This window comes from Pantherophis guttatus, chromosome 13, assembly GCF_059756535.1.
Source record: "Pantherophis guttatus breed Tessera chromosome 13, ASM5975653v1, whole genome shotgun sequence".
Classification (NCBI taxonomy): Eukaryota; Metazoa; Chordata; class Lepidosauria; order Squamata; family Colubridae; genus Pantherophis; species Pantherophis guttatus.
The window spans coordinates 10,688,751-10,810,646 of record NC_142075.1 but is presented as its reverse complement, the minus strand read 5'-3'; the positions used below and the strand labels follow the sequence as shown (position 1 = coordinate 10,810,646).

The 121,896-nt window shown below is 39.6% G+C and overlaps 2 protein-coding genes across 16 annotated transcripts; one reads left to right on the top strand and one right to left on the bottom strand.

The window, feature by feature from the left end:
* The first annotated feature begins 204 nt into the window (after window positions 1-204).
* Window positions 205-13,872, top strand: LYSMD4 (LysM domain containing 4). 3 transcript variants are annotated; one of them, XM_034424711.3, is made up of 4 exons: window positions 320-500; window positions 2,320-2,403; window positions 4,656-4,949; window positions 11,510-13,872. In XM_034424711.3, the coding sequence occupies exons 3-4, from the start codon at window positions 4,671-4,673 to the stop codon at window positions 12,092-12,094; spliced, it is 864 nt and encodes a 287-aa protein (XP_034280602.2). In that variant the 5' UTR covers window positions 320-500; window positions 2,320-2,403; window positions 4,656-4,670; the 3' UTR covers window positions 12,095-13,872. The 3 variants fall into 3 exon arrangements, with proteins under 3 accessions (XP_034280600.2, XP_034280602.2, XP_034280604.2); XM_034424709.3 differs by lacking the exon at window positions 2,320-2,403 and having other exon boundaries at window positions 205-500; XM_034424713.3 differs by lacking the exons at window positions 320-500; window positions 2,320-2,403 and adding an exon at window positions 623-965.
* Window positions 13,873-20,658: 6,786 nt separating this feature from the next.
* MEF2A (myocyte enhancer factor 2A) lies at window positions 20,659-99,898 on the bottom strand. Of its 13 annotated transcripts, none has more exons than XM_087878318.1 (12): window positions 99,758-99,862; window positions 90,558-90,673; window positions 79,871-80,063; window positions 67,977-68,180; window positions 49,271-49,402; window positions 47,277-47,496; window positions 47,102-47,161; window positions 35,041-35,231; window positions 31,838-31,882; window positions 27,907-28,033; window positions 24,500-24,626; window positions 20,659-21,131 (listed from the first exon to the last, which is right to left on the bottom strand). In XM_087878318.1, the coding sequence occupies exons 3-12, from the start codon at window positions 79,922-79,924 to the stop codon at window positions 20,765-20,767; spliced, it is 1,527 nt and encodes a 508-aa protein (XP_087734444.1). In that variant the 5' UTR covers window positions 79,925-80,063; window positions 90,558-90,673; window positions 99,758-99,862; the 3' UTR covers window positions 20,659-20,764. The 13 variants fall into 13 exon arrangements, with proteins under 13 accessions (XP_087734444.1, XP_060550770.1, XP_060550777.1 ...); XM_060694787.2 differs by lacking the exon at window positions 49,271-49,402 and adding an exon at window positions 49,069-49,206; XM_060694794.2 differs by lacking the exons at window positions 31,838-31,882; window positions 90,558-90,673 and adding an exon at window positions 49,069-49,206 and having other exon boundaries at window positions 99,758-99,898.
* Between the last annotated feature and the right edge of the window lie 21,998 nt (window positions 99,899-121,896).

Below are 121,896 nucleotides of genomic sequence, written 5' to 3'. Positions count from 1 at the left end.
TTTGGTTTGGTTTGGTTTGGTTTGGTTTGGTTTGGTTTGGTTTGTTTTGTTTTGTTTTGTTTTGTTTTGTTTTGTTTTGTTTTGTTTTGTTTTGTTTTGTTTTGTTTTGTTCTGTTTTGTTCTGTTCTGTTCTGTTCTGTTCTGTTGTTGTTTTGTTTTGTTTTGTTTTGTTTTGTTTTGTCTTGTCTTGTCTTGTCTTGTCTTGTTTTTTCTTTTGTTTTGACCTATGGAAATGAAAGTTATCAGAGGCGCTCGCCCTTTAAACGCGAGGCGTCTGCTGCTCCCGCCCCGGCAAACTCATTGCTAACGCCCTGCCCACACCCGTGCCCGTTCCGCCGCCCACTCCCTGCGTGGGACTGGCTGGTATGCGGTCCGGGCCTCGCCTTCCTGGGCTATGGCAGCCAATGGTGAAGAAAGCAAGCCAGGAGTTTTGACCGGTTGAAGCCAGCTCGAGAGGGGCAAGCAGGAAAGGAAGGGAAGGGTGCTTGCCCGGAATCCAGGTCAGCAAAGAAATGGAAGGAAGGAACTAGGACTGTTGGGGAGGAGTGGAAGAGGAGAAGGAGGAAGAGGAGGAGGAGGAAGGGGAAAAAAGTTATATGGGGGCCCTCATCCGCGAGGAGGTGGAGATTGGTCTTGGGGGTCTCTGTCCTGGGAGTGGGGGGCTTTGTGTCTGTCCAGGAGGGAAGAACCACAACGTTTAGGGAGGTAGAAGGGAGAATTTGGGGATCATCTCGAGGATCTTAATATTGTTCTCGAGCTTAGCAATTCTGAGAGAGGTGGGGACTCCAACTTCCAGAGTTCCCAGCCAGCATGCTTTGGCACAGGGGTTTTTTTTTTTTCTTCTTCTTCAAACCTTCAGACGTGCGGACTTTCCAACTGCTAAGAATTTCCCCCAGCCGGGATGCTGGAAACTCTTTTCACTTAACTAGGTTTAGAATTTTACAAACTCCTCATCTTTTGGAAAGGTAAAAAGAGGGAATGGCGGGGGGGGGCGAGGCAGAGAGCAGTTCTCGGACCTACTTTGGAGAGCAGGGAAGGAGGGATCGCTGGAAGGGTTTAAGGGAAAGAATTTAGGAAGGAACGTCCTGGAAAGTTGTGTTGTTTTGAACAAAACAGACTTTGCTATGCTAGGAAAATGCCTCCCGTGTGTGTGTGTGTGTGTGTGTTGCCTGCCCTTGCAAGACAATATTCCTAAAGTCAAATTTTATATTATTCTTTTCTGACACACGCAAATGGTATGTGAAGAATCTGCAATAAAGGCAGCCACCAATTCTACCATGCCCAATATTTTCATCCTACTAATGCCCACATTAATATTTCCATTCATGTTGGATTAGGCAACTCTAGCACCTTTTATGATCTGTGGACTTTCAGCTCCAAGCATGGCTGGCTCAGGAATTCTGGGAGTTGAAGTCCACAGGTCATAAAGAGGCCAGAGATGTCCACCCTTGGAGTTTCACTAGGAAGGCTTAAGTAGTAAGTGCAACCCCACCAAGGCAGAAAAATCTTTTACTCGAAGTGTTTCTACTTGCTGGTAGTCGAATGTTTAGTCATCGACTCATGACTAAACATTTTGACATCAGTCTTTCTGGAAGGAAAGTGGGTAGAACCACAAGTCTTTGGATTGCTCATTTCCAAATCAGATTACCAGAATGAAGCTCAGGAATGAGGACAATGAGATCACATGTTGATAAGGAAGAGGCACCTTTTGGATTTCTGATGCCTTAAAGAAGGGATATACCAGGGGTCTGCAACCTTAAAACACTCAAAGAGCCATTTGGACCCGTTTCCCACAGAAAAGAAAACACCGGGAGCCACAAAACCCTTCCGGTGCCTGACAATTTCTTGAGCAGCCACAAAACTAGCATATGTAGTTGAATTAAACGTCTTCTGTTTTCTTCTGAAACCTTTCTTTTCTTGCATTTATCCATGGTTGGCCTACCGGGGGTTGAAAAGCTCAATAAATCGCGTGCCAGCGGGTGTCGCACATTGGTGGTTGTGATGTATATTTTGAGTGACAGGGAGCAGAAGCAGCAGGGGTGAAAGAGCCACATGCGGCTCCAGAGCCGCAGGTTGCTGACCCCTGGGATATACAAATCACAAATCCAGAAAGTGACCTGGATAACTTTTCTATATGGGATTTATCAAAGAGGTTTGTTAAAGCTTTGGAGGATTTAGTGAAAAGGTACCCCCCCCAAAAAAATGGAAAGAAAGATACTATTGGAAGGAATTAAAGATCAATATTCTTGAAATTAAAAGAAAGGAAGATAAAGTTGGTTGGTTGAATGAATCTGTTTGTTTGATTTGCCCTTAAAATAGATACGTTGAGATGCCTGGTAACCTTTAATGGACTTTTATCGAACAATGAAGACTTTAATGATTTATTTATAGATAAGAGAGGAGGTAAGGGGAAAAGAAATAATTTGTAGTATTTTAAGAGAAGATGATAAGCTATTAACATTGTTTATACTTGATAAACGATATCTGATTTCAGTATATTCAAATACATAGTTTAGTATTAACAAAAATTGCAGAGTACAGAGAGAGCTGACTGAATTTGGGGGTTTCATAATACATATCTACATATACATACAGAGCCTTGGTAGTACAGTGGTTTAATGCACCCTGTAATTAACACAGCTGCCTGCAATTTCTGCAGGTTCGAATCTTACCAGGCTCAAGGTTGACTCAGCCTTCCATCCTTTCTAAGGTAGGTTAAATGAGGACCCAGTTTGTGGGGGCAATAAGCTGACTTTGTATAAATATACAAAAGGATGAAGGCTATTGCTTAACGCATTGTAAGCCGCCCTGAGTCTCCGGAGAAGGGAGGCATATAAATCAAATAAAAATAAAAAAAAAATATCTCAATAATACCTGGAAGGCCATTATAAAGTGTTCATGAAGTATGACACAGAATCCCAACAGAGGAGATATTGTATGATTAAATGGATATTGAATGCATTAATGGAGATACATCAGTGGGAATTTCAGTGGAAGTATACTGAATTCACAATGAACATTTGAAGGGAAAAAAATGTCATTGGTGTATTACTTAATTATTAATGCTAGCTAAGGCATTCATGGAGTTGAGTTTTAAGATTATCTTAAAGTCACGAAGGATTGAGAAAACTGAATAGGACACTGCCTTTGAAGGCTCGGCAAAAGCTTCCTAATATGCACAGCTACAATGTACTGTATGTGTGTATACACACACACACACACACACACACACACACACACAAATACACACACACATACACACATATAAGTGTTTTTCTATCGAAGCACCTGGTCTACCCCAATATGGGAGGGAGCATACTGCTTCCCTTTCGCCTATCAGCTCCAATCCATGACCCCTCAAGCAGTTGCATTCACGACAAACCATTTTATACCAAATTTATATAGGGAAGCAGGATGCTCCCTCCCATATTGGGGTAGACCAGGTGCTTCGATAGAAAAACACTTAATCTCTCCCCTGGCTTAAGCTGATAAAGGGAGGAGAACTTGTGGCTAGGGAGGAGCCTCAAGCTGATAAAGGGAGGAGAACTTGTGGCTAGTACAGTGGTCTAAGGCACCCTGTTATTAAGCTGGTTATTAAGACCAGCTGCCTGCAATTACTGCAGGTTCGAATCTCGCCAAGGCTCAAGGTTGACTCAGCCTTCCATCCTTTCTAAGGTAGGTGAAATGAGGACCCAGTTTGTGGGGGCAATAAGCTGACTTTGTATAAATATACAAAAGTATGAAGGCTATTACTTAATGCATTGTAAGCTGCCCTGAGTCTCCGGAGAAGGGCAGCATATAAATCAAAATTAAAAAAAAAAAAGAGGTTAATACAACTGCCTAATATGCAGACAGCCCAAGTTCGAATCCAAGTAAGGGTATGACTAGCTGATGAGAGCTAAATAGCTTGAAATAGATCTATTCTAGTCTCCCTTTATTTCTTTATCAGCAAATATAAATCTGATACAAAATAGTTTGTCGTGAAAGCGACTGCCTGATGGCTCCTGGATTGGAGCTGAAAGGCAAACTAAAAGCCTATTTTTGCAACCAAGTGCAAATTTTTCTCCATTCTTGAAAATCCAAGATTGTCTTGAGGTTCATCTCTCCACCTCTGGACGTCACCAGTTTAGCACATTCCCGGCCTTGATACCTAAGGGATGAGGCTAATAAGACCAAAGGCATTGATAAGGAAAATATGCCATGGGACGTGAACATTAAAAATGGAAAAGGAACTTGTTTCTTTAGGATGAGGGAACCTTATGGTGTAACATGTCCACATGAATGATCTACCTTCTTTCTGAGTTGTTGCCTCAAGGCTTGCCTTGCACTGGCTCAACTTCTGTCCTCAAATAATCTTGGCTCACTTTTTTTTTAAAAAAAATTTGATTTATATGCCGCCCTTCTCCGGAGACTCAGGGCGGCTTACAATGCACTAAGCAATAGCCTTCATTCTTTTGTATATTTATACAAAGTCACCCCCACAACTGGGTCCTCAATTTACCTACCTTAGAAAGGATGGAAGGCTGAGTCAACCTTGAGCCTGGTGAGATTCGAATCTGCTGTAATTGCAGGCAGCTGGTCTTAATAACAGGGTGCTTTAGACCACTGTGCTACCAAGGCCCTTGATGAATAATACTTTCTTTTTGCCCTTGCAGAGGTTGCTGTACAACATGAGGCTGAATGAAAGGCTGGTCAGGCCCTTCCAAGCTCCTGCCAAGATCCAAAACTTCTCAGGTAGTCAAGTGTTTTTGTTCAGAAGCAGCAGACAATCCGATTCGGAGGACTCGTCAGAGGAGGAGTTCAACGCCACGGAATTACGCGCAAGGGGGAAAGACCCCCAACAACCCTCCAGTTCTTCCCAGAATAGAGTTGGGGACGTGCGGCTTCTAGAACGGGTCGTTAAAAAAGACGACAACCTCAACAAGTTGGCTCTGCAGTACGGGTGCAAAGTAAGAAGCGGCTTCTTTGGAGGAAAAGCGAATGGCTCTTGTTTCTACCAACTTGGATGGATAGGTCTTTTATTCCAAGCCATGGTTGTTTACAGGATTAATTTCCAGTTCGGGATGTTCGAAGGCTAGGAAGGGCAATCTGGTTTTTCCGGTTGAGAGGTTGGCAAAGGTGACTGCTCCCTGATGCCACCTCTGGCACATCGGGGTGAATTAGGAGCTTCGGTGCTTGCATTCGGTCATTTAATGATTAAGCTAGTCATTAGATTATTTTAGCTGATCGCAGAATATTGTGCAACTTGAAAAATCAAGGCTGGCTTTATTTATTTTAATTATATGGTGCCTTTATTATTTTGAGAGATAACTTAAGGCAGATAACTTATTAATTATAACTTAATTATATGGTGCCTTTATTATTTTGAGAGATAACTTATGCCTTTCTCCTCCTCCTTTCTCCATGGGGACTCTGTTGAAGTGAGTGGGACTGAGATTAAACTGTGGATTTAATTTGATCTCGGCATAGAAGCAGCTCACTTAAAAGAACCTGAACTGTGGGCTGGTCTGCTTCACAGTTAATGGGGTCTCCATGGATTTTGCATAGATTTTTCCCCGCAGGGATTGATTTGGACCCGAAAGTTGTGTTGTACTATTTAATTTTTATCAATGCTTATAGAAAGCTTTATTTCTGGTAATAGTTTGCATGATTTGTTTGGGGAGTTTTATGCAACATATCATTTGGTCCTGAAGTAAATTGTCTTAGGGAAAAAAAAGAGAGAGAGAGAATTAACCTTTGGTAGGGAACTCCGTTCCTGATTCTGGATCCTAACAATGTGTGACTTTAGCCTCCTTGTTAAACTCACAAAGTTCTGATTAGGCAATATTACTGACTCCCTCAACTGGGAGAGTTCAGATGCAAGGGGACTATATTTCATGTTGGGTAGAAACAGTATAAGGCGTAACACTCAAGAGACATGAAAGTAAGAGAATTGGAGAAGCCTGTGTATTCTATTCTGTATTCTAACTGCACTCAACTAAGATCTGGCCAAAGTTGTTTTGAATGTATGTAACTAAACATTTTAACAAATGAGGAAGTTTGGTGCAAGAACTCTTTCTTAATCCTTGGCTCCACAAGAGGAGTGTCTAGGACATACTTGAGCTTTACACTAAACTAGTGCAAGACAATCTACATGTAATTACTGGAGCATATCATCCGAATTAGTTGTTGTTAGTTGCGAAGTTGTGTCCAACCCATTGCGACCCCATGGACAACGTTCCTCCAGGCCTTCCTGTCCTCTACCATCCTCTGGAGTCCATGTAAGCTCACACCGACTGCTTCAATGACTCCGTCCAGCCACAACGTTCTCTGCCATCCCGTTCTTCTTTTGCCCTCAATCGTTCCCAGCATTAGGCTCTTCTCCAGGGAGTCCTTCCTTCTCATTAGGTGGCTAAAGTATTTGAGTTTCATCTTCAGGATCTGGCCTTCTCAAGAGCAGTCAGGGTTGATCTCCTCTAGGACTGACCGGTTGGATCGCCTTGCAGTCCAAGGGACTCGCAGGAGTCTCCTCCAGCCCCAGAGTTCAAAGGCCTCCATTCTTTGGCGCTCAGCCTTTCTTATGGTCCAACTTTCACAGCCATACATTGCAACTGGGAAAACCATTGCCTTGACTATGCGCATTTTTGTTGGCAGGGTGATGTCTCTGCTTTTTTATATGCTGTCTAGATTTGCCATAGCTTTCCTCCCCTCGAGCAAGCGTCTTTTAATTTTTTGGCTGCTGTCCCCATCTACGGTGATCTTGGAGCCCAGGAAAATAAAATCTGTCACTACCTCCATTTCTTCCCCATCTATTTGCCAGGAATTGAGCGGGCCAGATGCCATAATCTTAGTTTTCTTTCTTTCTTTTTTTTATTGAAAAGTTTTACAAAAAAGAAAAAAAAAATTTCCCCCCTGTTCCCCCCACCCTTTGCCCCCTTCATCCCACCCTCCCCCCCCCGACTTCCCAGAGCAAAATACAAGGTATTTCATTTAGTCAAACATAAACTAGATTAATCTACTTATCCTCAAAGTACTACCTCCCCCACTGAAACCTTAACTTAGTTTTCTTAATGTTGAGTTTCAAGCCAACTTTTGCACTCTCCTTCTTCACCCGCATCAAGAAGCTCTTTAGTTCCTCTTTACTTTCTGCCATTAGAGTTAGTAGTGAATTAGTAGTAAAAACCAAACATTCATTCATTCATTCATTCATTCATTCATTCATTCATTCATTCATTCATTCATTTATTTATTTATTTATTTATTTATTTATTTATTTATTTATTTATTTATTTATTTATTTATTTATTGCGATTTATATGCTGCCTTTCTCCCTAGGGACTCAAGGCGGCTTACAAAATGACAACTTCAATACAAATCACAATACAATACCAAATTAAAATCAGTAACCCAATTAAAAAATGATTTAAAATTATACCAGTGTACCCCCAAACATCTCTGTGAAAAAAAAAAACTTTGAAACTTTCATGTTTGAAAGTTAGGATTAAGCCTTTGTCCAGAGTAACACCCAAAAATGCTTGCTTTCTTCCATGCCATAAGAGAGAGGTTTCTACAATACTTTTCTAAATGTCTGAATGAACACTTTGCTAAATGCAACCAGTGTGATTATTTAACTGGCAGGAGTTAGGAATTACCAGTTTTGAACTGGAGTTGTGCTGAATTCTGTCTGGTTGGGAAGAGAGTGGTGCTGAATCCTAGAATTGTCTATTGTTGTTATCAGAATCATTAAAGAAGCTTGTTGAAAAAGTACTAAGAATAATAGAGCTAATTCACAAACAAGTTTCCTAAAATGCAATAGAATCCTAGGATTATCTCTGGGTTTAACTGGCAACAGCTGCTAGTACAAGATTAACAAAATGTAACCCTTGATTTACATGAAAGGAAGTTGTTAGCTTGTCATGAAATGTTTATTTATTTATTATTTATTATTTTGATTTATATGCCGCCCTTCTCCGGAGACTCAGGGTGGCTTCAATGCGCTAAGCAGTAGCCTTCATCCTTTTGTATATTTATACAAAGTCAGCTTATTGCCCCCACAATTGGGTCCTCAATTTACCTACCTTAGAAAGGATGGGAGGCTGAGCCTGGCGAGATTCGAACCTGCAGTAATTGCAGGCAGCTGGTCTTAATAACAGGGTGCTTTAGACCACTGTACTACCAAGGCTCTTATGTTAATGTTAATTCCTTTGCAATAATTAGATGGCATGCTTAACCTAACCACCTCTTTTTCAGTCTTTGGTTATGATTTACTAAATTCTGAAGAATTGTCCAATTCTAAAGGGAAGTTCTAATGTGTTGCACATAAATGTACACACTTCAGAACGCTAGAAACTTTCAGTAATTGGAACTGAACCTCTTTGGATTCTCAGAAACTAACTGGGTCTTGCGGGGAATTATCTAAATTATATTTTAAAAAATGATAGCCAAGAAATGGTGAAGAAGAAAAGGATCCAGGAGACAAAATCTGATACAATGAGAAGGTTCTGATAGTGGTAAATTCTGGTTGGTTTTCCATTTGGAACCTTATCACTGTAAACGGCTGAACTATTTTAAAAGATACATCTGTAGGAACAGATAAGGAATAATCCTAGTGTCAGGCTTCCGGACACCCTAATTTAAACTTGAGTCTCCAGTCAAGCTTCAAAAGAAATCCAGTTATATATTAGGAGCTTCATGTTCGCACGTTCCCAAGTGAAGCTAGCTCTGACTCTACGTAATTTACACTCTGTTTCCCCTCCCCTCCCCCCAGGGTGTGTCATTAATCACATATTTTGAGGGTTGTAGAGGTCACTCCCCTCGGTTGCTGTATGTAACCCTGGGATACAGCCTTGAGAAGAGATAAGCGTGGAATGTGCATCTCTCTTTGGCTGCTGTGCCATTTCAGCCGGTTTCCCATCCCCCCTGGCCTATGGCAACTGAAGAGCAGGCCAGGGATGTTTTGCAAGTTGACACCTAGAACACAACTAGGAAGCTACCACTATATTTGAGTTCTGTTTTGTCATTGTCATATGGAAGCAAAGGCGTTCAGGCTGGATCATCTTTTTCTGCCAAGAACCACATTCCCATGAGCGTATTGTTAGGAGGAAGGTATCTAATATGCCAGTAGACCAAAAGGAGGAGGGGATACATTAACTCTACCCCTTATTTATTCTGTTGTCATTTTTTATAATTATTGTCATTCTTTTTTCTGGCCCTCTCTGTGTCATCCCTATCAAACTGCAGAGAAGGAACTAATTGAGCTAATTTTGGAGGAAGGGCTGTTGAAGCGAACAGGAAGTTGCAAATTTTCACCTATTCTAGAGGAAAAAATGGTACTCATTCAAAATGTTGACATTGCATTGCCCCGTCTAGGTTCATATTCTCCCATCTCCCATCTCTTCTTGGCTGGGCATGCTCCAAATTCCTTCTCTGGACCAATGTCCTCTGGTTTGACCTACAGCCAGATGAAAAAGAAAGTACACACTCTTTGAGTTGTATGGGTTTTACATATCAGGACATACCGTTGGTAAAAATCATCTGGTCTTTAGCAGTCCTTAAAAAGTAGATAAATACAATCTCAGGTGAACAATCACACGTGGCATATTTACACCATGTCGCCATTTATTTTACAAGAAGAAAAGTTCACATGTTTGTAGGAAGTCTTCCTCTTTTTTTTTAATAGCAGCACCCGCTGTCTGGAATGGTCTCCATCCTGAGTGTCGATTGGCTCCAATTTTGCTATTCATTTGGAAATTATTACCGTATTTTTCAGAGTATAAGACACACCTTTTTCCCCCTAAAAAAGGCTGAAATTTTGGGTGCATCTTATACTCCAAATGTAGCTTTTTCGAAGCTTTTTTCCAGCCCTAACGTGATCTTCCCAGCTTTGCCTGCTCCCTCGACTCTCCGCTGTGCTTTAACGAGGCGCTAGCGGTCTCCATGCTTTGCTCTGACTCTCAGCTGTTCTTTAGAAGCTTTTTTTCAGCCCTAACTAGGCGCTAGCCGAGTGAAGCGATCTCTCCCCCATGCTTTGCCTGCTTTTCTCATTGCTGCTTCCTCTCAGCTGTGCTTTAGAAGCTGTTTTTTTATCCCCAAGCAGGGGATAAAAAACCAGCAAATGAATGTGCTGAAGCTGACCAGACTAAGGACGCTACCCAGATGAATACCTGGTAGGCAGATTTTTTCCCCCTATTTTCCTCCTCAAGAGCCTTGGTAGTACAGGGGTTTAAGGCACCCTGTTATTAAGCTTATTAAGACCAGCTGCCTGCAATTACTGCAGGGTTCGAATCTCGCCAAGGCTCAAGGTTGACTCAGCCTTCCATCCTTTCTAAGGTAGGTGAAATGAGGACCCAGTTTGTGGGGGCAATAAGCTGACTTTGTATAAATATATACAAAAAGGATGAAGGCTATTGCTGAGCACATTGTAAGCCGCCCTGAGTCTTCGGAGAAGGGCGGCATATAAATCAAATTAAAAAAAAAACAAAAAAAACTAAGCTGCGTCTTATACTCCGGGGCATCTTATACTCCGAAAAATACAGTACATACCTGTTTTTTTCAAATGGATTTTCAGGTTGTAATATTAGACCCACCTGCCTTTGAAGATTGGATTGTATGTCTTTTTTTATTATTTCTGTTGGTTGTTTTAATGTCCTGGCAGAGTCACTTGGAAAGAGGGGTGGGTGGGTGAGCCTATAAATTTGGTAAATAAAACGTTTCCCTTTATGAACCAAAGATGCTTTTTTTCCCCCCAAGAGGCAACTGGATTTTTTTTTTTTTTTGAAGACGTTTAGCTTCTCATCCAAGAAGCTTCTTCAGCTCTGACTGGATGGTAGGGTATGGAAGGATTTACCGTGCTTTTTGGAGTATACGACACACTTTTTTTCCCCCTAAAAGAGGGTGGAAATGTTGGTGTGTCTTATACACCGAATACAGCCATTTTCGGCCTCCTGAAGCCCCGCGGGTCCCATTTTTGCAAAAACAGGGTGCACAGAGGCTTTGGGAGGCCTGCAGAGTGCTCCTGGGGGCTGGGGAGGGCAGAAACGCCCCCGTTTTTGTGAAAAATGGGCAAATAATGGGGTGCGCAGAGGGTTTGGGAGGCCTGCAGAGTGCTCCTGGGGGGCGCTTCGAAATCTTGGTGCGTCTTATACACCAGGGCATCTTATAGTCCGAAAAATATAGTATATTCTTTGCAGAGAGCTGGTCCTTTGCATCCTTTCAGAGAGTCGTTGAGGCCACTTGGAGGTTTGACAATTTGCATTACTCAAGTGACCTGAGGACACAGACAAATCTCCAAGGGGTCTCGATGACTTTCTAAAAAAGAATGCAAATGGCCAGCTGCCTGCAAGGAATATAAATCCTTCCGTTCTCCACCATCCAGGCAGAGCTGAAGAAGCTTCTTGGATGAGAAGCAAAACGTCTTCAAAAGAAAAACAAGGAAGTCCAGTTGCCTCCTGAAAAAGTTGTACTTTTTGGGACAACCATGACCTGGATGACTGAGAACCTCCTTAGATATTTCTCCTTACCAATTTTCCAGGTTGAAGATATCAAGAGGGTTAATAACTTTATCCAAGAACAAGACTTCTACGCCCTGAAATCCATCAAGATTCCGGTCAAGGTTAATGGATTACTGACGGAGACCAGCGATGAGTTGCTACCCCTCCATACTCCTGCTTTGCTCCTGGAACACTCTGTATCCATAGATCCAGGAAACAGGAGTGGCGACCATGCACAAATTGACCAATATTTCAGAGGAATTGACCAAAACATTGAAACGGTGACACAGATAGAAATCCCTTCTTGCGCAGATCCTTTCATTGAACCTTCGAACCGGTCATCTCAGGAGCAGAAAGCAACCTGCACCGGAGCAGATTACGGGATCCAGTGGTGGAAAGCAGTCTTTCTTATGCTCCTGATAGGAATTGTTTTACCTGTGTTTTACATCGTCTATTTTAAGACCCAGCAAGTAGATGTGGTTCCCAGTACCTCTAACACGACAGACCCTGTTAAAATCTCAGTGAACAATTCTTCAGTCGGAAGGCCAAACTATGCTGGGCAGGAAAACGGCATCACTGTCCATACTACTAAACAAGCTTTCATCCAATCAGGGGGGGTGACATGACCCGGCCTCCTTCCCCTGCCCCAAATGATCTGGAAGTAACAACAGATTCTGGGGTTCCCCAACCCCACCCCAAGTACAGTATTGATCAGTGGAGCATATCTTTGTTGTTTGTGGTTACTAACGAATTTTTGAGCGAAGACCAGGCAGAGGAACAACAGGGAGCAAAATGAGTCATGGAAGATAAATTAGCCAGTGGTGAGTCTGCTCTCACTGGGTAGGAAAGGCTGTTTTTTTAATACCAAAAATCAGGACGGAATCCCAACCTGCTGCGGCATCCTACAAATGTCCAGGTTTTCCTCACTAGGCCTCAGCTTCCAAATTAGTTTAATTTGGAAGCTAATTTAATTAGTTGAATTAAACATTTTCTTCTGAAACTTCTCTTTTCTTGGATTTATCCATGGTTGGCCTACCGGGGGTTGAAAAGCTCAATAAATTGTATGCCGGCGGGTGTCGCGCATTGGTGGTTGTGACGCATATTTTGAGTGACGGAGCCGCAGCAGAGGGGTAAAAGAGCCACATGTGGCTCCAGAGCCGCAGGTTGCTGACCCCTGGTTTAGTCACTGTTATACAACAGCACTGGAAAAAAAAGTAACTTATGACCATTTTTCACGCTTGTGACGGTTCAAGCATTCCCATGGTCACATGATCAAAATTCGAATGCTTGGTAATCAATTATTTGACTAAACCTAACTAGTTTCAGTAAAGACGCAGTGGAGAACTTTTGCCTTGGACCTTGGGCAATTGTTTCCAAAATGCTGGCTTTCCTCCCTCTCTTTCATTGTTTGATTAGCGGTGAATCTAATCTCAGAATTAGATGAAATACGCAAGAGCAAAAAACCAGCAGTGGGATAATTGGACTTTCCTCATTGCTCTCTATAAAATATCAATCATCAAAGGGAAAATATTAAAAAGTACTTCCCAATTGTGTCTACCCATGGAAAATAGTACAAAGATGATGCAATGCCAATAAAGGAGAATATTTGTTGAAACGGGTCCTTGATGCTCTCTGATCTTGGTTGTTTTGTTGCAGAGGTTTTCACATGACGAATATACCTAGTTTGGGTATATATATCTGCAAGACAACCAAGCTCAGAGCTCTATGGGCCCCTCAATTAACACTCTTTGAAATGCATTTCTTTCAGATGATAAAACAAGACTTCCTTAGGTCCATACCTGATTGGCTTGCTAATTTCCATTTCCTCTTCATTCGAGTAACTGACAAGCCAATAACGAAAACAGGATACCAACGTTTATAATTCTGTGGTGCAGCAGATTCCTGAACGAGAACATTCCTGTTCATTGATGTTAATGCAATCCAGTTAACCAATCTTGAGTAATGCAAGCAAATAAAGTCCTATGATCCCAAATCATGTATCGTATCTTTCATTATCGGTTATCTTGTCAAATGTAAGACAAATGAAACATTTAACGGATTTATTGCACTACTGAAGTTCGTTCTTTCAACACGTCAATTGGGCCAGGAGAAAATTTTGATGGAAATGGGAGCATCTTTAATATGAGGAAACAGAGCTTGTCCCTCTTCACTCTTCCTATGCAAAACTGCCTTTTTTCACCTTGTCCTCCACTGTTGTAATTAAAAAATAAATAAGTATTTCCCTCTTCTAAAACTCAAATACTATAATTAAAAGGACCTAAGCAAACCTGATTTTTGGTTGAAGTAGTTTAAGAATCTTTGGAATATTTTTAATTGAGTATTTAAACTTATCATCTTTGAGCTATGACTCTATGTTTTAATAAAGTTGAAGTATTAAGTTTTACCTGTCAAAGTGTCCCTCTATTTGCTGCATGTTCGTTTGGGGATCCTAGTAATTTCTCAGTGGCAGGAATTCTTCTTTTTCTCTCATATACATCCAGTTTTAGAAGCAAAAAGAAACTGACACTGAGGCATTTACAGAGGGAACAAAAAGATACTTATTTTAAATACTCCTAGCTATGTTCCAAGGGTAGAAGGAAACCAGGCCAAAGAACATGATTGCTGGACACCATCAGAGATGACATCAGCCAGAGCATAAAGGTAAAGGTTCCTCTCGCACATATGTGCTAGTCATTTCCGACTCTCATCTTCGTTTCAAAGCCAAAGAGCCAGCCCTGTCCGAAGACGTGTCTGTGGTCATGTGGCTGGCATGATTCAATGCCAAAGGCGCATGGAACACTTATCTTCCCACCAAAGGTGGTCCCTATTTTTCTACTTGCATTTTTAACGTGCTTTCGAACTGCTAGGTTGGCAGAAGCTGGGACAAGTAACGGGTGCTCACTCCGTTACGCGGCAGTAGGGATTCGAACCGCTGAAGTGCCAACCTTTCGATCGACAAGCTCAGCATCTTAGCCAGAGCATAGAACAACTCAAAGTAGTAGTACAAGATGGGAAGATGTGGAGTCTGAAAAGGATCCTGCTTTTTCGACACATTTCAATCCAAAGGAAATGTTGTTTTTGGATGTCAACAGGACAGTTTAAATGAGGTCTTTCCAAATATTTGCTTTTCATCATCAGTTGAACAAAGCAAATGGTTTTGGTAGATATTTGAATCAGAGGCAGCTGCTAACAGCTCGCATGCAGGCTCCTTGGCTTACACTTATTATTCTAAGCCATGACTACCCAACTGCAGTTTACTGAATAAACCACAATATATCGGGCTTATATAAGATGCCAAGCCGATTTTAAACAAGCCACATTACAATTTAGTGTGAACCCAGCTTATACCAGGATATGCCAGTTCAGGTATTATTTCTTGGACTGAATATAGACAATTCATCTAAGTCAGTTGTAAAAAAATTTTTTTAAATTGACAACGCATGTAAAAACACCTCCGACTTTTAATTCATTACAAAAAATGCCTTTGTTGGCTAGTTCAAATTTGTGAATTAGTTCAATCAGAAAAAACATCGTTCAAGAGGGAGTCTTCTAAATGAGGGCCAGATTCAAAAAAAACTGTATGATTCTGGATCTTGGTTGCAATGAAAATGGGTCATGTTCCAAAAAGGTGAAGTTTGTTTTAGTCTGATCGGCTAAGCTGGACTATAATTAGCAATGCTGAGCCAAACCTTCGTGACAGTCCGTGATAATGCAGCTCGACATTTCGGGGAGGGGAAGAGGGGGGTCATGTTTGATTTAGACAGTCAAGGCTGAGCTGGCAGAGAAGAATTCACTTTTTTTTTTTTTTTTTTTTTTGATGGAAAGCCTGATGAAGTTGGACAGCTCCACTTTCAAGTTCATACAACACAGTAGGCATTGGTGACGGGACGATGACTAACAAAAAGATGAATCAAGCTTAGGAAGGACTCAGAAACACGGGAAGGTAGAATAACCAGGCATTCTAAATAGGAGTGAGTCTGATATACACAGTAAAAGCCAGTATTTTTACTTTAGTGAATGCAAGATACAAATATTTTACAACAACTTCTAGCATTTTCTTAACCATTTGATAAAAAGTTCACTAGAATATTTATTGTATAATGAAGAAAAAAACACCACATTCAGGGAAAAAGATTAACTTAATTTTTTTTTTCTCTTAAAGATTCATCTTAAAGATGGCAACAAAGTCCAGCTTGTGCCGCCAGGCGGCTTTAACCGCAAACAGCTTCGTCTGTGAACTGTCGACTACAAACAATTACTAAGTACATATATATTTTTTATTTCTTTTTTAAAAAAGCTTTTCTTTTTTAAATATAGCAAAGCAGTGTTTTCTTGCACAACAAAGTGAGGAAAAAAAATCTCTCTTTTTAAAAGTCTTTCACATTCTAAATTTCAAACTTTTTTTTCTCCCATGGTTGACATCTGGGAGGAGTCATTTATGTTCCTTATTTACTATATATTTCTTGTGCACACAGTACACTTGCCTATGCATTAATATCCTATAATAGGTAAAAGGCTTAAAGCATTCCCTACTAGGATTTTGCTGTGCAATCCCCAGGAAAAGATGCAGCTGCTTTAAAAGAGTTGCATACAGCCCATACATCCGCACCCTTATACATTCCAAAGCACCTTTCTGGAACTGTTCCAAAGTGCTGCACAGCCTTGTTTCTTTATATGCCTTTTTTTTTTAAAGAAAAAGTTATTAATAGGTCTATGATTCTTTGCAACCTCTTTTCTACAAAGATTTGTGTGCTATGCAGTCTTGCTGAAATCTTATTATGTATGCATTAAAACTATTTTACACCATCACCTCCATTGTTTGAACTCATTCATTAGTTTAAAAGGGGGAGTATTCAAACAGCCTTATTAAAAGAGCTTGATCAATTAATGAAAATTAATTCTAGGAGGATTTAGCCCTCTGTCAAGCTGATAACCCCCTAGCCATCTTGGGGAGGATGGACTGTTCATCCCTTTGGCCAAGGATCCTAACTTACCTGAAGTTCTTGTTTTCAGCATAGGGTTTGTATTGAGGATATTTCAAGCCATATCTCCTTAACGGAAATGTATCAGGTCAGAAGCCACCCAATGTACCTCTCTATATACCTCTGAATGAATTTTCAGAGTGTCGCTAAAATCCTAGAGACTGGGTCTGAGAACCAAGATCAAACCAAAGAGCGCCTTCAGGCATGCTTTAAGGTGAGGGGTTTTGCAAATAACAAGAAATAATATTTCAGCATTTTAGAGTAGTTTTTTTTTTTTTAATCCAGTCAGATCTTTATTGATGTAATACAAATTCCTGTTAAGATTTCAAAATTGGTTCTTCATGCAATGTCAGGGACTGCAGGCAGTCCTTGTTTAGTGTCAGCCTTGGGCAATGGCCACTTGTAGTTACGACAGTGGTGAAAAGATCACTTTGCGAGCAGTCCTTGCCTTTACGACCATTGCAGGTCTGTAAAGCACAGGAAAGCTGAAGTCGCACTGTCTTCACTTAATGGTGGCCGGTTCCAATTGTGGTTGCTAAACGAAGACTACCTGAACTATTCAAAAAGAAAATTCAGGTCTGTGAGGCATGTGCAGCGAACTGAAGGGCCCTTTGGATGCCTGACTGCCTCCTGCCCCAGAGGTTTCTGCTACAGAATAATTGCACAATTCCTGCTGGAAGGGAGGGTGATGATTCACAAACGCATCGCCCTGTAAAAATGTTTTGCATCACTGCCGCAATGTCAGTGCAAAACTTTATATTTGGTACAAAGGAACAGCAAATGACAGCACAGAAACACCAACTCATTCAAATGCCAAAAGTACAGGATGCAGCTATTACTAACTTAGCATAAACAATCCTACCTGCTGTTGCAACTTTATCAACAGGGTCAAAAGGGTATGTCCAAAAAACGCCTAGAGTTACACGAGTTAGTGCTAATTGTAAAAATAAAATTAAAAAAAATCATTTTCATGATGTGAAGTTCTTCCCACAGGAAAAAAACAGAAAGGGGGAGATCTGAGAACAACCTGTTGGGCCGAGAATTAACAAAGTCTGATTTCCAGAAAGGATTCTTAAAGCAAAACAAAACAAAAGTGGGGTGGCTTAATGTTACAAAGCCCAAGATTTTCTGTTGTATGGTTTTTTAAAAAGACGCATGATGATGTAACTCCTTAGAGACCTGCATAGGAATAAAGACTATTGAGATACAGTCAGCACAGCCATTTGCATTAAGGCACACAAGAAATGAGACAGTAAATGTGAAATGAAAAAAACCCAACAACTCCCGTTTGAATCTGCGGGAAGGTCCATGTAGTGCCAGAGAAACATGCTCATTTGAAGCACCAGAAGGATCACTGAAGTGGCTGTGTTGTTCCCACGCGAGGGAGCAAGGAAGTTTGACAGCATTTTCTGTTCTACCCTAACAAGTTTTGAAGTAGCTAAATTCCAGCTCTTTTAGTTCCTCAAAACACTGAGAAATGATCACAAAGAATAGGGGCAATGGGTAATTCCCCCCCCCAAACTGAAAAACAATAACAAGGGGCACTATCCACCACTGGTATATACGATTATTCATACGATAGAAAAAGAAAACAAAAATAGGTAATGTGTTTTTTAAAAAAGGAAGTATCTTTCATTTCTGTTTAATTGGGAGATTTCCAGCAAGCTTAAGAGGTTTAGAAGGTTGTAGGTTAAGAAGGAATGGGGGTCAAAACTTGACCTTAAAACTCAAAATTTGTCAGCATTCCAGAATTCAATTGCATGTGTTCCAAAATACTATCTAGTTTAGATATGAAACAGAATGACTATTTCACTCCAAAAGAAAGCAGCCAGTGACTGGCTCACATTTACGGTAAATCACACGTTCAAATATACTATTTATGCGGATACACACAACTGGAGCCCAGAGGCTTACTGATTCTCACAACTGGCTTCCCTGCATTTGTCCTGCCAGACTCCCAAATTCAAAGCAGTTTTTACTGGGTCGAATGTGAACTGATCCACGGAAATGAATTGTACACGAACTGCACTGTAGGATGGTTAAGCATGGCTTGATGATCGAGACAGCCAAGGGGATAACTTCCTCAAGACGGCAGAAGAGAATCCACTGAAATGAAATGGCTAAAAGTGAATATTACGTTCTTCTATGCTCAACTCTGAGATACTGACACATGCACCCACCCGTATTGTACACCATAAGGCCAAATTTAGACCTGGCGTGATGCTGTCTTTAAATCTACAATTAGTGCAAATGAAAGCCACGGAGCAGCCCTTGGGGTCCAGAGATTTAAATATTCTAACGTGTGCTCAAAAATACAGGTTGGATATCTGAACACACTAGAGGAAACTCCTAAACAGCTGCCACCACTCCCCCTCAAAGTGTAAACTCGCTTTCTAAATAACTTGCATTAGCAAAATGCGTGTAAAATATACCTTGTCCAAAAACTAACACAAACCACTTCAAAATCCCTCTTCCTTTTTGCTTCTCTGTGCATGTTTTCATTACATGAACAATATGATAGCTCCCTCAACCCCAGAAAAGACATTTGCAAAGAATGCCTTTAAAAACCATGTTGCAATATCTTTTTCTATTTATGCAGGATGAATTCAGTATCAGATTTCTATAAGAAGGATTAGGGAAGGATTTATCACTTTACTATCTATATACATATATATTTTCATATATATATAAATATTGATATATAGATATAGATATATATATATACACACACACATGCACACACAAATATACACTTATACATATATATATATATGTATGTGTCTCTCTGTGTGTATATATTTATAAAACGTGTAAGGGAAGCTTTACTATACAGCACAAAAAAAAAAGAGTACAATTTTAACAAACACATTCACCACCAGTGAAGGGGACAACCCCCTTTTTAAAACACCCTTTGAAAAAAAGTCTGAATATTAATTAAATCCAAAAGAAAGTACAGTATATTGAACAAAATAGTAAATATTAAACAGTGAATACTCTACTAATAAGGACTTCGCCTTTTCTTCTTTTTTCTTCAAGTTGGCGTCAATCCACAAAAATATACTTTTTAATCTGGTGAACGTACAGTACATACGTACTTACACCAAAAGGTGATCATATATTTAAGATGCTATATACACAAAATTTGGCTCAAATTTTAATTTACATAAAGAATATTCATGGCTTATTTTTCCCTAAGGTTCTGCCTGCAATTTTTTTTTTTCCTTCCTCCCCTGAAAATAAAAACAATAGACAGTCAAAAATCAAGTTAGAAGTATACTCTACAAATTTAAAAAAAGAAAGAAAAGCTACACCATTCAACTTTGGCTTGTATAAATAATTCATAGCAGAATGTGTTCAAAAGTACATATATAACTTTCTATATAGTCTTCAAGGGACGTATGGTTTTCTTTAATAAAAAATATACACGAGCTAAAATTGGTTCTCTATATTTTAAAAAAGGTACGATTAACATAAGAAAGCTTTTAAAACATATTCCAATTATAACTTAATATATTAATTCTTTTTTTCTTTATAGATATCTCATAGGCTAACATCTTCTGAAGATTTCATGCGTATTATTCATGAGTCTGTCTCATGTGGTTTCAAACAAACAAACAAAAAATCTTATCAGACCCAGCATTGTTTTGCACGTGCAAAAACAGGAGTTTGAGTGTGTGTGTGTGTGTGTGTGTATGTGTGTGTGTGTGTTTTTAAAATAATACCAGCCCTTCTCCATGCATTCTTTGCAAGAGAGACCCATGCTAGACTGGGTTAGAGAGAGAGGTCATCCTATGTACAGTATTGCTTTCTTTTTCTACTGCTCTGCTGCTACAAAGCGTAATTTTAATTACAGGAAACCACACAACTGTTAAAAAACACACAGGAACACTACTAGAGGCAGGCCCTGATGGTTCAAGCCATCTAACTGGATAGTTTATATAAGGGGGAGAATATTTCTTTTGCACAACCAAAAGTCCAGCATTAAGTGCCAGGTGAGGCCAAGGCCTACGAAGGGTGGGGAAATCTTCTGTTATACTTGTTTAACCCACAAGGGCATCCGCAACCATATAAAAACATTGGTATTAAGTGCCCGTTTTTTTTCTTTTCTTGTGTCTTGCTACACATTCACACACATATATATGTATACAAAGATATATATATGCATGTATATATATATATAATATAATATATATATACACATATAAATATTTATTCGAGGTCCTTATTTATAAATTTAGATATGTCAGGACTGTTCATTGGAGGGGGGGGGGTGTAATTTGAAAGTGGAAAGCCGACGCGTGGAGAACGGCAGGCTTAGGTCACCCAGGTGTCCATTCTCATCCGCTTGACCGTCGGGCTCTCGCGATCTTCTGAATTGGGAGGCCTCCCCAGCCCCACCGGCGAATGGAAGTCGCCCCGGGGATCCTCCCGGTCGCTGCCGTCGTAGGAACTGCTAGAGCTGCTGAGGCTATCCACCGGGGAGCGGCCCATTTCTTGCCGCGACTGTTGAAGAGGTGGTGGCGGTTGCTGTGGAGGCGGCTGTTGAGATGCCTGCGGCTGCGACTGGAACGTGGAAGGGGTCACCCTTTCTCGAGGAGGTGAAATCGGTTCGGACTTAATGTTAAGATTCTGATTGGTGTTGATGGATAAACTGGAACCCTGGGATAACTGGCTTCCCGTTCTAATTAAAGTCGGGGAGGGGAGAAGGGGGGAGGGAGAGAGGGAGAGAGAGAGAGAGGGAGAGAAACGGAAGAAAAATCATGGTTTGCTGTGGTTGCTGGAGCCAACATTTAAGAAACCAAACCTTGCATCCAAGAAATTAGAATGGGATGTTTGTTTGTTTAATTTATAACCCGCCTTTGTTATTTTTTATTGTTTTTTACAAATAACACCAGGTGACAAACATATCCTACACACCTCCATTCTCTTATTTTCCCAACAACAACCTTGTTTAGTCAAGCAAATGGAAAATGGGAGGGTGTGTGGTATGTGTGTGTGTGTGTGTGTGTGTGTGTGCGTGTTTGTGAATGAAATGCATTACTCGTGAAGACAAAGGGCAAATGTGACAACATGGAGACAACAAGCCCAGTTGTGTTATTTGTGGGATTTTCCAAACATTTCAAGCACGGAGACCTAGTCTTAAAAAAAAAAAACAATTGGTTTGCCTGTCGTATTAATCAATTAACATCCATCAGCGGAGTTGGCTGAATATACTACACCAAAGGAAATAAATCAGATTATGATTTAGGGCAGTGTGGGAAGCTAGTCATTTGTTCATTCAAAAATGAGTGGAGTTCTATCAGTAATCAGCCTTTACTGCCTCATATTATATCTCGTGTATTTCTTAAGAATATTTCAAATAAGTTAGAATGGGAATAGTCATTGGAAAATTATGTACTTGTGTTTTAATTACTTTGAACAGTCAGTAAATGGATGGTTGTAAACTGAGGACTAACTGTAATTTTCAAAACTGCTCTTTAGCCTTTTGAGTCAAAAGGACTGTGATAAGAATTTTGATTTTAATCCAGTTACAGGAAATTGTAAAGAAACTAAACAGAGTCTTGTTTTTTATGGCCTCACAATTTACAAAAAAATATTATTATAGGCTGCTCCATTTCTCTTGGCTGTTTTTTGAAATGAAGAGACAAATACTGGAGAGTGACAGGGTAAGAAAGGAATACAAGATTTCCTTTGGGAATTTTAGAAGAGAATAACAGAGTTGGAAGGGACTTTGTAGGTTATCTAGTCCAACCCCCTGCTCAAGCAGGAGACCCTACACCATTTCTGACAGATAGCAGTCCAGTCTCTTTTTGAAAGCTTCCAGTGATGAAGCTCCCACAACTTCCGAAGGCAACTTCTGTTTCATGGGTTGATTGTTCTCACTGTCAGAAAATTTCTCCTTATTTCCAGGTTGAATCTCTCCTTGATCAGTTTCGATCCATTATTCCTTGTTTGGCCTTCAGGTGCTTTGGAAAATAGATTGTCCCCCTCCTCCCTGTGACAGCCCCTCAAATATTGGAAGACTGCTATCATGTCTCCCCTGGTCCTTCTCTTCACTAGACTAGCCATGCCCAGTTCCTGCAACCGTTCTTCTTCATATGTTTTAGCCTCCAATTCCCTAATCAACTTTGTTGCTCTTTTCTGCACTCTTTTTATTTATTAGATTATTATTTATTAGATTTCTATACCGCCCTACTCCCGAAGGACTCAGGGCGGTGCACAGCCAAACAATAAAAACACATACAATACAAAATTTAAAAAATAGAATAAAATCAAATTAAATAATTTTGGCCCCGACAAATTTAAAACCCCAAACTTTTAAAACCAATTTAAAATTGAATATATAAATACTAAAAAATATTTAAAATTTTAAAAATCTTTTATAAAAGAGGGGGAAAATTAGGCCAGGCCGGCCTGGTGAAATAGTAAGGTCTTTAAGGCGCGGCGGAAGGTGCGCAGATCCGGGATCCTCCGTATCTCTGGGGGGAGCTCGTTCCAGATAGTAGGTGCCCCCACAGAGAAGGCTCTCCCCCTGGGGGCCGCCAGTCGGCATTGTTTGGCTGACGGCACCCGGAGGAGCCCCTCTCTATGGGAGCGTACCGGCCGGTGGGAGGCTATTGGTGGTAGTAGGCGGTCCCGCAAGTACCCGGGTCCTAAGCCATGGAGCGCTTTAAAGGTGGTAACCGAAACCTTGAAGCGCACCCGGAAGACCACCGGGAGCCAGTGCAGCTCGCGCAGGAGAGGTGTTACATGGGAACGCCATGTCGCTCCCATTACCACCCGCGCGGCCGCACTCTGCGCCAGTTGGAGCCTCCGGGTGCTCCTCAAGGGGAGCCCCATGTAGAGAGCGTTGCAATAGTCCAGGCGGGAGGTGACAAGGGCATGAGTGACCGTGCGTAAAGAGTCCCGATCCAGAAAGGGACGCAACTGGCGAATCAGGCGAACCTGATGAAAAATCCTCCCGGTCACGGCCGTCAAGTGCTCTTCTAAAGACAGCCGTGAGTCCAGGAGGACGCCCAAGTTGCGAGCCCTCTCCGTGGGGGCCAATGATTCGCCCCCAATAGTCAGTGATGGCGTCAACTGACTATATCGGGACGTCGGAAACCACAGCCACTCAGTCTTGGATGGGTTGAGCCTGAGCCTGTTCCTCCCCATCCAGATCCGTACGGCCTCCAGGCACCGGGACATCACTTCAAGGGCATCGTTGGGGTGATCCGGGGTGGAGATGTACAGCTGGGTGTCGTCAGCGTACTGATGGTACTCCACCCCGAAACCACGGATGATCTCGCCCAGCGGCTTCACATAAATGTTGAACAGGAGAGGCGAGAGGACCGACCCTTGCGGCACCCCACATATGAGGGGCCTCGGGGTCGACCTCTGTCCCCCTGTCAACACAGACTGCGACCGGTCAGAGAGAAAGGAGGAGAACCACCGCAACACAGTGCCTCCCACCCCCAACTCTTCCAACCGGTGCAGCATGATACCATGGTCGATGGTATCAAAAGCCGCTGAGAGATCTAACAGGACCAGGACAGAGGAGCACCCCCTGTCCCGAGCCCTCCAGAGATCATCAACCAACGCGACCAATGCCGTTTCCGTGCTGTACCCGGGCCTGAAGCCCGACTGGAACGGATCCAGATACGTCGTTTCATCCAGGTGCTGGGGGAGCTGTTGCGCGACCACACTCTCAACAACCTTCGCAACAAAGCGAAGATTGGAGACCGGACGATAATTTACCAACATTGCCGGGTCCAGGGAAGGCTTCTTGAGGAGAGGCCTCACCACCGCCTCTTTCTACAGTCTCAACATTTTTTTTGTAGTGTGGGGACATGACTTTTCCTTAAACCTGCAAAAATGCAGGAGTTTTGCAAATCATAAATCGGCATTCTTCTCAAGAAAACAACCATGCACATCCAACTAACCAAAAGCTAGAAAGTAAAGAACACTGCACTGAATTGAATCAACTCAAACACGATCAGAGGTTGTGGGCTTCCCACTGGGACTAAGACAGCGAATCCAAGGAAGCTGCAAGAATGGTCTCTTACTTACACAAGAGAGCTGAGAGCTGCCTGTCCTAGATGATGCTGTTGCCAGGCAGAAACTTGTCCTAATGACAGCATTCCTGGGGAGTTAAACCCCTGCAGGGCTGACAGGTCTGCGCTAGTCAAGGAGTAATCTGAAACAGGAGAGAAAAATACAAGGGATTTTGTATTAAGAATTTGTGGCAAACTGCTGCCGTGGTGTGTTTTTGTTTTTTTTCTACACCTCACAGACTGATTGCTAACAGCTAAAACAATTGTGAGGTCCTATTTACTGCTTTTGTAGATTAGGTAAATTGGTACAAAGACGCAAGCCAAACTAATTTGTCCCCAATCTCTAAGGATTAACTCTCAAGTTCATTTTAAAAAAAATTGCTCAGGGAAAGTGTACGGGCGGGTTACTTGAGATGCTGAAACACAGGAAGCCTGTTAAGACCATCTTTCATTTATGAGCAGAGAGCAGATGCAGAGTCCTTGACACAACTCTTACACAAGAAATTCAGGTGGACTCCCACGAGAAAAACCAAGATTATTCCAAATAGTAACAGGGTCCTGTTAATTCCTTTAAGAGCAAACCCAGAGGGATCACGCTATCCAATTTCTGTTTAATAATAATAATAATAATAATAATAATAATAATAATAATAATAATAATAATAATAATAATAATAATAATAATAATAATAATAATAATTTTATTTATATACCTCCCTCCTCCAGAAGGACTCGGGGCGGTGTACAGCCAAAATTAAAAACATAAATATACAATATCATAGTTAAAATTAATTAAAATCATTAAATAGTTTTGACCGAATTTTAAAACCAAAAGTTAAAACCCAATTTAAAATCATTCAATTAGACAGCCCCACCTATCCGAACAGTAGGGTCTTGAGGGCACAGCGAAAAACCCGGAGATCAGAGATGTTACGAATATCCGGGGGCAATTCATTCCAAAGGGCAGGAGCTCCGACAGAGAAGGCTCTCCTCCTGGGTGTCGCCAGCCGGCATAAGTTGGCCGATGGCACCCTGAGGAGTCCCTCTCTGTGGGAGCGAACTGGTCGGTGGGAGGCTGTTGGTGGCAGAAGGCGGTCCCGTAGATATCCTGGTCCTATGCCATGGAGCGCTTTAAAGGTGGTAACCAACACCTTGAATTGCACTCGGAAGACCACTGGGAGCCAGTGCAGCTCGCGCAGGAGAGGTGTTACATGGGCGTAACGAGGTGCGCCCATAACCACCCGCGCAGCCGCATTCTGGACCAGTTGGAGCCTCCGAGTGCTCTTCAAGGGGAGCCCCATGTTTATATCTACAAACAATTTTGTGAATTGCAAAACAGCCAAGGATTCAAATCTTATTAACAACATTATTTAAAGTATCATTTACTCTGCAATTAAACCTTCAAAAAACTCTCCAAATAGCTTACAAACTTCAGAAATAAAATTAGTCTGCTGCTGCTTTTGGAAGGAGGGAGGGAGGGAGGATATGGAGGAAGTGAGAAGGGAAGAGACTGAAAACCAACTGTAAAGAATACCAATTAAGATGCATACAGTTCAGGAAGCCCATCTGAAGATTAATGGTAAGTAAACTGAAGAGTACTTAAAGCTGTTGTCTAATTATTGTTCCAGAAGTAATGGAGAAATGATTCCCCCACCCTCACTTTTGCAGGGTGGGGGCCCCCTGCAGCCTTATGGAACAGATGTCTCCAGGGTTTGATTCAGGAACTTAAATATTAGGTTTTTAAAATCAGGGCTTAAATAGCTGTCACTTCTGATTAACATGCAGGAAGTTATTTCACTTCATGATCGTCACTGCTTTTTCTCTCACATACGGAAGGAGAGGGAGCTGCAAATGCTTTTCAGCACTTAATCACTTTCTAATACTGTTCTCTTAATATATCCCTTTGCCTCTTGGGGAAAGAATAGGGATAAAAATGGGTTCCTGTGAAAGAGCAGTGATTTATGCTGCAATGTTGTTTTTTTCTATCTATTAGTTGATACTGGCTAGACAGTTTTTTCCATGGGCACATAGAGATTTCTGAGCATATAAACCAGGCACGGTTTCACATACAGGGGGAATCATAACACTGACTGTTGCTTCATTTCCCTGTTTCAGAGAACCACCACAACAAACTGGCTTTTCCGTCATAATTTCCCTCTGCAGTATTTACCAAACTCCTCTCATATACTACTCTGCTATACATGATTTAGTTTTAGGCTGTTGTGATTTTTTTAAATGTATTGTACTATTTGTTGTGTGTTAAACTGGATCATTTAGTTTAAAAGATTTAGATTTCTATGAAGAGCAGCACATAATTTTGAGGGATAATTCAATATTCATGACTTTTTTTAAAAAAAATATATTTTCCATTTTTACAATTTACATAACAATAAGCAGTTTTTACAGTACTGTGTCATGTGTCTCTTACAGTTATCTACATTTATTTCTATACATTTTTGTTTCTCTGTTCTAACCACTTATACCACTTATCCCAAACCTCATAAAATTCTGTTTCTACCTTGCCTTTTATTTCTAACGTGATCTCATACATCTTGGCACATTCTAATATCTTATGAATAATCCTCTCATTGGCTGGTATATTTTCAAGTTTCCAACATTGAGCATAAACAATTCGTGCTGCTGTTACTATATGTAAAATGATATGTTGGAGTTGCTTCTTTATCCTTTGATTAATTATTCCTAATAAAAATAATTCAGGTTTAAATTCAATTTGTTCTCCTGTTATCTCATGTATTTCTATCTGTTCTCAATATTTCTTTGCTTTGGGGCATTGCCACTACATGTGATAAAATGTTCCATCCTTATATTTACACTTCCAGCAGTCAGATTTCATATTTGTGTACATTTTGGCCAATCTCGCCGGTGTTAAATGCCACCTATAAAACATTTTGTACTGATTTTCTTTATATGCGGTCGACAATGTTAATTTACAGTTTTTGTTCCATAATTTTTCCCATTCCTCTAAATTTATTCTACGGCCTATATTTGTGTCCATGCTAACATTGGACTTTTCACTATTTTTCTTCCACTTCTACCTCTAATAGATATTTATATGCTTTTGTTATAAATTTTTCTTCCTTGCCTATCAAAATTCTATCCAATTGTTGTGGTATCCCTTGAATTCCATATTCTTCCATATCTTTTCTATATCTCGACTGTGTCTGTAGATATGGCCACCCGTCTATAATTATACCGTTCTTTTAATTCTTCATTTGATTTAAGCTTCCTCTGGCTATCTAATAGTTCTTTGTATCTTATCATCTTTTAATATTCGTGACTTTTGTTGGCCACAGTTGAATGTTGCAAAGACAGGATTGCCTAAAGGCTTAGAATCCTTTGAATGAGGCAGCCATTAAGAAAACAGAAGAGGGGAGATGAAGAGCCAACAAATGCGTAACTTACCAGTATTGTAAGCTGTAGGCATGGCAGAATAGACCAGTCCTTGTGGGGGCAAGCTTGGAGTTGTCACAGATACAACTGGTGTTGCAAGAGGTTGCGTGGACTGAGAACTACTTAACCTCTGGGTGTTCTGTGAATGGTGACCAGAAAAAAGAAAGTGGTCAAACAAAACAAAGATGCACTGAAGTGATTTCAGACATGCATTGGCCAAATACAAACACTGAGGTTCTTTTCTTCTAGTACATTTTTTTATATTTTAAATCAATCTCCATTGAGGTAATCAAGCAGCACATTTTTTTTTTTTTACCTAGATAAGAGTCATAGGCTTGAAAGGGACCATTTGGCTGAACACTGGAACAGGGTTCAACTTCCACCTCGATGAACGAATCCGGATTACACCCATCACAGCTGTTCTGCCTCTGAGCACATCCATGAAAGGAACTGGGCTCTAATATATTTTCTAACATTCAACCAGAATAACAGTTGAACGTGTTTCAGGGATTAATTAAACCATAGTGATTTAGAGATTAGAATGGCAATTTACTCAAGATAGGAAGAGAAAATGGGCTCATTCCTATAAACTTTGTCTTCCTAGGATTGTTGGGATCATCTTCTCACATCCAGTTTTTTTGGGGGGGAAACTGCCAGTGAAATTTAGATAAACTATCTAAATAAATGAATTTCAAATCCTTTCCTCTCCACAATATTATCCTTTTTGAATTCTAGTCCTTTCAAATTGCTATACTGATGACATCATACTCAGTAGGATAAATTGACATGAAAAGTTGGCCCATGGTAGACCAAGCGTGCCATATTCATAAAACAAGGCTCCGCAATACTTAAAATCTCTTTTCTTTTTCTGGCCCACAACATAGATTGAACCAGTTTTGGGGGTTTCGTTGCAATGCTAAATGATTTAATTGTCTGGAGTGGGTCTTGTCCTTTTTTTTTTTTTTCTTGGCTTGATATTAAGAAGCTGTGATGCCACCAGAGGGCACTCTCTTCCTGTAAATGCTAAAATACAAATTGATGTTTACCCTTGTATAGGAAAACAGAGCTGCTTCAAAATACATTTTGACACATTGAAAAAAATTCAGCAGACATGCCCTTTAACTTACAACAAATGGATCCATGCAATTTGCATGCAAATAATAATTAGGACACTGTTTATGGGAAGAGAAATGTAAATATGCGCAGGCATCATTTGAACGAATCACTGCAAACCTATGGGTGTCCATTTTGTGTTTGTCGGGTGCAATTCATAGTGCTTCAACTACAGTGCAGCTAATTTAAATTGGAAACCATGTAGTACTGTGTAAACAGGGGTCTCCAACCTTGGCCACTTTAAGACTTGTGAACTTCATCTCCCAGAATTCCCCAGCTGGGAGTTAAAGCCCACAAGTCTTAAAGTGGCCAAGGTTGGAGATCCCTGCTTACAATCCTACAAATCAGCAAAATGTATCTTGTGACTTGCTAGCGAAAACACTTAAATCTTTTCAGATTCTATCTGTGAAATGGGAATATCTTAAAAGGCTGACAAATAGGAGGTTGTAGAGATGAAAAATGGGGAAAGTTTCCTGTCCCTAAGCTTTTCAAGAAAAAGTAGAATTTGACAGAGGGCAATAAACAAAAGGCCTCAATTCATTGAAGAAATCCAATTTTTTTTTTTAAATGTAATCAACAAGATCATCCTACTACAGATGTTCTTACAAGATGTTCATTATTATCTACACTCATTTTAGTGTCCGGTGATTTGGGGTCAGAATTTTCCTGGGTTGTCCTGAAGGACAACTTTTATTAGAGATAATGGCAATTGTTGTTCTCTTGTGAAATCACTATATTCTCCTGAAATAGCTTTGGATTATGCAATGGTTCTACTCTTATCTACAGACTAATTCCCCCCAAAAAAGACACTGGAAGACTGTAGCTCAGCTCCCTGATAGTCTTATTGAAATACTTTTCTCCAGAGCTATTTAATTCCTGTATGAAACCGTTGGGTTCAATCAGTAGAAGATTTAGAGCCATCAGCATTCCCCTAATATTCTTCCTCCTTCTTCTCCTTCATCTGAACCAAGAGCGGTTTGGACTGGTCAGCTGGAGGTAGATGCGCCCCGATACCCGGAAGTGTTTCAAGCTCAGAACAGAGTGTTTCCAAGCTTGAAATGCTTCCAAAAGGACAGCCGGTTGGTTACATTCGGAACAACTGCTTTGACCTTGAAACAACTGTTTCAGAATCGAGCCAGGCATTTCAATTTCAAGATAGTTCAACTTCAAAAGAAGTTGATATATACACAAACAGCATCGGAATCGCAGCTGGCCCAGAAAGTAGCAGGACGAGCAACAGTGACTTGGGCCTTCTTCTCATGCCCTACATTTACCCCTTGGTTGAAACTACCGACTGCCTGTATCTCCGAGGTCACCTGAAAGCTGATTATGGTTATCTATAAAGCTTTATAAGGCTTATGACCAAGCTACTTACAGGACCACCAAGGCCCAAATAGTCTGCTCCACAATTTCATCATCACATGTAGTGCATCATTTATGAGTCCCCTCAATAGAGATGTTTTAGCTTCGGTGATAAATTCAGCTTTCTCCATAATGGGTCCCACATTATGGGATAGCTGGCAAAGGGAAGGGAAGTACAATCCTTCATTGCCCAGAATTCCCTAAGGTTTTTGTATGCTACTTTAGGGGTTCATATTCAATTTTCCTGCGTTTATTTTTAAAGCACTGGTTTACTGTTCCCCTTTTAAGTCACTCCAATATAATTGGCTGACTGAAATGGATGTTTAACTCTTTAGCTTTTCAAATGTATGTATCCCGGAGATACAGAGGATCCCAGATCTGCGTATCTTCCGTCGCGTGCTTAAGACTTTCTTGTTTCATCAGGCTGGCCTGACCTAAGTCTTTCCCCTTTTTAAATGGAAATTTTAAATTTGGTTTTAAAGTATTGGGGTTTTAAATTTGTTCAGCCAAATTATTTAATTCATCTTATTCTATTATAAATTTTGTATTTATATTGTTTTATTTTATGGCTGTTCACCGCCCTGAGTCCTTCGGGAGTAGGGCGGTATACAAATTCAATAAAACTAAAACTAAAACTATGTGAAAACAATTACGTAGGAAAATTAGCACACTAGATATATTAGACATGATACTTTTATCTAAAAACATCAATGTACTATGTAACTGGATGCATTCACAAGACAAAGAAACACACACACACACACACACACACACACACACACACACCATGCTGTCATGCATAAAAAGCCCCATATCAGCAACTCATTGGGTTTAAATTAATTGATAAAAAGCATCAAAATTGTTGTTCTTTGTGTCCTTTACACAGGTTTATCAAGATGCAGATTTGCCGTAATGCTGAGAAGCATTGTTTTAGGAGTTGTTTTTTTTTAAGGCTATACAAAAGAAACTACATCATACGTGTTTTGTAAAAAGTCTTCTTAAGAGGAAGCCTTTTCCACTAGAAACAGACAGCTTGCAATTGTAGTTTCTTTTTGGTAAACAGGGAATCCCCTTGTGGCTTCCTTCTCTTGTAGAGCATGAAATTAACTTTATCTCCAGCATGGTGAGCTCATCAGGAGTGATGTAATCTCCGAGAAGGAAAGCAGCAGCCACAAGAATCTGTTTCAGTATGGGTAGAACTTGGTAGGCCAAATAACTCTCTCAAAACACCAACGTACCTGAGCCACTGTGCAAATAATCATTTAAGGATTTTCCCCCCAATGTTGCTGGTTAGAGGTTTGGTTCCAATGTTCCCCTTTCAATTAAAAGGAAAAAGGAAAAGCTTCCCTTGTTTAAGGTTTATTGATTCCCCTTAAATGAATTTTTTCCCCTCCGCGACAAAGGGAACATTGGTATGGTTTACATACAAAGTTGACATGAAAGCTCTTCGGATTTTGATGTTTCATACCAAGTAAGAACCCAGACTCACCAACTCCAATTCATCCTCCTCCGACTGTACTCAGCAAATAAGAGGAATAATAACATTACTAAGAATAGATTGTATTTCAGAATGAAAGAGTCACGTTCGGGCTTGAAAAGCTGGCTATATTTAGCCTCGCTAGTATTTTAAATTTACACAGAGTATCAGGCATAACAACATAATTTAAGAAGCCTAAATTAGCCAGATTGACAAAGATTTTACCTACAACTGGCCTAGAGCCTGTATAAGCAAACTATAGTCCTCAACTTAACAAGCATTCCTTTACTAACCAAAGTTATGACAGCACCAAAAATAGTGGCCGATGACTGATTTTTGCACTTACAACCATTACATCATCCCTACAGTCACATGATCAAAATTTGGGTATTGGAAACTGGCATCTCGTTACAATGGTTTCAGCATCTTGGGTCATGTACAGGTAGTCCTTGACTTATGACCACAATTGAGCCCAGAATTTACGTTGCTAAGTGAGAAATTTGTTAATTTGCCCATTTTACGACTTTTCTTGCCACATTTGCTAAGTGAATCACTGCAGATGTTAAATTAGCAACACGGTTGTTTAAGTGAATCTTGGATTCCCCATTGACTTTGCTTGTCGGAAGGTCGCAAAAGGGGATCACGCGCACTGCGACCGTCATAAATATGAACCCGTTGTCAAGCATCTGAATGTAAATCACGCGACCATGGGGATGCTGCAACGGTCATAGGTGTGAAAAATGGTCATAAGTCACTTTTTTCAGTGCCATTCTAACTTCGAACGGTCACTAAATGAACTGTTGTAAATCGAGGACTACCTGTAATCACCATTTGCAACCTCCCCAGATGGCTTCTGACAAGCAAAGTCAATGGGAGAAGCCAAATTTGCTTAAAAACCACATTGATTCACTTAAAAAACTGTGGCGAAAAAGGTCATAAAATCAGATGTGACTCATTTAACAACTGCCTCATTTAGCAACAAAAAACTCTGTTCCCTATTGCAGTCGCAAGTCAAGGACTATCCCTTGCGTTATTCTGACACAGAACGTTTAATTTATTATGGTTAGCATAATTCATGTTAATTCAGCTAAGCCAATTTGGCAGCTGGCAATCCCAGATTGCAGGGAGCGCTAAAAAAAAAATATTAGTGGATCAACTAAGTTCCACTTCAAACGCTAATCAAATGGGGATAAATAGCAACAATTTGAAAATTTAGAGCCTGCTTTGTGAGAATGAGAAAAGCAAATGAAAACTGCATAGCTGACAAATGGTACCCTTCACAGACCAGATGGCTCAAGGTCAAAAGTTAAGCTGCAACACCCCCCACCCACCCACCCACCCACCCACGTCATCTGTCTACCCCTTGAGAAAGTAAAGCCTGAAGTTATGAGTCAATTCTTGGTTCCAGCTCAGATGCTATGCCAAGATTCCAATGCCTTGCATAATTCTTCACTTTTTCCTATGAGTGGAAATTGTTATATATGCAAAGCAACCGCATTTACATTGATAAAAGAAATCAGCTTGTCTCAGTGCAGACCTGTGAAAGGCCACCTAATAGCTATAACCTTGAATATATACATAAAATTGTTCTGCATTAGAATAGATCGTGGCAAACCTCTTCCCACAAGAGATGACCACCGGCTTGTCCATTAGAATTTTAAAAATTGAACAAATCTGTGGTGCTTATATCTAACTGACAACAGTGCTCTTCAAGATTAAGTGCTGGGAATTGGAGATGGGGAATTGGGGAGGGCTCTTGTTTTCATAGACTCTGAGAAGCAGCGAGTTGGCTGCAGTGCGAAGCAAGAAAGCAGGGCTACAGATAACTCTTGATCTGTACTGGCACGGATTTTCTTTGTAGTTTTTTGCATTTAAAATGAACTTCAAGTGGACAAACAAATCAACTAATACAAAGAAAGAGGGGGGAAAGTGTGGGAATAATTTAATAATAATTTAATAGAGCCAGGTTAAGAAATGTTAGTGCTTTTTTATATTATTATTATTATTATTCATACTATGTTTCAGTAGATTGAAAAAAGAAAACAGCCTAGGCTGGATTCTGCCTTTGAAGTTAATCAATTCTAGTTCCCTTTTGGATAAAAGGCAAATGGACAGCCAAGAAAATGAGCAATTAGCAGCATTCATGCAAACAAAACAATGGACAGGCCACTCCTCTTGAGTGCTGGGATTCTTAAAAAATTAGACCCTAAAATATTTTTGAAACACGATACTTATCGAGGTCAACCCGTGGGGTTATCACATAAAGAACAGGGGTGGGGCTGCTGGGGGTTTGCAGGGGTTTGGGAGAACCTCTAGCTAAGATTCTGTGCAGTTCGGAGAACCCTCAAATCCCACTCCTGCCCTGCCCACACCACCCCTCCCAGGAGTCCCCACGTGGCACGTTTTGGATGCAGGTAAGTGTAGGGAGCACACGGAGGCCCGGGGAGGGCGAAAAACGGGTCTACCAGAAGTTCGGGAAAGCCGGAAATGGGCCCATTCTTGGCCTCCAGAGCCTGGGGAGGCCGTTTTCGCCCTCCCAGAGGCTTGAGGAAAGCCTCCGGAGCCCGGGGAGGGCAAAAACACCCCCCACCCCACTATGGTGCAGGAGGCTGACTAGGTCACATCCACCATGGCCACGCCTACCCAGCAATCAGGCAGAGAACCCCTTGCTAAAATTTTTGAAGCCCACCCCTGCTACCAAGTCATACTTATGTTTACTACTAAGAGCACTTGAAAGCTTTATATGCATGAGTAAAGAAAAGGAGAGAGAAAGCACACCAACTAGCATGGATCATTTCTCCCTGCAAAGAAGTACTAATTCTTAATAGCAATAGCACTTAGACTTATATACAGATTTACAGTGCTTCACAGCCCTCTCTAAGCAGTTTACAGAGTCAGCATATTGCCCCTAACAATCTGGGTCCTCATTTTACCCACCTCGGAAGGATGGAAGGCTGAGTCAACCTTGAGCCTGGTGAGAATGGAACTGCCAAACTGCAGGCAGCCGGCAGAAGTAGCCTGCAGTACTGCATTCTCACCACTGTGCCACTACAGTGGTTAATGATCGGCTGTTGGAGGTTCCCTCAAATATGGAATCAAAGCAGCATTTGAGACAATGTTTTCATCTGTAGAACTGTACTGTTAATCCCTCTAAGAATACAGTCCATGCACAAGTAGTCAAAGGAGCACCTTACCAATGGAGGCATCATGCCTTTGCTAGACGGAGGAATGACAACCCGGAGATCTGGTTTGCGACTGTTCATTCCAAGGTTGCCCCCACCAGGAGGTGGGGGAGATTTTGTAGGCATCACTTTGCTTAAACCGTTCCCGCCACCGGTGCTGCTAAGCAGACCTGGAGATGCTCGTGAGTTCACAAAACCGTTTCCTAAGGCGAGAGGTAAAGAAAAAGGGAAAGGGTGTCAGAGAACTATACTGATGCTTTTGTCAGTAAGTATGCAAACAGATGATCCTTGTAATTATTGCTTTATGAGAGCTTAACGAAGATACAACTTTAGAGGTTATCTTTGGATAAAAATCAAGAACAGTACAGAAACTGCCTGCAAGACAAGTTTTATTTTTCTCTAAATTCAGTTTCAAGACATGATTGAGATGTTCTGAATGTTCAGATGGTGTCCCACAATGATAGCTTGTAACAGCCCAGAACCCACAACTGCACACCCTTCAAAGCTTCAAATCTGCAACTCACAGGTGTACTGATGAACAATACCATGCAGTAGAAACAAGTGTCAAAATATATCAGTAAGTAAGGAGAACCACGCTTCGGGGAATGATACATCGGTTCAAGGAGATGGAACGTGTGTGTGTGTGTGTGAGAGAGAGAGAGAGAGAGAGAGAGAGAGAAGGATGTCCTACTGTCTATTTTTTTTTTAAACACAGCAGTTCAGTGTTTCTCAATCTTGGTAGCTTGAAGATGGGTGGACTTCAGCTCCCAGAATCCCCCAGCCAGCGCTGCTGGATTCTGGGAGTTGAAGTCCACCCATCTTCAAGCTTCCAAGGTTGAGAAACACTGCAGTAGTTAAAGATTTTTTTTATCAGTCTTAACCTAACAAATGGTCTTTCACACTCTCACACAACTACAGACCAACATTCTGGCTGGTAGTAGAATTATTATCAAGTAGATCTTGGCTTATATTATCTCTGATTTCTATGGTGCCCCAAGGCACTGCTGCCAATAAAGGCAATGTGCAAGTCTTGCGATGTCACTTTGCAGTTTGCCAACTTTCTAAAAAGAATCTCCTCTAATGAAGAAATTTCAAGAAGTCGAATAGGTCAAGGAGCCTGATAAGACAGAATGGGAGATATACAAAAAGGTGGGTATGAGAAAATGCTTACCTCCCCTGGGCTGTTTACACACAGCAGCACAATACACAAGAATAATTGTTGAATAAATGTGGTCACCAAATCACAAAAAACTCTTTGAAGATACCAAATTTCCTGCCTCAGAAAATAAACTAACTGCTGAAATGCTTTTTTCCCCATCCCCAATCAGCATTTATTCAATTGTGGAAGGCTTTTTATTGTTGCTTAGTTGTTTAAAAAGGTAAAGGCAAAGGTTCCCCTTGCACATATGTGCTAGTCGTTCCCGACTCTAAGGGGCAGTGCTCATCTCCGTTTCTAAGCCAAAGAGCCAGCGCTGTCCGAAGATGCCTCTGTGGTCATGTGGCCGACATGACTAAACGCCAGAGGTGCACGGAACACTGTTACCTTCCCACCAAAGGTGATCCCTATTTTTCTACTTGCATTTTTTATGTGCTTTCGAACTGCTAGGTTGGCAGAAGCTGGGACAAGTAACGGGAGCTCACCCCATTACGCGGCACTAGAGATTCGAACCGCTGAACTGCCGACCTTTTGAGCAACAAGCTCAGCGTCTTAGCCACTGAGCCACCACATCCCATAGTTGTTTAGTTGTTTAGTCTGGTTTAACTTGGGGGAGGGGGAGAAAAAACAAGGGGGAGAACCCCCAAAACATACCCCAAAACATGCCTCGAAGAATGTGACTGAGAAACTAAAACCTACTAACTGTTGCTAAGTGAGAATACCAAAATTTAGGGGAAAAGGTACAGATTATAGTAACCTAGAAAAGGTTGATTAAGCTGATTAGAAAATGGGACACTCCAAGTTGCCATGGTACATTTATACATATGTATGTACTATATTGGTTGCTTGAACTGCAAGTATTACTTTGGGCACTTGGATAAATAAAAATCCCTGTCACTTACTAACAAATATAGGTCCGGGAAATACTTTCATAACCCTCAGTATTTGGATTACTGCTGTAACAAGGATCTATGAATATAAAAGTGCCTAGGGCATACATGTTTCTTAATGCAGCCCTAATCCTGGAAAACTGTTTCAAAACCACAAAACACTTGCCCATATTGGATTGCATGTGCAGCAATAAATAAAATATAGTCCCAGAATGTTTGCATATCACACTGTACAAAAAGTTATCTTTCTTGATTTTATTTGGATACATAGGTAGGGTGGATTCACACAATACCATGTTAAGTATACAGAAAGTTTTTGTTTTCCTATCAGCCAGTATTTTTAAACATCAACAATCTGAAACCAACTTTCTCTAATATGGTGTCTTGCAATTATCGCCTTAAAAAGTGAAGTCATACCAAATTCACAGATTAAAATCATCCCATAAATGTTTGGCTCCGATAAGCTTGACAAACACCAGGTTGGAGATGATTCGCTTATACTGTATTATCATTATATTGAACCACAGCTGTCCCATGTCTGAACACAATGGCACGCACGCACAATGCTCTAATATGACTTATTTTGTTTAGTGGCATGTAAGAATTGGCCACTATGAAAAGGACAGTTCATGACTCAGTTATTTGTGTGAATCACACTGCCATAGCTTGTACAACATGATGTGTAATGTCACATGAATCTGAATGGTTTTAACAAATCACAGTTAAGATTAACTTCATTTTAGGATTCAGAGGTAATACTAAGCAGTAGCAAGTTGGACCCAACTGTGGAAAAAAGGAGACAGAACACGAGCCCAAGCTGTTGAACTTTGGCCTCATAAGGTTATGGTGAATTCAACCTATGCCCTAAAACTAGGTTGTCTGAGCAAACCGTAGTTAACTACACATTTGTCTATATATGGCTATTACAAGTAACTGTGGTTAATTCAAAACAGAACAAATAATCCAGAGGGTTTTTTTGGCTGCAATTAAGAGAAAGGCTAATCTATTTTTTTGAACCTAAACTATTGTTTACAGTGTAAACCTTACTCCCTAGCCCAACCAACCCTTCCTTTTTATGCAGGTTTCTTTTTAACATTTGTACTTTTCAATCTTAGTATGAATCTTAAAGAATTTATCACAATGCATCCCAAATTCTGCAAGGGTCAGAGGAAGTGAACAACAATAAGCAAATTTAAGGAACATATTTAGTTTATAGTAAATACTTAAATGTTACTGGATCATTCTCCCCAGTCAGTCTCTTCTGTAATTCCATTCATATCTTGTGCTTCTTCTAAATTATGTACAAACCTTTACAATGTTTAACTTTATGCATTAGTTATTATTAATCCTATTTTCACTTTCATACGTATAAACTTCTTAACCATAAGGCTACCATTTCATCTTTCTAAAAGCAATTTTAATTGTCTGAACAACTGTACTGTGCTTGTAACTTAGCAACTGCATTGTACAAATTGTAAATAATCTTCCATGTGGAAGAACACACAGTAATTTTAACTAGTCTAAAAAGATGGGAATCTGGTCAAACATTTGTTTCTGGCCACACAAACACAAACACTCACGCACAGACACAGAGATGATTGGACCGGAGACAAAAATGAAGAGTCATAGAAGACTGGTTGGCACACACAATCAACTGATAGGCAGTGTTTACATAACACATGCAACTGATTTTTAAGAAATTGATGCTAAGCATCTAACCCCCATCTGTGCTCTCTGTTTGTTATAAAATTAGTTGATGTGGGCAGCTTAGAAAATTCCATATAGATTGGGCTACTGCATCCAACAGTGCAGATTTTACATATCGTTCCTTAAATTAAATTGTCTCATCATAGCACCCTTCAGGTGTGTTGCTGTCTTTCATAACAACAAGAGAGACTAATATATCAGTCTATCGGTGTGCACTTCCTTTAAGCTTTAACTTAAAAAAATTTGTAAACAGAGCATATGGAGCCACCTACTAATTTATAGTCTTTTTTTTTTCATGAAATGGAGGTGAACATCAGCTCTCTGAAATTTTGCAGCATGACTACATTCCAACTTCTGAATTTTGAAGAAATGTGATGTGTGTGTTTGCACAAGGGCTGCTGGGGAACCTAGTCCTGTCACAAAATGTCCAGGCAGCAAACAAATGGCAAAGCATAGATTTATTTATTTATTAGTTTGATTTATATGCCACCCTTCTCCGGAGACTCAGGATTACCAAGATGCTACTTTCCCCTCATTCTAGCCCCCCACCCTGAACTCTCCCTATTGGCTCAGTTCATCCCTGTTCTCTAGGGCAGATTTGAAAATGAGCTCCAAGCTATAGCCATCCATCGTTTCTCCCAGAGTTGCTTTTCCAAAAGGCAATTGGACTTGTTTTTTTCTTGAAAATGTTTCGCTTCTCATCCAAGAAGCTTCTTCAGTTCTGATGAATGGTGGGGAGTAGAAAGATAGATAGAATAGGAGTTGGAAGGGACCCTGAAGGTCTTCTATTCCAACCCCCTGCTTAGGCAGGAAACCCTATACCATTTCAGGCAACTGGTTACCCAACATATTCTTTAAAACTTCCAGTGTTGGAGCATTCACAACTTCTGGAGGCAAGTTGTTCCACTGATTAATTGTTCTAACTGTCAGGAAACTTCTCCTTAGTTCTAGGTTGCTTCTCTCCTTGAATAGTTTCCATCCATTGTTTCTTATTCTTCTATCAGGTACTTTGGAGAATAGCTTGACTCCCTCTTCTCTGTGACAACCTCCAAGATATTGGAACACTGCTATCATGTCACCCCTAGTCCTTCTTTTCATTAAACTAGACATACTCAATTCCAGCAACTGTTCTTCATATGTTTTAGCCTCCAGTCCCCTAATCCTCTTTGTTGCTCTTCTCTGCACTCTTTTCTAGAGTCTCAACATTATATTCTTTGCAGTCATCTGGTTGTTTCCTTTTGGAAAAGCACCCATGGGATGACCATGGCCTGGATGATGGAGAATCTCCATAGACACCCATTGTTTCTGATTCTTAGGAAAGCTTATAGAACTTCTTTGAGATCCCAAAGGCGGACACTTGCTTTGTACCATGCCAACTTCCCCGTTTTTATGAAACTGATATGCATGTGATACAATGGGTGGAGAAGAGCAGGCACCAAGGGAACCTCTGCAGAGAAACTGATGGACTTCTAGTTCTCATAAGAGTTGACAATTAGCAGGGGGTGACACTAAACACAAGTACCCTTCACAGTATTGAGCACTGTGTGTGTGTGTCCTAACTGCCCTCCAGCAGTAGAAATCACCAAACTCCACCAAACATCCTCTCACAATGTTATTATTGGGGCATCAAAATACAGTACTCTACACAGAATGGAAAAGCTTGTAAGAAAGTAGAGTAATACCATGGGTAGAAGCTTGCGGCCTCTATTTAGGAAAGCCTGCCTTTCCATTTAAAAGGCCAAATACATTGCATGCTTACTTCTCTCAACCAACCCGTTTAAAACCAAGGGTAATTCAATATAGCACTCAAGATCACTAATATCGTAGCCCTAACTCACTCGGGAATCTACCAATGAGGTTAATTGTCCATTACAATTTTCTGGTAACGTCACAAATCTGTTTATACAGGGGAGTGCATTAGTAAGAGAATTTGGCAGCAATGGATACATCCAATGTAAACAACTGCCTGAAACGTGTGTATTATTCAGAAGTCTGACCAAGCTTTAAGCATAGATACCTGAAGCAATCTCCCATTAATTGCAGTAGGGATTTCTTCAAAGCAAGCGTGCTCATGAATATTTATTCAGCAGTTTGGTTTATTGCAAGAATTACATCAGTGCACAAAGCTAATCTTTCCTCTGCCCCCTTTTCTTTTACGCTACACCCGTCTTACTCTTTCCGTGAGTATGCAGGCAACTCACGAGTTAAAGTTGTTCTGCTTTTGCTTCCACACCCAATGCAATCATTTCCTGAAGCCCTTCTTACAAGGGACTGTGAGTGGAAGAGAACATTTTATACCCTTTCATGGCACTGTAAGGCATAACATAAGACCTTTCTCGACTGAATATTCTGTGCAGAGCTTTTAGTCAGGCAGGCAGATTCATCTGACACTCTGCCAGAAAGCCAGAGCCATTTTCTAGATAAGGCATCAGCATAGGAAGGACTCAGAATACAATTTATCCTTGGACACTCAAGATTTTCAGGGATTTTCTTTTTTTCTCAGACTTTTTGACTTGTTTGCTTAAGTTGCAGCAACTTCCTCACAACACAAGAATCTGCTTGGAGACAGAAAAGTCTCAGTTTTCCAGTTTACCTGACAAGATGCTCTAAATATGTTGTTAAAACAAAAATATCCAATTATAAATTGAATTGGAAGAATAAAGCATGGATTTTTTTTCTGCTTAAGGTTAGGGTCCAGAGGCAGATAATGATTGTAAGATGATGTAATTGTAGGAGAGCTTTGTCAAATGAAACTGCAGTAACCCTTTCCATGCCAGCTCTGTCTTGCACACAAGCCAAGCCAATAATCTGCACCTTTAAAGTATAAATGCAAAAAACGAAGAACGAGAAGACAACAAACTCTGCAAATCTGGATAACTATTTGGAAAATGCAGAGAGACAAGCTTAATCTTTCCCCAAAATGTGCTTTTAACAAAACTATGTTCATACGGTATTAAAAATAACTCTACTGGATTGCATAGTATTTCCACAAATGTAAGAAAAAAATACTTCTTTTCAAAGAAACTTGTCCACCAGGTTAAACCAAATAGCATGTATTGCTACCAGTTATTAGTTATCCCAGAAAGAGGTGTTGGCTTCTAAAATAATTTAAATCCCAAGCCAAAAATAGTAAGAGCTTCAACTATTTATTATCTTCAATCTTTTTAATATGGTCTTTCCTGTTTAATAATCCATTATTAAAGTAACATAAAATTCTATATCCCACCCTAATATTTCACAATAAAATTGCAATGTTTTGCTACATTAAAGAAACCTGATTGGAGAGCTCTTCGGCTTTTAGTGTTTCTTTGAAAATGAATTAAAATTTGACACACACGCACAAAGAAGCGAAGGCATATGTAGTATATAACCTACGCAAGATAAAATTATAGAAAAAAGACTTTTACAGTTTACAAATATACCCACTGTTAAAACTGGTAATTAAATGGTATGTATCATTAAACTGCTTCTCTGATTAAAAAAAAACAAAAAACCAATGGGCTCCTGAAGCAGTTTGTGCTAAGGATCAGAACAAAATATCTGGTTCACATAAACACACATTTGCCTGAACACCTTATCTCTAAGCAATCAAAAACCAGGTTAAATCAGAGCAACTTCAAAAGCTGCCTGGTTTTATCCATTTGTTGGGAAAAGATTTCTCATGCCGTGAAGTTCCAAATGAAATGTCTCTTTCTTAAGCTTTGTTGTTTAGACACAGCATATGGCACCTTTTCCTACTCTGTGGTTGATATTAATCGTGATGGATTGTTTATTGGGGGTGGTGTCAATACATTCTTCTACAAACACAGGAGCGTTGCTCCTTCTGCCAATTCAAGCCAAAGAACGAGTGACAAGCGAATCCTTCAAACAGAGAGCTCTTCTAAGTTACCCTGGAGGCCCAAAGGCACGAAAGAGCTCTTGTAAGAAAGGGCAAATATTTTACAGCTTTTGAGAGTGTTTTTCCCCTTCCAAAGGTTGCAAAGTATATGCTAATGATATAAGAGGAAATGATGATCTTGTCCTTTCATTTGTGGAAAACAAAGGTATTACAAATGAAGGCAAATATACCTGTCCCGGGTTAACGTTGCAGGATCCTTGAGCCGTGGTGGCGCAGTGGTTAGAGTGCAGTACTGCAGGCTACTTCTGCTGACTGCCGGCTGCCTGCAATTTGGCAGTTCGAATCTCACCAGGCTCAAGGTTGACTCAGCCTTCCATCCTTCCAAGATCAGTAAAATGAGGACCCAGATTGTTGGGGGCAAATATGCTGATTCTGTAAACCGCTTAGAGAGGATTGTCAAGCACTGTAAAGTTGTATGTAAATCTAAGTGCTATTGCTATCCTATCTGGGTTGTTCACCAGGACCAGAGGTTTTGTCTTCTGAACTTCTGGACTCGTGCTGGAGCCCATCCTCAGGGAACTTCTCTCTAGCAGTGTGTGTGTCCTAAAGAGAAGTTCCCTGAGGATGGGCTCCAGCACGAGTCCAGAAGTTCAGAAGACAAAACCTCTGGTCCTGGTGAACAACCCAGATTGGATCCTGCAATGAAGGTATTTGTTGTTAATGTAAAATAGATGCATTAATTCTAGCTGATTTCTTACTAGAGGCTTGTTTTGGTTTAACTACTTCCTCCCTCATTTTGCCAACATACTTCTATATCTATCACCAAACTCCAGTGGCATAATTGCCCTGGGAGGGAAGACTAGGAGGATATGTATGAACCATATTGACCTTGCCTGAACTATCTATTTATCTAGCTAGGCTTTTTCACATGAAATGGATGAAGTCTGTTCCTGCTGTTTTATATTCCAAGCAAAGACACAGATGTAACCAAGTAAAATGTAACAGTGCAAAGCATCATTATACAGGCAGTCCTCAACTTAAAACCATCCATGTAGTGGGTCATAAAACGGGACACTTAACAACTGTCTTGCTCAGTAATAAGAAATTTGGGGTGCAATTTGAGTACTATCTCTACAGAGTTTGCCAGTTTATCTTCAAGTAAGTACTTCATTTCACCCAATTTTTAAAATTATTTTTCTTCCTCAAACCTTATAATCGCAATTAACTCCTTTACTTCATTCACAAGGCTGATGTGAATGTTTATGCCGATTGTTCTGAGGGCGAAGATGGCTGGCAGGGTACCAGGGCCTGAGCACTTGTTTAAAGCAGATTGAAATTACCCTTTATCCAAATGATCAAGGAATAATACTGTATAACCTTCCAGGCAGCAAGGTGAATGATGAGAGGTGACGAGCACTGTAAATTGACAATAGATGGGGGGAAGGGGGGGAGTACACGCCCCCTACTCCTGTTTTAGGGTTCATCTTAAATAAAATGTACAAGCATTTTATACCATGAAGTGGATTTTAAGTATTATTATCAGGGTAACATTCAGATAGGATCAATATTTAAATGGAACCGATGATCTGATAATTCCAGGAAATGGATGCCTGAGCATAGAGTGGGATTCCTTTTGTGATATTGTTATTATTGTTATTTTACACAGCAGCCATATGAAAGGCTGGGTTAGTTCTCTATATTAGAACCTATTTGTCTTTCAAATGTGGCAGGGCCTCCTTCTCTTCCTATCCAACTCACTCCCAACAGCTGGATGCCAGTGATGTTACCAGTCATTGTTCACTGGTTGCCAATTTTGTTCTGGGTCCAACTTTAACTGTTTAAAAGGAGAAGAACTGCACTTTTGGTGAGCTAGAAAAGCTAGCAGAATTATCAGTCAGATTCAGAAGTTTGGCTAACTAATGAATAGTGCACCAAGAACTCACAACAGACTCCCATAAAGCACACTCTCTTCTTCTCTTTCCTTGGTCAGCGTGATGTTTCCAATTAGCATAAAGTTCAACTCTGTGCTGTCTGAAATGTTATTTAAATTTTAAGCTACAATTTTGAACCCAACAGGAAGTGATAGCAATAGCAATAGGACTTAGACTTAAATACCACTTCACAGTGCTTTACAGCCCTCTCTAAGCGGTTTACAGAGTCAGCCTCTTGCCCCCAACAATCTGGGTCTTCATTTTACCGACCTCGGAAGGATGGAAGGCTGAGTCAACCTTGAGCCTGGTGAGAATCGAACTGTCAAACTGCAGGCAGCTGGTGATCAGCAGAAGTAGCCTGCAGTACTGCACTCTAACCACTGCACCACCGCGGCTCAACTTGATAGCTTGTGCAATATGGAGAATAAATGTGAGCATACAGGCCTGATACTTCTTCCTGATTTGTATCATGGCCACCTGCATCATGTTGCCTGATTTATATGTCGTAAAGATAAAGGTTCCCCTCACACATATGTGCTAGTCGTTCCCGACTCTAGGGGGCGGTGCTCATCTCCGTTTCAAAGCCGAAGAGCCAGGGCTGTCCAAAGACGTCTCCGTGGTCATGTGGCCGGCATGACTCAATGCCAAAGGCACACAGAATGCTGTTCCCTTCCCACCAAAGGTGGTCCCTATTTTTCTACTTGCATTTTTTATGTGCTTTCGAACTGCTAGGTTGGCAGAAGCTGGGACAAATAACAGGAGCTCACCCTGTTATGCGGCACTAGGGATTCAAACCACTGAACGGCCAACCTTTTGATCGACAAGCTCAGTGTCTTAGCCACTGAGCCACCGTGTCCCTTTATATGTCATACTAACCCAAAATTTATGTTCAGACTTTGCTGAATAAAACATTTAATTGATGGCAAATCATCATTTATGAACTTGTTATCCAGGGTATGGAGCAAACAATAATGGCTGGATTCATGCTAAATTCGTACCAGCCATGTTATGACTTAGCAACATATATTAACACAGCCACTATCTTCTGCAAAAGACTATAGCAACTGTAGATGCTCTGACTGAAATCTCACCTAAGTTACATAAGCGTTAAACTACATAAGATAAATTACCCCTCCATATCTAATTCCTATCTGAGAATAATTCTACTGTGTATTTAAAGTTGTTGTAAAAATTACCCAAAGCATATGCAAACACTCAAGGCCTGATTGCTTTTGATGCTTGAATTAACAAATCATTGCATAACCATTTAATGAAGTATAGCTTCAGATATACAGAAGGCTCAAATCTAAAATGTTGGTAAAATCAACCAGTTTTATAAAACGCTTTAAAGAATTCCATTTCCCACATCCGATGGGTCAAACATAACCTCAGTTTTACATTTATATATGTATATACCCTGGTTCCCCCAAAATAAGACATCCCCTGATAATAAGCCCAATCAGGCTTTTGAGCGCATGGCGATAAGGCCAAGCGCTTATTTCAGGGTTCAAAAAAATGTAAGACAGGGTCTTATACAGTATTTTCCAAAGGACTTCCAACCTTATACATGACCTACAGTAAATACACCCAAAGACCTGTTTCTGAATATCAATGGCAGGAAGGATCAATCTCTTTCCCAAGAGAGATTCTACGCTCTTCATTCCAGGCTAGCTGATCCTTCACCACCAAGGGATACTAGGAGTAGGCAAGTAACATTGGCAGCAGGTGTTCGTGCCATCTTCCGGTAATTTGAGAATTGGAACACAGATGCCTCCACACTGACTGCATCAAACAGCACACCTCCCCACTGTCAACAAGTACCAAGGGAAAAAAATAATCACCCTTCAAACTCAAGCTCACATGAAAGCTCACAGATTCTGTTTCTCTTTGCTGATCGCTGCTCTCCTTAATTAATATGTACAAAAGTTATGCATCCTGTACTGTGACAAAAACAAAAAGCCCCTGGCCCACAAGAAGCACCCAACTATCAAAATGAAGACAGGGCAATGTCTTACAAAAATCAATGGGCTAAACTTCAAGCTACCCATTTTTAAGCACACATACTTATTTTGGTTCAGGTACCCAAAAGCTTGCAAACCTCCAGCCTCTCTCAATCAGGCACGGCGTTCCTTTGTTACACACCTGCCCCCCCTCAACAAGCACCCGTGGACTGCACTGCTGCAGCCCGTACAAGGCAGAAAACATTAGCTTTTCACAGTGTGTGAATGGCTTCACGCGGAGCCGGGCTTGCAGTTTGTTGAATTCACTTTTCTTTGCACCAGCACCCTCGCGCATGTCTCCTTCGCTCGATGACTGAGTCAAATTCTGGGCATGCTCAGTAGGAGAAGGCGGGATCAAGGATCTGATTGACTCAGTCTCCAAAGCGGAAGAGAAGTCTACAACCCACACGATTGGATTGGCCTTCCAGTACACTGGAGAAAGAAGCAATTTTGTTGTCCGTGAAAGCTTTGCTTTCTTTAGAAAGCGCTCACGTACCAGGTAACCAATTGGCCCTTTTGTGATAGTGAAAATACAAAATTTTAAAACTTACCCACTGGACTAGAACCAGTTCCATTTGGCACTGAGAGATCGGTGGTGGTCAACATTCCACCTAGTTAAGGAATGAAAAAAATATATGTATTACGTTCCATGTTATATACTGAACAGAGGTAGCACAAGGTGGAATTTGTCGGAAATCATTTATAGACTTGTCAAATAAGTCTTACCTGCGCTACCTGTACTTGGGGGTCTCTGAGGCCCTCCAGGTGATACATTTCGATGCAACGAAGCTTGAGGAGGAGTTAGCAGTGTGGGATCTGTCAAGGTAGAGCTTGCTGCCAAGGCTGGGGATACAAGAGAGCTCCCAGGGCTACTATAGTTTAAAGAATTGGGGCTGGATACAGGAACAGTGACCGACATTGAGAAGTTCTGCGGAGGCAACCCAGGCTGGAAAGGAGGGGGGAGGGGAATTAAGTGAGACAGAAAAGTACAACTTTTGAAATCTTAAGTTGCAATCAAGTGCTAAAATGCTAGCTTTGATATTTGTGAAATACACTGGTTATATTTATTGTTTAATGCAAAGTATTGGCATCTGTTACATACGACTATTCAAAAGTTTCAAAATTAGTTAAGAGCTTTTAATTCCTTCAAATTCATCAGTTTAGAAATGGCTTATTCAACATTGCAAGTAGGACATGAAATAGGTTAATTGATATTCACATGTTACATTCAAGCAAACATTCAACAACGAAAACATATTGGCTTTTTAAAAAAAAAAAAGAACCCACAAATAGTAAGTTATAATGCTATGATCAGAAATATCATGCTGATAAAAGTAGGCTATTCATAAAAATTCTCTAATATTTTTTTTTTAACAGTTGAACATAAATTTGATTTCATACATTGAAAGTTTAAAAGTTGCCGAGAGGCTAATAAAATGTTAGTGTGTGTTATATTGTAACAGTATTCGTGTGTATGTGAGTGTGCGCGCGCTCGCGTGCGTGCATGTGCGTGTGTGTGAAAGCAAACATTAGCTTGTGGAAGGAATGTATTTGAAAGAATGTTACACTAAAGTCATCTACACATAGTACATAAACTTTATAAGCCCCTCTATTTATAATGCTCCCTTATGGCTTTCAAATTCTTCCTCAAAACTCATCTTTTACATGAAGCCTTTAGTCCTTAGTTTATATATTCCACTCTAAGTCCAGCCAAGCATATAACGATCAAGTTTCCCCTATTTTGCCTAGGCTGTATGGGATTTTGGCATTTTAAGGCCCTTAGGACAGACATTTTTCTTCTTATAGTCTGATAGGTATCATGCATTTGAATTGTACTATATGTCATGACAAAACTAAGTAACTAATGATTTAATACGCACAATTTGGGTAATTACATAAGTACATGAATGAGGACTTTAGCCTACAAGGTGCACTAGAGGGCCTCCTCCTCTGTTAAGAGTTTGTCAGTTAGATGTATTTATTTATTGATCAAATTTGTACAGCCAACCATCTCACCAAAAGTGACTAAGAACAGATCTGTAACAACATGTTTTTAAACATACATATCCGTGTGATTATGAAGCAACACTCTTTTAACATAAACAGTTCCATAAACTTAAAACAATGTTATGGATGCTCTCTTGGAGAAAAAAAGAGAATTGTTTTTCATCCGTCCACAGGCCTATGACTTCAGGTTCATCAGGAGATACCCCAAAGGTTTATGTATTTCTAAGTTCTCGTGAGGGCTAGAAACTTTTTACTGAAATGTACAGTTTCCTTAGCAGCTCCCAGGCTTTCCTTGCTGCATTCTACACCAAAGAAGTTGCACTCAAACTGCATCGCTCAGCAGAATTTACATAATAGGATTATAATGATGACCATTCAAGGTTTCTACCTCGGATGGACATACACCTCAGAGAGGTACTTCTGCTTTCCAAGCCGAAAGAGCCACAGAAGGTGGTATCACAAAATCTTCTCATGCATGTAACAAGAGCGCAAGGCATACCACAGTACTCACTGCGATTTTATGATTCCGCATCATATTATCAAACTCTTCATTAATTTTTTTATATTTTTCTTCTGTATGTGGCGTGAGCACATAGGAAGTGTCAGGGTCTGGGCTGTCGCACCCTCTGTTTTCCTTCTTGTTCAGAGCCTAAATAATGAAGTTAATAAAAAGAATCAACAAATAAAAAGTAGGAGCCAAGAGAAGTACTTACAGGGCCTCGCTTGAAAATAAAATCACTATCTTCACTTAGTTTGCTGAATCTGTCATCCGAGAGTGGGCTGTGCTCAAAGTAATCGTCAGCATCTGGGCTCTCACAACCATTAAGGCCTTTCTTTCTTAAAGTCTGAAATACAATTGGAAAATTCACACACACAGGAAATACTACACTTGCCATGTTGTTGTCATTTCAACTGCAAAGCTGCATTAAGAGGGCACCGACTGTTGCACAGCCAAAGCCACAGGAATACTGGTTTCTTAACACACTACAACTTTTCAACATTTGTAACAGAACTATAATTCCCCATCTCCTTGGTAACCTCCCCATTCCCCCCCCCAAATTTCCAGCATACTTTACAAAAAAAAGTTTAAACTAATTCAATGGGAAATTAGGAATAACGCATTTCGTTATTAGTAGTGGTATTCATCTGCAATTTAAATCTCCAATGAGTTATGAGCATTCCAGGTGTTCCCTGTGTCAACTGAACCTGTGTCCTAGGACAAGAGTGGGCAGGAGATTGCCTTCCCTCTATCAGGTAAGGTACATGAAGGATCGCTCTGTGCTATGATTTTAGCTTCAAGAGATCTCGAGCATCAAACAGCTTGTTACAAGACATTCTGTGTTACTCTTCCCTCTGCTTTTATTTATTTTAATGCCAAATAAGTCTGAGAACTGGAATGGAAAAACAGCAAGAGAAAGAGGCTCTTAACCCCTTCCTACCTGCTGTTCACTTCACCATTCATTATGCAAACTCTTAGAGAAATGGAACAAGCTACCCTTCTTCTCACTTCTGAGTAGGTAAATGAGTGTTCACCTCACTTCTGAATAGGTAAATAGGTGATTTCTGGACGATAATACACTCAATAGAAAGACTGAAGCAGCTTAAACTCCAGGTTCTTTCTCCGTGCAAACCTCTACAGTTTATAAGTCTACAGAATCACTATTACGTTGACTGTTCAAACATTTTGTAATAAGCTTTCCATTAAAATTATGTACGGTCTCATACACTAAAGGTAGTCTCACATTTTCCATAATGTCCTGCAAAATGCAATTGTTCCTCAGAAGACGATCATTGTGAAAAAGCAGTCTTCATCTTAGAAATTACTTTCTAAGCACTAGTTAAAAGCTTGTTGCCAGAAGAGCTACAAGCTTAACATCTCAAAGATATGACAGTATGTTCTGATCTCAGACCAATTTTTTTGTCCTGTTCCATGAGTCCAGCAAACCAAACCAAAAATGCATTATCAAATATACTTATTCATTACAGGTACAAAGAGAATCCTGAAAGGAACACAGTATGTCCATTTTACCTTTAAAAAGGAAACCTCAATCTTTTATTTTGAAAGGCACACACAGTGAGCTTGTACATTTAAGACAAAGTTTTTGGGACACTGCTAGCAGAAAGTTTTCCATTTTTACATTTTAGAGCAAAACACATAGCTCTCATTTCATTATTGCTTGCAATTTCTTACCAATAGTGTAGCAGTGATTAAATATCCTGACTTTTTTAAAAAACAAAATTTTCATTTTTGTTGAAACAAATAGTTTTAAAACCTAAAAAGTATGTGTGTATGTGTAAATAATATCCCCCCTGCTTTGGTACTTCTTCAAGACAAGTAGAACAATTAAAACCAATTCACTTTGTGGGCCTATTGCATTTCCATAACAACTTTTAAACTTTAGAAGCTACAGTACTTTTAAAGCAACATTTGGCTTGGGTTTTTTTTCCCCTCAGCAGCATCAAAGTGCTCTCAGCATTTCACATAACACAATCAAATTCATGTAAAGATCATAAGGCACCGTTAGGAAATAATTCCTTCTCGGATTACTTGGCATAATATTCTGCCCCTCTCTCCCCTCCTCAGTGCCTTGAACTCCCACTAAATCAGCCCACATTGAGAAAACAGGTGTAGCTTTCACCAACACCTGTCACAGTACTTATCTTTACTGTCTAACCAATCAGGTGGATACTTATATGGACTTAACCATACATGGTTCTGCAGTCTAAAGCTGCTAGCCCTCCCAAACCTCCAACAAGGGTAGGCTGCCAGTCTTTTACTCTGTGATATCAGCAGGGAAAATGCTAACACTACAGTCTGGATTACATTTAACCTTTACAAATTATTGAATACTATAAATAGACTCCGAAAGCTTCTGGCATTCATAAAGGAATGAATACATTTTGCCCAACATGACCTGACGCTCTAAAACTGCACACTGAGAAAAAAGGAAGTTATTGATGTTACAGACTGCAAAGAAGTTTCTTTTTTAAAAAAAGTTTATATAAGGCAGAGTTTATATAGTACTACTGTAACACCGCTACAGCGTTCTTCATTATTCCCAAAGACACATTCCGATCTCATACGTATTGCATGCAATACATGACAGCCCTGGAATCAAGAGGCAATGTGAATTGTGAAATTCACCACATTGGCTGAAGCATAATTTCTGAACAAAAGATAATTGCCTTCTTTTAACAGTTGTTTTCAGAAGAAAATTGACTCAGAAGGAAAGGAAAAATCTTATTTATCACCCACTTCTGATTCTGTGCACCTTCCTTTCCAGTCAGGTCCTCGATACGTGTCTTAAATACTAATTTTGTGATATTTAAAAGTTTGTTCTACTCTCTTTCACAAAACTGTCCTGGAGGCTTAATTCAGGTAGAAATGTATTTTCTGAAACTAGCTAATAACACCACTCTTTTTGGAGGAGTATCCTAAAATTATATATCAATGGAAGATAATTTAATCAAGAATGTAATGCAATAACTTTTATGAATGATTTGCTATTAGAATAGCAGTTATGGTATAAAGAAGAAAAGTGAAACACATAGAAAAAATGAGTTATACAAAAATGATCACCATAGAAAAAATGAGATATACAAAAATTATCACTATGTCAGTTAATATTTAGTTGGGTAACCTTTAGCATGAATGATGGCCTTACAACGTCTTCCCATGGAGTGAACCAAGCCTTTTAGTTCTGCAGCTGTTCTAATGTGAAACCAAAATTGATTGAAGGATGGCTTCTATTAACTGGGTTTTATTGCTGGGTCGCTTCTGACTAACAAGTTCCTTTAGTCGGCTCCATAGATTTTCAATTGGGTCAAGGTCTGGGCTATTCCCAGGCCATTCCAGCAGTGGAATAGGATTATCTTGAAACTCCGAATAAAAAAAAAGTTTTGTCATTAGCAATCAAACCTCAAAAATACACTTTTTCCAAAAGGTTTCCCCAATTTTGGCCACTAATGTATTGAGATGGCTGTTATCTTCTGGTTTCCAGGAGGCAGTATGGCTATAAGGTTGGAGCAACATGTGGTTGAGTAGGAGCTCATCAAGCTTAAGAATCTACTAAGCCATTAACCAATTCATCTGTAATCTCTCTTACATTATTTTAGCTTGGATACCAGTTCTGATCTTATACTGAACTTGGAGGCCCTTGGAATTTTACAGTGGTGTGAGTGTGGCTAATTCTGTGTATTTGAGTGTGTTCAGAGGCAGCGTAAGCAGGACTAACTTTAATGATGCAATTTAAGAAAATATTCTCCCAAAGAATCTGTTTCTTGCTTTATGAGTTGAGAGTGGGGGTATTGCATGGCATATAGGCCTTCCTTGGGCAGTAAATCCATTCTGATAACAAATCTTAATTACTTGTAAGTGTCCCTGACACAGTATAGCATTTCATAGGAGGGTCATTTTCCTATGCTGAGCTGAGAAAGCAGCATAGTTGTGATAATTTGTCTTGCTATCGAGACTGGCAAAAACAAAAGTTCATTTACCCCACTAGTTATTACGCTGTGCTTTGTTTAAGAAAGAAGAAAACTTGAAAAGGAGCGCAAGTCAGCTGCTTCCCAAGAAATAGGACCCCTCTCTGTTATGGATGAGAGTCTGCTATCTCTGACACTTTGCCTTTGAGAGAACTGGTCTGGCTTATCTCTCACATTCTGTTGGATTTTGCTTCTAGATGATAGCTGTCCACTTGCTTTCCTTTGACACACAGGAGTAACAGTTTTGTTCTTACATTACTCAATAGTGATAAATGTGACATTTTTCCCAAAAGGTTTCCACAATTCTGGCTACTACTATATATGTCTTACAGAATGTTATCATTTTAATAGGGTCATTTAATAAGATCCCAGGTCACAAGAAAAGCAAAGAGCAGCAACATTCCAGATTCCAAATGGCCATTGCCTAAACTCATATGCTGTCGCTAAATGCTTCGTTTCCCATAAACTCTCACATTATTACATGAAAAAAGTGAGTTGAAAGATAATTAGCACAGTGCTTTCTGGACTCCTAATAAGTAAAGGTAATTAAAATTCTATTTTATTAAACTGTAGTGATTTTAAGTTTTACTATTGCTTTGTTTTCGTATCTAATTGCAAGTCATAATATTTGCATCACTTGTTTGGGATTATAAAATTAAAATGGTTATTTTTATTTAACTGCATACCTAAAGTAATAATGGAGGTTTCTCATTTTCAGATTCATGAATAAAGTGATAAATAGTATTTGTCAGCAACAGGATACTCTTCATTTTGAAACTTGACTGAAGCTTATACAATATGTTGCATGAAATGTTCTTTTCTTTCAGTGTGTAATTTCAATGGTTTGTGATACTAATGAAATCTGCACATACCTAAAAAAAAAAAAAACACCTTCTAATACTTTTTAAGTAGAGGATATTCCTTCCACCTCTTTATACTTTAGACAATTCACTATATCCATAGCATTCCAGATTCGTAGTAACATACTGTGTTTAGGAGACATTGTGCTCTTTATTGGTGTATGCAATGTTAAAAAATTGGGTAGTTAAATCCTAGCATCCCTTCATATTTTTTTTTCCTTATTAGCGGTGAATCTAGCTATACTTTTGCCATAACTCTTTTTCTGAGGAATTGGAAGGGAAACCCAAAATGCAAGAATTCCCCCCCCCTTTTTTTTTTTTTATCTTTTAGGGCATAAATAAAAATCCTGGTCCAGCTTCTGCCAACCTCTCTACCAGGATGCCATCATTTGGATGCCCGTAATCTCATCAGATACAAAACTCAATGGCTATTTGACAGGAAAGGACTTCATATACTTCAGCGGTATCAGGAAAGCTAGCTTTTGTTTTTGTTTAACTCAGTGGTTCTCAACCTTTTTCTCACTATGGACCCCTTTTGTGGCCACGGACCATGGCCACGGAGCCCCAAGACTTAACTCAAGATTTAAATCTTAACATTTCTTCAAGACTTTGCAGGCCCCAGATTGAGAATCACTGGTTTAGCTGCATTATTCTGTGACACTTTCATCATAACCTCTTGCTGTGTTGATTTGAGTCCTGGCTGATCCATAGCATATGTACACAGGGATGAGCTGCTTCCTCACTGCTCATTATGCTCAAGTTGGGGTGCGTAGAGGTAGCTGGCACATTTACTATTTCTCGAGGGTCCAGAGGAGGAGAAATGTCCCATCCCCGACAAATTTCTTCCTCTTGGGTATAATAGTCAAGTTCTGATATATCTGGATTATTGCTCTGCGCCATGCGGAGGTGCAACTAAAAACAAAGCTGTGGCTTTTTATTCCAATTGTTGCCTCTACATAGTGCTTGACTTCATAAGTAAACATTCGATTACAAAACTCGCTCAACAACTAAAATTTGATAGGACTGGGCCATTCCTGTTGTAAATAAGGCATACCAGTCACATTCTTCAGGATATTATTGCCACAGACAACTTACACTGTGGCACAGAAAAATCATTCGCTTTTTTTTCCCCCAACCGATGCAGAACTTCAGGCTCTGCAACAAGATAATTATGGTGTTAATATACTTGTACAGTTATAATTACAAAGAGTGGCTGATTGTGTTACGAAATTACCGTGCAGCTAAACTTTTAGAGGTGAACAATTATTACAGTTACACTTTATAAATAATTTGGGGGGGGGATATGTAGTCTGAATCAGGAAATTCCTGATTTAAAATATCCAGCTGTATCTATATATCTGAAGAAACTATGTACATATCCAAAGAAATACCAGTATTTTTGCCTGATAAAAATGTGATGCCTAAAATTTTGCAAACAAAGGGGAAAGGGTACTTACTGCTCTTTCATGGATATTTTTGTGCTTATATCTCATCCAATTCAACCATGAACTGATTGAGATATTACCCTGAAGGAGTTACTGATCTGTGAACATTGCAAACCAAAACTGCTCTAAGGCATCACTTCAAAAAGAGGAACATGTGTCCATTGAGGGCAATGAAGCAGCTTTTCTTTGGCATGGCACAAGTCCAGGTCAACACATACTCAACATCACATTTCATCTGTATAGTCACAAGACCTCTGTGGGTCTCTAAAGGTCTGGTTTTAAAAACTATGAGTTAACCATCAGTGAAAGTGCTGATGCAAATACCACTCGATAATAGCAAGTGTCTTTCTGGAATTATGAATACCACAAGCTACTATAAGAATTTTTATGCTGGAAGTAGACCTAGTTCTAATACCATCTGCACAATAATCCTGGGACACTGCCACCATCATAAATATGGACCAGTTGCCAAGCATCCAAATTTTGATTACATGGCCATGGGAATGCTGCAATGGTTGTAAGTGTGAAAAATGGTCAAGTCACATTTTTGAGTGCCGTTGTAACTTTAAACGGTCACTAAACGAATGGTTGTACATACATATACATTAAACACTGTGAACTGAGGCATGGTGAAACACATATTAAGCCAGGAAGCTCACCAGATGGCAAACTGATTATACACCAGCTTGCATCATACCATTTACAATCAAGAACAAAAGGCAGAATTAATTCTAGACATATTTAAGTCCAAAAATAAGCAATCATTCTATTGAATTTTTAAGTACACTGGCACACTTCCAAAGGATTTCTCCATCTTAGCACCACTCCAAAGCCAACATGCTGCCTCTAGAAATACAAACACATTTTAAGAGAAACGAATGTGTTGCATTATTTTGTAATCCCTAATTATCAGGCAAGAATTTGATTGATTGACAAAAGCAACCTACTGGAATATACCTACCTTCACTGACCAAAACAGCTTAGTTTTCTAGTTGTTTAAGAATGAAAAAATGTTGAAGCTTAACCCTCATATTCTATTGTTAAATGTATGCCTGGCCATAATACCTAATTCCTGGTACAATAATTTTTTTCTAACAACAAAGCTTCTCAACTTCTCCTATCTCATTCCCTACAAATTTCTCAAAAAATCTGTGTCTCACAATTATTATTTTTTTTTAAAAACACATTTCCCCCGAAACTTTAACATTAAACGTTAGCATTAAAAGATTTAGAGATATTCTGTTATTATTGCATTTTAAAATGCCCTTAAAAAGTATTGATGATCCTTGTTAAGGACATTCTAAAATTCAATAGTACAAGTAGATTTTATTATTACAGCAAAAACTCAACTAAAATAATTGTTATCAGTTGAAAGAAAAGACAAAAAAGAGAGGCTAAGAAAGTGCAAACCAAGTGCCATATGAAATAGCTGTTTCTTTGCAAACAATGGTGAGACACAAAGAAAACAATGGAAGCAGCGAAAAGGGGGAAAGCTTTCTTTCCTTCTAGCTTGCAACACAGCAAAAGAGTGAAAAGACACCCTTGAGAGTTCTACTTGTTGCAGACACACACAAAAATGAATTGAAAGCAGGAATATTCAAAAAGCAGAAGCTGAATGGAAAAAGGACACTTGCTGCTTGCCTGGGTTACCTACAGCCTTTCCCCCTTCTTGCTACTTTGCAAGAAATGTCAGGAAGGAGGAAAAATGGTGAAAGTCTTTCCTTATTCTTTCCATAACTTACAAAGCAGTACTTTAAACCATCTCTAATAAGGAAAATGATCAAGGAGACTGGCTGAAGGTCAGTCTCCCTGAGTTAGGATGAGTTAGTACTATATTGCTGACCTCATGGCCCATTAGACTAAAGCCATAGTCCATGCCTGGTATGCATATTATTATCCAAAGAACAACATTCTGGAGCTGGGCTGAAATTATGATGTATTGTAAAGGGTAGAGATTCACAATTTCATTCTACAATGAGTTTTATTTTTGATACATTCAAGATGCTATACTTTTCCAAGAACTAGTGATATTCATTAGCAAATGTAGGAACAAAGTATCTTTGTACTGCAAAATATACTGTATTAAATATTCATAATGCACTAGCATGCCTTTTTGTTACAATGTGTACATATACTGACTTCTAAGACTGCGGTCCTAAAGTAATATCCCCAAATCACTTAAACAAGTGAGATTTATTTGTCAAAATATTACTTACTGCACTTATAGTACTTAACAGACTATTCATGCACTTAAGATATTACTCTGCATTTACCTGGCTAAAACTACTAGTAATTTTGATAAATGTTATGCTATCAAGAATTCCATTACTGTATGATGTATATTTGCAAAGGTGTTCAGACTTATACTACAATATATAGAAGAGTTGTTGTTTTTTTTAGCAAACACTACCACTTTAATTTCATACAAATGCAATGATCACGTACAAAGGGTTTTTAAATCAACCTGGTGTTATGCTATGAAAAATAATTATGATTAAGTCCAGAAATATTTTGAAGAGGTATGATACGACTGAAATTACAGTCAAGCTCTTTGACTTTAAGCACAAAGAAATTAGAATTATGAAGAAAATTCCATGGATAAGACCAGATAAGGAATATAACATTTCATAGTTTTACAGATTTTTCAACGTGTGAGTGGTTATTGGGTGGTAAACTGTACAATGCAGGAAGCCATTTTTATTCTCAAAGCATTGCACTTAAAAGAATAATTCACAGTCCCTTTTCTAGGCCTTTATTTCATGAAGAAAAGAAAACCAAGAAATGGCACAACCAAATTTCATCAAGCATTTAAATGAAAATACCAGTATATATTAACAAAAAAAAAATGCTGTTGTTTATTCATCATGGTGGCAACACCCATATATTGTCATATTTCAGAAATATGTATTTATAGGCTATTTTTCATGCACATATTAGTGATCTAGACATTACAAATAGAAATCCAACTCCCAATATTAACACAGACTCTATTCCCAATGTTGCACCATTGATACCTGACTTATACAGGACATATAATCAATGGTGCACAAATTAATATGAATTTTTATACCACAAACATCAAACTGTGTGAAAGTCAAATGACATAAAAATGTATGTTCAAACAAGTCATCTTACCACAAGCAGATGTCTACTTTAATGCAATGTCACGAGTGTGACATTGAGGAAAAAGTTTGTTGTTACTGCTTTACATGGTGAGACTTTCTGACTTGGGCTGGTTAAATTGACTTGCAGGATACTTGTTTTTAGTTAGCCATTAATAACATGTAATATGTGAATTTAATCCATCTTTCTTTTTTTTTAAAATCAGTGATATCCAACATTCTCCTAATTGCAATTCTCAGTATTAAAAAATAATAATTAAAAGATCTATTTATACTTTCTGCAGCCTCACAAAATTATTTTCCTTTCTTTCTTTCCAGCCTTGAGAAAGCTTGATTATGCAGAATGAAGAAACCCATGGATGTTTCAAAAACCTTCAAAGTAGCTCAGAGATTCACCATTTGTAAAAATTAAAAGTCCAGTGCATAAGGACGAGCCACAAGGCAAATTTATAAGTAGCTCTTTTGACTACCAAAGTCTGAATACAAAAAAAAATACAATTTATTTCAAAGTCAAAATTAGAATGGTATCTACCGTACTATACATATATGTGAAAGACAAAACTTGTATATTTATTCTTTTTTAACAGCCAACTCAATTAAAACTTACTTTAAAAAATCCTAAATTCTCTATCTCTATCAAACCACATGTAAGGTTAACTCTTAAATGTAATTTGTTGCCTCTAAATGTAATTGGTGGCTCATAATCAAATGAATACATCTTTGTGTTAACCAAAAGGCAATTATACAAAGTCAGCAGGGCAATTTTTCCTACAGTTTTGAAGAAAACAACATCAGTTATTTTAAATCATAACATAATTAGGAATTACTAGATAGCTATTGCATGTCCAATTTACAAAGTCATTGAAGATTCCCTACATATCATCTCAGCAGTTTTGGACCCCTGGAATTAAATTTCAACTTTATAGTTTGAGCAAAACCCATCACGTGCCACTGGTTGCTCACTGAGATAAGTAAATTAATCCTAACATATTCCCATTTATTTCTGCCCTAAGAATATCTTATTAAGACAAAAGAATTATAGCTGCCTGGATGATCACAGATATCACCCAGGCCTATAAAAGACTGCAGTTTATGTAGAACTTGCAAAGAAATGTATTAAACAAGTCAATTCTATATTAAACTCAATTCTATAAAACCATAAAAGGATCATTACTATATTATATTTGATCATCATAAAAATGGAGAATTGGAAACTACCATTTAGGTGATTGAGTTTAACTCCTTCCTCATTGTTGGAATCAAAATTCAGGAAATTCCAACCAGAGTTTGCATAGGTGCAAGAACAGGGAACATTCCTCAAGAGAATTTGTTGCTATGTCTCTTCCCCCCCAGTGGTGGAATTCAATTTTTTTTACTGCCGGTTCTGTGGGTGTGGCTTGGTGGGCGTGGCAGGGGAAAGAGACTGCAAAATCTCCATTCCCACCCCACTCCAGGGGAAGGATACTACAAAATCCCCATTCCTGGGGGAAGGATATTGCAAAATCTCCATTCCCACCCTACTCTGAGGCCAGCCAGAGGGGGTATTTGCCGGTTCTCTGAACTACTCAAAATTTCCGCTACAGGTTCTCCAGAACCTGTCAGAACCTGCTGAATAGCACCCTCTGCTTTCCCCGCCCACCTCCATATTTGAAATGCACCAGAGTGCATTATATCAACCCTTTTCCCAAGAGCAAACATTTCCGGTCCCTTGCTTCTTCAGTAGGTAAGTAAGATGCATCCCTCTTCCCTCCTTTCATACATAAATTAGCTTCTTTTTAAAATGAACTTACACTCTTGCCAAGTAGTTTCTAACATAGGTTGTCACCTGGGGAAGCAATTTGTGGGAGGCACTTCTGGGGCAGGATTAGCCCTCCATTTCCTGCACATAATAACCTGAAAATTCATGCACACACATAGTAAGTATGCTTGGAAAATTCATATTTCAGCCAATATGAACTGAAACTCTTCTCAAGGGTAATTTGCAATGGGTGGCTTACATTGGGAACAGTAAAGCATTAAGCCCACTTCTCCTCCCACACAATATGACACACCTGTGCATACCTGGCCTAACTGGGAAAAGCCCCTGAGTATACCATTTTTTTTTTCAAGCTGAAGCGTCAAATGAAGACGGCAATGGATGTGTGATGAGAGGGAGAAATGTTTTGACCAGCATATATTTTCTGGTAGGCAAGGCATATAAACATTTCAGTTCGACCGTAGTAATACTTGATTTATAAGTCAAAGGCCACAGTTTTTGCATTCAGGTTAAAATGTTCTTTGCACTTGGCATTCAATTAAAGACACATCAAAAAAAGAACACTATTTGTGATCCTCTCCTTTGTTGATGGTGCAATTTACTCGTGCCCTGGTGACCTAGCAGATGCAACACCTTCTATATGGGGTTGCCCTTGAACGCCACCCAGAAGCTTCAACTGGTCCAAGTTGTGGTTGCATCATGAGCAGTAATAGATACACCTTTGCATGCCCATGTAATATCTCTTGTTTTGTGAGCCGTAGAGTTGCTAGTTTACTTCCAGGTACAATGCAAGGTGCTGGTTACTGTAGTACTTAAGGACTGCCTGTTTCCCATAATATCTGGAAAAAATCTGGCTGCTGTTTAGGAGAGACACAAAAACCTGGCTCTCCACCCAAGACTTTGGCAAAGAAGAGTGAGACCTCTCATTTTCATTGTACTAGCCATCTTTTATTTTTATCTTTTATGCTTTATTGATTTAACTGTAAGTTTTTTGATTGGTGCGCGCTGCTCAGAGTCAGCAAGTTCAGTAAATTATCATTATGCTTGCGCGTATAATCAACCAGATGTTTAGACTGGATTTGGCATTTTTATCCACCTATGGAATCCTTTCCAAGGACCTGGGAATAGGTAGATGTTGTTTGATGGGTGTTAAAAGTATCACTGCAGGATGTAGTATGAAGTAATTTTTGCAATTGACTGATGGTGATTTTGTTAATGCTGATGATGTTCAAGTGGTGTTCCAGATGTTAAGGAATTGCACCTAAATCGCCCATTGCTATTCTACTATCTTTGCTATCTTTTGCCACTGGCATTCTACTTTTAATTTGCGGGTCTGCGGATTTTGCTATTTTCTTCAGTTCTTTCTTTTCTATTGTGCTGTCTCCAGGCACCACAACATCCACTATGCAAACTTTTTTGTCTCCGGGTTAACATGTTTTTGTGGCATATTATTATGTACGCAACAATGTGAAATCAGAACTCCCAATTCTTTAGCCCTCATAGGTATCGACTTCTATCCAAGAACCTAAGATGTTATAATATACTGGCACAGTATATGTGTTGATCCAAGCAATGTGGCCTTTTGTAATTGACAGATGGAAATTTTATCAATGCACAGATTTACTAAGAGTTGTCCAAGGTATTTTTGGTATGGCACCCAGGATGCTGATAACCACTGTGACCATCACGACCAGTTTGAGACAGTTGCCAAGAACTGAGTCATAGTCAGGTGATGTGGGGGGGGGGTGCAATAGCTGGAACTTCAAAGGCTGGTTGTGAGTACCACTCGTTCAGTGCCAAAGCAACTTTGAATGGCTGTTGCACTAGTGGCCAGGAAGTGAAGGCTACTTATACTGTTTCTGTGGATTCTCTTTTCACTCAAATGTGTGCCCTGTTGTAAAAATGGGGAAAGGCAGCTCATCTGGAAAGCTAAGGCAACAATCAACATATCTGATGAATGTCTCTAGAATCTAGAGTCTACTTAATTCATGTTCCCTAGGAACACAGTCTATCTAGTTGGTAAAAGTACACTCCTTCCTTCCTTCCTTCCTTCCTTCCTTCCTTCCTTCCTTCCTTCCTTCCTTCCTCCCTCCCTCCCTCCCTCCCTCCCTCCCTCCCTCCCCTTCCCTTCCCTTCCCCTTTTCTTTTCCTTTCCTTTTTTCTGGAGCTGCAAACTGCATGTGAAAATTAACTCCAATATCATAACCTAAAGCTATGCGTTCACAAAACAGTGTTTTTAGCAGTGTTAAAAGGATCTCTCGCTGCTTTTATCAGAATGATGAAACAGTATCACTGAGCTGTTCCCCAAGTTCTGCCCTTCCGTTGTCCTGCATGCAAGGTTGCAACTCAAACAGAAAAGGGCAGGGCTGGTCTGGCAATGCCGCTTTAGCTAGGCTGCCCTTTGACCCCTTGCCTCTGTTTGCAGATGCTGCTGGGTATCCTATCCAAGGATGGCAAGAACCAACAAGCCAAAAGTGCAATGGAGGGAAAAGCTTTTTCCCAGAACAACTAACAGGAGGGGCTTCCACAGCTTGTTCACCTGCTTCTACTGAAGATAGAAATCGGAAGGTGTCATATTTTTCAGGCAGCAGGATTTAGTGTACCTAATCTAGGTTCAGAAGCAAAGGAAATCAAGAGGGGTTACTGTCTGGATAGGACTCCATCAGAGCATCCAAGAACTATTAGAGTTAGGCAGGAACGCATTTCTCAAGAAGGCAATAACCAGCCACTTGCAGACTGTGCCAAGAAAACTGCATGAACATGTCCATGAAGTCATCGCTGTCAATCTTCAGAACCCTTTTTATTTTAGCAATTTAAAAAGTCAAGCAGGAATAGCCAAATCCTACAGTATGCCCAATATACTCACAGTAAACTAGAATTCGTCTCTTTGCTCACCAGCTTATGCGAATATATTGACATATTGGGAAAATAAATACAGTGGGTAAGTAGTAGAATGACAATCTCCAGTCTAAAGCATTCGAGGGTTTTTTAAAAACCATTATTTAACTCACAGTAAAACTCATTCTTTCATATGTGAGTAGCAATTTTTTTAGACTTGTATGCACAAACAAGGAAGTCGGATAATATTTAGGCAATTACCTGAATTGTGTCAATTTAAATTAATTTAAGGAGTTATACTGAATTTGTCATCTCTTCAAAGAAGATAAGCTTCTAGCAGAAAATGACATATAATTATAGCACTTCCTAACTTGACTGCTACTCACCAAGAATAAAAATAAATTATATAGCTTCACAGCATTATTCTTAAAATGCATCATGCATTCTTGAATCAACCCATATATTCAATTTCAAAAATCTACAATAATAAAAAAAAAGATCCAAAAAAACAAAGTATCTAATAAAATGTTTTCTCATGGACAATGAATTCTGTTTTGAAAGAGCAGATCTGGCTAACCTGATTCATATACTAGTCACAAATGAACTAGATTACTACAATACGTTATCTAGGGCATTTCCAAAATACAGCAGTCAAATTCCATTATGCCAATGCAAATGAATGGTAACACTGCTGAGTTTATTTAAATTAAAATGCTATATACTAGTATCAATTTCTGAAATTTTGATATATTGGATGTTTTATTCAAGTCAATTATAGGAGGCAACAAACATGAAAACATCAAGACTTTTCAGTGAGATAAAAAAGATTTCCTACAAATTAAATCTCATTACAAAATATTCTATATTTCTCTGTTCACACAGACCTAATATTTCTAGGACTGCAATGACATAAAAGAATTAAATCTCTCCCAACTTGTTTAGCAGATCATTTAGTAAAAATCCATACTCTCCATAATTGACCAGTTATTGTAATTTTATATTAATTATTGTTTGAACAATAACTACTAAAACATAATTATGTCAAATCATTTTCCTATCAGTCTAGGTAGGAAAGCAAACAGTATCCCTTAACCTGGCAGAAAAACTGAAACCATGATTTTGATCTTGCTATACTGAAATCCAAAGAAATAGTCCCATTATTGGATACCACTTTCTTTTGTGCTTAAAAACTGTTGATCTATAGTTGCATAGTTGCTCGGAACTCTGATGTCCATCCTTCATCTAACAACATCAAATATCCAAGCACCCTTGTATGATCCAGTGGATGGAGAGTCCTTCATATCCTAGATTTTTCATGATGCTGGCTAAATCCCAGCCACTGGGAAATGTAATTACAAAGTTATATAAAATAAGGTTTGCTGAAGGTCAGTAAAGTGTTGCATTTCATTCCATTTTAATCCACTCACTATAATTTGTTTGGAACAAACACAGAATCCGTACCAACTGTTCACTACACACACTGATTTTCAGGGAGGAAATGTCTTTGTGAGAAGTTCTCAATGTTTTCTAGAAATACTAAGTGTCTAACAGATTGGCTTTCCTAAACAACAAGAGTGGTGCTTTGCTAGACCTATTTTTACTCCTTGCCATTCCTAATTGCAGCTAAATCTACTACGAAAGAACATTAACTTCTAATACACAAATGAACCAAAATATGTTGGTTTAATATAAATAAACATTTTTCAAATGTTTATTTATACTAAATGCATCCCACTTTACTCAAAACTTTATAATTTATTGAGGGGGAGGGGCGGAATTTACAATATCTTCCCAAATTAAATCAATGACTGCTGGAAATTTAGTACGAATACATTCAATAATGTTAACACTTTTGTAAGCTAGGAAGAAAGATGAATATTCATAAGAGCCTTTCAGACATACTAACAGCTATACTTTCTTCAGGAAGAAATTCACATGGGTGAATTGTTTTCCTGAACAGAAGCTTTACATCCTTAACTAAGAAGTTAATCCCTGCATATTATCCAGTATGTTCCCAGTTCTACATGGTTTTTAAGGTTAAGCCTCCTTAAAATCAAGCTCAACTACTAGTGACTTCATAGAACTGCAGTTTTCTTGGCAGCAATACAGAAGTAATTTGTCACTGTCTTCTTCTCGGAAGGTTTTTTTTCCCCCATCTTCTCAGCAGAGCCTATAGAGTAGTACTATAGTATCCTCTGAAAATCTCCTATTCAAGTATTAGCCAGGACTGACTTGGCTTAGGTGCTTATACCAAACAAGGTTAGCCAACTGCTGCCATCTGCTCTACTCATCTTATAGATGTGTAATTTTATACAGCATTATCTTAAAAAAGCTATTTCACCCATCCACAATTGGGAGGAAGAGAGGAGAGAAACCCTCATGGGGAAGTGTGGGGGGGAGAATGAAGGAGAAAAACCTGAAGGGATAGGACGCAAAGCTACTTGTGTGGCAGTAAAATGTTGTTTTTGTTCAGGCTGTTAAAAACTCCTCAGCCTGATATTGTATAAGGCTGAGGAGTTTTTAACAGCCTGAACAAAAACAACATTTTACTGCCACACAAGTAGCTTTTTCTAATTTAAAAAGAACGAACTTTTGGTTGATTTGTAAATAGGATTATTAATAAGGAAAAAAAATCCGTTTTAGAATGATCATAGGAATTAAATCTGTTTTTGTTTGAGTTACTCTACAAAGAGAACAGCTGATCTGCAGGGCCTACAAAAGATCTCTGATTTTTTTTTTTTTCATGATGACTGGGATTCTGTTTAAGTAATATACAAAAAGAATCTTATGCAGAACCTCACGCTCACCATACATAAGGAAAAAAGAGGTCACTGGAAGCAAAACAAGTTTGAAGTTTTTTGTTTTTTAAAGCCCTGCAGATAAGAAGAAAGGAACGAACCTTTCTTTGCTCAGCTCAGTATTATTCTAAAGACAGCATTTATTTTGACTCTCTTATTTGCTAGACCCTCTTATTTGCTACCTCTCCTGCTAGCTAGAGGTTTATTTCCAAACCTCTAGCTAACAAGGAAGCAGTGGGGTGTGGGTTTGCTCTTCTCTTTACAAATGGAGAAGGATATCCTATGCAATTTCCCATGCTATTAATAAAATGGCCTTTAATTTATGAACACAAATGTTTTGATCAGCCAAAAATATGACATAATGTAGGACTACATATAGAGAATTATCACATGCTGCAAAGTACTATTACTTTTAAATCAAGGAATCATACACTGCTCATGACAAGTATGCACACCATAGCAAATAAGCTATTTCAATCACTACAGAAGGAATCTGTGCATGAAATATATTGTGGCAGAAGTATTCCTACAAAAAGGAAGATTGAAAAACTGACAAATTGGAGGACAAACATGAAATGTGGTAGTATGTCCTGACAAGCTTCTTTTTTTATGTACATTAAACAGGCCTTCCTTGGAGACAGGAAAAGATTAAATATCAATCAGTGTTTCTTAAATCTCAAGAAAAATCTAAGTTTTGTAGAAGCATCTTAGTTCAAGATGTTGCAGGGTGTCTTTTTTTTTTTAATTACACATACATACTTGAATATGGAACATAATGCATTTTCTTTACTGTATTGTAGTAGGTAAACTGTGCTAATATCACTTGCAAAAATTTAAAAATGGACCAGGAATTATTTGAAAATTCTGCTTCGAAGTACTGGCTGTTAAAAGGATGTAGCCAGAAGTAAAAACTCATTATGGCTTTTTATCATCAAGAATGAAAGAACTGGAAACAGAGAAGAGATCTCCAGATCTGTGGAATTATATCTGCCTATTAAGTTTTTGAGCTTCCTTAAATCTCTCCTATCTCCAAAAGTTCCATTTTTTACCCCAAGTGAATATTGTTAAAGAACCACTAAAGCCTCTATTTAAACTCTCAGTAACTTGAACGTGGTCAAATAAATCTAAGCCCCCTAAATCTAATGGCTAATGTCCTTAACTCATCTCCAGGATTATTTATTTAGGGGGTGTTCAAGATGATGATGATGATAATGACAATGATTTTTTTTTATATTCCACCTTTCATTCAGAATTTGACAGCAGAATACAGTAGTGGCCAAAGTTGTGGAAATCTTTTGGGGAAAGTGTATTTTCTAACTAGCTAATAACACTTTTTTTTGGAGTAGTACCTAAAATTATATATCAATGGAAAGATAATTTAATCAAGAATGTAATGCAATAACTTTTATAAAGGATTTGCTATTAGAATAGCAGTTACAGTATAAAGAAAAAAAGTGAAACACAGAAAAACGAGATATAAAAAAATTATCACTATGTCAGTTAATTCTTAGTTGGGTAACCTTTAGCATGAATGACGGCCTTACAACATCTTCCCATGGAGTGAACCAAGTCTTTTAGTTCTGCAGCTGTTCTAATGTGAAACCAAGATTGAATGATTGCTTCTATTAACTGGGTTTTATCGCTGGGTTGCTTCTGATTAACAAAAGTTTCTTTAGTCAGCTCCATAGATTTTCAATTGGGTTAAGATCTGGGCTGTTCCCAGGCCATTCCAGCAGTGGAATATGATCATCTTGAAACTCCAAAAAAAAAAAAAAAGTGGTGTTATTAGCCATCAAACCTCAAATATACACTTTTCCCAAAAGGTTTCCACAATTTTGACCACTACTGTATATAGCACTTCCATTTACCCCACAACTCTGTAGCTAGGTTGGGCCGAGAGATACAGAGTGCCCCAAATTTATCCAATGAGATTTTATAGCTCAGGATAGACTAGAATCAGAGTCTCCACCCAGCTTATTCAACACTTTAACCACTACACCAAACTAGCAATGAGAACTGAAGAGAACAATGATCTATCTTGAAATAAATACCACTTACTAATTTAATAATTAATACTATTATTATGCATGAAGTAGGGAATGGGTAATTTGTTACCTCAACAATATCCGAGTTAGTTCTGCTCTCATGGGGTTCATTGTATTCTGTGTATTTGAGAAGAACTTTGTCCATATCAGTGCTGGCGTATTGAAACAGCTTGTTAGAACTGTTGAAAATTATGAGTGCTATTTCACAGTCGCAAAGCACGCTTAGTTCATAGGCTTTCTTCATTAATCCAAACTTTCTTTTCGTGAAGGTCACCTAAACACAAAAGGGGAGAAGAAATATTTCACATGGAGGTATTTAATGGCAAAGGTCTGAATGTTTCCAGAACAGCTGGGCCCATCAGACTTTTGAGGTTAATTTTTTATGTTAACAGAGCACCTTTACAAGTTATCACAAATTGCATTTTGGCATCTATATTTCAAAAATATACAATTCTTATATTGTATAGTCTTGATATTCCTGAAAAATATGAACAAACTGTCTTTTAGCATATGTGTATATATGTATGCATGTAAGTATGTATGTATGAATGCATATATATAGGTACATATCAAGGGCAGGTTTCAAAACCCGTCGCTACCGGTTTGCTCATGGGCAAGCGCATGCAATGCTTCTGCACATGCACAGAAGCATCCGTGCGGAGGCTCCCACTACTGCTATACATACATACATACATACATACATATATACTTTTGAAAGCAGGCGTCAGAATTTCATTTTTTAATGTGTACCAGTGTGTTCACAGAAAAAAGTGACAATAAAGGTTATTTTATCTTTACCCAGATAGTTTATTCTATATATCTATTATTTTTATCAACAGAATCTGATTAAAATAAAAAAACAGAAATAACTGAATACACATAGACATGAAGTCAACCATGTACTTAAGATATTCTTCCAAAAAAATAGACCATAAAACATTATTAGGCAAAATGTCCTTCAGAAGTTGTGGGTGCTGCATCACTGGAGATTTTTTAGAAGAGTTTGGACAACCATTTGTTCTGAAATGGTATAGGGTTTCCTGCTTGAGCAGCAGATTGGACTAGAAAACTTCCAAAGTCTCTTGCAACTTGTTGTTCTCACCATCATCCAATGTTAATTTGTGCTGCCCTCTGGAAGAAATACTAATCACATAATTCGAAGCATATTCTCTAAATGGGAAGGATCTACTTGACCTCTGCAAATATTTTTGATTCCTCCAGTATTTTCTGCTGTGTTTCCCATGCCAAGCAGCTTATTTTATTTTTTTTTGGGGGGGGGAGGGGGGTTGGTTAACATATAATCAGCTAAACATATTAAACTGAAACAATTACTTATAAAAAAAACATTGAAAACATATATGCACGAAACAGCACAGAAAGACTGTACTGGTACACAAAGGCTAGGAAGAAAGCATCTGACTTTCTATGTCTTCCATCTCACTAAGAGTAGTCCAGCAAATTAAAACACATGTAAATAATGGAACAATTAGTTGCAGACTAGATCTGCAAAATCAGTTTGAACTGGGAATATCACACTTGGCTTCAAGCAATGACTTCAACAGATTTTAGGTTACCCTAAGTAAAATTGCACAATTAGCTGTGCAACTCCAAGGCTATATAATGCAGTGTATTTGAGAAGAAAAACCACAGCATTTCCTTCTTACTCGTCATATTTGATTTATAAAAAAAACAGGAACAATATGGCTCAGTACTTTAAAGCAAAGAAGCTGCTCCATCTGTTTTTGGAAGGATGCCCATTATCTAACAGTGACAGATTGCTTTAATGAACAGTACAGTTACAGAATAACAGTTCACTTAGTGACCATTCAAACTTACAACAGCACTAAAAAAAGTGACTTATGACCGTTTTTCATACTTACAACCGTTGCAGCATGTTGTTGATCATGTGATTAAAATTCGGATGTTTGGCAATGGGTTCATATTTATATACTCACATTACATTCATATTATGACAGTTGCCATGTTCTGGTGTCATGTGATCTCCTTTTGCGACCTTTTGCGACATTGACAAGCAAAGTCAATGGACAAGCCAGATTCACTTAACAATATGCACCAAGACAAATTCCTTGTGTGTCCAATCACACTTGGCCAATAAAGAATTCTATTCTGTTCTGTTCTGTTCTGTTCTGTTATTAATTTAACATTTGCAGTGATTTATTGTGACAATAAAGGTCGCAGAGTGAGGCAAAACTCACTTAGCAGCAGAAATTTGGGGCTCCATTGTGGTCATAAGTCGAGGACCAATTGTAATCATTATTAAATGCTACTCTAGTGTAAAAGTGTGTACATGGGATTGCTCCAGGGACAGGTAAAGCTTGGCAGTCCCCATAGGGCTACAGAATATTTAATGCAAGAATATGAGTTTCAAAATGATAAAGCAATTCTTCATGTAAAGCCATCCATTTGCTCATTCTTACTTCCTTCTGGGATACTGGCCAAACATGTGTAATAAGTGGGATCAAGAGTCAAATAAAGCACACAGATATACACATATCTGGCAGTTGTCCCAAAAATGAGTTCACACAGCTCTGTCAGGAAAACATTCCTAGAGGAGATTATTTTGCTGCAAATTGCACCAGATAGGAAGTCTCGTCTACCAAATACTTTACCTAGTAAAAGCTAATTTAAGGACATAGTTAAAGCATTAGTCTCAATGTCCTGTTGGTGAATTCATCTGTATAATTTAAGATCATAAAAATGAGCTCCAAAATGGACGGATAGTTGGATGGATAGAGTATGCGCCAGATAGAATTTCTGCCAGCAGCCTGCAGGGTTTCTTTAGTATCTTATTCAAGTTCCCAATTATGGGTTTTCTTTTGAGCCAATCAGTCAAAATCCCATCTCCAACTACTTGACTTTTAAACTAAAAAGGCAGCAGCCAATTCAGCACAATTGTGCTTGGTTGGTTGCTTGTTTCCAATCTACCATCTTTCTGATAAAAGCTGCCTTCCTCAAATTACTTTTTAACCTACAAAAGAAAAGATACTGGGATCCTTGTAATTTCTCAATGTAAGCAGGAAAGGGCTAGGATGAGAAATTAGCCTTTGCAAAACTGAACAAGTCACCAAGCAAAAGGATTCTAAGCATCTCAAATTGCTGCTTTTCAGGGACATTTAATTGTTCATACATCTCCCATATAAACCAAAGTCTAAACGAACTCAGTATACTTAAGAGGTTTACATGTTCACAATGTATCTGTTCCAATAGCCATTTTCTTGCTTGCTTCTCAGAAACATTACAAAAATGTCACCAGAGTTTTAATGTCCAAATATTGTTCAGAGATGTAGAATTATAGTATTTTTATAGTGTACAGACCTTCCTCCAAGTAGCTCAGGTGATTGTGCACAGAGCCTCTGCTTCCAGTTTACCTTCCCGAAAGCCACACTGAGGCAACTGTATTGTGTCATAACTGATTGGTTGATTATTTACTTAACTGTAGCCAGATACAGAAGTAACTCCTTGAAATGCTACATAATGACAAGAAAGTACATTTCTCAGATTGAAACTGTTATTCCTTTGTGTTTTAGCAGACTGAAACTTTTTTAACAGATTGAAAACTCCCCAGGACTTTTTATGCTTTACTTTTTTTTTAACCAAACAAACTTAAAATATAGTTTTCCGCAGTCATTTATATCTGATCCAGTTAAAAATGGAACTAAAAAAGACTTACATTAAGATAAACCTGTCTATGAGAAACATATACAAATACCTAGAGGCAATTTTGATTTGGAGCTTTAAGGGTAAAAGATAGAAATGATGATAAAATGTGATTACTGGCAATCTTTTATTAGTAATTGTAAGATAAAACAAGACTCATTGTTCTAGTAACAGGGTCAGGATTAGGAGACAAAGAGGACAGGAAAGGGAGTAACAACAATAAACAAAACTGGGATAATTTGCAAGGATGGCCAAGAAGTCAGAGCATTCTGTTCATGCTGTCCGGTGATTAATTTAATTCTAAAACATGTCCCTGCACATCACATTGGACTAATCTGTACATTTAGATCACCAAACTTTCCAACTTAATTGTAAGCATGGTCAGTGCAAACTCTATTGCAATGAAAACAGATGAAATCTTCACAGTAGGAAAAAAACAAAGGTTTAAAAACAGATTGCAACACCTTTAGAAATGTTACAATACCTGTTTTCAAATATTATGAGGCTAATAAAAGTTTTTTGGTCCACTATAGAAACTGATAGTGATCTCTAATTCTCACCTTCAGAAAAGTGATCACTCAATTTTCAATTCCTGGAAATTCCCACTGGATCTAAAATCTATCTCTAGAGAGCTGAAATGCCACGTGTATCGTGTTTCCCCGAAAATAAGACCCTGTGTTATATTTTTTTGAACCCTGAAATAAGTGCTTGGCCTTATTGCCATGTGCTCAAAAGCCTGATTGGGCTGATTATCAGGGGATGTCTTATTTTGAGGGAAACAGGGTATTAACCTTAATTAAAAGACTTTATTAAGAGGTCTACAAACCAAAGTAAATATTAAATTAATCAATCCTAACTAATAGGGGCAATGCATCTTTCTCTCAATACCTCTCTACATATAGTCAGGGGGGTGCAGAAATTGTACACATACTGAGAAAATACATTTATTCAATTTAAGGACTGTGAATTGCACAAGTCTTTGAAGGAATATCATTCAATACCTAGACAGACTAATGTATGAAGAGTGAAAAGTGAAATCTTAATAAAGCGAAGTATATGATCTGAAAATTTTCACTGAGATTTGGTGGTTTAATACTCAGGATTGGAAATATTTCAACTGAAATACTCATCTTATTTAAAAAGGCGAATAGCCAGCATAAAGACAGTAGGTTAATATGGAATTAAGAAAGTGGGTTAATATTATATATAAATAATATACACATCACTGAAATTCTTGAAGCAGACTAGAAGCCTTTTAAAAATATCTGAGAAAGAACAAGACAACAGGGTTTCTATTACAGTATAAATTCATCATAGTCTGTAATGAAAGAGAAATGAAAGAGAGATTGTTGCACAATTCATCATACCTTTCTACCCAATCAAATCTTTTTCCACACATGACCAGAAATATTCTTGGATATACATTGGAATAGAAATGGAAGATTTCAATTGTTGGAACCAGTTAAAAGTCAAGTACTACAAATGAAAAATCAACAATTTTTTTTATTTTCTCTTTTATAGTTCCATCCCACAGAAAGTGCTATCTGTAACACGCAACTCCTAATTTCCCAACTGGCAACTGTGGCCATTAGGAAGGTTGAAGATAGATACAATTACTAGTTGTTCTTTTTCTATAGCTTTACTAAACGTAGTGTCCTTAGCTGCCTTTACTTGTTATAACTGTTAGCCTTGAGAACAATAGAAACAAATGACTTAGTTGGCTGCTGCCACATGATTTTAACACTTCAAATTGCTACCTTATTTCTTTTTTTCCTATAGAACACAATTTTCTGCGACACCCACCCACATCTGCTCTGTCAGCAAAGGAGTATGTGGAACCAGATGCTATTAAATCAGGTTTCTACTATTTTAATGTTACAATCTTTAATTTTAAAATAGTATGAACCTACACTTTAGCCAAATGATTTCTAAATAGACCAATAAAAAATAATGTAGTCATTTAACACAAGCTTACAATCTAATAATAATGCAATAATCGTGCAAGAAGATTGCACAAACTGATTATAAACCAAGACACAACACAGTTGCCAAAATGATTTGCTGGAACATTTGTTTTAAAAAATTCAATAATTAACTTACTGAAAAAGTAGTCAAAATGAGCAGGTTAGGATAGTGTGGGATTTTCAAGCACAAAATATTAGCTCATAACACAACATATTTAGCTGTGGTTGAAAAGAAGTGTGGATAATTAATATGGCAATGGGCAGGGAATAGTAGAACAGAAGATAAATAGGAGATTATAAGTATTGAAGGTATGAAATTCAGAGTTGAAAGATTATGGCATAAACCGGCTGTGATGTTCTCTGTGATTATTAGGGCACTGGGTGCAATACCAAACAACTCTGCATGGCACTTAGAAAATCTGCACAATGACAAAGTTTCCATCTATCAATTACAAAAGATCACTGGATCCTCACGTATACTAGGCCAATACATTATAACAGTTCTAGGTTCTTGGAAAGAGCTTGAAGCATATGAAGGCCAACATCAACAAAAAAACCCTGGCAGTAGTGATTTCAGTATTGCTGCATATATAATAATAACTCTTAGTGAGGCACTACCTTGATGTGGTTGTGGGACTTGTGTACTCTGAGGAAGATGAGAGCTATGCCAGTATTCTGTTTGTCATTGCACTGATTCCTCTGTCAATGATACTGAATAAGTCAGGTGATGGTTAACAAACATCAGAAACATCTGACAGACTAGCCCACTCCTTTGCCAACTATTTGAAGCTATATGGAAAAACACCGTCTGAAATAGAGTAGCTGTTCTTTGCCTATGCAGCCAAAATACTGCAGAAGAGTTTGGACTGGACAAATGTGCGACCATTACCATCAGTAGGGAAAAGTAGTGAAAACTAAAGGAATTAAGATTTCCTATTGAAATATGGTCAAGAGTCTGGGTAGACGATCACTACAAAAACCTGGGTATCCTTCAAGGTAACCACATCAAGCACATTAAAATCAAGAAGAACATGAAGATCTTAAAGTCCAAACTCAGTGGAGGAAATACAATCAAGGCAATTAACACCTGGACAATTCCAGATACACAGGAGGAATAGTGGACTGGAGAGAACTAAAAACCTTGGACAGGAAGAACAGAAAAACAAGGACAATGAATCATGCTCTTCATCCATGGAGTGATGTTGACAGATTCTACTTACTAATGTAAATAGGTGGATATGCAATGTTGAAAGTACACCAGAGTGCTTAGAAAAAAATAGCATTGGAAGAATATCTGAAGAAAAGTGGGAAAAAAATGCACTAAAGCTAGCACACCATGAAAGTTTACTGAACGCCAGAGAGATCAAACTGGCCTACAAGAAAGTCCAAAGGAAGAATAGAGACATGGCAAGGGCGTATTACATGGCCAGTCCATTTAAAAAAAAAAAAAAAGGCAAAGCAGATAACAAGACCTGGCAATGGATAAAAGCCGGAAAGTTGAAGAAAGAGACAGAAGGGCTCATTCTGGCTGCACAAGATCAAGTTTTAAGAACAAACACATAGAAAGTTAGAATTGAGAAGATAACAACAGATAACAAATGCTGCCTCTGTGAAGAAGCTAAAGAAACAGTGGACCATTTAGTTAGCTGCTGCAAGATCACACAGACTGATTATAAACCACGGCATGATATAGTGGCAACAATGGTGCACTGGAATATCTGCAAGAAATACCAGCTGCCTGCAAGCAAAAAGTGCTAGGATCGCAAAATAGCCAAAGTAATAGAAAACGAAGAAGCTAAAGTGCTCTGGGACTTTTTTTCTAACACCCCAGGCTTAATAACTGTTGATAAGACAGATAAAAAAAGTCTGTATAATAGACACTGCAATACCTGAAGACAGCAGAAGAGAAAAAAACTGGAGAAAAGGGGCGTTGGTCCTACCTGAGACACTCCTCCTCGGCATGTTGGAAACAGCAGTCAGGAATCGGTTAACTCCGTCTGTCTTTAGCTGGACTGAGTCTGCAATTTGTTAAACCACGCCTCTTCTTGCTGCCTCCCAGCTTTTGATGTAGACTGACATGTAAATCTATAAAGAAACACAAACAGCCCTCCTTGCCCCCCCAGGATCGGACACCAAACCGGGAGGGGCTGACTGCTGTTTCCAATGTGCCGAGAAGGAGCGTCTCAGGTAGGACCAACGCCTCTTCTCCAGAACCGTTGGAAACAGCAGTCAGGAATGGGTCATACCAAAACTGACTGTCCTATTAGGGGGGAGTAGGCAGTCCTGGGCTCTCTGCTCTGTGTGAATTGTCTGGAGCACCCTCCTGCCAAAGGCAGCTCAGCCGAGGCATAAGTATCTAGCTTATAGTGGCGGATAAATGGCGATGGGGACGACCAAGTAGCAGCCCGGCAGACTTCCTCTAGGGAAGCTTGTGTAGCCCAATCAGCCAAAGTGGCTGCACTCCAAGCTGAATGTGCCATAATGCATCTCGGAACCGGCAAGGCCTGTGTCTCATATGCCTGAACGATGCACGTTCTAATCCACCTCCCCAAGGTAGATGACGTGACCTTATGCCCCAACATGGCAGGTTGGAAGGATATGAGATTCTGTTTTCTGCATGGAAGCAGTCCTTTTTACACAGATAAGGAGAGCCCTCTGCACATCCAATGTGTGCCAACGGCGTTCACGAGGATGAGAAGGACCCGGGCAGAAGTTCGGTAAAATGAGCTCTTGCGAATGGTGGAAAACAGAGTTGACCTTTGGCACAAAGGTAGGATCCAAGCGGAGGACCATGAGGTCCGCGTGGAACACACAGAGGTCGGCACATGTGGACAAAGCCGCAACCTCCAAAATACGGCGAGCCGAAGTTATAGCCACCAAGAAGGCGACTTTACAAGACAGCAACCTGAGAGATGTCATCCTCAGGGGCTCATAAGGAGGCCCCATGAGTGATTCCAAAACCAGCGGAAGGTCCCAGGTAGGGTAACGGTGCAGCACCGGAGGACAGAGGTTCATGGCGCCCCTAAGAAAGCGACAAATCAGCGGATGCTGATGAGAGAGACCCGCAGGTAAGTACAGAGGAAATAGCAGCCACCTGGCGACGTAAGGTTAGGCGAAAGTCCTTCAGAAAGTCCCTGCTGTAGAAATACCAGGATATCCACGATAGAAGGCTGGAGAACAGACACGCCAGTCATGTCACACCATGAGCAGAAGGCCCGCCAGGTAGCAGAATAGATTCGGTCCGTTGAAGGGCGACGTGATGCCGAAGAGGCTTTAACAGCCCAGGTGGCTGCCAGGTGGGCATTGACCAAATACTATTCTGCTCTTTTATCCTCCGGACAGAGGATTTCCTCAGGAGAGCCTGTTAAGACCGACTGAGATGTCAGAGCTACCACTAGGGTATCAATGGAAGGGACTTGAAGGGCCCTAGTAAGCTTAGTCCCAGTGTTGTATAGACGTTTGTCCAAACTACTGGGGTTTGGCCCCAACCCTGGAGAGGTCCACTGCCTTTGTACAATGTCCAGAAAAAGTCTGGGTGCTGAACCTCCTCTGATTTTATGGTGGGTTCTGCAAATAGTGGATTTGCAGGGTCAGCTGACCCCTGTGCAGGCTCTGGGGAAACCTGAGTAATGCCCAGCTTGGTGGAAGTCTTGGCCTTGTGAAGTAAAGATTTAAATATCTGAGGGCAAAACAACACCACGAAAGCAGACTGGTCTGGCAAGAGACCCTCATCCTCAGACAGATCAAGATCATGTTGCATTTCCTCAGCCGACAAGGAAGCCTGACTGGAGGAGCCTGAGAATATTCCAGATTGTGTTGGAAATCCTGAGGACCAGGAAATTCAGAGGCCACTAATTCTGCTGTCTGTTGAAGCCCTGCTGCAATGCCCTGTTTAATTGCTTCAGAAATCATGGCCCCCATGCTGGCTGGGATTAGTGGTTCCGAATGCTCTTCCAAGCGGAGGCCTGCGGCTGTGGGTGTAAAGGTAGCCTCAGCAGAGGGGACCCTCTGTATAACAGGCTGAGCCCAAATAAATTCTGGTTCTGGCGTAGCACCAAACAGCAATTCCCTATTGCTAGGAAGATCAGGGGGCAGTTCCCCTGGTTCATCAGGAGACCATACAGCAGTAGAGGTTCTCTCAAGGGACTCTGGGGGAAATGAAATGATTGGAAGAGAAGATGCCTGCTCCATATCCTGGAGGCTTCTGGCTTTCTTCTCCGCATCTCTCTGAGCTTTTTTAATAGATCTCTCTATGGCCCCGTGCCTTCGTTCCTCAGCCTTGGAAGACTTCTTGCGAGGCTTGCTAGAAGATGAGCCTTCCCTTTCGAAGGTCTAGCTTCAGAAGGCCCTGCCTGTTGATCCCCCTCTGGGTGCATGCGCACTGGGCTACCTGCCATGCAGGTGTTGCGCCCTGATCTGGCGGCCGCTATTTTGAATCTAGCTAGGCAGATCAGGCCTAGAGGCCTTGGAACAAAAGGGCCCCTTGCAAAGCAGCAGGCAGAGCCTCTGATCGCTCCTACTCACCGCCTGCTTGCTCGATCCCAGATCTGAAGGTGTTCATCCGAAGCTGATGCTCCCAAGAGCCAGTGGTTCGGAGCCAAGCTCATGAGCACTGCCCTGTGCCGATTACTGTGGCACCGATGGGAATGAGGCGGATAAGTGGGGGGCCCATCTGCCCTCGCCCCTCGCCCCTCGCGATCCTCAGGCTCCTCAGCGAGCGTGGTAATGGCGCAGAATGTGCTTCGCACTTCAAGGCTTGTGCTGCAGAGCAAGCTTGTGAATGCCATCCTCGACTCTGCTGCGATCCCGCAGCCCGATGTCGTCAAAAAAGAGGGGCTGTAGAAACGATCCCCTGGGTCAGCACTGCAGAGCTGAGGCTTATGAGCACTGCCCAATCGGCCCTGCCAGCCAGCAGTCTGATGCCACCCTCGCGGCCCTCAGCAATTTCAGGCCAAGCCCTACATGCTGGAATCAGATGTAAAGGAAATTCTCTACCAGCCAAACTGGGAGTTGTTTGTATCTTCTGAACCATTGGAAAAGGTAATCAGGAAGGATTAGCTCTGAAACACATCTTGTCCAGACGGGACTGAGTCGAAAGCTGGGAGGCAACAAGAAGAGGCGTGGTTTAACAAATTGCAGGCTCAGTCCAGCTAAAGACAGACGGAGTTAACCTATACCTGACTGCTGTTTCCAATCATTCTGGAGAATCACAAAATATAAAAACCTGCAAACAGAAAAAGAACAAGTATGGCAAGTCCTTCGGGAGTAGGGCGGTATAGAAATCTAATAAATAAAAAAAAATAATAAAAAAAGAAAGCAAACATAGTAACAATAGAAAAACACACTTCGGTGCAATCCTAGAACATCTGGAACATCACTTGAACCATTGGCATTGACAACATCACCACTTGTCATTTGTAAAAGGCAGCTTAATTTGAAACAGCTTACATCCTGTGTAACAATACATTCAACAACATCAAACAATAACTCCCTATCCCGGGTCTTTGGGAAGGACCCAATAAGTGGCTAAAATTGCCAAATAATAAAGGATGACCATGGCTGTGCCATTTGATGGCACCATTTTGCACAAGGCAGTAGGTTATGTTGAGCAATACAACAGTTTACTGTCTCTCCTGGGTTATAATTGCATTTCGCCATTCTTGTAAAAGGGAAGTGAATGACATAATTGGCCATCACAGTAATAGAATGGGATGCTGCAAAGCTTCCCAAACTAAGCAAAAAGACTATGTGTCCAAGCTATGATTCTCAAAGAGCTTTAAAAAGACAAAGAGATGTAAGTTAAAGAAATAGCTACAACTTCTAACACTGCTCACAGAAATCGATGATTGAATGTCTGCTTCAAATAATTGACAAACTTCTATATATAAATCTGAATAATATGTAGCTCTTCTAAGCAGATTCCATTCCAGTGCAATGGAAATATCATTATAAATTCACTGAGTATTCTGTATCATACGGGGGTGGGGGGGTAGGGGAAATGAAGGCTTAAATCAGAATACATTATAGTTGGGTTAACACAGGGATTTTCAAACTTTTGCAACACTTTGAACCTAAAAAAATGATGAATGAGTTTGTGCAATCCTCATAAATAAAGCTAATAATTACAATAGGTTTAAATAATAAGAAATAAATATATCACCAAATAAAATCATACTTTCTTCTGTAGCTCCTGTCCATGATGGTTATCAGGATGAAGTTGTAGGGGGGAAACATAGCTTTAAAAAGTAGTCCTTCTCAAATGTTTACAAAAGTGAATGCAAGCTAGGTATACCGGTATTTCCGAAGAAGTATTGTTTCTCACCTGTCTGTTCCGCTCGTCCATTATTCTTGTGATTTGTATTTTCTTCCTCCCCATTTTGTCCTGTTTCTCTCTTTATATTCCAGAACCACGGAAATAAAAGGATCCACAACCTTGTATCCTAGCACATGGTAGGCATTTCTCTTCCACAACTAAAGCCCAAACACAGAACCATGCACGGTGTTGACTTAGAAATCTAGAATTAAGAAAAGAAGAAAAACAGTTAAAAATACATATTTTATATCAGTAATGTTTCTACATTAGTGCTGTGCATCTTCCCTCAACAATCAGATGAACCTGGAAAAGGACATGTCTGCTTTAATGAGTTGCATTCTCATTTATGTATACTGAAAAGCTCTATTTCTAAATTAAGTGCAAAGCATTAGACAACTCTATTATATTGCCTTGTGAATTCAGTCCTATAATGGTTAAATATTAAAGCACTCACATCACATAGATCTAATTCAGTCACAAAAGGCATATCAATGTTGCAGTAATCTTCCAATAACTTCCCACAAAAAAAAGTCTAATTGAAGCCCAAAATTTCTGGGCCTTGTTCATTTTCAGTATTTTTCTGTAGCTTCTTCTCTAACAATGGTGTAGGCTCACATACAAGATACTATTCAAGAACTAACAACTTTTGAATGCTGTTTAAAAATAAATCCATTTGAGACTTTTTATGCAGCACTTCATTTTCCCAAAAGGCTATTTCACAGGAACATACGGATTGACAAATAGCTGAGAAATTCAAGGTTATATTCATTACTGTAAAACTTGTAAGTTTTCACACATCACTAACAAGCCAATTACCAATCTGAACATTTCTTTTCTGCTTGCACATTTTTCCAACTGTAACACTACGTCATTGGCCACAGAAATGGAATCAAAGGCTTGTAAATTTATTAAAAGATGACCTATACCTAAAAAAAGTACCTGTGCTACTGATTTCTAAGATTTTTACACAAAGAATTGCAATACGTCATGAAGCAGCAGCAAACATGAACAAATTTCAAATTAGCCATTCATAATGAAAAAAGTATTTTTGTTTATAGACAGTGGCCATCACAGTGGGAATCAAGACACTGTTATCTAGCAAACTATGGTAATGCTTATTAAGAAAGCATAAAATAGAGAAAATGGGAAACAGAACTCATTCATGGCAAGGAGAGAACCAGTAGTCCTTTAAATATTACAGAGATTCACCTTCCAGGTATTTTTCACTATGGGCTATGAGGATTAAAGTGACAGGAGTTAACTACAACAGCAGTTCAAGAATGTAGGATTTTCCATTCCTTTGAAAACTGTAGTATCAAGGCACATAGCACAGTACACGGCAGATGTGACAACCATGGAGAATAATAAGCAAACACCAATCACAATTTATAGACCAAATCGGGCATTATCTTCAAAAGCATGGATTAGAATAACAACCTGGAGTGAATCACTACTTTGAACGTATCTTTCCTTCCTATTGGCTGCAACACTATCTGGCCCTACAGAAAGTTAGTAATTTGCAAACAGTTCATAAAGAATGGGGGGAAACTCTTTCACATGATGGCTTGTTCTTCTGAAGTCAGTCTGGAAATGCGTCTTTCACGATTCTCCTGATTGGATTAACCTCATTCCTCAATGCAGAATCAGACAATGGGATTGCCTAAAACATATTGATAATCAAAGTAGTCAAGGTATTCAGGAAACAACTAAATTTTTCATTCCTTTCAGATTCTTTGGAGATTCGTGGTCTTCAGTAGGCTCAGAAGTATTTGGCAATCTTTACAATTGTATCAGATTATATTATTATATTATTATAATCTTATACAATTATATTATATGCTTTGACCATCCATGGCAATCTGGGAAATTTATTTGTGTCCCTGTGTTCATGATCTAATTAGCATTTCTTAGATTTGCTGAAAGTTGACTACATCAATGGGTTTTTATTTTTCTTCTTACAGGAAGTTGGAGGCCTACTGAAATGTGAGTGGGTGTGTATTTCCAATTTAGTAATTAAGAAAGCACACCAGGAGTGAAAAATTGAAGACTGCAGCTTTACTATCAATGTTTCTGAAGCATGGCATGCCCCTGGAATGATCCACTGGGAATTTATTCTACAATTGGATTGAAACTATATCTTAAAGCAGGGACTGGTCAACTTTACTTCCCTAGAATACACACAGTTTATCAATGTGTTTCCAATTTGCAAAGACACCTGGAAACAATTCTACAACACTGACTTGATAATGGCAGAACTTCCAAACAATAATCACCCTAAAAATGCAACTCGCAAGGCTCACTGGTAAAGTTTGAAGAAAAAAAATGTGAGTTGTATTTCTTCCAAGACAGTTTGATTTCCTGCTAAATAGCTATTGTACTCTGCCAAAAAATATTCCAGTGTTTCAATGCTGATTGCTAAGTTCTGAAGGCTGGGAACAACACCAACTGTTGAAAAGGAGTAACTGTACATATTACATAGAACAGACATCTGACTGCATATGGATCTTGCAGTAAGCGTTGTCCTCTGACAAAAGCCATTTTGGGTTATTTTACAAGCAGTTTTAATCCACAGTTGATGTCACAGAATAAAGACTAAATGAATGCTTCTACTCTGACTGATGAAATGTCTGAAAACATATAAAGCACTTTGTTATTTTCTTCTTAAACAGCAAAAAGGCTTTGCGCCTGGTTAGTACATGGACAGACCTGTCATTCTTTCCTTCAAGGAGGTTTCTTTGATTTCCCACTTTAATCCAGAGTTCTGCAGTGTCCTGATGGCCATCCATTCCAGTACTAACCACCTTGTTCACCTTTTCAAGGACAACTCAGTTCAGAGAGCTGTTCCTGTCTGCAGTGCAAATTGTTTATTCAATCAAAATCAGCAACTAAGGTTTCCTATAAAGGCCTCACTGACATCAAGCAGAAATATGCAGTAGAACACAGAACACAAAATAATAGAGTTCAATGGAATCTTTGAGGTCTTCTAGTCCAACTCGCTGCTCAAGTAGAAGACCCTACACCACTTCATACAAATGGTTGTCCAATCTTTTCTTAAAAACCTCCAGTGATGGAGCACCTACAATTTCTGGAGGCAAGCCGTTCCACTGATTAATTATTCTCACTATCAAGAAAATATAGATGTGTAAGAACAGCAGAAGCTATGAACTCACTTAGAAAAATGTAACTCTGTGATTCAGGAAGCGAAACCTAGGTGGCAAGGTATAGGGTTCAAGGTAATTTTCCCTGGAAATGCTTTTTCTTGCATATATTTATTTACACTTCTATAAAATTCTTATCAGTTTATCTCAAGGAGGATATTGCTGAATTGGAAAAAGGTTCTGATAAAAGTTCATAGCATTTAGGGCATTTGAAAAATAAATTCAAGAGAGGGATGTCAGAGCTGTATAAAATTATGTAGGATGTATTGAAAATGCATAGTTTCCCCCTCTGCTTTTAGAATAATGGGAGTTTCAGAATAAAATGAAATTCTTCGTGGAGCTTAGAATACAATAAATGAAGTTGACTGTCATATGATGCATAATATATACCGGTAATGGCTACCAAGTTACATAACTTTAGAAGAGCAGACAGCAAGATTATCACTAAGAATTACCTATAATAATTATGGTATGCCAGCATCAAAAGCAGATATGCATTATAGATGTGCACTAGAAGCTATAGCAGTAGCCATAAATTGGCTACTGTGAGAATCCAAATTAGGATTCTAACACAGCTCTTCATATGAACAGCCAGCCAGGCCTTGGTAAAATGCTTTGTGTGGGACTACTGTAAGAAGGAGATAAATCACTGTGTTATTTAAAATCCACAAAGCTATTATTTTCCCTATTAAGAAAACCAGGGTGGATTTGATTTAAATCAAGTCGATTTAAATCACAATTTAAATGATTTAAATCACTAGTAAAAAGGCTTGATTTAAATCAACTTGATTTAAATCATAATTTTTAAAGAGCAACTGTCATCTCCGTCGCACAGCAGCTCCTCCTCTGACCCGCTGTTGACTCACTGACAGTCCCATTCACTTTAATGGGACGGCTGGTGATGCAGCAGTGACACAACATGATGAGGGACGTACCAGGCAGCAGATGAGTGGATGCCCGCTAACAGGCGCTGCCATGATGGATCTGAAATGACAGGTGTTTTTAATATTATATTTATAAGCTGCTTAGAAGGTGTCACTTTCATTTTTACTGCTTGCTCTTCCTCCTCAAACTTAGAGCCTAGTGGTACAGATGCATTTCTCTTCAAACAATCATACAGTTTGTAGTATACATAGATTTGCAAAACAAGGGGATAAAGGAATATTCCTGACTTTGTTTTATGATTTATCTCATGGTTACTGTTAAATTGTGTGAATGCATCAATGCAGTGCATGTTATCTCAGCTTGCAGAGTTTGGATTCATTGAGTTTACCAAAAATGTAAATATTGCAGAATATACAGCCTCATGCTACATAACTAAGCTCCATTTCATGCTGAATAAACTAAATTATTAATGTATCTTAAATAGAAAACTATATTTAGATAGATTTTTACTCCAAAGGCATTTTATTAAAATAAATTTGATAAAAATAAAAATAAAATCCCATTTAAATAAAAAAAAATCCGATTTTTATCCACCCTGAAGAAAACTAAAATATTTTGGGGAGGTTTCTTTCAATAGCTGAAGTTTCCATGAAAGCCAACATGTGGAAAAGGCAATTAATCTCACTTTCTCCAGAGACGCAGCCACAAGTAAAGTGCTCCTACCAAAAATTGCTTTTAAGTCTAAAAATAGGAGATGTATCTTCTGCCTTCTAATCTTATCTAAATGATTAGGCAGAGGGCAGGGAAAGAGGTATAAAACAGACCTCAGTTTTAGAATACTACAGCGAAGAGGTGTCAAATTTTCAAGAATGCAGTTTCAGGCTCTGCAGTTTGTACTTCTATACACATACATTCGATATAATATTAAACTTTGTATATTTATTTATTTGTGCTTTATAGTCAGTATTGCCTCCTGGTGATTGCCTGGACAAGTTTCCCTGGCAAGATTTCACAAGTTATTTGCCACTGTGTTTTACCCAAGGCTTGGTATGTGTCACTAGCCCCAAGTACTAAATTGTTAGAAATTATACTATCTTCTGATCGTAACTAGTTTTGAGATAATATTGTAAGCAACAGCAGTGGGTCCTTGAAAAGTGCTTACACACCTAAAGAAAAAAGCAAATGAAAGTCTACAAGAAAACAATGTGAGGGAGTGAAAACAAAGAGTCTACAGTTACCTTCCTCAAACGCACCACCCTTGAAAAAAATGCACCCCAAGTGATTACATTTTTAGGTGGGCAAGTCCACTCACAATCTAATGCCGCTCTGTGTTACCTAACAAGTAAATTGGGCCGACAGGATCATACTCACAACCAGGATTTTACCAAGTGTGCTATTCTGTGTCCTATGTTATTTTATTAATGCAAAAAGGCATTCCCTCTGAAATGCCCTGTATCTTCCATCTCTTCTATTTAATTTTGAAATGCTAATCTAGAGTTACGTATAGATGGATGCCTCCAAGGGCAGTGTGCATTGTATTCCCAAATTCTTTAAGCAGCAATTTTTCTGGCCAAATATTATAGCTTAATAGAAAGCATAGGCATATCAGAACACCTAGGAAAAATAATTTATCTTTACAATTCAACTGTTTGTCTGTATACTTAGTTAACATGTCATGATGAGCTTTAGAAAAAAGGCCTTGTAATGCATGCCGTATTTTATCTCTCTATCATTGTAACCCTTGCTTTACCATATTTTAAGGTGTACGTGTCATATTTTTTTAACATGATTAATATCATAAAATTGAACTTTCAATGTTTGCATAGTAAGTTGAATTAAGATTTCACTGACCATTTCAAGTGCAAAAACACAACAGTTACTCATATAAATAAACTAAGGCTGTAATATTTCATCAAAATATTTTAAAATATGCAAGTATTAAAATCCAAGTAAATTCAGTGAAATATATATGCAAGTAAACCTGATTTAGTTTGACATGCAAAAAGATTTTTTAAGCAAAATCGTAAGAACAACCCAAGGAGGCCGAAGGTTACATTCAATTTTCTTTTCTAAGTATAAATAAGTTCAGTTTGAAGCACTAATTTGGATACTTAATGGCTACTTCTTTAAATGTAAAACCTGTATGTGAGCTGACAGTTATGTCTTTTTCACATACAACATAAAGAACGAAAAGAGCAAGAAAATGTGTCCTAAGAAAAAGCTGCAGTTAAAGTTATCATATAGTATATATTTTGCAACAGAGTGTGTTCTTTAAATATTGACCTTTGGAATCACGCTTTTAGTTTAGGGTCCTCAGTACATTATATACTGCATTCAATAAATGCAATCTATTAATCAATCATATATACGATAATATATCTTCCAGTCTTCCAGTCACTGTTGACTCCTTATGATTGTTTGACCTAGTTCCTAAAGTTACCTTGGCACAGTTTTGCATGCCATTGCCTCCTTCCTAGGGCTGAGAGAGAATGACTGGCCCAAGGTTACCCATCTGGCTTCATGTCCAAGGCAGAACAAGACTCAGTCATTTGATGCCTTGATTGCTACACATACTAGCTGAATAAAATTTAACTTTACAGGCTCTAATTATATGGCAATAGTTTGCTTTAAGTGTGATGGATTTCTGACAGTGCTGTCAAAATGTAGGCGCTCCTAGATAAAATTGTCAAAATTTCCTCTCTCTGCAGATTCTGTGGAAAAATTACACTGGGGAAAAAAAGGTGAAAATTTGTGTTTGGTAGATATCACAAGATTCAAGAATACAACTTCTTAGCAAATTAATATGGCTTATATTTTCATTCAAAATCCATTTCAAAAATGTTATTTTTCTCCATATTTGCTTTAAAATAACTTTACATTAATAGTATATATAACTATATATAAAGAAAATAGCTATGAATAAAATGAGTTATTTGCCTAAGATCAAGCAGGGAAAACAAGTTTAAATAAACAAAGCCACCAACATTCATTTATTTACGGTCCAAGACCAAGTCACAAAATTTAAAATACAGATCACTAATAGTTGCATATATAATAATACATACATACATAAGAGAAAGAACCCTATAAAATTAGCAACTCAATGGTGGCACCAAACCCAACTGTCCAGATGGATGATAAGAGTTTCATGCAAGTTATGCATTTCTTTTTTTTTTACCCATGTTCAAGTGGTAAACTAATATTAAGATACAGGAACTAATTCAGCATTATATATAAAATAAACTGTGCTTGTGTTATCTTATTTTACTAAAAGTGTAACTGCCTTCTTCTAAAGCTAGAAACACTTTTCCAGTTAAAACATAGAGCTTTCCGCTTTAAGTTTAGTTTAAGACTTCCTGGCTTACTAGAATGTCAGAGCAGAAAAGGAAGGAGTGACAGGAAGGTGGAGTACATAAGAAATAAAAATTAGGTTTTTTGACTCCTTTACTTTTCTGCATTTTTCCCCTTTTGTATTGGGTCTTTGCCTCAGCTGAATTGCAAGAAATCAACTCATTAACGTTTAATACATTTTAAATAAAAACAACCCTCTTCGTTTCATGGGACATTTTATCACTTAGATATTTGTCCCTAAAGGTATTAAGAGATATACTTGTCTCTAAATGTCAAGTATTTGCAAGCCATTGGCACATGTGTCATATAGACACCACTGGAGGCAGAGAGTGTCTCCACCCCTGTGTGGAAAGGAGGGGCTTACCCTGAGTATAAAACCTCCTCCAACCTTTTCCACCTTGCTCTCTCCATCTCTGTCTTTTCATGTTTGTTCCTCATGAGACTTGATCTCTGTTGTACATAGTTAATATGATTTATCATATGAATAAATATGTTTAAGACATTTATTTATGCATCTGCCTCTGAACTCTTCTATGCTCCTGGGTGTTTCTACGATCCCAATTCCACACTAAAGTTATTCAAAAGGTACAATGCTGTGCATGTATAGCACTGTATCTCTCTACCTCCCTTAAACATTCCATTTTAAAGTTGATCTTGGTTAAGATTTTATAATCTTAACTCTATAAAAATAACCTATTTGGAAGCTTCAGAATAAGCCAACATCTAAACCACAATTTGAAATTGTCTTTAAGCGACACCAATGGCAACAATTCAGCCCCCTCCAAGACTCGCCTCCAGATACATTAAAACTAAAAGGTGATCATGACTGTATTTTCCAATATCGTGTTTTATGTGAACAGATCCTACAAATTGGTAATAGTGGAGTTACAGTGCATGCCAGATGCTTCTGCAAATCTAATGCAACAGAAGGAGGAGTTCCTGCCAAATAATTCAAAGTTGGCAGTACATCCTCAAGTCTTTCACTATCTCCTTGCCTGAAGAACTAAAGCAGCTGAAGCAATGTCTGCTTATGATCGGCTGGCAACAGCTGAAATACCAACAACCACACTGATCTACTATTTCAACTTGCATCAGCAAAAAGTGGGGGCTGATGAGGATCAGCATCCTTTGAAAGTGTTTTTTTTTTTTTATTGCTAATTCGCAGCATGCCTTCGATTGGGGTTCTAAATCAAATGCTTACTGTATCAATATAGTGACAAATTTTAGCAATCTATTTTTTTTTCCTACCAGCTAATAGCTTCTCTTTTTCTTCCATAATCTTCAACTAATATTTAATCAGTTAAGAAGTGAAACATTATTTTCCACAATTAATACAACAAACAAAACCTCACTAAAATGAGTAACACTAAAATAGATATTAATTTTTCATTAATCTATTAAAACGTATTCTCATATATCTTTCCATACATGAACTGGAAGCACAATCCCAATATTTGTATGCTGGGTTTTGTTTGATTCTGGCTTAACATAGGGAATGAACCTGGTTATTGTGATGGTTTGTATTATAAATGAAGTTAAGTATGATTGCCTTCTTTATTGTTTTCTGAATATCTATCCTAATCAATATTTTATGCAGGCACTTGTTGCAATTACAGAAAAATAAAATACCTATGCAGAATTTAAAATGTGTCTAATTCTCAAATCAGCCTATCATATCTTAATTTAAGATACCAGAAAGTTATAATTCCAAAATGTTCATTAACAATTCAACTGCAGCTAAATTTGTGTTATTAATACAAAAACTAGGGCATTTCAACTAGGTAAATTCAATTTCAGTACCGTATATCTAAATTCATACTAGATAGGCCATGTGTTTTATACACTTCTTCTGATTATCTTCTAGATTAGAACCTTCAAATGAAAATATCATTTCATGCTAATAAATTATTGGAAGGAGCATACTGCACTCATGCTAAAATATTTATTTTGTCTCCATTTTTTTTAGCATTTAAAACCCTAAATTACTTTTGTTAAGGCTGCCCTAGCAAATGCCTTTTCTCTTATCAGCACAATGCACAGGGAAGTTAGATAGGGTTTCTTTCTGTCAATGTAGAAAATACATACTGTATTCTCAATGATAGTATCTTTATTATAGAATCTCTTGTGGAATTCACTAGAATCTCAATTTTTCAACATCACATTTGAGACAATTTTATTGGTATGACCGTTACAGACAAAAAATTATTTTCCTCCTTTTTTTCCAGTAGATTCTGTTTACGGTAAAATCTTTCTTACTCTGAAGTTTCTCAATGTCTGTTAATATTATTACTACTACTAAATACTATTAAATAAATTGTATATCAATTTATTGGCACCCATGGCCAGCAACAGAATAATTGACTGATAAATGGTAAATCTGAAGTGGATATCCCCTTACTTTTACTGGTAAAGGTAAAGGTTCCCCTCACACAGATGTGCTAGTCGTTCCCGACTCTAGGGGACGGTGTACATCTCCGTTTCAAAGCCGAAGAGCCAGCGCTGTCCAAAGACGTCTCCATCGTCATGTGGCTGGCATGACTCAATGCCAAAGGCGCACGGAACGCTGTTACCTTCCCACCAAAGGTGGTCCCTATTTTTCTACTTGCATTTTTTACGTGCTTTCGAACTGCTAGGTTGGCAGAAGCTGGGACAAGTAACAGGAGCTCACCCCATTATGTGGCACTAGGGATTCAAACCGCTGAACTGCCGACCTTTCTATCGACAAGCTCAGCATCTTAGCCACTGAGCCACTGTGTCCCTACTTTTACTGGTAGAAAATGTAAATGGAATCTTTTATATTATAATGGTTGTCATTTACAGATCTATGAACAAAGAAAGCACAAGAAAGCAATGTACCGTAGTTTTATTTCTAATCCAGAAATTTTATTCTTTTGATCCTGTTCAATGCTGCTTTTCAGCTGTTTGGGTCCATGCTGGACAATTTTCCAGTGTTTGGGGGAAAGAAGATAATGTGCCCTTTTCACCTGAAGTTTTCGCCTCATAGCTGTAACAGCACTTGCATTTTGAGGAGGTAACTACTTACCACACATTCTTTTGTGGTTTCAGGTTGTTAGTTCCTGTATGAATGTTTGCTCTTTCAAGAGAATAAATTAGAAAAATGACTTCTTTTCCAGTTACAGATATAGTAAGATCAACTTCATCCTATAAAAGTCTGGCTATGCGCGCGCATGCACATGCACACATACACACACACGTATGTGTATGCTAACCAGGAAGATGAGAAACATTACTAACCTGCATTCAACATATGCACAAATTATTATAGAAATACATATACATACCTACACTAATGTGAACTGCGCAGTGAGGTAGATTTCAAATAACTGCTTAAGACACGTGGATGACTTGTTCTTAAATCTTTCTAGCAATGCTTCTTTTCTTGTTTTTGAACTTTAACCTAAAAATGTAGCAAGTGCACAAATTAGGTGATGTTTATTTTATCTCTACAGGTATCTTCTGGGCACCAGTTTGGTGTAGTTGTTAAAGGCACTGGGCTAAAAATGAGAGTTGTGAGTTTTAATCCTATGCTAGCACAAATCCAGCTGGTAGACTTCAACACACATACAAGAAGCCACTAGAAATAGAGATTCCTAACTTTACATTCCTCTGTTCTCTGCCAAAACATCTGATGTTACTTCTACTTATTTCTTCCTACTAAGCTGAGTGATGTTAATCACAATTCATGCTAACTATATCTAGCATTCTGCTGCATTTATAAAACCAAATATATCTTGGTTTGTTTTTAAGCTTCTGAAAGAGCATCTGATCAAGATGTGCAAGATCATACACAGCATAGAGAAAGTGAATAGGAAGAAATTGTTGCCCTTTCTCAAAACACTTCAATGAATAAAGCTGATTATAGGTAGTCCTTAACTTAAATGGAGCCCAAAATTTATGTTGCTAGGCAAGACAGTTATTAAGTGAGTTGTGCCCCATTTTATAACTTTTCTGCCACAATTGTTAAGAGAGTCACTGCAGTTATTCAGTGAATCATGCAGTTGTTAAGAGAATCTGGCTTCTCCCATTGAGTTTGCTTGTCAAAAGCCAGCTGGGAAGGTTATGAATGGTGAGCATAGGACTCCAGGACACTGCAACCATCATAAATACAGTATATGCTGGTTGCAAACTGCTCGAATTTTGATCACATGACCATACAGATGCTGCAACCGTCATAAGTGTGAAAACTGGTAATAAGTCACTTTTCAGTGTCATTGTAATTTTGAAAGGTAGTAAACAAATTGTTGTAAGTCAAGGGCAACTTGTATAAGGTAACTCACAAGAGCTGAAAAAGTACATATTCAAAGAGTCATGCAATTAATTTACACAGGATATGGTGATATCTACCAACTTCAAAGGCTTTAAAATATTATTCAATAAATTCATGGAGGACGAATCTATCAAGAGATACTATGATGGAAGACATAATTCAACACAAGTTGGGAGGTCCCATGGAATTTATTTCTCTACCACCTGACTAAAAGCATTCCAAAGGCATCATCACAGCTGCTCTAATATATGAAATGAAATAATATCCAATGCTTGTACTTCTGTTTTTAAGTTTGTAAGCCACCCAGAGTCGTGGTTAGTAAAATAGGAGGCATATAAATTTAATAAAATGAATAAATGCAGGACTAGGACAGACCCTCATGTTTTTATATTCTCCAGGCATAGAAGACAGATCCAATTTAAAATTAACAAGAACAGTTGTTTGTAAAAAAGAAAGAAAGAAAGAAAGAAAGAAAAAAGCCAGTTTGCAACCCAACTATACGATACCTTTCAGATCACTATGGTTGAAATATTCTATTCAATGCATAGCCACAAAAGGACAGATTACTATTCTTTGCTTCAAAAGGTAAGGGCAAATACCATCATGCGTCAAGTATTATGAAATTCAAAGCAAGTCCGACTCAATGATTTCATTTCTGTAAGAGTTTTAACGACACTGTAACAAATCTTCCATTAATCTCTGTACAAGGAAACATGATTGAAAATGAAACAAATGAAGGTATAGTAATATGACTGGGCTTTCAGTCACTTTTGCCAGAATTTTTAACACTCTAGGCTGAATCACATAAATAACTAGAAACATATATGATGATATAATATATGATGAATTGTTTCATAACTTGTTAAACTTACTTACAACAAGCAGGTAGTTATGCAGACACTTACTCAAACTCTGGGAGCATATTAAAAATTCTCCCACACAGTAGGCGTAAGATTGCTGTAGTTCAATGTTTGTTTTCAACTGCCACTATATTTTACTCATTCATTGGATACTATGCCAGATACACTTCTAAATCAGACAGTCAACCACATGTAGTACATTTCAACAAGTGTTATTTAAGGAAAACTGAGGAAGCAATAATATCTCGTAACAAGCTTGTTCCAACTATTAGCAAGAATTAGGATAGAATGAGGAAGATAAAATAAACAAGTGTACTGATTATACTATATTCAAATCTTTCTACTGCAATCATATATGCATTTATTACAAATTGGCTATATATTTTAAATAAAATACTTACAGACACCAGATACTTTATATCAAGTGATAAACTTACAGAGTTCCCGTGGAATAGGAAGAAAATAGGTTTCATTTATACCTTTTACACTACGTTTCCCATAGAATAGGAAGAAAATAGGTTTCATTTATACTTTTTACACTACGTTTCCCATAGAATAGGAAGAAAATAGGTTTCATTTATATCTTTTACACTACGTTTCCCATAGAATAGAAAGAAAATAGGTTTCATTTATACCTTTTACACTATATTTACAGTCAGTCAATCTATTCCAGCCATTGATCTGTTCAAAGAACTTTCTTGAATCGGGGAAATGCCTGGACTTTATCACAACTCATATCAAAACCACAGTTTGCAGGCTTCTGTGAAGCCTCAAGAGGCAGTGAATTTTCAATCAATGCTTCCCCGATGCACCACCCCCTTGAGATGTGCTATGGAAAATGAAGTAGCACTTCACTCTGAGCATCACATCAGAACATCTGTGTCATATAAAACACAGCTTTGCTGGCCTCCAGGCACTCTCCTCCACCTGCTTTGAGTAGAAGCGTAGAGCAGAGCACCTAGTTTATCTGCATCATGGCATCAGCTGTTAAGTGGATCATTCCAGGTTAAGGTGGTGGATTGGCTTTAGAATACACCTAGGCCCTTGTACTACTCTACTCTTAGCTATAGAAGATCAATGTTACTGAGTTTGGATCAGTTACAATTTCTCAGATAAGCTATTGGGGAAAAACAGAAGAAGGAAGCATCGTGTATACCGCCTGGTTCTCCTAAATAAAATAAAAAAAGACAAGCGCCTGGGATGTAATGTTAACAAATAATTACTATAAGAGGGAATCACACTTTATACAGCCCTAACAATTTCGACATATGAATAGCAATTCCTCCTGCAAAGCAAGAACTTTAGCAGCAACATACATGACTAATAAGCTCTCTGTACTGTGTTCTTTGTGGCCGATTCCCAGAGCCCAGAATTCTTCCTCTTCTTCCTCTCCACTCTAGGAACACCCATACTTATTTTCAAAGGCCCAAAGGTCAGGCAGCAGTATCACAACACTTAATAAAAGGACAAACTTTTTCCACTCTAGTTACTGCAGAACAACTATTCATATGACAGCACATTCTCATTTGTAGATATTCACTGGAATATAAATTATTCCAGCTAATTCAAACTGTCCTTTCCTATCCTTTTGCACTGAAGTTTACATTCATGTTATTGAATCAGCTGAATCATTTTTTTTAAAAAAACTAGTTAAAGCAGAACACTGTTGCTAAAGCTTTGATGGACTATCCATAATTTCCTAAAGAATCCCAAATTATAGTGTGTCTTATTTATTCTGCTTATTTATGAATAAATAAGCAGAAAGCATAATTTAGTATAAAACAGGGAGGCTACTATAAGGAAAATTAACTTCCCCTTCATAGTCTTCAAGTTTCAACATATATGCTATGGAAGTTTCAAAAACTTAGAACATTTTGCTATACACTTGAGCCATAATGTAGAAATAAATTATCAACTGCTAACAGTACAATCGGCACCAAGAAAAAAGCCTATGAAGAAAAGAAATGTATGGGGAATGGGCATGAGGAATGAAGAAATTGGACAAAGATGGAAAGAACTATTTCAGAGTAATCTGTAATGGAGGGATAAATAAAAGCATATTCAACTAAAAGTAAATCATGTGAAGCAACAATTAGTCTTGCAGTTCTGGACATTTTCCAGCTTGCTATAAAAATGGAGGATTGCAAGAGAGAAGCAACAACAGAGGAGGAGGAGGAGAGGGGGGAGGAACTGTTACAATTTTTGCTGTCGCTTTTATCAGCTAGCCCAGGCCTCTCTTGAAGGAACTCATTGAAGCAACTGCCATATAAATAGCAGCTGGCCTACCAGTGATAGAGGTCACTTCAGCTTTACCTGCAGTAGCAGGAATTAAAACGATTTGCAGTTTCCAGCATAATCTCAGTAATAAGACGAACATTTAGCTGTATTTTAGATTTATGTGATAGTTTAAACCATTGTATTGTTTACTCAAGGTCATTAGTATCTGAATTTGTAGCGTAGCGCCTATCTTTTAATTCTGATCAGCAGAGCGCCATGCTAGCCATTTTAAGACTCATATTAAGAATTAGTGTCTAAATTCTCTACATCTTCCTAACAGGGTCCATTCTGGTTAATTGGTTAATGAGAATAAGTCAACTTCAAATTATGGTTTTGAAACAAGCATATTTCCATTAATAATTGTGGTTAAGCAATATTTGCTAGAATTAAAAAACATACTGTAACAAATTACAAGACACCTAAGTAAAATGTAACATTACAATATAGCTCCTTTGCAAGAACAAATGGAAGGATTCTCACTTAATAATCAGGGGTTTTCCATAACAGCAGGTTGCTAATATCCTAATATCCCAGCAGAATGGCCAATAGAGTATTTAGCATCATAGCCAAAGACATTTGACATTTACTATATTTGGAAAAATTGTAGGCAGTTGTTACATACAATTAAATATGCACAAAGTGAGGAAGCTCTGGAACTCAAGATAACACTCCCTTGTTTCCTCAACTATCAAGTCAGTGACAAACTATGTACATTTGACCAAATAGCTATGATATATAGAATCATTAAGAATAAACTAACAAAATTATGTACATATTAATCTTCAAAGATTTCAAGCAAAAGAAGTATGAAACTTTATACTATGTGCCTTAATATACCAGTAATCATTCTAATGCTGAAGCGTTCACATGTCATTGTCAGTTCTTTCAGAAATACTGGACAATAGCAATGAAGAAACCACAGATCTGAATGCTGTAGTATTATACTAAAGGAAAAGACATCTTCAATCCATAAATGACTGACTGGAGAACAAGGAACTTCACTTTGATCATAATCCTAAATTTCTTAAACAGTTAAGCATTTCAGACAGATAGCAGTAATGAAAGCAGTGTTAAAATATGACTCTCAGATCAGACTCTCAAGTGCTCAAAAAAAAAAAAATCACACCCACCTTCTATATTTAATCCACCTGCTACACGGATCCAAATTAAAAATGCTATTGAACATACCTCATCATGTCACCTCACCTATTTCCATTTCCAGATGCTACTTGTCTGCTCTTCCCTACCCCCTTTCCCCACATTATTTCAAACGCAGAACAAACATTAGCCAATAGCAGCAGGCAAAGTATTCATATCCTTATAACCATTTTACACTGAGCAATTCCACTTTGCAAAGTCATTTGCCAAGTAGACCAACACATTTGCTTCCAGGGCTCATCTTATTACATTCATGTTAGATATTTCCAAGACATGTTTTATAATTCATATTCATGGGATAACCATTCTTTTATTTTATTCATACTTCACTCATCAGTAGATATGCAAAATTAATCTTAGAGCCATTGCATTTTAACTTTATAATCTTCCCCAAGCCACTTGCTTTAATACTGGTTATCTTCCCCAAACTTGTAAGTGTTCCCATTATTCATAGCAACAAATATATCTTAATCCCACTATTATTAAACTTTAGATGTTACAATTCCATCATAACTATACTCTAAAATAAATACAAATTTATTGTTGGTGGCTCATAATACTAAATTAAATTGTTTTTCTTCATCTTTGATATGAACAGCAACTAGCCTGAAAATAAGTAAAAATGAAATCATATAATTTTCAACACAGAAAAAAGGTGAACATTTTAGGACAATTTTGATTAATTTTTAAAAACGCTGCCATTTCTTTTAAGCTTCATATTAAAAACAATAAACTATTAAAATAAAATTTTAAATTTTCTTAAGAAAGATGGCAAATTGATGAATCAAAATACACCTGTATCTATCAATATCATAATCTGGAACTGTTTTATATTCTTATTCAACACAAGGTTGACTTTATTCTTAAAATTGCCACATATTAGACACATTGTTTTGGCTGTTTAGGTTTTAAAGTAGAACACATTGAAAGGAAACAAAATTCTCTTGTTTGGAAGAACTAGTATTATCTATAAAGGGACATTGTTGCAATTCTGGAAAAAAGTACTCCCGTCTATTCACTTCCTAGAGCTAAGTGTTTCACAAGGAAAACTGTGAGCTAAACAGCACCCGTGGCAAGGCTTACAAGTTTTACACCATTTTTATATACTAAGCCAGAAAGACAATACCAAACTATCAACACCCATTGAAAGAAAACGCCTACTGCCACTCATTAAACACTTAATAAAGATAGATTTCTAAACACGTGGGTTCTCCAATCACCAACAGGGCACCTACATAAGTAGGAACAATGTTTTGCAATGACATAAAAAGAACCTTGTCATGTTTTTTCCTGGCAGAAAAATCAAGCCTTATTTTTTTTAAAAAAAACTTAGTATAATGTTGTTTGTTTTTATTTTATTTTTAAGTACTGTCAGTAAAATTGAAAAATTAAATTGTTCGGCAAGCATGAGAAAATGTTTCCATGGTTGTCTTCTCCCAGTAGACCAAAACAGGTATCTCTATTGATGTTACAGAATGTGGATAAATATTTCCAGCTAGAGTTTGCCACTCTAGCCAAGGCCAACTCAAAATTTTAAATAAAAACAAAAAGAGCAATGTACTCCTCTGTTTATTTGATGAGAAAGCATCCCTTCCATTACATCTGCCATAATGTAGTAGCTCTTGAAAGCCTAAGCCCTAAACTCGAAAAAAGATTCTCCTGCTCAATCCATTAACCGCTTCCCTTCTTATTTCACAAACATGCAAACTAAGAATGCAAAACATCCCAAACTTAGTCTCGGCATCCAACAGTTTTATTTGACAATAAAAATTTCAGGAAGTTAAAAAAAAAAAAACAGCTGGTACATCACTCCCAAATATCATACCATCAACAGACCCATCCCCAAACTATATCACCATTTGCTTTTTATATTGTAGCTTTACACTTCTATATCCTTTTTTACATTATGGAATGGGGACTGGTCTTTGGCCATTACAAAGTTTTTGTGTGACTCTTGTTCATTTCATAGACAAATGAGGGTGAGAGTAAAGTGGAAAAAATAAGGGTATTGTCAAGAGAGCATATGGAGGAGTATATGGAGGAATTAACAGTCTTTGAGAGAGAGCAAGAATATACCAAGAAAAAGGCATCCTTCCTCCCGCACATTTTTCCTAAAGAGCTAATACTAGGAAGATTGCCATTTACATAACTTATTCGCTCCATTTTTCTCTTACTCGGCCAACCTCACTACTTCCTAAAAAATACCATGAAAAATCAGACAAGATGGCATGGATTAAAAAAAAAAAACCGAAGCCTTCTTCTGACATCTTAATATGCTTGTAAACTGCCTTGAACATCTTGTCCTGGATAGTAAAAACAAGAAATGAAGAGATGTAGAAAACGATCTTCCTGATCTCTAAAAGATCCTACTGAAAAAGACTTGGGTAAAAGTGTTAAAAAAAAAACCCTCTCTGGTTGGATATACACAAAACGCACAACCTCTGGAGCAGCACATTTCGGCCCTTATTTTTGCAACTCCACATTCTGCTAACCATATCCAAAAAAAAAAAAGAAGAAGAACATTCCCCCAAAGTGTGAAAAATCCTGAATACAGGTCAATTCAACTGCAATCCAGTATAGAGGGAAAAAAAATGTCTGTGTCTTATATAGAGAATCAAATACAGCTAAGTCCTCAACCTAGAACCACAATGGAGCCTTAGCATTTATGAGGCTATGTCAGAAATCTGTTAAGCGAGCTTTGCCCCATTTTACGACCTTTCTCGCCACCTCTGTTGAGCAAATCACGGCAGCCGTTAAATCAACAAAGGCAAGGTTGTTAAGCGAATCTGGTTTCCCCCCCTCCCCCTCAATTGACTTTTGCTCGTCAGGAGGTCGCCAAAGGCGATCCCGTGACTCCTGCAAAACCGTCATAACCGCGAGTTGGCTGTCAAAAGCATCGCCACGTCAATCAACGTGACCGTGGAGAGGCTCCGACGGTGGTCGAGTGTGGAGGGGGGGAAAAAAACAGCCGTCCAAGTTTTCCCAGCGATGTCGTAACTTCAGTCCCCCCTGGAAAGCAACGGCTTGTACGTCGAGGACTACCTGTAAAAGGCACCTTAAATGCAAGGTACATTGCACACACGAAAACGCAGGCACGTTCACACACGCCTTAAATGCAAGGCACATTCACGCTGCCAGATTATTTCCATCCAGACATTTATTTCCATTAAACCAACCCCCCACCACCACTCCGTCCTCCCCAGCTGTTTACAAACCTGCGGATACAGGATCCACCTGGAAATATGCCCCAATTGCCACCGTCACCCCCACCCCCATCCATCATTCCTCTTACCCATAGGGACCTAAACCTTCCTAACCACCACCACCACCCCAGACGCCAAAGTTCCCTTCAGACGACGCCCCGGGACACGCGTGTACGCCTTTCTGACATGCCCAGAGCATCCCCTCTGGGTGTGGGGGGGTGAGGAAGGAGAGGAGACGGCCTCTCTATGTCGGTGAAGACTCCCTCCCCCCCCCTCTCCCCACACAAGACACGGGTCTTGTCTGGCCATCCCCACGTCCCTTAAACGCAGCGCTTATCCGGGATGGAAGCGCCGAAAAGCGCCTTGTTCTTTTTTTTTTTTTTTCTCCATCGCAGCCCCCCCCCCACCCACCCCCCACCTGAAGTTGGAGAGGGAGAACTTGGTGGCTCGCTCCTCGCTTTACGACCGTGCCCCCACCCCCCACCCCCCAATGCGAGGCCGTTGCTGACTCCTTCCTAACTTGAGGGAAGACTTGAGGGGAGCTCAATGACCAGCTTTCTCCCCCCCTCCCACCCCAACTCCCCCTCCCTTTCTTGAGGGGATTTTGGCGGCCCTGACTCTTCGCAGCCCCCTCAGCCGTTGAAGCCCGGCCTCCTTCCTTCCTTCTTTCTTTCTTTCCTTCCTTCCTTCCTTCCCGGGAAAGCGGCCAGACTCACCCATCCGCCGCCGTTGCTTCTGCCGCTTCTTCTGCCGCCGCCTCCTCCTCCTCGCCGCCGTCTCCTCCGGAGACACTGACACGGGCGCATGGATATCCACGGGGCGCTATTTTTAGGCGACGCGGCCGGAACTGCTTTCGGTCCTCCTCCCGTTCGCTTGGAGCTGGGTGGGATGGATCACCGCCCTCTTTCGCTTATGTGTTCTTCCGCGGGTCTACTTGACACCATGAGGGGGAGCGGGCGGGAGGGAGTTTTTTTTTTTTTTTTTTTTTAGAAGAGGCCAAGGAGGCTCTTCGCTGACTTTTCTTTTTTTCTCTCTCTTTCTCTTTTTTTTTTGAAGTTTCCTCCTTTCCCCCCCCCCGGTTGGAACTATATTTACTTAACAGTAGGGGAGCGGCTGGGGTTGTGACGTTGCTCATGACGTCAGGACGCGAAGGCCCGAGCGGATAGGGCGGTGGGCGGGAGCGGAGGCAGCAAGGATCCAATCAAGGGGTGACGTAGGGGAGAGAGGGGCGGTGGGCCAATCGTGGAAATGTTGATAGGTGGATCCCCCTTCCTTTGCTTGACAAGGCGCAACGCCAATCAGAGTGCCGTAAACCGGATAAGAGCAGACCAATCAGAACTTAGAAGGAGGCGGGTGCTGCTCGAAGAGACCTTGACAGCGATACGGAGTGGAAATGATCGCGCGCATGCGCCCACAGCGCCTTCCTTCCTTCCTCTTTTTTTCCTTAAGGGAACGAATGACGCAGAAGCGAGAAAGGATTCGCGCATGCGCAGTTGTTCGTCCTCCTCTACGAGTCTCTTCCCTACGGAGGAGGCCTCCTTCGCGGGCACCCATTTGTTTCAGCCTTTTCTTTTTGCACAGCACCGTTAAAACTCGCTATGCCCGCGTCATATCACTCTTTCACCCGTTCCCTATACACACGCCTTGGGGAGGCACAGAAAGCGGCCGCTGGGAAAGAAGAAGCCTGATTGGTTGAAAGGCGTCTTAAGAAGCCTCTGTCAGGAGGACTCCAGCCAATCGCCGCCCTCCTATGAGCACGCGTTCTACCAGTCCCGCCCACTCTATGTAAATAATAGTTAAATGAAAATACACAGGAAAATTTAGGGAGAAGAAGGGATAAAATAAAAAGTGCAAAAAGCAACAGAGAGCAAAAATAAATAAATGATTTCCCGGCTTCTTTGCAATATCCGTCCTTTTTCTTTAAAATTTACAGTTCTGTACACAGATTTTTCTATCCCATATTTATTTAACTCTTCAATCTGCAAATCCAGAACTCATCATTTCACTTTTTTTTTCTTTGTTCAGCAAAAAGTCCATAAAATATTTCCAATCTTTTATAAAAATATTTAATACTTTATCCCTTAATCAAACAGATCAATTTTTGCTAATAGAATAGAACAGAATGTAGATATAGAATAGAATAGAATAAAAAAATTATTGTCACTTTAAATGTACGCTAACCAGTATACGTTAAAATGAAATTTCATTGCATTCAGCTCTCAAAAGATAAGCATTATGTATATACCCACATACACATATATGACACAGAGAAACATCACACTCTAGTTTCAATACATGGCAGAAAAAAAGAATTCTGTCCCCTTCACAACCTCTATGTCACCATTGTGGGTACTGCATTTCAATATTTCTTTATCCTTATGTTAGAAGAAATATCCTTCTGGGTTCAGCTCCAAGTGGGGAAAAAGACACTGGAAACACGGAGACTGCTTGGAAAGATGATTTAATGGTGGACAGGATCACATGGTTCGAGTCGCAGTGAATCCCCAGGTTTTATGTCCTCTCTGGCTTCGAACTTCCTGGGTCCCAGAAAGAGCATCCTGATTGGTTGTCAGACTCCCAGGGGGTGGGGGTCTTAGCTGGCCTTGCTGGCTGATATAATCTTCCCAGGTGCCATGTCGTGAGTTTCTGTTGCTAGATGGGTCCTATTGTGTTAGTTTCTGTTGCTAGATGGGTCCTATTGTGTTGCAGATGATGGTCCATTAACAAAGATTGAGTTTCTGCCTCTGGCCCATTGAGACAAGGTGGGGGCAGGAAGATGGGAGCTGCTTCGTCTTTAAAACATGCTTCTCCATTTCTCATCCAGGGAAACATAATATTCTGCCTTTTTAATATTTCCTAAAATATTTCATTCTTCTAGGAAAGGGGTGGGTGCTAACTTCCTACACTTATGCATATAATAATCTTACCATAAATAAAACCACGCTTCCATCAAGTTTCTAATTGATTATTCATAAGTCCCAGTAAAAACAGTCCCTCCCACTCTAGACGGATTCTTAAGAGCACAAATGTGTAAATGCTGATGCGGAACTTAAGTGTCAGAGTTTGTTGCAAAAATTAAATCCAGAAAGCACACACAGGCAGACTGATGCAGCAGGATTCATTAACTTCTTTATATACATAATAATACATGAAGTAAATTTACAATACCAACAGCACAGGGGTGGGTTCTACTTACCTTTACTATCGATTCAATGGCCCATTGACAAAGAGGGGGGGGACTGAGTTTCTGCCTCCATTTTAGGGGGAATATTCTGCCCTTTTAATATTTCCTAAAATATCTCATTTTTCTAGGAGAGGGGTGGGTGCTAACTTCCTACACTACTCTACTCTACTCTGGTTTGTTCTTTATTTTATCGAAGGAAATATAGTCAATACTGTTCTACACAGGTAGCCCACAATTGAGCCCAAAATTTCTGTTGCTAAGTATCAATTGTTAAGTGAGTCATGCCCCATTGTACGACCTTTCTTGCTACAGTTGTTAAGTGAAGCGCTGCAGTTGTCCAGTTGACTTTGCATGTCAGAAGCTCACAAAAGGTGACCGCATGATCCAGAACACTGCAACTGTCCTAAATAAATGCCAGTTGCCAAGGACCCAACTTTTGATTGCCTGACCATGGCATCGGGATGCTGAAATGGTCATAAGCCATTTTTTTCAGTGCTGTTGTAACTTTGTACAGTCACTAAACAAATTGCTGTAAGTCGAGGAGTACCTGTACTACACTGGTGAGGCCATTTTTTGGAATATTACATCCAGTTCTGTTCATCACAATACAAGATTGCCCTAGGAAGTGTAGAGAGAAGAGCAACCAGTTCAGGGGCGTGGCCAGCCAATGTTATTACCGGTTCTCGGAACTACTATTTTTACTACCAGTTCTTGCGAACCAGGACGAACCGGGAGCAACCCACCACTGTATGGCATGCGTGCCAGAAGTGGCACGCAGAGCCATCTCTCCAGGCACGCGAGCCGTCGCCCGTTGCTCTTCCAGGTTCTGGAGTACCAGCACACCAGGTGGCGGCTTCCGGCACATGTGTCTGTGCGCTCCTGTTTGAGCACTCGGTGCTGAAAAGGTTCGCCAACACAGGTCTAGAGGCTAAATCCTATGAAGAACAGCTAAAGGAACAGTTTAGCTTAATGAAAAGGAGGCTGAGAGGAAATAGGGTAGCAATCTTCCAATACTCTAAGGGCTGTCATCAGGCAGAAGATGTCAATTTATTCTCCTTCCTGAGGGTAGGACAAGAAGCAATGGGTGGAAGCTCATCAGAGGAAAACCCAATCAGGAAATAAAGAAGGAATTTCCTGACAGTGAGAATTAATCAACAGAACAGCTTACCTCTCAGAATTGTGGGTGCTCAAGAAAAGATTGGACAAAAATATGATAAAAATACTTGATCTTGCATATACTAACTGCAACTAGAATTGTATCTGCGCAACAATGGAAAAAGGATAAGATCCCATCTGAAGGGAATGTAATTAAGAAAATATTAGAATGTGCAGAAATGGATAGATTAACACTTACTATTAAGGATAAAGAAGAAACTGAATATTTTTTGATATGGGACATATTTTATCAATAGCTAGACAATAGAAACAGAAGTTAGAAAGGAGGAGATATAAAAAGAGGAAATGTTAAAGTGGAGAGTTTTGAAAAAGATGATGTTAAGTATTAATGTTATTATGTTATTATGTTATTATGTTATTATGTTATTATATTATCAATATGATGGTGATAAATATCCCAACAAAGATGTGTAATATGACTATTTAAACATAACTGTACCAGTGGTGAAATGTAAAATTTGTTACTACCAGTTCTGTGGGCGTGGCTTGCTGGGGGTTAATGTGACTGGGTGGGCATGGCCAACTTTTTTTTTTTTACTTTTACTTTTAAAATCATTTTTTTCTATAACCTCTTCGAAGAGGTTGTAAAAAAAATGCTTTTAAAAGACTGACAATCAGGCAACTCAGCTGGGATCATCAGAGGCTTTTAAAAGCATTTTTTTAATATAACCTCTTCAGCTGGAGAGGTTGTAGAAAAAATGCTTTTAAAAGCCTCTGACGATCCCAGCTGAGCCACGTGATCATCAGAGGTTTTTTTTTTTACTTTTAAAAGCATTTTTTTGGCCAAAGAGGTTGTAGAAAAAATGTTTTTAAAAATTAAAAAAAACAACCTCTGATGATTGCGTGGCTCAGCTGGGCATGCGGGGGGGCAGGGATTTTTGCTACCGGTTCTCCGAACCACCCGTCGACATCGCAACTGGATCGGGCGATCCGGTCCGAACCGGGAGCATTTCACCCCTGAACTGTACCAGAACACACACTGTTTGATGAAAATTGAATGTTATATAAATAAAACAAAACATAAAAAAAAAAAAAAGATTGGACAATCATTTCTCTGCAATGGCGTGAGAACTCCTGCTATGGGCTGGGGAATTAGACAAAAGACCTCCAAGATCCCTTCCAGGTCCTTATAATTCTACTCATAGATCGTATAATTTGGTCCCTTCTTTTGAGGTCGCTTTAATATCCGAGAATAATTTGGTCACATGGTTTTATCTAACGTTTTCGCATTTTTCGTCCTGCCTTCTTTTCTATATCATAGTAAGGATGTTAAGGGATTAATAGGACTTTCCTTAATATCTCCAGATGTCATACCCAGAGGATTAGACAATCAATCATGTAATAAGATCAGGCCCCGTTTCTACCTGGATGATATTACCGTTCTCCCCTAAGGTTTTCTTCTGGTGAGTTTTCTACCAGATGTGAATATTTTTAATGAATTCTGACAAGAAAGCTGCTGGCAATATTATAATCTGGGTATTTCCCATTGCACTCCCATCAGAAAACGTTTTTTTCTGAGTCATCCTCAGTAAACACTCCCATTGAAGTAATATTTGAAGCGGGTGTGTTCCCTTCTGTGCTCATAATAGACGAAGCGAGTCTGAGCTGCATTCTTGGGTCCAGTGTGAATACTGGGAGGGACATAATGACACGGTATCACCGTAGCGTGCAAACTAACTGAAGGAGGGATCCCCAACCCCGAGTCCATTCACCAGCACTGGTCCAGGGCACGCCAGCAACCCGGCCACACAAACAAGCGAAGCCTCATCCACGGGATGGACCACACAAAGCCATGCCCCTCCGGTCCACAGAAAAACCATTCTCCATGGAACCAGTCCCTGATGCCCAAAAAGCTGAGGGGTGTTCTCTGAACTAAAGCCCTCCATAACATCTTAAGTAAATCAAAAGACCTAGTAGTCCAAAAGGAAAATACAAACAGGAATCATCTACAACCTAGAATGTAAAGACTCTAACAGCTATTAGCGGGTGTTTCGCTGCGCACTGAAGACCCTGTTGTTCCGCCAGGCCGGACTATCAACATAATAGTTTTAAATTGGGGTATTTAAATTTTTTGGGGTTTTAAATCTGAGCCAAATTTATTTCATTATTTTAAATTTTAATTGCTGTTTTGTCTGTGTTTTTAAATAGGCTGTACACCGCCCTGAGTCCTTCGGGAGGAGGGCAGTATAGAAATAAAATTATTATTATTATTATTATTATTATTATTATTATTATTATTATTATTATTATTATTATTATTATTATTATCTAAGAGGGATAGAAGATTAGCAGAGCACATCTATGAACACCAACTAGCCTCAGAAGGCACAATAAAAAGGTAAAGGTTCCCCTCGCACATATGTGCTAGTCGTTCCCGACTCTAGGGGGCAGTGCTCAACTCCGTTTCAAAGCCAAAGAGCCATCGCTGTCCAAAGACATCTCCGTGGTCATGTGGCTGGCATGACTAAACGCCAAAGGCGCACGGAACGCTGTTACCTTCCCACCAAAGGTGGTCCCTATTTTTTCTACCTGCATTTTTTACGTGCTTTCGAACTGCTAGGTTGGCAGAAGCTGGGACAAGTAACGGGAGCTCACCCCGTTACGCGGCACTAGGGATTTGAACCACTGAACTGCTGACCTTTTGATCGACAAGCTCAGCATCTTAGCCACTGAGCCACCGCGTCTCTCAGAAAGCACAATAAAAACGCCTTAATTTCACAACACATGGCAAACAAACTGTAGCTTCAACTGGGAAACTGTGACCAGCTAAATCCCCCAAAGGCTAGGGGATTCCTGGAAAATCAGCCATCAACAGGCACACAGAGATAGACAACACATACACATCATTTAAGACAGGATTTAAAAAAAAAAATTAAAAAGGAAAGAAAAAGACCAGAATACCTCCTTACCAGCAATCAGCACCTAGATAAGCAGGGATTAACATCAAAATGAAATACCAAACAATCAAGCAGTAAGCAATACCCTATGTCAAACAAACAACCTAACAGTAAACAACAAGCTAATTGTGGAACTACCAAAAGAAAACAATACTCTCACCAATTCTTGATAGAGCAAGCTACTATACATAAACAGAGAGCAACCCCCGCTCCCTTCCAACACTGAAGTTGTAAGTCACAATATAACTCTGTAGATCTCAGGAGTGTGCAGGTTTCAGAAGCAAAAAAAGCACACCGCATATATCCCCTTCCACCCTTCCTTTCTTAGGCTCTGCCAAGAGTGCTTTTAAGATAACCTAATGTCTCTAAACAAGCCAGTATGATGCATTCCACCTTTAACTGCTTTCCCAAAGTTGTCATGAGGAAAGAGCTATTTCTTTGAAAGTGTGTGTACATAAACATTTATATAGAACTAAGGAATTCCCCAAGTATGACAGAGCTTCTGTGATTTTGAAGGGTGGCTCCACTTCGGTTTAAACGGATAGTTGCCCAAACCACCTGAGCTCCTAACAGAATTGCCTCTACCCACACACAAACACACACTGGCTTTATAATGATCTATTGCCTTGTCTCTTCATGTCTTTTAAAAAGCCCACTTGGTTCTGATTTGTTATGTATTCATCTCTTCTTAGCCACCTTCAACGTGGGTTGAAAAATATCTAAGGTTTTAAACCAGGGGTGAAATCCAAATTTTTTCCCTACCAGTTCTGTAGGCATGGCTTGGTGGGTGTGGCAGGGGAAGGATATTGCAAAATCTCCATTCCCACCCAGAGGTTGTCAGGTTCCGAGGTCGTCTCAAATAAATTGCATTTCAAACAAAGTCTTTGAAGAAAATTCCTATTTATTTAGCACGACATTCTAATTCCGACTCCATCGCAGCCAACACTGACTTCCAGACCCAAAACCCTCCCTTTCCGTTCCCCACTCCCCTGCACTCATTGGCCATCTTCCAAGTCACTCTACCCCTAATCTACTGCTCCAGCTCAAAGGAATTTTCCCCCTCCCATCCCATCTCCTAGGGGATATTATCTCCAGGGAAAATAAGTAGGTGAAAAGTCAAACGTCCCTTTCCAGACGCCTCCGCTTCTCCTTCTTATGTCAGCACTAGAGTAAATGCAGCTTGAAGTGCTGACATCGGTGATATTTGCTGGTTCTCCAAACTGCTCAAAATTTCCGCTACCGTTTCTCCAGAACCTTTTCACAGAACCTGCTGAATTTCACCCCTGGTTTAAACAGCTTTGGAACAATTTATGATAGGCCATTGGTGTTGAGTCTTAGCAACCCCCTAGGTAGAATTTCTCCATGTTGACTCTGCTTCTAATTTGGTCCTTCAGGTTTACCAACAGTGTTCACATGGCTACTCTTGAGTCCATCCACGTTGCTTTTAGTCATCCTCTTCTTCACTTTTCTTCCACCTTTCCCTGCATTAGAACCTTGTCCAGAGAGCTGAGGCTTTGCATAACGTGCAGTAGTGGGTTTCACTTACCTTCGCTACCGGTTTGGAACTGGGAGCGCATGCATGCGCAAAGCGCCTCTGATGACGTCTGGGTGGGTGGGCGGAGATTATTAAATTCCAATTACGGTGAAAAAATGTCATTTCGGCTAAATAAAAGCTATACTTCATAAATTCCTAGTCCTGGACTGCTCCGTGAATGTTATGCACGGCATTCTGAATATTGAACCTATATGGTTCAATTTTATATATGGCATTCAATATATATCAATTGCTTTGGGAATGTTTGCTTCTCTAAGACAAATGGGAAAAGTACATCAGATTAAATCAGACGGATAAAAATGTTGCAATGGGAAGCACCGATTTCCTAGATGGAGTCAAAGAGGTAGGGGGGAAAAAAACCCTCCTTTGAACACTTCCAAATGCAGGTTGTAGATCTGATTTTCGGAGTCAGCTTCGGTAGGGCTTCCTGTATGTTTTCTTCAATCTCCTGCTGTTAAACCTCAGTGAAATATTTGTACTCCTGATGTTATCTGCCTTACAGACTGGCCTATATTCAAGAGGAGCTGCTGATATTTTAGGAAGGGAGGGAGGGAGGGAAGGGAAAAGCAAGGGAAGGTGAAATCTGGCTGCAAATTTTTTCTTTTTTAGAGATACAAGTTTTTGTTTGGTTTTCAGAACTAAGGATGGAAATGGAAGGAGGTTTCCTGCTCCCATTTCCACTCTTAATACCCTACAAGCAGAGATGGAATTCAGCTGGTTCAGACTGGTTCAGGTGAACTGGTAGTGGCGACTTGCAGGTGGGTCCTGCCCACCCGCCCGAGCGCAATCCCGTCCTATATTGCTGTGTTTTTGATGCCACACGCATGTGGGGACAGCACGCATGAGCCAATTCCCGTGTTGTTTGATGTCGCACGCATGCACTCACATTTCCAGTGCTGGGTGAACCGTTGCTACAGTATGCGAAGCTCATCTCTGCCTACAAGACAACCCCAGAATCTCTTACCCAGCTTTGAACAATTTTGGGTGTGTGTTGTATGAAGCAGAGGTGGGTTTCAGCAGGTTCTGAGCAGTTCTGGTGAACGGGTAGCGGAAATTTTGAGTAGTTCGGAGAACCGGCAAATACCACTTCTGACTGGCCGCGCCCCCATCTATTCTCTGCCTCCCGAGTCCCAGCTGAAGGTTACTGCAAAATCCCCATTTCCTCCCGATCAGCTGGGATTCGGGAGGCAGAGAATAGATGGGGATGGGGCCAGTCAGAGGTGGTATTTACCGATTCTCCGAACTACTCAAAATTTCCACTACCGGTTCTCCAGAACTGCTCAGAACCTGCTGAAACCCACCTCTGATCCTGCTGCAACCTTAACCAATCCTCCCCAGTGATTGTGGCCCCCTAAGCAGTGACAGAATCCCTTCCCCTCCTCTGAATAAGGCTGTACGGTTTTCTTTCTTTCTTCTGTAATAAATGACAGCTGTCCTTGACTCATCACTTGGGCATGCCAACACAATTTTCTTGGCAAATCTATGGAGATGCTTCATTTGTTTATTCAACTATAAGACATCTAGTGTGCATTTCACAGAGGAGTTCAAGGCAGTCCCATATAACTCTGCCTTCTATTCTTCCCCCCCAGATTGACGTCCTTCTGAAATTGCCTTCTTTCTCAACTGTGATTAATAAATAACTCTACAGTATTGTAGGAAGTTAAAACCCACCCCTCTCCTAGAAAAATGAAATATTTTAGGAAATATTAAAAGGGCAGGATATTTCCCCTAAAAGGGAGGCAGAAACTCAGTTGAAAGAGACCTTGGAAATCTTCTAGTTGTTGTTGTGGTCCGCCAGCAGCCTGTGGAGCTGGCAGCGGAGTCGGACAGTGAGGAGGCTGGGGAGGAACATGGGCCAGTCCTGGAGTCTGGAGAAGGCCCGGACAAAGGCTCTGCGTTGGAGGCAGAGATGGGGCCAGGACCATCTGGGAGCGATGCGTGGACTCCGGAGCCTCCAGAGTTGGACATCAGAGAGGCAGAGGAACAGGAGGATGCCTGTTCCTAGTGCACGCATGCGCAGAGCTGCCAGAAGGCAAGAAAAGTTAAAACAAAAGGGATGACTTGGGAGTAAGGCCTGGAGATGATTGGCCCCTCCCATAAGGCTTAAAAGAGGAGCAAAGGCACATGGGCCCTTTGCAGGAAAGCAACGTTGTTAATTCTGTTCCCAGTCGGCATCTCTGTTTGATTCTGGACTCCGTATGGCTTTGCCAAGTAGGTCTTTAGCAGTGTGTCAAGGAAAATAAAGGTTGGTGATTATCCCGAAGGACTTCTCCTGAAGGACTTCTTGCATCTGATGAGTTGCATACTGGGACTCAGCTGTGAATGAACGTAATTCACAGCTGTTGCAATAAAAGAGGTTTTTGGGACTACTCATGTGTTTTAATGACTCAGGAAGCTAATGGAGCACCCACAGCTTCTGAAGCCAAGATGTTCCATTTTAATTTTCTGAGATCAGCCAATCAGCCAATCTCCCAGTATGCTGACATAAAAACATTACATGGTATACACGTGTTTATTCTCACATTGGCCATGTCTATGAAGCCACTATTTTCCAGCTCAACCATCTGAGCCAAAATGTGCACCCTGTTCAAAACTATGAACAGGACAACTCACATGACAGCTTCTGTCCAGCCCATAAGTCTGACCATGTCCAATTAGATTTTATTTCAACTAAGGCTCCAATCCCATCAAAATAAACAGATCTTAAATAAGTTTTAACTTGTCATATTGATCTCAAGGGGACTTAAAGATCATTGACTGTGATGGAATCACTGGCTGAAGGAGAGGAGGTATAAAGAAATATTCCAGTTTAGAGTCTGTAGAGATTCTCAGTCATCCAAGTCATGGTTGTCTCAAAGGTGCTTTTTTTTCAGGAGGCAACTGGACTTTCTTGTTTTTTCTTTGAAGATGTTTCACTTCCCATCCAAGAAGCTTCTTCAGCTCTGACTGGATGGTGGGGAATGGAAGGATTTGCATCCTTTTCGAGGGTCCTGCATCCTCAGGGTCACCTGAGTGGTGCTCCTGGTTCCATTCCCCACTATCCTGTCAGAGCTGAAGAAGCTTCTTGGATGAGAATAGTGGTGGGTTGCCCCCGGTTCAGACCGGTTCGCAAGAACCGGTAGTAATACCAGCGGGAGACTCCGCCCACTGACCCAGATGTCATCAAAGTTGATCTGCGCGTGCAGGCACGATGTGAACCAGTAGTAAAGGTAAGTAGAACCCACCGCTGGATGAGAAGCAAAACTTGCTCAGAGAAAAAACAAGGAAGTCCAGCTGCCTCCTGAAAAAGCACCTTAGAGTCAGTTTGGGGGAGGAAACATCTGAAGTCAAACCTTTAGTTTATACAGGTAGTCTTCAACCTACAACCACAATTGAGCCCAAAATGTATGTTGCGAAGTGAGAAATGTGTTAAGTGAGTTTTGCTGCATCTTATGACTTTTCTTGCCACATTTGTGAAGTGAATCACTGCAGTTGTTAAGTTAGTAAAACGGTTGTTAAGTGAATCTGGCTTCTTCGTTGACTTTTGTTTGTCAGAAGGTTGCAAAAGGCAAATTACATAGTTCTGGGATACGGCAACCGTCCTAAGTATGAACCAGTGGTCAAGCACCTGAATGTAAAATTCATGGCCATGGGACTGCTGCAATGGCCGTAAATGTGAAAAATGCTCCCTCAATCACTTTTTTCAATGCTGTTGTAACTTTCAATGGTCATTCAATGAACTGTATCTGCTGTTTCCTAAGTCTGACAAGATTCTTGCAATATAGGTCAGCAACAATAAAGTATCTACTTGGACCTATTCATGAGTTGTTCTGGTTGCTTGTGCCTGACATTGTCACTGCATTGCTGCTTACTGCTTCTCTTACTGGTTGCTTTTGGTGCCCTCCAAGGCTGTCAGAAGGATGCTCCTAGAATTCCTACCTGACAGTATCAACAGTAGAGACCTTCAAATTTCTAGGGTCTTTCGTATCTCAAGACTTAAAATGGACGCCTAATATCAAAAACGTCATCAAAAAAGCACAACAAAGAATGTTCTTTCTGTGCAAATTCAGGAAGCTCAAACTGCCCAAAGAGCTACTGATCCAGTTCTACAGAAGAACTATTGAGTCTGTCATTTGCACCTCCATAACTGTATGGTTTGGTTCTGCAATCCAACAAGACAGACACAGACTTCAGAGGAGAATTAGAACTGCAGAAAAATCAATGGCTACCAATCTGCCTTCCATGGAGGACTTCTGTACTGCACGAGTCAAAAAGAGGGCTGTGAAAATATCTACAGACCCGTCGCATCCTGGACATAAACTGTTTCAACTCCTACCCTCAAAACGACGCTATAGAGCACTGCACATCAGAACAACTAGACACAAGGACAGTTTTTCCCTGAATGCCATCACTCTGCTAAACAAATGATTCCTTCAACACTGTCAAATTATTCACTAAGTCTGCATTACTATTAATCTTCTCATCGTTCCTATCAACCATCTCCTTCCACTTATGACTGTATGACTGTAACTTGTTGCTGTATCCTTACGATTTATATTTTTTCCTAGTATAATTTGATTGCTTATTTCTATGCTATGACTATCATTAAGTGTTGTACCTTATGATTCTTGACGAATGTATCTTTTCTTTTTATGTACAGAGAGCATATGCACCAAAGACAAATTCTTTGTGTTTCCAATCACACTTGGCCAATAAAGAATTCTATTCTATTCTATTCTATTCTATTCTATTCTATTCTATTCTATTCTATTCTATTCTATTCTATTCTATTCTATTCTATTCTTACTTCTCTTTGGTTGATTTTGGTGCCCTCCAAGGCTGCCAGAAGGATGCTCCTAGAATTCCTACCTGACATAACCAGTGATTAGGAATTCAGCAGCCCCGAATTCTAGAGAACCTCAATCTGCGCTGCTGGCTTTCCCCTCCGTCCTTTGCGAAGCTCAGATGGTCCTCTGAGCCAGCTGCTCCTTCTTCTCTGGGTTGGTGAAGAGGAGGTGGGGATGGTGGCCACCTCTCTCCTGAGGCTCCTAGACCTTGGCAAGCGAGGCTGATTTAATTCAAGCCATGGCTTGTAAGAAAACAAGAAACGATAGCTAGAGGAAACTATGTCTGGGCATGCCATGTGTACAGCGGATTCCCTGCTGCTGAGCAACTCTGCTCTCAGAAACAGGCCTTACAGTGTGAGCAATGCATCTCCCAATTTTAGAAATTAATCATTGGTATTAAGTGGTAACTGGTTCATGCCCAGGGAATGCGACTCTCTGAATGTCTCCTTGTAATAGTATATACTGTACACACTGGGATATGAGCTGAGGGCTCTGTTTCCACTCCAGTCATTGGGATTTTATTTTCACCAGGTCCCTCGGCATCTCGCTTTCTACCCTATCTTTCCATTCATTAAACGGCAGCTTTCAAGTTAAACCTTCTGACGTAACGTAGCTTGAGGTTTTTGGATTTCCTTGGGGTAATTTTAAATTTTCACATCCTTCTGCTCGCCACTTTCGTTTAAAAGGCCAGAAGAGTTTTGTTGCTTTTTTTTTTTTTAAAGTTCCCCTACTTATAAGTTCTTACCCAACACACAGCATTAGAAACAAGGCTTTGAAAAGTTTTTTTTTAAAAAAAAGTTGGCCACGCCCACCCAGTCACATTACCCCACCACCACCAAGCCACGCCCACAGAACCGGTAGTAATAAATTTTACGTTTCACCCCTGCAACCATGTTACTATTTTAACAACCGCAGTGTTTCACTTAGAACAGTGGCAAGAAAAGTCGTAACACGGGGCAAAACTTACTTAACAACTGTTCGGTGAAATGTTGGGCTGAATTGTGGCCGGAAGTCAAAGACTCCCTGTATACAGATTTATTTAGGAAAGAAATACTGTGGAAGTAGGAACGTTTATTCAGGCAATTACTAACAAAATTAACGAAGTATACAGCCGTGCTGGCGAACCTATGGAACGCGTGCCAGAGGTAGCAAGCAGCGCCTTCTCTGATGGCACGCGAGCCATCACTTCAGTTCAGGTCTGCTGTGCATGCGTGTGCACCTCCCGCCGGCCAGCTGGTCTTCAGGTCACTGCCGCGCATGTGTGGGGGCAGGGTGCATGCAAGGGGGAATGCGGGGAGGCCACATGGACATCAGAGGTGGGTTTCAGCAGGTTCTGACCAGTTCTGGAGAACCGGTAGCGGAAATTTTGAGTCATTCGGAGAACCGGTAGTAAAAATTCTGACTGGCCCCGCCCCCATCTATGCTTTGCCTCCCAAATCCCAGCTGATCGGGAGAAAATGGGGATTTTACAGTATCCTTCCCCTGCCACGCCCACCAAGACATGCCCACAAAACCGGTAGTAAAAAAAATTGAAACCTATCACTGATGCACATGCGGGGGGGGGGCAGGGCACACGCATGCTTTGGGCACTCAGTCCAGAAGAGATTAGCCATCACTGATATATAGTACGGATCAAATGGATGAAGCGAAATACCAATGTATTTTTACATTAAAAGATTTTTAATTTTTAATATTTTTTTAGTATTTTATATATTCAAATTTTAAAATTGGTTTTAAATTGATCGGGGTTTTAATTTGTCTGGGCCAAAACTATTTAATTTGATTTTAATTCCACTTTTTAAATTTTGTATGTATGTATTTTATCGTTTGGCTGTGCACCGCCCTGAGTCCTTCGGGAGTAGGGGTGGTATAGAAATCAAATAAATCAAATAAATAATAAATAAATGTAGCAGAAAGTCTTTGTAATAAAACTGTAACATAAGCTACGACGGTCATATACATTAATAAACTATACAAATATGTCTGAACCAACACAGCCTGCATGTCAGCTAAAACCAAATCACCTAATTGCAGAGTCCGCATATTGAATCTGAAATGGAGAATAAATCAGAATTATTTATTATTGAATAATCAGGGCTGCTTATTCCTGGGGCCAATTGCGCCTTATAAATGACCCAAATTTTGTGAAGAGAAAGGGGTCGGATATTGCTGGTTGGATTCTTTCTAGTGACTATCTTTTTTTTTTTAAAAAAAATATTTCTTTGGATTGTTGCGCTGTATTGTTTTCAATTTTCAGTGATCGTTCGATCCCGGAGTGTTTAAAGCAGGGGTCTGCAACCTTAAATACCCAAAGACCCATTTGGACCCATTTCCCACAGAAAAGAAAACACCGGGAGCCACAAAACCTGGGTGGGCGTGGCCAACTCGATGTCACTCACTTCCACCAGTCACATGACACCCCCCCACACACCTAGCCATGCCTACCCAGCCGGTCATTAGGGCAGAGAACCAGTTGTTAAAAAACACCGGAAACCACACAATCCTTTTGACATATCTCTCCCTCCCTCCCTCCCTCTCTCTCTGTCTCTCTCTCTCCCCCTCTCTGTCTCTCTCTCTCCCCCTCTCTCTGTCTCTCTCTCTCTCCCCCCCTCTCTCTGTATCTCTCTCTGTCTCTCTCTCCCCCTCTCTCTGTATCTCTCTCTCTCTCTCCCCCTCTCTCTGTATCTCTCTGTCTCTGTCTCTCCCTCTCTCTGTATCTCTCTCTCTCTCTCCCCCTCTCTCTGTCTCTCTCTCTCCCCCTCTCTCTGTATCTCTCTGTCTCTGTCTCTCCCTCTCTCTCTGTATCTCTCTCTCTCTCTCCCCCTCTCTCTGTATCTCTCTGTCTCTGTCTCTCCCTCTCTCTCTGTATCTCTCTCTCTCTCTCCCCCTCTCTTTGTATCTCTCTCTGTCTCTCTCTCTCCCTCTCTCTGTATTTCTCTGTCTCTGCCCTAGCCACTTCTCCATCCCCCACCGTTGCCCTTACCTTCTCAGGCCAGGCGAGGAGTGACTGGGAGGGGAGGGCGAGGGGCGGGGCCAGCCAATGGTGGGATCACCTGACAGGGAGCCACAGCAGAGGGCCCAAAGAGCCACATGCGGCTCCGGAGCTGCAGGTTGCTGACCCCTGGTTTAAAGAATATTTTTTTTAAAAGGGGGGGCGGAACTCAGCTTCCAAGCCTTTCAGAGGAATTATATTGTTTCTTCTGTTTTCTGTGTCAGTTTCAGAAGGCTGTAATGACTTCATAGATATAAGATTGTGGGCATGCAGAAATGATAAACTTGTTGTTTCAGGTAACTAAAGTAAGCAAGAAAGCAAGACAGACATCCAGCTGCCAAAATATCGTTTCCAGAGAAGTTGCATTATACTTAATGTTACCGCTGGAAGAACTGCACTCGTAATAGCTCCTGCCTTCATTAGAAAGCTGAAAATGATGTTGTGGCATAATTCTGCCCTTTGGGGCAGATATGTGTGAGGTTTTTTTTGGATGCATTTGGAAAAAATGCCAGGACTTGCTTTGCTATAGGCAGTATTGCTTACGTCACTTTTGGGTCCTCCTTGTTAAAATTAGAATACAGGTAATCCTCGACTTACGACCGCAATTCAGCCCAACATTTATGTGGCTGAGTGAAAAATTTATTAAGGGGGTTTTGCCTCATTTTACGACTTGGTTGACTCAGCCTTCCATCCTTCTGAGGTGGGTAAAGTGAGGATCCAGATTGTTGGGGACCATAGGCTGACTCTGTAAACTGCTTAGAGAGGGCTGTAAAAGCACTGTGAAGCGGTATGTAAATCTAAATCAGAGGTGGGTTTCAGCAGTTTATGACCAGTTCTGGAGAACCAGTAGTGGAAATTTTGAGTCATTCGGAGAACTGGTAGTAAAAATTCTGACTGGCCCCACCCCCATCTATTCTCTGCCTCCCGAGTCCCAGCTGATCAGGAGGAATGGGGATTTTGCAGTATCCTTCCCCTGGAGTGGGGTGGGAATGGAGATTTTACAGTATCCTTCCCCTGCCACGCCCACCAAGCCACACCCACAGAACCTGTAGTAAAAAATTTTGAAACCCAACACTGGTCTAAATGTTATTGCCAGTTCTATTTGCGAAGTGAATCACGGAAGTTCTTAAATTCGAAACACAGTTGTTAAGCGAATCGGTTTTCCTCATTGACTTTTCTCGTTGGAAAGTCACAAAAAGGGATCACCTGACCCCGGGACATTGCAACCATCATAAATAGGAGTCAGTTGTCAAGCATCCGAACGTAAATCACGTGACCATGAGGGAATGCTACAGTAGTCGTAAGTATGAAAAATGGTCATAAGTCACATTTTTCAGTACTGTTGTAACTTCAGAGGGTCACTAAATGAACTGTTGCAAATCAAGGACTACCTGTATTCTATTTAGCCATAGAGCAGTGATGGCTAGCCTTTTCCGGACTGAGTGCCCAAAGTGAGGCCATACGGGCAAGAATGCGCATATATGCGCCTAAACCCCCCCTAAATTGAAATGCACACGTGCACCACCCGCAAATGCCCCTGGCCCCAACGTATGCACACATGGCCCCTTGCATGTGCCCTGCTCCCATGCAGGCATATGCGCCAGCTGGCAGGAAAGAGTCATACATGCATGCACAGCAGAGCTGAAGTTGGTGGCAGCTCGTGTGCCATCAGAGAGGGTGCTGAGTGCCACGCATGCCATAGGTTCTCCATCATGGCCATAGAGCATTCCACAAGCTCTAGGATTTTGTTTTTCCATGCGACCCATTGGAAATGGGGATGATGATAATAGTGGTAATTCCCACGCCTAATTTATTTAGTTGCAATATGGCTGCCCATCGTAACGAGCACGGCTCACAACTAATTAAGGTTATTTGTATCTCACAAGTAATTCCATGCAGTTCACTTGGAAACAACTTCTGGCTCTTTAGAATAAATAAACAAATTAATGTAAAACTAGGATCAACACTTCCTCAGAAGCGATGCAAAGTGAAGTATAGGCAGAGCCACCCAATCATAAAAATATTCCAATGGAATCAGCTCCCCAGTGCTAATTCCAATAGTGTGCCAAGCAATGTTTTTTCAGACTTGGCAACTTTAAAATGCGTGGACTTCAATTTCCAGAATCCCCCAGCAAGTATGCTGGCTGGGGGATTCTGGAAGTTGAAGTCCACACATCTTTAAAGTTGTCAACTCTGAAAAACACTGGCTGTAAAGGAATGAGAACTGATCTTGGGGAAAGAATAGGGTTGCCAGGTCTGCTTCCAAAAAATAGCGGACAAGCGGGGGGGGGAGGGGGTTCAGTAGTAAAAAAATAAAAAATAAATTTACAATTAAATTATATCTTTTCTTACAAACATTTTAACACGTATTAAAATAATCACTTCAAAACTTTACTTAAAATTCAAAACATCAAATATATTATAATAATATGTAAAATATTAAATTACATTTTACTTTGCTGTCGTGTGTATTTTTTATTTGACTGCGCAGCTTTGATCAATTCTTTGTGTTTAAGGAATAATTCTTTAATTTTAGTACAATGTTGAGAAATATTAAAAAATATACAAAGTTCACTTCGACCTGATGGTACAAGCAGTCGGTTACGTTCGTCAGTCCACAAATTTCCCATGACGCTGAAAATTCGTTCAACGTTTGCATTTGATACCGGAATTGATGCACAATACTGGAACAGTTTCAGTAAACTCGGAGCTGGCTCTTTCTTGAAAAAGTACGTCCACTTATCAAGGGATGAATCACCCTGCAGATGAACATAAACTTCTTCTAAGGCAGAAATTTCATCGAAGAGAGTGTTGGGTGGAAGTTCTTCTCGCCATGGTGATAATAGCCAAATGTTCGTCATTTCTTCTAAAGTTGGAGGATTATTGTGATCAATTAGATTGAAACAACTTAGCATCTCATATACTGAATCGGTGAAATTATACCACTTTTCTAGGTACGCAATGGCTCTTTGATACACGTTGATGGCTTCTTTCTTGAACTTTTGCATGGCATTCTCAGGCATATGTTTTTTACGTAAGGCAAATAAAACTTTCATTCCAAAAAACTGCTCATCGTATTTTTTTGGCAAAGAATCACGCAGCTTACACATGATAATGTGAAGATCACATGCAAGAATTTTCTTGCTTTCCAGCTTCAGTAGGGTGTCTTGCATTATTGACATGAAGAAGTGCGTGAAATATAAATACAATTCTGAAATTGTCGGTTCATCGTCCTTGGCGAGTTCATTTTCCTGATCCGAAATAAGGTTCCAGGTAACCTTATGGCACTCATCAGATCCAAGATTATAGCCATATGAAGAGGGCAAAAGGCATACACTTTCACACTTGTATACATTGGAAGTCGAGAGGAAAACGTGAGATGACGCTGGACAGTGGAATTCTGACTTCCAAGAAGGTTTGTTTTCTAATGTTTCTCCTCCACTTGCATTTTATTGCACACATCTGTTTGCACATAAAGCTAGAGCTAGGATCCAATGGCTGCCACGCACATAATACCAAACCTGTTTGCAACTCAAAAAGCGAAGGCCAAGAAAATGGGGTTGATCCTGATGCCTTCTCTTCCCTGAGCTGTAGGAAGTATCAGTGGATTAACCTTGAGGGAATTGAATCCAGGGATTTATAAAGCAGCACCTGTTCCCTCGAAGCAAATAATATATACTTGGAGTCAATTACCACTGAGTACAAGGTTCTGTGCCTTTCTGATGATGTCTCTTCCAATTTGGACAATTCTTGTTCAGTCTGGCCAAACAATCTTTTTTCCTGTAATATCAGCTGCGATCATCAAAAGCCATCAATACTCAATTGGGCAACAGAGACAGAGAGAGAAACAGAGAAAGACAGAGAGAGACAGAGACAGGGAGACAGAGAGAGAGACAGAGAGAGAGAGACAGAGACACAGACACAGAGAGAGAGAGACACACACACACACACAGAGAGAGAGAGACAGAGAGAGAGAGACAGAGAGAGACAGAGAGAGACAGAGAGGGAGAGAGACAGACACACACACACACACAGAGAGAGACAGAGAGAGAGAGACAGAGAGAGACAGAGAGAGACACACAGACAGAGAGAGACACAGACAGATAGAGAGACAGACAGAGAGAGAGAGAGACAGACAGACAGAGAGGGAGAGAGAGAGAGAGACAGACAGAGAGGGAGAGAGAGAGAGACAGACAGAGAGAGACAGAGAGGGAGAGGCAGACAGTCAGACAGACAGACAGAGAGAGAGACACACACACAGAGAGAGACAGAGAGCAAAACAAAAGAGGAAAAAACAGAAAAGAGAAATGAAAGAAAAAAGGAGAGAAATGAAAGAGAAAGAGAGAGAGAAACGAAAGAAGAGAAAAAGAGAGAGAAATGGAAGAGAAAGAGAACAGAGGAAATTGTTTATTGTTGAATTGCTTTGGCCACTAGATATTTACTAGAGGTGTGTTTCTCCTTCCTTTGCTATTTGTCTTTTAAATATTATCCCCTAAGATCATGCAGCCTTATTTTCCGAACCAATGTGTTGATGAGAAACCTGTTTAAACATTTCATACCAGAAGGCAGGGACAGATTTCACACTGAAAAACTTGCCAGATGGAGGCTTAATTCCAACGAACAAATGGCAACCAACAATCTGTGGGCCTGTAAAGGATATTTGTCACAGTCCTCAAATTCATCAAAAAGGAGCTGAAAAGCAAGGTGCCCATTCCAATAAGGAGCAAGGACAGGTGATGCCAGGAGGGCCCCATCAACAGAAGGCGTAGGAATATCACATCTTGTTGTGCATGAGTTCAAAACAGTCTTCCTTGCCTCCTCTTTGCCAGATACCCATAAAAGGTAGAACTGGAGATCTCTATTTAATCCGATTTTATGACTAGCCTCAACATTGAGCCGCTGAGCCTTGGTGTTGCAGTGGTTAGAGTGCAGTACTGCAGGCTACTTCTGCTGACTGCCGGCTGACTGCAATTTGGCAGTTCGAATCTCACCAGGCTCAAGGTTGACTCACCCTTACAACCTTCTGAGGTGGGTAAACGAGGACCTGGATTATTGGGGGCACTAGGCTGACTCTGTTTAGGACATGGTGGCTCAGTGGCTAAGACGCTGAGCTTGTCGATCAATAGATCAGCAGTTCAGCAGTTCGAATCCCTAGTGCTGTGTAACGGGGTGAGCTCCCATTACTTGTCCCAGCTTCTGCCAACCTAGCAGTTCGAAAGCACGTAAAAAATGTGGGTAGAAAAAATAGGGACCACCTTTGGTGGGAAGGTAACAGCGTTCTGTGCGCCTTTGGCATTGAGTCATGCTGGCCACATTGCCACGGAGACATCTTCGGACAGCCCTGGATCTTTGGCTTTGAAACAGAGATGAGCACCACCCCCTAGAGTTGGGAACGACTAGCACATATGTGCAAGGGGAACCTTTATGTTTACCTTACTAGGCTGACTCTGTAAACCACTTAGAGAGGGCTGTAATGCACTGTAAAGCAGTATATAAGTCTAAGTGCTTTGAGCATCCTTACATGTAGTCACACATCTTATCACTTATTCAAGAAATCCAATAATGACTTCCTGTGGATGGGAACCCACTCTATTTATTCTAGAATTAAGCCTTTTATTCTAGAATTCACCTGTGATTTAGAAGACTGACTTCAGGAGTAACTTGTGGAATAAATTTAGTCAAAGTCCTGCAGCTCTTCATAGGTTTTTATGATTTATATTCGTCACTACTTGAAATTGGTAAAAAGCTTCTTAAATATTTCACATATTCCCAAAAAGCATTATAGGAAGTTAGCGCCCACCCCTTTCCTAGAAGAATGAAATATTTTAGGAAATATTAAAAAAGCAGAATATTATGTTTTCCTGGATGAGAAATGGAGAAGCATGTTTTAAGGACGAAGCAGCTCCCACCTTCTTGCCCCCCCCTTTGTCAATGGGCCAGAGGCAGAAACTCAATTCCCTCCCATCTTTGTCAATGGACCATCATCTGCAACACAATAGGACCCATCTAGAAACAGAAACTAACACAATAGGACCCATCTAGCAACAGAAACTCACCACATGGCACCTGGGAAGATTACATCAGCCAGCAAGGCTAGCTAAGACCCCCACCCCCTGGGAGTCTGACAACCAATCAGGATACTCTTTCTGGGCCCCAGAAAGTTCAAAGTCAGAGAGGGCATAAAACCCGGGGGACTTGCAGCATCTCGGCCCCCTTTTCTGTTCA

Excerpts from the sequence above, each read along its gene's own strand:
- LYSMD4 (XM_034424709.3), top strand. The coding sequence starts at position 4,671 with ATGAGGCTGAATGAAAGGCTGGTCAGGCCCTTCCAAGCTCCTGCCAAG. Across the intron at positions 4,950-11,509 it reads CTCTGCAGTACGGGTGCAAA|GTTGAAGATATCAAGAGGGT; the intron begins GTAAGAAGCGGC and ends CCAATTTTCCAG.
- MEF2A (XM_060694794.2), bottom strand. The coding sequence starts at position 79,924 with ATGGGGAGGAAGAAAATACAAATCACAAGAATAATGGACGAGCGGAAC. Across the intron at positions 47,162-47,276 it reads CCCAAGTACAGGTAGCGCAG|GTGGAATGTTGACCACCACC; the intron begins GTAAGACTTATT and ends TTCCTTAACTAG. Across the intron at positions 28,034-35,040 it reads AAGGCATGATGCCTCCATTG|AACACCCAGAGGTTAAGTAG; the intron begins GTAAGGTGCTCC and ends CACCATTCACAG.